Below are 141611 nucleotides of genomic sequence, written 5' to 3' on the forward strand. Positions count from 1 at the left end.
TACGACCTTGCATGTATACTCTACCGAGAGAGGGCCTGTTACCCTTCCTGAAGGGGCAAGAAGAAGAAGAGCTAAGAATCCCAGGTTGGGGACCACTTAGTTGACGTTGCACGAGTGATCAAATCCTTGGAAAATTAACTTTTTATTAAATTGGAACGTCTGGGTAAGTTTGAAAGAAACATGCAATATTTATCATGAAAGCATATGAAATGGGAAAAATCATAATTGGCCATTTAAGTTGACCAGTATGTATATCTTTTGGTTCTCTAATTAGTTACGTTGAAACTGGTATATATCAATGTAATAAATGATTTATCCTTATATTTAATTCAATTTTTCACCAAAGTGATAACATGACATGACCATCGTTGTTGCTGATATGGTATCGAATATTGCTAACATAAATCGAGGACTCGAGAGTGAAGTTTGTAATTGTTCACAAACATTCTTTCTGTACCTAAATTATTCTATTTTATAGTGTCGTTGACTACGAGTTTCAAAGGCAAGTGAAAGCCCGGTAGAAGTGGGGTTTTTGAAAATAATTATACTCACCAATTCACATTAAACTTGATTTATTATAAATTTATTATAATTTTCATACAAAAAAAATATTTACAAGTTACATGCGTTGGATTATATATATATATATATATATATATATATATATATATATATATATATATTGAGTTGTGTGTGTTAATGAGCTTTTTTTTATATGTGAATGAAAATTAAGGAATGGTAAGTTTGTCACACATAGGAAAAATAAAGTGATATAGATGGGCTTATATTGTGTTCCGAATCATGAGCCCGATTTGTGAACTACTACAAAAGACTTGACTTATATGCAAGTGTGCTACCGTGCATGGCCCCCTCCCCCTCCAAATCATGAGCTTGATTTGAGTTGAAAAGGCTTGACTTGTATGTGTGGTACTGGTATGTCCAGATCGATCAAAGCAAAAATCAATTTGGTTTAAAAAAACTGTACTCGCTACATTAATCTTCAGTTTGGTTTGGTTTCACATATACAATACTTATATTATAAAGGTTTGTTTTTACGAACTTGCTTCAATCATTATGTTATTTGTATATTTCACTTACAACATGCACATATAACTTGTGCAAACATGCTAATTTAATAATAGAGCTTCAGTCACCAATACTATCGATTTGTTCTCGACAAAGTCAAATATTTAATCCTGAAAACGCAATATCACTTGGTAAAATTAAAAACCAAATTTTCGTTTCTCCACATTCAAATCGAAACGAAGAACTAGTGGAAAGTAGAAAATGACATGAATAAAATATATCCGTTGGTGTTTCTGCACCCCACCATCCATTTGAAACGGCTCTGGTTAAAAGGGAAAAGTGATCAGGTACTTTTATCATCAATCAGACACAGGGCCACGAAAATGACTTGTAGTAAAAGCAATCGAGTCAAGTCGGCAAGCATGCATATGATCGGTTAGAGTTTGACTCGAGCTCCAATTTCATCAAACTTAATTTTGAGTTCGAGTAGCTCGACTATCATGAATCTGATACTGTTATATACTGAAAGTTCTGTTTCCACAGTGTATGTGTGAGTTGAGGGTGAGTGTTGTGTGTTACAGAATATAGGTGTTGTGCGTAGGTGTTGCAACACTCACGACAACATGCAGCGGAAGTTTCAGTTTAAGAAGTTAACACACAACTTGAATTCTAATAAAAATAAGAGAGACGAGATATGAATTATGCACAAGTATAAAATACTTGTGCGGTGCCTCAGGGCAAAATAATTCACTAGAAAACTTGTAAGTTTACAAAAACCAATACTAGTGAAAGAATAAAACTCCCTTATTAAGGCGAGTAACAAATTGCATCCTAAACCTCTAACAAACCGTATAACCAATATACAAGGGATGCATCAACCGAGAAGTAAAAAGTCTTCAAAAATTCAACACACTAATCAACACAATGATTAGGTGTTGTCGTCATCGGATGTAAACACTTCTCGGCAACACTTAAACAATAGTACGAGATAGCTTCGATCTCCAAACTCCTCGAACTCCTTCGTCTCTCTACTCGTCGTCGCCTCGTTTTTCTTCTTGTAGTCCTATTTAACCTAGACAAAAAAGCAATTTCATTAGCAAACAAACTCTTTAAACATAAGGATAATATCTTAAAGATATTGTGATATCATATCATAAAAATATTATAATATCATATCAAATATTCAATATTATTCACATGTCTAGAAAGGCAAAATATTAAAGATAAACATGGAAAGAATATCAAGGAATAAAATTCCTTTCATATACTATTAGGAAAAATAAATTTTTTGGTCCACAACTTATCTGATTTTGAGTTTTAGTTCATTAAGTTTTCAAAGTTTGTTTTGATACACCGACTTTTAATTTTTGGCTATTTTTTCTAATTTTTTTACATGACATCGCAAAAGTTATCAATTTGTGATAATATAATGTCATTATTTTTTTATATTATGTCAACATTTTTCAGTGTCACGTCAGCATTTCGGCTAAATAGGACCGAAAGAAAAAAAATCAAAATTGGTGCACCAAAACAAAACTTTTAAAAATCAGTTGATTAAACCAATAAGGAAAAGTTAATGGATTTAAAAGTTATTTTCACAGTATAGTAGATATTTTGTGAGACGATTTCACGAATCTTTATTTATGAGACATGTTAACAATGCTCATATTTACAATCATAAGCAACACTTTTGGAGTAAAAAGTAATAATTTTTCATGGGTGACCCAAATAAAAAATATGTACTCTCGCGAAATTGACTTGTGAGACCGTCTCACAAAAGTTTTTGTGTTTCCTATATTATTATATAAGTTCAAAACCACTCGTGTCAAATTCGAACTCGGAAATGAGCATTTGAGAGAGTTTTATTTTGATAAACCAATATTTGTGTTTGAGTTTTGACTACCCATGTGCATTGGTACCACAATTTGATAATGGAGAAAGTGCTAAATTTTGATGATAGAAAAGTTCTCAAAATATTCTTGCACTTCCTCAAGATAAGGATGTAGATTTAGCGTGCATGTCTAGCACAATTGGCAATAATGTTCCTTTTTCATTATTTTTTCTTTGCATAGAACCTCGATTTCCCTAGAAATATTCCAATGGAAATGATAACAGACGGCCATATTCACTCAATATATATATTCTTATATTATCATATTTTTAGAGTTGTGTAACTTTTTTAAATTCTTATTAAATTTTAGAACTTTTACCCTTGATTTTTGAATTAATAGTAATTTAATATATGATAAGTTAGCGTATCCAAATATAAACAAATAGAATATGAAAATGGATAATCAACACAAATGTTCTTATGCATCAATAATTAAATCTCAAACTATTTCATCTGACTAGATTTATATGAGAATGATGTTTGAATTTTATGTCAAAATATCAAATCTTACTTGGAATGAGTACTCATTTCTATTTGGATAATTATTATTTTTTTAAAAATAATGAGTAGTTACTTTAAAATTGTATTCAATTAGTGTTTAAATCAATAGCCAAAGTACGCCACTTGATTTGAGAGTACTAACATGTGTGCGATAATGTGTAACTGGTGATAAATATTTGACAAATATTTTAAAACTATATTCAAATGATGTTTAAATTTAGTAGTCAAACTATCCCACTTACTTGGTTTGGGAGTACCCAATTGTTGTCCAATGTCCATCAAGTTTTCAATGTTTGCTTTTGATGTAAAGATTTTTAATTTTTGGTTATTTTATCCAAATTGTTAACATGACCTCTGATAAGTTAGCAGTTTTTTATGTCATTTTAATATTTTTCATTGCCATATCAACATTTTTCGGTGTTACATTAGTATTTCTCAGTGTTACGTCAGCAATTAGACTAAAATAGACGAAAATTAAAAATTAGTGTATCAAATCAAACATTGAGAACTCAATGACCAAAATCTAAAATTGAATAAGTTAGTAGACTCAAAAAGCTATTTACCCTAAAATATTTCTTTATTTTATCTTTATTTTGTATTTTCAAATGATAATATATATATCACACATAACATAAATAATTAGAGTAAAAAAGTTGTTTTTAAAGTTAATTTTATGTAATATCTATATTTTAACACAATAACTATTTAATACCAAATTTTTTTAATATATATGCACTAGTGCTTTCTGGGCTAATCCTGCTACAATGAGTGTATAACTTCTAGTGTGTTTATATAAGATGATCGATCGACCATCTCACAGTAAAATAAAATAATATTGATGGACTCTACATTTTTTGTTTCCAAGTGAGATGATCGGCCGATCGTCAAATACAAAACAAAAACCGAGAGATCTACTTCCAATGTAGTATAGAATTGCTCGTGTTTTAGGTAGTAACCACGAAATTTGCTGGAACTAACCACGAAAAATTCCATTACACCGAGTCAAAGGCCTTTTGGAGATCAGCTTTCATGTTATTGTTTCATTTATTGCAAGCTTGTGAATGTGGAAGTAAGAAGTCAGATTCTTATATTTATAACACGAAAGTGGAACACAAATTTCGTGGTTGCTACCAGAAACAAGAAGTTGTTACAATCCTCAGAGTCCCGGCTATCTTTCTATAAAAGGAAAACAAAAACTCTTATTAGATCGTCTTACGAGTCAATTTTGTGAGACAAATAAATTTCTTACACGACTCGACCTATGAAAATGTATTACTTTTTATTTTTTTAAAAAAACTCGTTTACTTGAATCGCAGAATTATTCTTCCCATCAATTGAACGTTCCATGGTAAGAAATCCTAAAAAATCATGTTAACACAAAAACAAACCTTTCTGGGAGTAGGAAGATCGAATTCCATGAACACCAAACAGCGCGCAATCAAACCAGGTTTCCTGTCAACCTCCGTGGCAGAAATGAACCCCTTCTTAAACTTCTTTGTTCTACAATCCCAAGTTTAGTAAGTCTTTTATCTCTTCAAATTCAAAACATTAACAAATAAGCTTGATTCAGTTTCTAATATCTATCGTCACCTTGCCTGTATTCATTTAAAATGTAAAATTTATCGGATTCGGAATAAATCCTCTGCTTCTATGCTATATTTCCTGCTGCATAAATATATACGGTATAATAATTTCAATGATGTAACAATTTACTTGCCAACTAATAAAAATTAAGGGCTAATTTCAGCATATATATAATAGCAAAATCATGAAATTGACCCATTCTCCCTTATATATATATACCTCCTTTGAACATGATAATTTTCTTATAATTAGGGAAGTGGGTGATCCGGATTTCCCAGATTAATAATTAGTTATTGTTGGAGCTAGTTCAAATATAGTCGCAAATTGTCACTTGCTAACAATCAATATTATTACAAGCAATTCTTGATACGATGTGTGCACCAGATTGAATTTTGTGTGTGTGTGTGTGTGTGTGTTTGTATATATACACACTTAGAAGTTTGACCGATGAAAACTTTGAGAATTCAGTTGAATAGGGGGAATGTGGAGAGACCTACTACAAGAAGAGTCGAGTGCCTTAGAGGCAGAGCCATCGGGCAATGGGAGCAGGAGAAATATGTAATGCTGTCGTACCGTATTATCGAAAAATTAATGACATAACGAGATCCTGGTGAATTGTTAAGTCCTCATTATAATTAGAACCTTCCAAATATCACTTGCCCATAAAAAAAGATAACAACAGCAATACCTGGACGAGTCGTTCCTCTCTATTGCAATCTTCCCTTTCCTGCTAGCCTTATTCTTTGCTCTCTGATCAAATTACTTTTCTCATTCGTCGGAGTTGGATTTCTTTGATTTTCTTGATTCAATGGCCAAGTGAACGAGTGAGTTAATCGGCCCTGTTTCTACCATAATAGATGCTTATTTGGGTAAAATGCTCATATTAATTAATCTTACAAATTTATAGAACCTACAGAAATATTGAAATTTATTTTAAAATAAATCGATTAATTCAGTTAACCAATTTTTTTATAACAATAATTACAATCCAACTCAATCAACTTTTTAGTTGATCATATTAATCGAGTAAAAGTCATACCGAGTTTTGCAAAAAAATAAATGAATAATATTCTCTAGTGTACCCCATTAATAAGCCCAATTCTTGACAAGGGTCGGTTAAATGGGTCAACAATCGAAGGTGTGTTCAGCATACGCCAGCCGAACATAATATGTTCTTCACTTTCCATTTCTTCAATTGATTGATACGTACGTAGGTAGTTTAATCGGAGGAAGATAGAGCTATGGCAACCACGCCGCGTTCGCTGATTTCTCGGCTCTCACCCTACTTCTCGGCTCGGCTTCGTCGGAATTATCGGCTTCTTAGCTCATCCACCGCCCTCCGAGAATCTCGGACTTTGTCTCCAGAATCTCCTTCGGAATCTCCTGATGACCTTCATTTGACAGACAGCTGCGTTCGGGTACTCTTCCGTTACCCTTTTGTTTTTACGGGACGGATGAATTTTGGTCATTGTTTGAATTTTCTTATGCGTCTGGGTTTGACGGGTATATCATTATTTGATTTGCATTCTCGCTGCGGATTGAATTGATTGAGGTGTGGAAATTTAAGATATTGGTTTGTCATGAGCTTTGGGATTGATTAGAGAGATTGATTCGATTGAGAGATTGATGCTTTAAGACTCTTATTTTCAGGTTAAGGTGATGCCGTGATGGAGTAATATACGAATGTTTTTTTCATTTTCATCATGCTTTTATTGTACTTTTATGCATAGATTTGTCAGGACATGCTTTTGTTTGTATAATTCACGTTCTTGAGCAAGTTTTGGACAATCTTTGTGTTGGATGAAAGCCCAACTCATGTGCTAATGTTGTGTAGAGAATGAAAGAGTTGCAAGCTGATGAAGGCCATGAGAAGTTGTTGCGCTTGAGCATAGAAGCTGGAGGTTGCTCTGGTTTCCAGTATAAATTTTCACTGGACGACACAATCAGTGGTGATGACAGGTGCAATTTGCTCTCCAGGATCATGTGATGGGTAGTATTATTGTCGTTCTACATCAAATATGTTCGAGTAAATTAGATATTCTGATAATATTTGGTGTAGTTCCTCTAAGAAAATATGTCTTTAAATTCTGAATTTTTGCAGGGTTTTTGAGCAGGATGGAGTTAAAGTGGTTATTGACAAGATTTCCCACGGATTTGTTAAGGGTGCAACTGTTGATTTTGCAGAAGAGCTGATCCGTTCTGCTTTTCAGGTCCGTTCAATATGACTGGGGCCTTAACTTTATTTAATTATAGCTCCATCAGCTGTATCTGTTCATCCATCGTTATCCTGCAAAAAAATATCAGTTTTTTTGCTGTTACATGTCCAAGCGGTTAAATATACCCATTCCTTTGGATAACAGAAAAAATAACATTCAATGGCCATGAAGATTGTCCATAGTCATCTTACATCAGCATGATTGACATTCTTTTTTCCTTTTTTTAAGGATTATCAGGATTAACATTCTTGGTTGTGCCTTTTTGTGGAGCCTGTTTCCTTTCAGTATGTTAGATGTTAAGTTCTGAATTTCTGACTTGCTTGTACTGCCACTTCTTTTATGACCTCAAACTTACTTATAGATGTCAAATAAAATGGGCCAAAAATTTAGTGCTTATGGGTCCTGGATTCTAACTCATTCACAAGATGAACAAAAAGTCACCGATAGTAGTGTAAGAAGTCTCCTATTCAGACTGTATTGCTGAAAGAAAATCTCTGAAATATTGATGATTGCTGTCTCCTTGAGTCTACATCTTGGTTTATCTTCGTGCTATGGGTAAACCAAATAGGTTCCGATATCACTAGTATCATGGCAACCTATGTTGTTAGAAGTGTATTAGTGGTAAAATTTACGTTGGAATGGTTATGTAAGCATGAGACTATTAATTAGTATAAATCTGAGGTCTCATTCCTTTTAGTGTTCATGTTGGAATAAGTCACACTTCCGTTTCTTTTACCGTGACAGAAACTTGAAGAAATTTGCAATCAATTTTAACTTGGTTGTCTTTACAGCTTTACCTATGATGTACTAAGTCGCCTATGTGGGCTTTGACCCGATCACATGACAAGATAAGATATTCATTAATTTGAATGAATTTTTTTCTGTAGGGATTGATATTTATTAGGTATTCGACTCGAAATGGTTTGGTCTCTACATTCACAAAAAGGGTTATTGTATTGTGGAACCGTTGTGGGTGTTTTCGTAATACTCATGTAACCGTGATGTATTTGGTTCGTGATCGAGATATTATAAGAGTACCAATCAAAGGTCCTGGATTAATGAGGATTTACATCATATGCTTCCGTCAACCTATAACTTCTTGCAGTCCTCTTGAAACTTCGAGTTTTACTGCATCTTTGAAACTTTGTCTGTTTTCCTCGTGAATAATTCATTTATTAAATATTGAAATGGAAGTTGAATGCATTGAAAGTTTTTGTTTGTTGCTACGAGTAGCCATATTTAGCCAACCCCATGATGAATTTCTTTATATTCAGGTGTCAAAAAATCCAAGCGCAGTGGGCGGCTGCAGCTGTAAAAGTTCATTCATGACAAAGTAGTAGTTTTCCCATTTCCATGATCCCGATAGATGCAGGAGATCTACCATAAAGCTTCAATGGCTAATCTACTTGGATGCTTCGCATACCTATAAAGCAATTCATTTATATGCTGATTTTTTTGTTGTATACACAGCAAGAACTGGCGCGGGTATTCTTTTAATGAGTTATTTCGCATGTGATGAAATAGATCTGCCTCAACACATTGAAGCATTTGTACGAACAACTTCCTTTGTGCAAAAAAGAAAGGAGCTTAGGTTATGTGCAGTGCTAAGGTTCTATAGAATATGGCAAGCTCAAGCCTTTCTTTGCTCATGGTGTAGTTAAATTTTCCTTACATACAATTATATACTTGTGAAAAGTGTTTTCCTTTTCATATATCTGCGGCCTAGTATATGCTAAAAATTGTTTTGGCCGAAATGAATTAACAAATAACTTCGCATTACGGTAAAGGGAGGCCTCACAATGAGAAATAGAATAGATAAGAAGACTAGTTTAGCACTTGATGATTTCAACCAATAAGTTACTAGGAATAAGAAGTTTTTGGACAGTTCAATTCAGCATAGGTATTAGGTGTCATTGGCTTATGATATGATTTACCCATATATTCCATGTAAGTAATGATTTCAATTTGTTTGACCATCCAATTTTTATTAATACATGATGTTTATTTCACTATGTGTAGTATATTTAGAAAATTGTATGCTGAATCAATCATAAGCTTCGTTTCACCACAACTGACCCTACAGGCTTAGCCTTTTTGAGTGGTATTTTGGAAGAGCCACGAGAGTCCCGAGGAAATTAATTGGCAGGGATGAGATTAGACATGATAGGTGAATATTATAGTTGGTGAGAAGATTATTTTTTATTTTTAAAAATTTACGAGAAAATTTTAAAAATATTTTTGGATTTGATCGAATCGATGGATATGATTTGGATGGAGTGATTTGAAACTATTTGTTATGCGATTCTTATAATAATGGAATTGTTTTCCAAAATAAACTTAGATGTTTTTAATCAACCTTAGTTGAATACTAAGGATTGATCGCTTTGTGCTGCCAAATAATAGCTAGGAAAAAAACCATATGAAATCAAAAATTAGTGACACTTGCTATATAATTAAGAATTTAAAAATTAGTCTCATTTTTTAGTTGGATACTAATATCCCTCTTTTTAATATTAAAATCAAACGCTATAATGTTAAATTCATTAATATAAAAAATTATAGGAAAAGTATACTTTTAATATCATATTTTTATATCAAAACACTTTTGGTCTCTAAGCATTTCAACTCAACACTTTTAATCATATGATATTAACTACAATGAGTTATAATGAACTCTTATAAGAATTTGAGTTATCATTTTTGTAAAGTAGAGACAATACGAATTGATATTACAAAGACAAAAACTTATATGAGACGGTCTCACGTGTCGTATTTGTGAGAGAGATCTATTATTTAGGTCATCCATGAAAAAGTATTACTTTTTATGCTAGGAGTATTACTTTTTATTGTGAATATCGGTAGGGTTGATCCGTCTCACAGATTAAGATCCGTGAGACGGTCTCACATAAGACCCACTCTATTACAAAAGTTCGTTATACAGTCGTGCTTATTTTTCTGTTCGAGAAATGATACTATATATTTTTTATTTTAATTTAAAATAATAATATATTTTAATACTTTGTAATCCTTATTTTTTAAAGGTAATATTTTCTTTTCAATTTAGTTGAAATCTAAAACAATATAATGTTCAAATACAAATCTATACTAACATTATTATTATTATTTTTTAGTTGAAAGGCTAATAATAATATCTTTATGTATTTTTTTGAAAAAATAAAATAAAAATATTCATCTCGAATTACAAAAATTGCATTTTGTTTAATTAAAAAATCATAGAAATTATATTAATAATTGTGTATTCTATATCTAATATACTTAAAAAATATTTTTTTTATCTTGTCTATATTTTAAATAATCATATCATAATAACATAAAAATTTATTATGCAAAACTATATTTATAATTTTAATATTAATATAATATCTAAAATTTTCACACAAAATTACAAAATTTTAATATGGCACAAGTTTATAACATGATTAATACCAAGACATCACTGATTGAAGAGTAAAGATCGTACCTTTGCCGGCTGCTAGTGCTGCCGGCTCGAGTCCACCGCACTGATCTCTACTATAATTTGCATGATGATGAATTTCAGTGACGAGAATTTCGAGCTGAAAGAAATTCAGAAACTCGAAGACCACAGCGATAGGGTTTGGAGCCTTGCCTGGAAACCGGCCACCGGAATGGACGGTGTCACCGCAGGTCTTACTTTATCTTTCCGAATTTATTTCAATTCTGGATATTTATAACCCCCTGTGTGTAAGAGAAAATGAATTCCCCCCTGTGTGGAAGAGAAAATGAATTCAATGATACTTCGTCTCTTCCTTATCGTGAATTTCGCACATCACAAGTGCAAAATTTTATTACGCTGCTTAATAACATGGACAAAAATGTGAAAGAAACTTTATTGGATTTTGTTTTATTTTGGCGTTAATACTGATCTGTTGCAGGCAGTGTTGGAGGAGACGCACACCAGGACTGTTAGATCATGTGCGTGGTCACCATTTGGTAAATTTATTGGCTATGGCTAGCTTTGATGCCACCACAGCCATATGGGAAGATGTTGGAGGTGATTTCGAATGTGTGTCCACTTTAGAGGTATTTGTATATTATGTGATCAAGTAAGAATCATTTTGGTGGTGGAGTTTTGTTGTGTGATTCGATTGAGTGACAATTATAATATTTGGTTTTTAATATGTTCGCTTTTTCTGAAATTGATGTATAAAAATGGTAAATTGATGTCCATGGTCATTAAAACGAAGTTAAAAATGTCTCTTGGAATGCATGTGGCTCATTGTTCATGACTTGTGGGCGAGACAAATCGGTTTGGATATGAGAAGTATTACCACATAATGAGTTTGAATGTGCTTCTGTGCTGCAAAGACATACACAGGAGGTTAAAATGGTCCAATGGCATCCGGCAATGGATATTCTGTTTTCATGTAGCTATGACAATAGGATTAGGTACTGTGGATGTAAAATAAGAAAGCTGGCAATGTTTAGGATATTCTAGCATCTGTTAATCCTTGTAAAACTGTCTGCTAGTTTATGGCATTCTTTCTGTTTAAATTTAATCTAAAAAATGTATCAGACTCGTTAAACTGTTGTAGATTTGGGCAGAGGATGGGGACAGTGATGATTGGTGCACTGTGTTCAAACTTTAGGAGAATTAAACGGGTAGTTTTTGACTGAACGTGTTTGTTGTATACATCAGTGGCCTTAAAACAATGGCAATCTGTGGTCCATTATTATTATTATTGGATATTTTGCAATAATTTCATTATGCTATATCACCGAACCTATTGTACGTGGTATAAATAATTCCTAGTTTTAAATGCTGTTGATTTGTGTGATAATGAATCATCATTTCTAAATGGGCGAGTCATGCTCCTAAGACTCAACAATTGAAGCAAGTAAAAGTTTCGGTAAAGATTTCAGGTGTTAGTTTGTTCACTGATCATTCTACGAAACTTACCACAGATCGAACTGTTATACCAAGTTTTTTTTATTATCACTGACCTGAATTCAAGTAGCACAATTGTCACTCTGTCAAAGTAAGGAGTTTAAATCTGCTTTGTTTCACTTTCCTTTATAGTTGTCTTATGATTACGTGCTTTGTTCTGTGCTGTAAGCTTTTCTTCATTTAATGAGTAAGCTTTACTTTTGATATTGGATCTATAAATTGAGATTCTTTAAGATTCTCGTAAAATGTAACACCTTTGTTTTTTGTCCTTTTAGTTGCCACATCTACAGTCTGGGCATTATCTTTTCATTCTCTGCTTGGATATTTAATGACCGTAACATTCAATTAACCACATATAAGTCGAGTCTTATAAGTAGTGTAATCACGAAATATGTTCAATGACAGTAAAATAGAATAATTGTGAGGCTAGGTATAATGCAGTAAATTTTTTCTTTTGCAGTGATGATCTAACTGCTAAAATATGGGGCACTGACATCATACAACTGCAGTCCGGCAATGGAAATGCCCATTGGTGAGCAATGCATTAACATTTGTGCTTGATCCTTCTTTTTTGATAGATTTTCTTATAGTTTATTTCGGGTTTGTTCTTTTTGTTTCTTGATTTGGATGACAGAGAAGGTTTGAATCAAGTAGTCTCATGTTTCATTTAATTTACTCCTGCCCATAAATTCCCAATCAAGAAAATGAAGTAACAAACTTGAAAGAAGATGAGTCTAAACTTATAAAGATTGGAATAAAAAATTTAAATTGACTTTTTCATGGAAAAATGTAACCACTTATTTTTTTTATAAGATTTTATTATAAGAATACAACATTATTTAATAATAAAAGGTTCAAAGATTTTGACAAATTCTATAAATTATATATGTTTAATCAGGTTGTTCGAATTTAAATCATAATATGAAGTTGAATTAACATTTATTATGGTTTTTTTTTTTTTGCCAGGACGCATATTTCTACTCTCTCAGGTTATCATGACCTAACAATTTTTCTGTCCATTGGTCGAGGTAGCAAATTCTTCTCTATTTTTACTCCCATTGCCTTGTTTTAAAAAGAATGGGTAATGTTTTCGTTCTATATTGTCATATCTTTTATCTCCTTTTGCATTCACAATTTGAGCTGGAATATGAGAGGGGAGGGAATATTTGCACTGGATCTGCTGATGATGCTATCCCGTTTATTTGTTGGGAGTGAAGATGACATGGTATTAACAAAAAGTCGTACTTTTTCACTGGATGGGTTCTCTATTGTATTCATTTTTTGGCACTCTCATTTTCATGATGAGATTGCATAATACCTTTCGTTATCTTCTGCTCACATTTATAGCAATTTTGTCATCTGCATTCCGATACATCACCTAGGTGTAAATTTCATTTTTTTTCTATGCCTCGAGTCCTTCTAAGACCTGTGTTAGCGGTCTCCACCTTTGTCATCGTAATGGTCCTTCCAAGATGTACATAAATCGTGGTCTTTTTTTTCAAGCTGTCCTCGCCTTTGTTGTTATGTTTGTTGAGAAGATTTAAGTTTTTGGTTGGAGATGTTGCCTGTTATTCGCCAACCTAAGTTCCTTGCCAAATCTTTCCACTGATTTCAGCCCCTGTTGCGGTCACAGGTTACATTGTCGCAAGGAAATTTCTCATAGTTCTACTACTTTATGGCATTACCCTTTCATCTCACACCTTTAGAATGGAGTAGATGACTAGTTTTTTAGTTTATTAAAGAAAAACTGAATCAGATTGAGTGCTAATTGAATAGTTAAGGCTAGATGATATCACTAGTTGCATGTGTGCCTTTTCAAATATACAGCAAAACCAGTATTGTTGAAGATTAACTCAAGGAAAAGTTGGACTGCCTTGAAAGGCATTGACATGATTGTCTGTCTGTTAAGCCCGTATGTCTAATCATGTGAGCTTTGACTTGTTACTTTACCATGCTTTCTTGTCATACCAGAATGGCACTGACATTGAATATATTCTTATGAAATATACCTGAAGGGTGTGCTAATAAAATAACTTACGTAACATGTCTAACTCTTATGATTTCAGTGAGCAACTGCTTGAGACTCTGGTCTATGCACTACGCTTCTTAACATTATTTGTTCAAGTTCATCTTGACGTTGTATGGGTGTTACTTTCATGCATCCATTTTGTTTTTGTGTGGTACTACAGGTTGGTGGACCTACTACAAACTGCTACTAATGAACGAGAAAGTTCATGACATGGATGTGAATGCTGTGCAGTGGAGTTCCAAGGTAATTTTGAAAGTGGAATGGGGATTTGTCTATACATGAGTATCCAATCACTCACTCTTATAGAGGCATTAGTGCCATAAAATATTGTTTTCCCCTCTATGGTTGGTGTTTGCTTACTCCGGTCATTTTTCATGTAGACAGTTCACTCCAACAATATATTTCCTTCATCACAACGAAATAGGAAAACAAGTGTCTTGCCTCTGCAAGTGATGATGGCACTGTCAAGATATGGGACTTAACAACCGCTTCACCTGATCAGAAAAAATTGCTTCCATCGTTCTATGCACGTTTCAATTAGCAAATACATTTGCTAATTATATTGTCATGTTGTGGAAGTATCACCATTTGCATAATAAGAACAGCAAAATCGATGTAAATTTTTATCAATAAGAAATTTCAGAATCATATGAAGTCACCCGACCTAATTGTCTTTCCTGCGCGATGCTAGTGTCCTTAACTAAAGGATACCAAATCCCACTCTGTATCAGGGATTGAATAGTTAATTTCCTAGACTTGATCTTCTTAGATTTCCCCTTTAGAGCTCTCCCAAGGTTGGTTTTTTAGAACAAAAATTGAATGATGTCACTTATCAAGACCAAAGAAATGTACATTTATAAGAATTGTCCGAAAAATACAGATACTAGTACTACAGTAAAGTGCATATATGTTTACAGCAGGAGATACAATCCTAGAAGAAACACAAAACCTTTAGCCTATCATCATCAACCGTTCTTCACTGCATTTGAATTGACTCCTCCTCTTCTTCCCACAAAGGCCGCTCTTGCGGAAACAACAGCTTTGTCTCCCGGCATGGAGTCGAATGCCTTGCTATCAATCCAATCTTTGAGCAAATCCTCCTGTCCCCATATCTCCGGTACCTGAACCCGACCCACCACCTCCACCCCGTTTCTCTTCAATCTCTCCCATGCTGATCCCTCTTCTAGCTTCCTCTCCTTTGGTTCCGTCTTTGGATTCCGCGGAAGCATGGTAGAGAATATGAAGTGATAATTGAAGTAAGCAGATTTATTCTCACGCCAATTGTTTCTATCTACTCCATTTCCGGAATACTTCTCTGCTCCTATTTATAGTGTAGGAAATGAGAATGGAAGGAAAAGGAGACGAAAGATGGGGAAAGCGTTGTTTTATCGGAAAGTGATTTGGCTTACAAGGTAAGTGACAACCCGGACTGTATTTTGTTGAGATTCAGATTCTTGTTCCTGAGTTTTCGTTGTCACGTGTATCAGTAGATCCATATCAAGTGGTTTAGATTAAATCGTACTGGGGTAAAGATACATATTTGGTTTAATGCATCCAACGATATTTGGTGCAATGTCTCGAGAAAGCAACTGAATCAATGGAAGCATTTATTTTTTGGGAAAGGGATTGTGATTTTTGGTGGATGTATTGTGAGGTCGATATTGGTGTGGGGAACTTTGGGTCGATAGGAGTGAATTGAGTCGTTCTCTCGAGATGCCTGACTTTGTTGAAATTGGATGCTGAGCCGGGAGAACATATTTTGTCCAACATCGGTGTCTCCTCGGAAAATCGCTATCCTGATATTCTTCCAACATACCCCATCCGTTCCAAAGATCTTCACTAGACATGCCCCGGGTCGGTTAACCGTTGACACGGTTCCGCTAAAATATTTATTTTTTATAATAAAGTTTTTTTCATACATAACAACTACTATATTTACATTTTTCTATAAATAATTATTTAATGTATCATTTCGCCTATTTTGATATAGATAATTATTAAAACATTAATTCGGTATTTAAAAAAAAAAAGATGAGTAGCACCTGGTGGTACACATGATTTTTTTTCTTATAGCCCCAGTTCATGAGTGACGACTGAGATTCAAAACATGGATATGTTTGTAAGAAGTTTCTGAGATATCTTTATCTATGTGGGTGTACATTTAATATATATCATATTTTGTCTGATTTGTTTTAGACCCAAAAATCAATAGCTAAAACCAGTAAATGACTTGATTTAGATAATAAGCTAGTTTATTTAATTTACAAACGACTCACTTTTATTTCATACCGATATTATTATCACACAGAATCGGCACATTCTAGCTAGCACAAAATCTCTCCACCGGAAGAGCTGCAGTACTCTCCGCCTTGATTCTACACAAACACAGCGTTCAATTGGCATTGCTGAGGGCGCGTGAACTGGCACCTGCGGGGAAGTTCTCTTGCTCTCTCGTACACCTCCTGGATTTCCTCGCCTTGATAGCCGGGCCCCCCTTGCTGTTGCTCCTTCACCACCTGCCTGATGGCTTCGCAGCGGCACTCCTCGTTCACATTCCGGAGTTCATTGCAGCACTCCTTCAGGGATCCGCTCTGCTTGCCGCGGTTCAAGGCCAGGAGGAGTTCTCCATCTACGGAGTCGAATCGGCCGCCTTCCCTTCCTTGTTGGAAGTACCTTTGGCAGGAGCGGAACTGGCGGCCCTGCACCTGCTGTTGGCACTCCTGCTGCCGCCCTCGGTTGTCTTCATCATCGATGGTGGTGGTGCTGACAGTGGTGGTGTAGGTGTTGGCCGCGGCCAGGGATACCATAGCCACAAGAAGAGCTGCCGCGAGTGCAAGATTCTTCGCCATGGTTGGGATTTGATCGTGTATTTGTTCGTCGTGAAAGGGGGATTTTATAGATCGTGGTTTTCGTGGGTTTGCATGGGCTTTTTACGTGTTGCGTGATGAAAGAAAGGTGGATGGATTTCTTCAGAAAGGGTGTAGGTAGCGTTCTCGAGTTTCCACGTCCCGCTTGCATGGCCTTCACGCGTTGAAATTAGTTTTCGATCTTCCACGTCTCGCTTGCATGGCTTCACGCGTTGGAATTAAAGCACGTGGAGCGGCGTTTTCGAGCTTCCGCATCCCTATTAACAAGTACTAATACACTTGTTGGAAAATAATATATAATGCATATATCGCGTATTACTGGTTTAGCTACTTTGTATCATGATTCTCAAAACCAAAGAAATTTGGATAATTCTTTAAATATCTCCCTTTAAGTGCGTAAGCGCCAACTTAAATCTTGACATGATGAACAAAAATACCCAATTTGAGGCCCAAGCACGATTTTATGATCCAACCCAATGTCTATCTAATCCCTTAGCCCTGTATTTTTTAATTATTTATCGAGGATAAGCCCATCAGGAACTCAACCAGAAATAAAACACATTTTAAATGTCTCAAACCAATCCTGATAACATAGATTATACATGAGTACGAGTATCATGTGAGACCGTCACACGGATCATAATCTGTGAGATGTGTTAACCTTACCCATATTCACATTAAAAAGTAATACTCTTAGCATAAAAAGTAATATTTTTTCATGGGTGACCCAAATAAGAGATCCGTCTCACAATTAAGACTCGTGAGACCGTCTCACATAAATTTTTGCCATTATACATTTATATAGAAAATTCTCTAATAAAATGCTTTATCAGCATTGAATTTACTCGCTTGAAATGCAATATTAACTGAAAAGTTTTAAACTATTTAAATTTTAAAAAAATTAATAATAATAATATTAGGATCGGTTTGAGACATTTAAATGTGCTTTATAATTGGGTTAGTAACCACAAAAATTTTAGAAGTGACTTTTAATTTATAATTTGTTATAACAAAGAGTAGTTATATATAAAAAATTATACTCATGGTTTCACAAAAACTCGAGTAAATATAATATATTAGGGTCAAAATTTGGTGTTTTGAGTATTCATTTATTTTGTTTTTTTCCCCCTCATATAAAGAGGTATGCTGAAAATCGGTGTATTTTATATACATACTAATTACCAAATAGTGAAGCTGAGATGCAGGCGAATGGACTCCACCTTTCGTCGCTCCGATGCAACCTCATATGAAACTCGGCGGCTCCACTTCGATTCGGCGGCCTTTCCTGTAGCTTCATTGACGCCGGTACGCACCTTCAATTATCGCCCACTTTTACCACCTGTTATTGCTATGAGGAAAAGTTTTGCCGTCATGTAATTTGGTTACTTTTGGTAATTTAATTGCACGCTTGATTGTTGATTAAATCACCTACCTAATGCTGACCTAGAGTTTTGATTTTATTGATATACCTTAATCGAGTAGGAGTATGTAGGAATCAATCAATTTTAGTCGCATAATAAGCAAACAACAATGGACATCATTAACAGTACAAACCAAATTTTGCAGAATAGAAATTCGCAGGTCAAATGGCGAATAAGTTTACAAGCACTGAAGAAACTTAAGACTCAAGAGAACTGTTGAGTGCATGAGAGCTTATTTAATGTTACCACCTAATATCACAGGGATATCCCAATTTTTGATTTACTCGAAAATAACTCCACTCTCGAAAACTTGGCGCATCAGCTCGAAGTTTGGTTCTCCAATGTAAACACCCCGCCTGTAACGATTCTGGAAAGAAATCATAATGTATTATAGGTTAATGAGGTGTTTAAATCCATTAGCGTGTCCAGTGTACTTCAAATTAAAGAAGAAAACTAAACGAATCAAGAATTGAAGAGACTTACCTTGTACTCTTCCTTCAGCAGTGTATCATTTCCATAAACAACATTAAGCTGCATGTTCCACATAATTCCTTCTCGGTTCAAGAGTTCTGAAAACTCCTTATGTCGCTTCCTGAGGTTTTTCAATCTAGACTTTAGATAACGATCTGAAAAGATGGGGCCAAATAAAATTCGGAATTTCCTGTTCACACTCAGTTGGCTTTCTAGCCTGAATGTTGATCCTGATGTGTATTCCTTTTCGATCTCGTCTACCATCATCCTTAGAAAAAACTTTTCTGCGTCTCCTCTATCTTCACGGGGTATGTGGTCCATCTGTTATTTGTGACATATTCACATAACATACATGCTATATTAAGTAACAAGACCAAATAGTGTTATCTGATTACATCAAGTGAGTGACTTACATCAATGAAGTGATCTTAATTGCATTCTATGCCTTCATTAATTACTATTGATTGGGAAAGCTTCTTATACATAATTAAAAAATAGTGGAGAAAAAATCTAGTCATGCTAACTGCTATTTTTTCTTGCTTAGTCATGTGGACGACAATAAGATCTATTATTGTTTGTGCTTGTCTTAGAGAAGCAAATGCAATAATATAGATTGACTGCATCTCCACCTTTCATCTTTTAATCTTTCAAAGTTAACAGTAGACCCGACCATGGTTCCCAGGAACTGTGGAACCAAAATCAGAACCGACTTTCAAAAACCGGAACCCAAACAGTGAACTTACGGTTCAGTAAGGAACCGGAACCATGAGGGACATGAAGTAATAATCATGTAAAAAGTGCTGCATATGAAATTGAAGTTCCAGGACACATTTCTGCTTGTGTTTATGATGCCTTTATCTGCCTTCATAAAATTGATTGTGGAAAAGAAGCAATTTTTGCAAAAAAACAATTAGGAACTTTCTGCTTTTTTTGTGATTCAAAGTCCTTTGCATCAAAATAACATAAATGATAGTACTGTTATCTCAATTTTATTAAGGATTACATCTGTAGCAGTTCATATTATCAGGCTTATTGCCACATCTGTTTCCGGGTCTTGTGTGCTAGAGTGTTGGTAGAAAGTTTTTTCATCATATTGCCTAAAAAATCTTTGATCAAGAATTAGGACGGAGAAAATGTTAGACACTGTTCCTAAAAGTGCGAAAAACCAGCATCGAGAGGTTTGAATCAGATGCCATTCGACAATTTTTTAAGCCCTTGAGACCAGTTCCGTTTATTTGATTTCATTTTCCATCTACAATGTTCAAATCCCATCCCCCTTGCTTTCCCACTCCTCTCACCTTCATCATATTCATCCGAAATTCTAAGACAGGTTCCTAAAATTGGACTTTAAAGGTTATTGGATATTTCTTACTTAACATGATCTTGACTCAAGTGTGAAATCGAAGCAAATAAAAAAAATACAAATTCAGAAAACTTGACATCAAAACTTTGTGATTTGAAGAACAGAAATGTAGATTTATAATCTTTTTCTGTCACATGCTAATCTAGACGCTGTAGCTGCCATGCATTGCATGGCTTAGATTTTGTGCTGGGGAAGCGTAAGTTCCTCTTCCATGACAAAGTCTATGAATATATAAAGATGAAAATGCAAAATGACAATCAGATTCATGCACAGCATCTTTGGTAATAAGAGAAGGAACAAACCTGAAAACTCCCAATATGTTTGTCAATAAACACAGAACTTGTGAGTTCAAGAAGCACATGGATACAGCTGGAAAAAAAGGAGTGGTTTTGGTTTTGTGGATTATGGTGGTGCTTTTGGAGTCTGGTTTTAAGTTATGATAATGAGCGGCATCTCATGGGCTATAATTTGGTGGGAAACTGCTGCGTATGCTAGGATACTTCATGGAGAACAATTATGTTTTAAATTGATTTGGTTTTAAAATATCTCTCTTCAATTTGTAAAAGTAGATCGAACGGTGGTTTTTTTTAAATTATAAACCGTAACCGTCTCTAAAAAAATCGTGACCAAAATCGAACTGTTTCGGTTTCAAAAACCGAAACCGAGGTTTTACAGTTCGGGTTGGTTCCTAAAAATTAGAAACCGGAACTGGAACCCTGACCAGAACTGTATACTAGCATTAACTTTTAAGGTCTTGTCATATATATAGACTATATAATTTATACTACTAAACGACACAATTTATATAAATTATAATATGATCCATATATTAATTAATAATTTAGTAAAAATCACATTATTCATAATATTTTATCAAATAATTAAGTTTAATCAGTTTGATTATATCACGAATTTTATCGTTGATTTTTTGTTGACCATTAAAATTTAATTGAATAAATTTTTGTTTAAATACCGGACCTTATTGGAACCGGAACCATCAGTTTTGGAATTGGAACCAGAACCATCGGTTTTGGAACCACGGTATGAGAGATCTACTACTGAATTAGGACTTGGAGCTTTTGTGCGGTTTTAAATAATTCCTTCCATTATTGACGTTTTTTTCCACCTCGAATTTACTCCTGATATTTGTAATCTATATTTTGAACAATTTTTACAGAATGAAATCTAGATTTAGTATTAATTATCCAAATCACATATCAGTGATGCCGCTAGGATGTGAGTAGTGGCAGTAACCGGAGGCACGTTTCATCCACCTCCCATCACACCAAACACAATCCAGTCGGTAGCAAATCGGTTGGCGTTTACTTGCTCAGCAGCCTAAAATCTACACATCGCTCTAGCATGGAACACACCAACCAGATTGGCCACAGATACAATGTGGTGCGGCGTTTCTGGCCACCTGTGGTGGACCATTAAAAATCTACAAAATTCATTAGAATCATCAGATTGGAGAAAGGGATATACCTTTGATCAAAGAGTAAGGGAAGGGGTTTTTGGTTGAGCTTGAACGTCGCCTCCGGAAATTTGCCCCAGCTACCACTATTGGAGATTCTCGTGAGCTCCGCTCCTCTCTTTATGTTCTAATGCTTGTGTGTAACCTTATTTTAGCGATAGAATTGTGTGATTCTCGTAATCTGAGATGGATGGGTTTTAAATAGTTAACTTTTCGAGATTGCATTAATTAGCATAAAAAGTTTGTATGTCACGCGGTCTAACCTAGTTGTCAAAGGGTTTGACACTATGACTTGATTAAGGTGAACTCATATTAGAACAACGCTAGTTTGCAAATAGGATCAATTCATTGGAATGAAATTTGAGGTTGTCATTAGATCTATTAATAAAAATGATATGTTACCAATTTAGATATGCATTAGAAATAGAAATAGTTGTGTGAAATTTATTTATCTCTAAACAAAAATATCACAATAAAATATATTTATTATCGAGGTTTTCGGTAGATATTGACGGTATTTTGAGTGTGTTTTGATAATGAAGCTATCTAAACTAAAAGCACTTTTTATTTAAAAAATTTGGTGCTTGGTGAATAAACAGTTTTAACGAAGTACTCAAAAGCACTTCTCACGGAACCAGAAAATATGACTTGTGAGCGTTGTTTTTTTTTCACCTTAATTTTTTTTAGAAAAAGAGAACTGTATCCAAACGAAAAAATTTCTTTTGCCTTTTTTTTTTAGAAAAACTCTTTAAAAGCCTATATAAATGAAGTCCTTTTTTTTAACTTCGGCTTCTATTTCCAAACTGCCCGTTGTTCTTGGTTGGTTGCTTGGCTTGCGGACAAAATTTGAGTTCTAAACGTGAAGAATACCTGCCTCTTAAAGGATTATATTTTTTTGTTAGGTAACTTGCATGTTTTTCACTTTTAATTATGTTGTCAGTCAATTTACGTGCTTAACATAGTAATTTACACTTTTTTTTATTTTTGTTTTTTTAATCAAAGTGTTGGCGTGTTGCTGGAAATACTGATATATCACATGTCATGTCAGCACTCCGATAAAAATGACTAATTTAAAAAAAAAATTGCATGTTAGTGAAGTAAGACTGCGAATTGACCGATCTCGTGATAAAAAAAAAGAACAATGAGTAAGTTACATGACCAAAAATATAATCTCCCCTTAAAATCTGAAATTCCACTATAACTCCCAAACTTGCATTGACCTGGTGATGTAGAAATTCGTTGCTAGTAGAAGAGGTGGCAAGAGAGAAATTCTATGATTCTCTCGGGGTTTTAAATTTTTTCTTTTGGCTCTCTTGTTCAGTTTTTCTCCTAAAATAGTTTTTCCAGCATCCTGTGGGACTAAGTTTGCTAAATGCGCAGAACTGCTGGAGTAAAAAGTAATTGTGGATTATATTTGAAGATGTTAATAAGGAATCTCGTGTAATTTGGTAAGAAATATTTGGCACTGAATGAGTAGTGAGGAATTTCAAGTTTTGCTTGAACACTTGCATGTTAACAATATTATAGTAAATTATAACTCTTTATTCCTGACATTCTGTGTGCAATCAGTCATAGCTTCATTTTAATAACTTTGACAACATTGCATAGATTGAATAAATAGTATCGATTTCTTGCCGTTGTGCTTGGGATCAATAAATATAAATGTGCGGGAACAACATAGATGATGATTAAATTTTGTTAGACTAAGTTCTGTTCATCACTTATGACCCTGAAATTCATATTTACCTTTTATTTTGGTTAATCTGTATGTGGGACTTTTTGACCTCTATTGTTCGTCGACACGTTTAAGGTCTTTGATGATAGAGAGACTGAGTATTGATGCTTTAAGAAATCCTACACATTGGCTATGGTATTTTAGCTATTTCCGTATCTTGTCTTGTACCTTTATGTTGTCGAATGTGTTTTTCAAATTATCGCATCGAACTTATGTGGTTTCCATACAGGTTACATTCGAATCAGAGATCCAGAAAGGAAAATTTGACTGTTATTTAATGACGAACACATTCAGTACTGATTGACCCGATGCTGTTGTGCATGGCCGGAAGATGCATCATTTTGTTTGCTTATTTGAGGTAAGCAACACTGCTCATAACAGACATCATTGCTTCTAAAATACTTACTTCAGACTCACCCCGGAGTGCTAGTTCTGTTGTTATATAGTGTTTAATCGGAATTTAATCGGAATTATCTTTCAATCCTGTTGCTTCCAACGGAGCATCGAAATGTATCCGAAGATTTCGCGCTCTGTGAAACTTCTGAGTTTTTTTAGCTATCTTAACTTTAATGTTGAAGTACCTATGAGAGGAACCTTTCATGAGGGCGGTTAGCTGCTTCAAATTGTTCAAATGAATTTGCAAAAATATATATTTTCATTTCTATTTATTCGTTGTGTAATGCTAAGTGACATTTTACAATAATATTTGATGCTTTAATTGAGGGTCATTCCTACAATAAATATTTGATCCCTTGCTGTACGAATTTTGATATGATAATTTTTCTTATTAATGAAAACGTATGTTTGATCATTTATGAATTATTATGATCACGCTCCATCAATCGAATTATTCTGAAATCACAAGCCATTTGTTTCCAATATGTTCAACATATGGGCAAGTTTCTTTAAATTTTCCGCAAACATTTTATTTACTCCATAATAATGAAAAAACTTACATTAAGAGTAAGAATAAAGTAATCGTGAATGCTTTCTTGCTTCACACAGATAAGCTTTTTTGGTAACATTTCAAATCAAATTATCGATTATCATTATATTTTGTTCGAGATTACCCCAAATCCCAGCCCTTGTGCCTCTTGGAACTATCAAAATCGTCTTAGAAAAAACGAAAGTGAATACACTTTTGTTATGGTTACGTTAAAAAAAAAAAAAAAACTGGAATCATTAATCAAGCATAGTTTTGAGATTGTGTAGAATGTATAAATAACGTAATTTTTTATTAATTAGTATCCCTAATTGTAAACATAAATTAAAGTTTAGTATATGCATCATTTGAACTTTAAAATCAAACTTTAAATCTAAAGATAATTTCTCATTCTTTATATATGATACTTGGATAATTCCAATGTTTATAAATTTATGTTACGATCCCAACATTATTTATCGATTTTTTTATTAAAAAATAGTCAGGAGCTTAAATGGTAAAACACCAAAACCAAGGAGCTCTAACTTTAGTTTTCCTGACAAAAGAACTAAATTTTCAGTAACTTTTTTGTGATGTTCATGCAGATTTTTATTTTTATTATATAAATCAAATCGATTAATATTTAAAATTAAAAATAATATTTTTAACATAAAATATAATATTCTATATGAATCGAGTCGGTTAAAGATATGTCTCACAAAATTGACTGTTAGGGATGTATTGGTTCTAGTTTTTTTAATAAATTTTTATGGCATTTATCTAGAGATATTAAATCTAGACTTTTATATACTCTGTAAAAGTTTAATTATTTTCAATGTACACTTTGTAGAATTTTAAAAAGTCGTGTGGTATTCAAACTTGATTTTTAAAAACTGTACAAAAGTCTATAGATATTCAAAATATCAAGATTTTTTTAATGACTTCATGAAATTCTATTAAGTACAAGAAGTAAAGTCTAAAGAACAACAATAAAATGTCAAAAAATGTCTTTGATTGAACTTAAAGATTTGGATTTGCGTTTTAATTAAGAAATCTCACAAACTCACGTACTCAATACAAAAATTAAAATTTTCATTCTTTTCTCATCCATTTATTTTTCCTTTATTAGTATTTTTTAAAAACATAGTTTTTATCTTGCTGACAATAGTTTAAAAATCAAAATTATTAGCATCGTTCATTTTATTTTTTGAATTTCAGTCACAAAACCTCATGAATTTAAAATTATATTTGTAAAAAATTATGACACTAAATAATAAAAATTTTATAATATTTTATTGACCTATAAATTGAAAATAATTATTATTTTTAATAAGTAAAATTTAATTTTTTTTTATTTATACAACATTTGATGTTTACTTATTTTCTATAATTTTAGTTAATCTATCTGTTGATTTTACTTATAACTCAAATTTTTTGTATATGATATTTTTCATTAACTTGAATGTATATATATGTGTGTAATTGATACATAATTTTAGAAGTTTATCAAAATATATATATATATATATATAAATATATATATATATATATATATATATATATATATATATATATATATATATATATAAAAGAATAACTATAATAAATTAAATATATTAAAATTTTATAAGTTGTTTTAATTAAAAATATTTTAACATATTTATTATTTATTTTCAGGTAGAAATAATTTTTTTTTTTGAGATATTGTAAAAAAACAAAATTGATATATTTTTTTAATACAAAAACTGATTTAAAATGAATGAAATTATTTTAAATTTGATTATTTATTAATACTGAAAATTATTGTTATGTATTTTTTTTAAAAAATAATTATATAAATAAATATGTTGAATTGAATAATTAAAATTTAATTGCAATAAATTTATTATTGATTTATTTATTATCTTTCATAAATCAATATTTAAAAAATATTATATTGAGAAAATGAATTGTAATAAATAAAAAGTTATTCAGGTTTAATTATTAGTTCAAATATTTTTTTTTTAAAATCATAATGATAAATTACAAAATCCATATAGTTTTATAAAAAAAATTACAAATATGCAAAATAAATCTACAAAATTCGATTACTTAAAAAAAATCAATAAATCTATGAAACGAATACGTCCCCTTAAACTATTCGGATTTTTTGTGTAAGAATTTTAATTTATGTGTTTTTTCAAATACTAAAACCTAATTCGGATAAATAGACGCGAATGTTTGGCCAAAACTGTACGTACTGTGGACTATGTACGTGGGTCTCCTCCGGTATTCTGCAGGTACAATTATACACCTCTACTGTGTGTAGTTTCTCAACACGCAGACCCGCTTGACCATCCCCCACCTTTCTCTCACCTGGCAGCGAATCGGGTTCCAGGTTTCTTCCCTCTTTTCTTTCCAGCGAAAATAGCGGATGAACGAGAAAATCTCGGATGAATTAAAATTTGCGGTAATTCTTCTTTGATTTATTTTTTTTACGCGATATGATAGTTTTGAATCTGTTGATTCGTTTGATTGATGTGATTAGTGTCTGATTCCGGTGGTAATGTGGAATAAAATTGTTTTTTTGTTAGTTTCGATAAAATGAGAAATATGTTTTTTCTTATTATGGTTTCAGAGACAGAATATAATTAGGCGAGGCGAAGCGAAGCTAGGTGGAGTTGATGGGAGTGCGTTCAAGTGATTGTTGAGGTTTGATATTGTGTTGTGGTGTTGGCCACAGTTTTTACTGGAATCGGAGAACGTGATTGATTTGCTGAATATTTGGAGTTTGGATTTGCCTTTTGGGGGTTCAGTTGTTATGATTAATCGGTTGCATTGTATGAAATTCTTTTTTCCAGAGTAATAAAGAATATTCGGCCTTCGTTTTGGGTTTGATCAACTTGGAAGTTAAGGTAGATTAGTGCCGCTGCAGCCCAGAAGGAATGCTTGAAAAACATAGCGGTATCTATTATTTGGATTTTGATTATTATTACCTTTGCCACTTAAGTTCTGTGATTTGATTGAATTCGGTGGACTATAGAATATATGTTTATCCTTTCTCTCCAGTTGGTTAATTGATTTTAATGGAGTATCTTCCAGTTGAAGTTGTCGGGAACATACTATCACGGCTGGGGGCTGCTCGGGACATTGTGATTGCATCTGCGACTTGCAGAAAGTGGCAAGAGGCTTGGAGGAACCATCTCCATACTCTTACATTTAATTCTAGTGATTGGCCATTTTATCACGAGTTTTCCACTGATAGGCTTGAGATACTTATAACTCAAACAATATTTCAAACCAGGGGACTGCAGTGCCTTTCTATAATTTTGGACGATGTAGATGAATTTGCTGCTGCTCCAGTTGTTGCCTGGCTCATGTTCACTAGAGAAACATTGCGTCAGCTGCATTATAATGTGAGGACAACACCTAGCATCAACATTCTCGAAAAATGTGGTCGGCAAAAGCTTGAAGTATTGTCTTTGGCTCACAATATACTTACAGGGGTTGAACCTATTTACCAGAGATTCCCCCGCCTAAGATCCTTATCTCTGAGTTATGTCAGTATATCAGCATTGGATTTGAGTCTTTTGCTCACTGCCTGTTCCAAAATTGAGGTCTTGAACTTAATCAGTCTAGATATTATCATGTCCGATCCACAAGCTACCATGGAGTTGAGTAGTAACTCATTGAAGGATATTTACGTTGAAGCAATCAGTTTGGATAAGTTTATGCTGGAGGCTGACAGTCTAGAGAAGTTGCACTTGAAAGATTGCACACTTGAAGTGTTTGAGCTTGTTGGTAAAGGGATGCTGAGGTTACTAAAGATTGACGATGTAAGTGTCATCCATCTTGACATTGGTGAGAGTGCTGAAAATTTGGAGATTGTCGATGTGAGCAATTTTACGATCACATGGGCAAAGTTCCATAATATGATATCACGATCGTCAAGATTACGACAGCTTAGGCTTTGGGATATCCTGTTTGACGATGAGGACGAGGCTGTGGAAATAGAGACAATTTCTTCGTGCTTTCCTTCACTAAGCCATCTATCCTTGAGTTTCGATCTGAGAGAGGCAACAGTTCAGTATGGGTTACAAGGTTCTTTTGTTTTGGAGAATGTGAATGTCTTGGAACTCGGGTGGACTGTAATCAGTGACCTGTTCTCAATGTGGGTCTCAGGACTCTTGGAAAGATGCCCTCACCTCAGGAAGTTGGTTATCCATGGAGTGGTTTCAGAGACCAAAACGCATGAAGAATGCAACATGCTAGCCAACTTCACCTCATCCATTGTCAGACTCATGAGGAAGTACCTTCATGTGGAGGTTCAGTTTGAATATGAATAGATATTGACATATTGCTCTGCGTGGAGCTATTTCAATAGTGAACTGCAGAAGCAGGTTTTTGCACCTCAATGGAGATTCTTATTATACATCTCTGAGCCTCCCCAGATAATTTTTGGACTTCAAGCAATTGTGAAATCAGTGAATTTATATATATCTTCCGTTTATGCTTGCTTGGTGATTCCTTGGGGGGTAATTCTTAAGGCTGAAATTTCATTGTTTCCCATGTGGGTATAATTGTTTTCTGTCATCTTTTTGTTCTATTTTTTTGTTTCTTTGCACTCTTCCACAAATTTATTGCTTACTGTTCATTCTCTTCTTCCATTTCCTTGATTCATACAATGCAACAACTGAAATATTTTCACCCTTGTCTTCTCTAGTCCTCAAAATGCAAAGAACTAAAATAATATTCAGTGAGATCCTTGACAGGCCCTTTTCCTGGGCATAGTTGTCAAAGGAAGGCGAGAGGCGCAACCAGGCGTGGACGTTGTGCCTGGGGCGGCCCCAGGCACAACGATTCACAAACGCCTGGGCTCGCCTTGAAAGGGCTAAGACGCGCCTGAGGTTGCCGAAACCCTAGCAGCCCAAGATCACAAATTAAAAAATAGAAGGGAACGTCTAAGCGGCAGAAGCAGAAGTGTGCAGCAGCAAGCCAACAACGTGAATAAGAGAAGGGCATAGAACCATTTCTTGAAGAAGCTCAGGTTTCGGTTATGTAGAGAACCATTTTTTGTAGTATTGTTAGTGTTTCATTGCTCACCTAAGAGTGTTAATTCGGCACTATCTTACTGCCAGGGATGGTTAAATTACCACTATCTTACCGCCCTTGACAACTGTGTTCCTGGGACATTATCCGATGTTTTTGTGTGTGTTTCTAATTGTTAATGATTTCTATTATCATTTTTACAAAATAGCCCAATTTTCATATTAATCTGGCCATATGATTTTCCATTTAATATTTGGAACTGTTTCTCTTATGTGGGAGGTTTTTTTCTCAATACACCTGAAGGGTGCTCATACAGTCACTCATAACTGGTTTTCAAAGGGAACTGTGACATTCTTTTATCAGTATTAATCTGTAAATTAGATATATAAAGTAAATCTAAATTAACACCAAGTCATTGATTGAAGAAATTGAAATTAAACAGACAGTATATGAGCTGTGCAGATGTAGGAGTTATTGTAGAAGTTTGTGAGATCAATTGCTCGATAAGCTTGAATGATCTTTTTTTATGTCTGCAGCAGGGCACTTTCAGTATTTTACGGAATTGGGAAATTTGTTTTAACATGCTTCCCTGTGTTAGTAAGATGACTAGGTAAATGATCTGCTAAACAATGCAGGTGCTACATTTGGGAAACCGATGTCCATACCAAAAACATTTAATTCGCCTCTGTCCCCAAGAATGTCTAATCCCATGGAGGTCCCTGATTGGTATTGTGTGGATAAACATTTAATATGTCATCTTTATCGCAGTTTGCATGGTTGAAATTGTTGCAGGTTGACCTACAAAACCAATAATGTCTTTGGTGTGGTTAGTTAATGGTCTGTTTATCTGGTGTCAATAATGGTGGATATTAAATTTGGCTAAGGTGCTAAATAAACAATGAAATGGGGTTGCAACCCAAGGAGTGGACATTTTTGCATGCATCTGAAATTATGTTATGCATTATCAACTTTTTCTCACAAGTTCGCATCCCTCTTGCATTGATAATCAATAGTGAATAACATCGCGTGTTTCCTAGCTGAATGTGTGCTTTCCTTGGCTGATAACTTTATCTAAATTGGAAACCATCGAGCTATATACCTATATGGAGTCCATTTCCATAAAAAATAGATGTGGAAAACCTATTTTCTAAGTTGATAATAGGTTTTGAGGGAATTATTCCTATTTTTCTTAGAAATTGTAGACATTGATCCCCTTGTTAATATATTATTTTTGGCTTGTCTCTATTGCGCAAAAGGATTAACTTTGTGTTATTATTTTTGGCACTATCTTTTGAGGCAATGCATGATCTCTCTCTGTATACTGTGCTTTGGATTTTTATCTGCACATCGGGGGTTTGCCTTAAGCACAGCCACTTGAACATTTTTCTTGTTGAAAAAACCTTGATCTGCATTTTCAATTGTTTATAGTTATTTTTTTTTGTAATAACGTTGGGTTTCTTCTCTGAGAAGCTATTATATTAGTGGGCGATTGGATTTTATAACCCTACCCTTTTCTGTGAACAAATTGCATAGAGAGGTATGCTTTGAAACTGCAGTTTGTAGTTGTAATTTCCAAGCTTGAAGCGTTTTTTATGACCGATTTGATTTGAATATGCACAGGACATTTACCATACCCATGCTGCATCACTACCAACCAGGCGATTATCTAATTGTGCAGAAAAAGTTCTCCACAGGTGGAGCCTACCTTTTTTTCCCTAGTGCGTCTTCCTTCTATAGAAGAGTGCATGTAATGGGCACTAAAGCCTGAATTGGGCAAATAAGGATCCAAACCAGCAGCTCAACAAGAAGGATATTAACCAACTTCGGTCGAGGGATAACGATGGCAAAAATTAAGGATATTAGCCAGCTTAGTCGAGGAATAAAGATTTCAATCAGCTTTAATGCTATATGATTCTAGTTTCCTAGTTTACTGTGCTTGCTAATTCTTCTTGCATGATTACTAGTTGGTTTCTTATTGAATTAGTGTATTATTTGCAAATAAGAGATCAAAAAAGTGGAATAAAATATCAGAGTAGATATACCAAGTTCTTGACTCTTGAGCAAGATCTCTTGAGAAATCGAGCCTCAACTTATTTAATCCAAAATAGGTAGAAAAAGCCAAAAACAAATCAACGATCTATTGACCAACCACTCGATTGCCCAATAACTAGATCCTTTACCAAGGGCCATAACAGTACATGGATTAGTGTTCTACTAACTAGCTTCCCCCTGTTTCAACATTTTAATATATGCATCTTTAAATAAGTAAAATTGTTGGTTGATTTTCATATATCTACCTTAAGTGACTCTAGCATCGATGGTTTGCTGCCATAGTAAATCTGTATGAATTATGGAAAGGATTGACTATTGAGTGCAACAATTCAGTACTCCGCCAACAGTTTGGGGTTCGTGATCAACCCCATGATTTTGTCATGGCAAGAATACTGCTGAATATAATCGAAGATATTTATTTCTGTCTGGGGAAAGTTTAGGAAATAATTTGTGATAAAAATAGATGTCTTTCTATTGTGGTTTAATAATTGTTTCAGTGGAATAAAGCAATGTAAACTTGATTCTTGAGTTGTTGTACGATCAAAAATATTTTAGTTGTATCGTTACAACAAACTATAATTTTTGGTAAAACGAGAAATGTTGGTTGATATATTTTTTTATGTAAAATTTTTTGAGGAAGTTGAGAAGAAGGCAATGCTTTCATTAGAAGTACAGCCCAAAATTCTCATATATGTTCTTCCTTCATGACATCCAATTTTGCAAGCGATTTCTTTTCATCTAATGTTTTTCTAGTCTATTTTGTAGAGAAGAATATTATTATTATTATTTGGTTTTGTAGAAACATATACAAGTTAATACCAAATTAAGAGGAGAAAAACTATTAGTTTACTGGTATTTTTTCTTGTAGATGTTGAATAGTTGGTGTCACATAGTTTTCTCTGTTCTTTTAAGTTACCTGATGATGCAATGGCAAGTAGAAACCTTAATTTTCTTAAACTTCATTCTCTTCAAGGATGTAAGAAAGATTTTGAAGTTTTTTGTGTTTAATATAAAGATTATTGTTGAGCTTGTTGGGAAAAAGGAACTTAAAAACTACAAGCAAGCCATAAAAAGGAACTTAAAAACTACAAGTAAATATGGCTTACGAACCGAAATAGAAGCAATTAGGAATATGAAAATAACACGTTTCAGGGTATTTCTTGGGATTCACATTCAAGTAATGTTGATTAGAGTGCTCACAAGAATTGAAAACTCTCCAAGTTCGTGTAAGAGTTGATGAAGTAGATAAGCATTTGACCAATTATCAGAAGTTAGATTTTCATATCAACAATTTCTCGAGCTAGCCTATTATACGGGTTTGTTCAATGCGGTTTTCTTGACTAGAATGATTTGCAGACTATTGTGTTAGTCTGAAGTTTACCTATTGTCCACCGAAATACAACGATTGCGAGTTCTATTGTATTAAAAAAAATTAAATACTCTTGGAAAAATGTCCACCATAAGACACTTAAATTGACCAAGTCCCCCTCGATATCAAATATGATTAAAATTGGCTAGTTGCTTACCAAGGCTTATTATAATAATCCAAGAGTCGAGCAATTGCTTGCTCAAATGCTTGTATCATGTGGGATGATTTAGGCGTCTTCATATCTAGAAAGTCCACTGATATCATTCTAGCAGTTTTTTTCTCCAACATTAACTAATATATACTGATTACTGAGTTATTCTCTTGTAATCCAGAAGATATCACCAATGAATCAGGTCATCATTATTTCGGGAAAGGATCGAAAACCGGAAGAAGCAAGGAAAAATTATCATGTGATGGAATTGGCAGGGATCGGTTATCTCCCATATGATCTGATAATTGAAATACTCTCAAGACTTCCTGTCAAGGTTCTTTGCAAATTCAGGTGCGTCTCTAAATCGTGGCACGGGTTATTAACTCGTGACAAGGAATTCGCAGCTCGACATATTGAATGTTCTAAGCATATGCCTCTGTTGCTAATCAGAAGATACCTTTCCGATGCGATTGAGGAGCCTAATAATAGCAAAACCACCATTGAATTGACTTCAGTAGACATGCAAGGAGATGTAACTGATAGATTCAAGAAAGTAATAGATGGTCCCGTTCACACGTTCATTTCTTGTGGTTCTTTGAGTGTTTTGTGCTGCATGTACTCTCTTTATGTCTGCAACCCCTCCATTCGCGAAATTGTCCGTGTCCCGTATCGTTCTAACTCTCGTCTACATAACATAGGATTCGGGTACCTTCCAATCACAAATGAGTACAAGATTGTCCATTTGCACTACCATTCTTATGTTGGGAACGGGAAAATGGGGTGTGAGATTTTCTCCTTTAGAAGTGGTGAGGATGTTACTTCCGGTTCTTGGAGACAAATTGGAGATTGCCCTTCTAGCGCCTGGACCTCTGAGTACCCTGTCTGTGTTAATGGAGTTATTTACTGGTCACTTTCTTCTGGTTGGAAAGACAGATCAATTCTTTCTCTAGACCTAAAGAAAGAAGAATTCGCCAGTATTTCCTATCCCATACGTGACTCGAAAAAATACAGTTTCTTGGAGTATATCGGGCTTATGGGTGGTTTATGTGTGGTCGGGTTCTCAGAAGAAACGTCGAGAATGGATATATGGATGTTGAAAAACAGGACTAAGATTTGGGCAATGGAGTACAGCGTCAATCTCTCCCCTTTGTGTCCAAAGTTTCTGATTTCTACTGACGATAATTCTCAAGAAATATTAGTTCATATGGAGCAAAGGGATCTAATCTGTTACAGCCTAAAGAGCCAAAAATCAAGGAGAATTGGTTATCACGGAGCCATCAAGAATTACAACAAGCCGTGCCTTTACTACGGTAGCCTTATTCCACTCGGATAAATTTGGATGCATTTTTACATGTACAAAAGAGAATATGTTTTGAATACCAGTAGAGTTTCAGGCCTTTTCTGCCTCTGATCGGTGGAAACACTCTGTTTTTTTTTTTTTTTTACTGTTTTTCTTGAGCTGTAAATAAATAATTCATTGATCAAAGCAACTCGCAAATAAATTATTCTGCCTCTGATCAATGAAACTCATCTTACTTGACATGAATAATGGTTGTTTCTCAGTGGATGTAACAAGCTATTTTCTCTGTACTATTTGATCAAAGCCAAGCTGGTTTGATTCGAATTTTCGATCTATCCGTATCGTCTTAATGTTCATGTTTGCCGTTGTTGTTTGATCAAAATTAGTCAAGACCAAACGTCAAAGTGTGAGGGTAAACTTATTTCTTAGTTTTTCATTAGGTTTTGAATAAATTATTTCCATGAGCTTGCTTTCTTGATTGCTAGTTTTTCATTAGGTTTTGAATAAATTATTTCCATGAGCTTGCTTTCTTGATTGCGGAATAATAAAATATAATTTTGTTTCAAAGAATTCAATAATTTTGATTTCGTCAAGGGTACATATTGAATAAACATTAATTAATATTATTAATCTAGCCGGCCGTTGACTGTCCCATCTCTCTCGACACACGAGGCGCGTGCGCGCATAATATGTTTTTATATATGCTTTGTCTATATATATATATATATATATATATATATATATATATATATATATATATATATATATATATATATATATATTAAAAGTTCGTGTAAAACTAGCCAGAGCGGATCTAGGATTTCGACACTGGGAGGCCGCTTACAAAAGACAAACAAAAATTTAAAAGGGAAAAGACAAAAATTCTACGGGTTACATTGAACAAAACATCAACCGTACGTTTCTTAACAACGTACGGTTTTTACAATAAGCGTCGCAATATAGCGACGGTTTTGACTATATACTAAAATTTTTTTTAAAATTTTTTGGGGGGACCGTGGCCCCCGTTCGTCCTACAATAAATCCGCCCCTGAAACTAGCCATATATAAGATAATATTTTGTTATTATAATTTTTATTTTAAATGAAAGAAAATTACCACAAATAAAGAAATATCAATAAATATGTTAAGTATTAAATAATTTGTATTAAAAGAGTGAGATAAATTAGCTAGACTAGTGAATTTGCACAGGAGGGAATTATTTATATAATGTTTGGCAAAAACTTGTATGAGACGGTCTCACGAGTCATATTTGTGAGACGGGTATCTTATTTGAGTCATCCATGAAAAAGTATCACTTTTTATGTTAAGAGTATTACTTTTTATTGTGAATATCCGTAGGGTTGATCGATCTCACAGATTAAGATCCGTGAGACGATCTCACATTAAACACATCCATAATATTTTACCAACATACCAAATAATAACACATAAAAATGCGTGTGAATTAGTTAATAAAAAGAGCTTAATTTTAACAAATAATAGAGATATATAGAAAAATCCTTGCTTAGATGTTTTTTTTCCCTATTTAAATGGAATAATGTTCCGAATAATAGTATAGATATGCATATAAACATTTTTTTTTTTTGTATTTGGTATAATCGAAAAAGAATGGTCATCATACTAGCACATGCAAATGCGTGTGAATTGGGGGAGAATATATGTATTATTAGGAAGTTATTTTATTCATGAAAACATTAAACTGGAGAAAGTCAAGGGAAAAAAAACCAAATTATTTTTTATATAAAATAGTATGATTATTTTTAGAGTTGGTCTTCGTAGAAGAAAGAAAATGATAAATATATCCATAGAATATTAGCATAGTGGATGGTTTCACGCTTGTCATCCAAGACATGTGTATATTTTTTATTCGACGAATGCATGAATGATTTCACTCTATATATAATCGATTAATTTATCATTTGTCATCACACAAATAATAATAATAATAATAATAATAATAATAAAGTAGATGTTATTTCCATGTCATAATGTCACTCATATACGTCAATTCTATTGAATAACAGCTATGCTATCGGCAGCAACATTCATTGTCTATTCTTTTCCATGAGTCACAGCATAAATACACGTATAAAATACTAATTAATGAAGCATACGTGATGTGTGTGTAAAATAATTATTAGTATATATATATATATATATATATATATATATATATATATATATATATGAATCATGATTACGATTATTAATATATCGAGTTGATTCATAAAATTTTATTATAATTTTAACTATTATTAGATAAAAATAATGTAATTATATTAATATGTGATTTGTAAAGATAATATGTGAATTTTTAAATTGAAATAAATATTGTAGATATGAGTATGTTATATAAAAAAACATTATTCATATAAATGAATAGGGTATTTTTATAAAAACTAATTGATGTCATAAAATCGGATCACTAAGAACCTCAATCTTTATATATAATATAGAGATGAATTATTAACAATTTTGTCTTTGAGTTATTCTTAAAATCAGAAGAACGGAACAAAATTTTTTATTTCTTATTAAATTTAATATTATGTAGTATAGACATGAGATAGCATCAGCATATAGACATGCACTTTTCCGAAAAGATATGAGATAACATCAGCAGTAAAAAAAAATAAGATTGATCTCTAAAAGATATGAGATATCATCAACATATAGCTACATGCACTTTTACGAACTCAAATACCTAACAACCTGACACATTAGCATCCAAGTAGATATACATGCATGCTCTTATAATTTAACTGCCATTCGAATTAACCAAACAATCTCTCGAACCATGAGAAAATTGATTTGAACTGAAACACCTTTACAAAAACCTAAATGCAAGGATCGTGTCAAGGATTTTTTGGTCTAACGATAAAGTGTGGGTTTAGTTTATTTATTGGTGGTTGATATCTGTGTTATTTGATTAATTACTTGATGCCGGTATTAATAGTTTATTTGCGATGAATGTAATAGTTTGATATTTTTATAAGAGATTCTATTATTAAAAAAATTTCAAATATCCTCAAATTTATGATAAAAACTTATGTGAGACGATTTCACGAGTATTATTTGTGAGACAGATATCTTATTTGGGTCACCCATAAAAGAGTATTACTTTTTATGCTAAGAGTACTATTTTTTATCGTGAATATGGGTATTGTTGACACGTCTCACATATTATGATCCGTGAGACGGTCTCACATGAGACTCACTCCAAATTTATTATGTATATTTTGTCTTGTTTTTCACTTCTAAAATCTAATGAAAATTCAAAGAAAAATTTTTAATGCTAAAATCCATTAAGAAAATATTTAAAATATCGAACGCTTAAATTTAATTTCCTCAAAAATCAAATTCTAAAACTATTCCTTAAATCCAAGACATCCTATTAAGCTAATAAAGTTTTGGTTCAAAAAATTCATGAAAACTAGATCAATAAAATTTATACTTGGTTTTCCATATAGTTCATTCACAACTAAAATTTCCAGCAACAATTTTAAAACTTTATTTAAAACATGTAATGATCAACCAATCTACGAGGGATCTTTCCTTGTACCTAAAAGTGTTTGCATGATTGAGTCTGCCATTCCATCTGCATATGGAAACATATGACCAGCACCAGATAACTCGTGGTACTGTAACCACGGCAGCTGACTGGAAATGTAACGCTGCAGTTCAACGGGGACAAGTTTATCATCATCCCCCTGCCACAAGTGAACAGAACCTTCACTTTCGGAGAATGGATTCTTCAAATCTGTGGGATCGAATTCCCAATTCCCAAAGCCAACGATCATATCACGAAGAGCAGACTCGAAATCTCCTTGTTGTCTTGGCAGCGCCTGATCTTGCCAAAAAAGCCAAATTCACAGACACTATTTCATGAGAAACGGATTGTAATATGATAAAACCCAATTATCTTAAACAGTACAAGACTACAATCCATTACATTTCAATCATGTGCAGCACATTGTTGCCAACCAACAGCATTGAATGGAAACAGTCACCATTCAACGGCTGTGGCACTAATAGTTTTTACATTCTAGCTCCCTCAACTGGTCATGGAAGATGGATGATAAAAAAAAAGAGATAATCGAGAACATTAAAAATCTCAGTTGGGAATTTTAGGTTGCGCTTAGATTGATGGATTTCAAATTCTTTTGACTTAGTTTAGATAATCAAAATTCAAGAAATTTTCAAATCCACTATTATATCAAGTTAAGTTTTTTCAATACTAATTATTGTTGATTTCAAATACAGCCAAGATGACCATTCATCAATCCAAGCCCAACCTAGTTATTTATCAAAGCGTATAGTATCGAATGTGTGTGTAGGTTTTAAATAGTAAACGACACATTACCTCAAACTCCTTTCTTATAGAATGAATTTTAGGCGCTAGTTCTTTGTCTTTGTTAGAATAAACACTTGTACTGTAAGCGATAACACTCGAAAAAGGAAACAATTTTTGGGTATTCCACCAGTAGTGAAGCCATGGTATATAGTGAGCAACACGAAGGGCCCTTTGATCCTGTGGAAGCTGGTGATAATAAGCTTCCTTTGATATGTTTGAAGGAATACCAGGCCACCAATAATTCACCACTGGTGCTAAAAGGACAGCTCCAGCCAACCTGTTTGGCATTACAGACAACTTGTTTATTTCTATTGGTTCAGAAAATAGCATAATTACAACAAATTATAGTAATTAGATAACCGGATAAAAAATAATGCTTAATTCACTGGTGAAGAGCTAAATCCAACATCCTTCTAACTAAACTCACGAAAAAACAAATTTGAAACCCAATTTGGGCTCCTAGTTTTGACGTGAAGTTCATAATCATTGATTGACTTCAAAATCCTATACAAGGACAGAGTGTATTTTCTTGAAATGAACTATGGCGACCAAGATGAAATATACCTGCGAGGGATATACTTGAGGCATGTCCACACAATCTGGCCACCCATTGAAAACCCGATAACATAAAATTTGGAACCCAATCCTAACTGGTCAGCAAGTTCCTCGATGTCAAATGCTAAGCTCTTCACTGTTTGAGACGGGTGAGGATCACTTTCTCCATAACCAGGTCTATCAAATGAAACTATGTAGATTCCTTGATTTTCAACAATATCCTAAGAATGAGGCCAAAAAACAAGTCAGCCCAGATAATCTATTACCGTGCCTAATACAGTTGATGCATAAAGGAAAAGTCATTACTGGGGACAGGGATGCAGTTATAGCTGCAACATCATGTCTACAACTATTAATCCCGTGGATAAACACTATCTTATGCTTTGCTTTCTCCTTTGGGACACCATATTCTTTGTAAGCCAAGTATCTCCCGTCATTAAGTTTAATTCTTGATGCTGTAACTGGAGGCCCATCTGCGGACCCACATATCCTCGGTGGAGGAGGTCGTGTGGCTTGATATGCCCATGCAAGAATCCCCATAAAGAAAACCAAAAAGATTTCCTTGAACATCCCTGAAAAGTTCCAGTTTTGAATCTACACAATCAGCGCTACTAAGTTCAGATTTAGAGGGGAAGCAGCGTAAATTTGCAATAGTCACGAACCCAAAATTTGTATAAATGCTTCCTAATGCAAAATTCAAAATTCCAACTTTTACTTGACAAACAACAAATTAAACACCAAGAACCATAGTTAATAAATTGAACTGCTCAAGAGGCAGTATAGTTCTCTTATCAATGAGTTAAAGAAGAAAAAATAAATAAAACTCCATTATTTGCATTACAATCAGATTACAACAAGTTCCAAGGCCTCGAATGCTAAAGTATATCATACCATGCAAGATGGCTCGAATTTCATACACATCCCATGCCAAAACAGAGAAATTCAATCAAGTAATATTACAATATTTATTCACACTTTATATATAAATACAACAATCTCAAATTTTCGATTTTCAAAATCAAGATCAGAACTTTCAACCATTATCTACTACCTGAAGCTCAAATATGCTCAACCCGCACAACAATTCATATAAAACTGGAGAGCAACGAAAGCAGCGAAACCCAAGCGGACAAAAGAAAAATAATGAAAATCTGACCTGAAAAAATAGAAGAACAACTCGTTTTCGGCTTCGGCTTCGGCTTCGGCTTCCGGGTGTGCGCCCTTGCAGAGGCCGCAGATATCTTCTTGGTTGTCCCAGCCGCCATTGTTTTTTAGCTTTTCTTTATCTATTTGTGCACTTCCAGCAGCCAATTCCTCTCGTGCCGATGAAACACACCAAACAGTTCACTTGGAACCAAAATTTTACCGATTCACACGCACTGATAGTGCATTTGAGAGATCTGGACGCATAAATCAGGCAACAAGAAAGCCTTGGTCAATATTTTAAGCGTGGAAAAACACCATTAAATATAATTAAATATGATTGTATGAACGTTAGATAAAAATTTAAATTAACTTTTATTTTTAAAATTTTAAGTTAAATTATATTTTTTTAATAAACATTAAAGTCTAAATTTTATAAAAACACTAAATATTTGATAATATCTAATGTTTAAACAAAAAAATTAAACACACTGAATATTTATTGCTCTTGATAGTGAGAAAAATTATAAGATTTATACATTCATAATTAAATTTGTATGTAATGTTTTATTTAATCTATTGATTGCCTTAATTTAATTATAATTATAAAAAAAACGTTTTATAGGTTGCTTAAACAAATTTGGTACAAGAACGCTTGATAAATAGATAAATTAGTACACGGATTATTGTAAATTATTTAATTGATACATAATTTGAATAAAAGTCGATTCTATAATTAAACTAAATTGTTTTTAATCCAATTCTTACTAAATTCAATTAGGTACATATTTTAATTTTTATTTTTTACAAATATTATATTTATGATTGATACCCCAGGGATAAACCCATCAAGATCTGGCCCAAACTCCCGGCCCATCTCTAAGGCCCACAGGTGACTGGCCCATAACAAGCCCAGGTATTCTCCTATAAATACCAGGTTTGAGCGTATGATTAAGATTTGAATATTGTTTTCAGCAGCATCCTTAGCTGCTCCCCCCATATATCCTCGGTCACTGACTTGAGCGTCGGAGGGGCTATGCCAGGACACCCTCCTGGCCCCCTCTTAACGGTCTTTTTCTTGATTTCAGGCTCAGGGTCATCTTAAAGCCCACGTCTGAACTAGTGACGCTCGTTGGGATCGGACCCTAGATTTCCCGTGAGTATCACTTGGCGCCGTCTGTGGGAACTTTGAGTTGAGACGTAGAGATGTTAGGCAGGAGAGAAAGCAGAAGAGTTAACTCAGCGTCATCGCGTCCTCAGAGGGGACCCGAACCGTCTCATGTTGAAGCGAGGCAAGAACAACCCCATCAGGAGGCGAGAACAGAACAGCCTCGTCAAGAGAACAGGGTCGAGCAACCTCGTCCTAATGAAAATGTGAGGAACTTGACCCTAGAACAGTTGGGTCAATTTATCACCCGGATAGTGGATGAGGCCATGAAGAGGAATCAAGAGTCTATGTTTGCAGAAGATCAGACCGCTCGCCAGGAGCGAGAGGAGAATGTGGAGGGAAGTCAGAGTAGGGTGGAGGAGACGCGACCCCGCCCAAGTGAGGAGAATCCGGAGATGGAAGAGATGTGGAGGGAAATACGGACGCTGAGGCAGCAATTGGGAAACAGAGATGCAGCCCCCAAGAAAGGAAGTCCTTTTTCCCTCGCCATTTTGGAAGAGGGGCTTCCTCCAAATTTCCGACAGTCAAACGTTGGAGAATATGATGGACATACGGACCCCGAAGAACACTTGGGGAGGTTTGAGAACATAGCTCTGTTGCATCAGTATTCAGATGGAGTCAAGTGCAGAGTGTTTCTGGGCACTTTGGTGAGGTCAGCCCAGCAATGGTTTAATTCCTTGCCGCCCAACTCCATATGCTCTTTTGAGGATTTCTCAGCTGCTTTCTTGCACCGGTTCGCTAGTAGCAAAAGGCACCAAAAAAACTACTTGAGTTTGTTTGTAATGAAACAGCAAGAGGGTGAAACTTTACGGGAGTTTGTCCAGCGCTTCAACAACGTAGCATTGGAAATACCAGCGGTCACTCCTGACATCATGATAAGTGCCTTTACCCAGGGACTTAGAGGAGGGGAGTTTTTCAAGTCGCTGGTCAAGAAGCCTCCGTCGAGCTATGATGATCTGTTGGCTCGAGCTGAGAAATATATAAATCTTGAAGATGCCCAGCGGCATAAGAGAATGGAGCAGCGACCTGGGAGGAGTGGAGTTGAGGGAGCGGAAAGAGGAAGTAGGAAGAGACGCGCGGGCGAGAAAGAGGATGATAAGATTAGGGACAAAAGACAATTCTCATCACATGTTCCTCTGAATAGGAGTCGTGACGAGGTGATGGAGGTGAGGGAGCCCGGGGAAAGGTGGGAGAAGTCGCGAAGGGCTAAGAGCAGTGCTAGGTTGCCTTCGCGGGACAGACGAGAAAGATCTGCATCTGGGAGTCGACCGAGGTCTCGCCCGTCCCCTAGGCGTGGTCAAGGCCCTCCATGGATAGATCAGAGGGTCGGGGAGCAGAGAGATGAAGGTCGAGGTCAAGGTGTTCCTCAGGAACTCGTCGAACCGAGTAGAGGAATGAATGAGGATAACCACCCTACGAGAGGAATGATTCATATGATCTCGGGGGGTGCTACTGATGGAGACTCTGGGTAACGCTCTAAAGAGGGATGGGAACGCTTACCACCTTAGAGAATATCTTTACTTCATTTTTGATGTATTTCGTTCCTGAATTTGTCTTACGTTATCAGTTGATATTTAATAAAGCCAAGTTCTTATATTAAATCTGTGGATGCTGTTGTATTGTGATGATGAAAAGAATTAAATTTTCCTGCTAAGGCATCGCCTAGCAGAGGAGCAGAGTTGAGGAGGAGAATTTCTATTTTCCTGCTGAGGCCCGGCTCAGCAGAGGAGTTAGAGGGTGGAGGTGTTGAATCTTTATTTTCCTGCTGAGGCCCGGCTCAGCAGAGGAGTTAGAGGGTGGAGGTGTTGAATCTTTATTTTCCTGCTAAGGCCCGGCTTAGCAGATGAGTTAGAGGGTGGAGGTGTTGAATCTTTATTTTCCTGCTAAGGTATCACCTAGCAGAGGAGTCAGAGGGTGGAGACGTTGAATCTTTATTTTCCTGCTAGGGCCCGGCTTAGCAGAGGAGTTAGATGGTGAGGAGGTTGAATTTCTATTTTCCTGCTAAGGCATCACCTAGCAGAGGAGTTAGAGGATGGGGGTGTTGAGTTTCTATTTTCCTGCTAAGGTGTCGCCTAGCAGAGGAGTTAGAGGGTGGAGATGGTGAATTTCTATTTTCCTGCTAAGGTATGACCTAGCAGAGGAGTTAGAGGGTGATGGTGTTGATTTCTATTTTCCTGCTAAGATGTCGCCTAGCAGAGGAGTTAGAGGGTGAAGGTGTTGATTTTTATTTTCCTGCTAGGGTGTCGCCTAGCAGAGGAGTTAGAGGGTGAAGGTGTTGATTTTTATTTTCCTGCTACGGTGTCGCCTAGCAGAGGAGTTAGAGGGTGAAGGTGTTGATTTTTATTTTCCTGCTAAGGTGTCGCCTAGCAGAGGAGTTAGAGGGTGATGGTGTTGATTTCTATTTTCCTGCTAAGGTGTCCCCTAGCAGAGGAGTTAGAGGGTGGAGATGGTGAATTTCTATTTTCCTGCTAAGGTCTGACCTAGCAGAGGAGTTAGAGGGTGATGGTGTTGATTTCTATTTTCCTGCTAAGGTGTCGCCTAGCAGAGGAGTTAGAGGGTGGAGATGGTGAATTTCTATTTTACTGCTAAGGTATGACCTAGCAGAGGAGTTAGAGGGTGATGGTGTTGATTTCTATTTTCCTGCTAAGGTGTCACCTAGCAGAGGAGTTAGAGGGTGGAGATGGTGAATTTCTATTTTACTGCTAAGGTGTCACCTAGCAGAGGAGTTAGAGTGTGGTGACGTTAAAATTTTATTTTCCTGCTCAGATGTCACCTAGCAGAGGAGTTAGAGTGTGGTGACGTTAAAATTTTATTTTCCTGCTAAGACCCGGCTTAGCAGAGGAGTTAGAGGGTGGAGGTAGTGAATTAAATTTTCCTGCTACGGCATCGCCTAGCAGAGGAGCAGAGTTTTGGAGAAAAAAAAAATTTTTTTATTTGGTTAGTCGATGACGAAAGATGTTGGGGGAGCAGAGTTTTCAGAAATCACACAACCCTTCGCAAGGGAATATATCAAAATTCTCATCACTGGGCGAGCGTGGCACGGGGCTGGGCGAGCGTGCCGAGGTGTTGGGCGAGGTGCTGGGGCGAGGGCGAGGTGAGTGATGGCATAAGGCGAGGCGAGAAGGGGCTACGGGCGAGAACGATGTGGGGCGAGCGTGGCACGGGGCTGGGCGAGCGTGCCGAGGTATTGGGGGGAGGGCGAGGGCGAGGTGAGTGATGGCGTAAGGCGAGGCGAGAAGGGGCTACGGGCGAGAACGATGTGGGGCGAGCGTGGCACGGGGCTGGGCGAGCGTGCCGAGGTGTTGGGCGAGACGCTGGGCATGGCTTGGGCGAGCTAGTGGCTTGGGCGAGACGCTGGGCATGGCTTGGGCGAGCTGGTGGCTTGGGCGAGGTGCTGGACGAGGACGGGCGAGCTAGTGGCTTGGGCGAGACGCTGGTGGCTTGGGCGAGGTGCTGGACGAGGACGGGCGAGCTAGTGGCTTGGGCGAGACGCTGGGCATGGCTTGGGCGAGCTGGTGGCTTGGGCGAGGTGCTGGACGAGGACGGGCGAGCTGGTGGCTTGGACGAGACGCTGGGCAGGGGGGCGGCGAGGCAGGGGCGAGCGTGGCGAGGGGATGGCGAGGAGGCAGGGGCGAGCGCGAGGCAGGCGGCGAGCGTGATGGCGTCGGGGCGAGCTCGGCAGGTGGATGTGTAGGGCGCTCGGCATGGGCGAGCGTGCAGCGTGGCAAGCAGCGAGCGGGAAGGCGTCTGGGCGTGCGCGGCATTGCGACTCGACGAGGGGCGAGCGTGCGGCAGTGACGAATGACTGGAAGAAAATGCACAACTCGCACCCGGTAGACCTAGAACAATGCAATTAATCGAACTTTGAACCTACGATTCAGTTCGACTCGGGAGGGGGAGACTGGTGATGTGGGGACCCGGGCTCTAAATCTTTTTCTTGGGATTAAATGGATTGTTATTAAAAACGTGGGTCAAATTTTTGCTTTTTACATTAAATCAAATGTAACTAAACAACATAATTCTTAGCTTAACATACAATATAAACATGAAGTACAAGTCTTGTTCTTACAACTAGTGTTCAATACCATCTATAAACAAACGGTAGTACAAGTCTAACAAAAGAACCACTAGTCCTCTGCTCCGCCCGAGATCACCACGCTATCCCGATCATCTCTGTCTTGACCCAAATCCTGCCCCACCTGTTGTTATGCACACATACAGACATAACAACAGCCGGAAAACCGGTGAGAACAAATCCCAGTATAAACATGTGAACATGCATATAAATACTATAAAACATGAAACATGCTGATATGAATGTCATTCATATAAAATCATGAAATGCGAGCCTAATCATGTCTAGATGCGACTCGACTAAAACTCTAGGGATCCCGGTGTGAATAAGACGATCTATCACCTACCCTCCCAATCGGGGTGACGGTACGTCTTATTCCTAGACTTCGGCCTGATCTGTATCCACGTCTACAATAGGGGGGTGATCTTCCCCTAAGCTGGGATACAACCGAACGTCTAGAAGTCTGACTGATCTCCAGACTGTCCTATCTTAATGCATGAATACAAAATCTGTAAACAAGCATAATCATCTAATGCAATGTAACATGATCTGTAAACAAAGCATAATAGGAATTGAATACAAGTTCTAATAAACATCTAATGCAATGTAACATGATCTGTAAACAAAGCATAACGAGATTTGCATATAAACAAATCTATCATAATACCTATATCAAGATATAAACAATAAAACTCGTATGTGATTTTAGTTGGGAAACTCAAATGTGATCTTATTTGAGTCGTGATTCCCCAAAACAAAGCATGTAGTATACCTTCCGTCGTAGAATTGCTGTCACAGTCGTGAAGATGAATCTGCAATAGAAATGATTCTTAACACTTCTTAAGAAATGTTTCTAATGTTTTCAAATCTGACGAAACTTCGCCTCTATTTATAGGCAATGATCGGAAGATCCGATCTACTTCGGACGCTCCGATCTGACACCCTTCGGACGCTCCGAACGTACTTCGGACGTTCCGAATCCTGCATGTCTTCCACGTCTCTAGCCAACTGTCTCGGATGATCCGAACTATGATCGGTCGATCCGAACTCTGCATGCCATCCATGTGTCCAGCCACCTGGCTCGGACGCTCCGAACTCCGAACGGACGATCCGAACGCATCGGACGATCCGATCCTGGTTCGGTCCTTCCGGTCTTACCGAAATATAAATACTCCAATATTCTCGATGCCGGTCAATCTAATTCTCAATAGATATCAACACTATCATATTCTCAATCATAATCCAATACAGTACTTCTGTCCTAACAAGTCATAATCATACTGAAAATCATATATGATATCATTTCTTATTTCTTATGGTTATGTACAATCTTCACAACATATCTATGAATTCGTACATGTCAATCATTGCTCTGGGCATTACATTTCTCCCCCTCTAAGACAGAAGTTCGTCCTCGAACTGAAGTAACAATACAAAGTATCTAAAACAGTTTGATAATCTAAAACTGAATACATACTCATATCATATAAATAACTCGGGGTGTTTCTGCCTCATGTTTTCTTCCGTTTCCCACGTCGCTTCCTCAATGCCATGTCGACTCCACTGAACTTTCACAAGTGGAATGGTCTTCGTTCTGAGCTGTTTGTCCTTTCGATCAAGAATCTGTATCGGTCGTTCTATATAGCTCAAGGTGTGATCAAGTTCAGCTTCGTTCGGTTGAATAACATGAGAAACATCTGGCATATATCTGCGTAACATTGATACATGAAATACGTCATGTATTCCGGATAAGGAAGGAGGAAGAGCAAGTCGATAAGCTCGATCGCCAATCTTTTCAAGAATCTCGTAAGGACCAATGTATCGAGGAGAGAGTTTTCCGCGTTTGCCAAATCGAACAACGCCTCTAAATGGAGAAATCTTTAAAAACACTCTATCTCCCGCCTCAAATACTAACGGTCTACGTCTGATATTGGCGTACTTTGCTTGTCGATCTTGTGCTGTCTTCATTCGTTTCTGAATGATCTTTACCTTCTCAGTCATGTCACGAATCATATCTGGTCCAAGTTCTGGTACTTCTGAAACGTCGTCCCAATATAGTGGAGATCTGCACTTCTTGCCATACATAGCTTCAAACGGTGCCATCTCAATGCTCGTCTGATAGCTATTATTGTACGAGAATTCGCAAAGAGGTAGGGAATCTTGCCAACTAATGCCAAAATCTAGTACGACGGCTCTCAACATATCCTCTAATGTCTGGATAGTCCGTTCTGACTGTCCGTCTGTCTGAGGATGGTAAGCAGTGCTAAGGTGTAAGGTCGTACCTAACGCCTGCTGTAAACTGTGCCAGAAGTGTGAAGTGAATCGTGGATCACGATCTGATACGATAGACTTCGGCACTCCATGCAGTCTGACTACTTCACGAATATAAATCTCCGCCATCTGATCCTGTCTATACGTCATTCTATAAGGGATGAAACAAGCAGATTTGGTCAATCTGTCAATAATGACCCAAATCGCATCGCAACCTCTGGATGATCGAGGTAACTTCGTCACGAAATCCATGGAAATGTGGTCCCATTTCCATTCTGGAATGGATAAACTCTGAAGTAAACCCCCCGGCTTCTTCCTCTCGGCCTTCACCTGTTGGCAGTTCAAGCATTTAGACACAAATTCGGCAATGTCTGACTTCATTTGTTTCCACCAGAATTGGGTCTTCAAGTCATTGTACATCTTCCTGCCACCAGGATGAATGCTGAACCGACTACAATGTGCCTCTGTCAGAATCTGCTGCCTCAAATCTGCAACATCTGGCACAACTAGACGGTTATTCACGTACAACACATGATCTCGTACCTGATATTCTGATACATGCCCTGATCTGACCATTTGGATTGATTTCTGCACATTCTGATCGGTTCTTTGTGCTTCCTTAATCCTCATAATCAAATTGGGCTCAACTTGGATCGTAAAAAGTCGTAGTGGCTTACTATCTGTATCAAATTCTAATCCAGACATACAGCAATTTTCAACTAACTTGTTAACACCTATCGTCGATAAGGACAATGAACATACCTTACGACTCAAGGCATCTGCTGCTGCATTTGACTTACCTGGATAATATTTGATTTCACAGTCAAAGTCTTTCAGAAGATCTAGCCATCTACGTTGCCTCATATTCAATTCTGATTGAGAAAATAGGTACTTTAAGCTTTTGTGATCGGAAAAGATCTCAAATTTCTCGCCATAGAGATAATGACGCCAAATCTTTAATGCAAACACGATAGCCGCCAATTCAAGATCATGAATGGGGTATCGAACTTCATGTGGCTTCAATTGTCTCGAGGCGTATGCGATCACATGACCTCGCTGCATAAGAACACATCCCAAACCTCTATGAGAAGCATCACAATATACAACAAAATCACCTGTACCTGAAGGTATCGTCAATATTGGAGCACTGGTCAGCCTTTTCTTCAATTCAACAAAGCTAGACTCACACTCCTCTGACCAAACAAATGGTGCATTCTTTTGTGTTAATTGAGTTATTGGTTTTGCAATACTGGAGAAATCTCTGATAAATCTTCTGTAATATCCGGCTAAGCCCATGAAACTGCGTATTTCTGGTACAGAAGTCGGTCTCGACCAACTAATCACAGCTTCCACTTTACTCGGATCAACAGAGATACCATCTCCCGAAATGATATGTCCTAAGAAGACAACTTTATTCAACCAAAACTCACACTTTGACAATTTAGCATACAGTCGCTCATTTCTCAACGTCTGCAACACAATTCTGAGATGCTCTGCATGCTCATTTCTGTTCTTCGAATACACCAAAATGTCATCAATGAAGACAATCACAAATTCATCTAGATATCTCTGAAACACTTGGTTCATCAAGCCCATAAATACCGCAGGAGCATTTGTTAAACCAAAAGGCATGACAATAAATTCGTAATGTCCATACCTGGTTCGAAACGCTGTCTTTGGTATGTCTATATCTCGAACTCTGAGCTGATGATAACCAGAACGTAAATCAATCTTAGAATAGACCGAGGATCCCTGCAACTGATCAAATAGGTCATCGATCCTAGGCAAAGGATATTTATTCTTGATCGTTGCCTTGTTCAACTGCCGGTAATCGATACACAACCGCATCGACCCATCTTTCTTTCGCACGAACAGCACCGGAGCGCCCCAAGGAGATACACTAGGTCTGATATATCCCTTGGCTAGAAGATCTTCTAATTGTGCTTTCAATTCTTTGAGTTCGATGGGTGCCATCCTATATGGAGCTCTCGAAATAGGTACGGTACCTGGCGCAAGTTCAATGCTGAAATCTATCTCACGAACCGGAGGTAATCCTGGGATCTCATCTGGAAAAATATCTGGAAATTCCCGTACTACTGGTATATCTGTCAACGCCGGGCTCGACTTCTGCATATCTACAGCATAAATAAAGAAACCATCCGCTCCTTTCTGTAACAATCTGTTCATAGTAAGAGCCGAAATCAAGGGAATCCGAGATCTGGAACCCTTCCCGTAGAATTTCCACTCGTCTGTCATCTCGGGTCTGAATCTGACAATCTTGTGGAAACAATCCACGGTGGCTCTGTACTTCGTTAGCATGTCAATACCGACTATACAATCAAAATCAGCTAGACCCAACACTATACAATCTAGGTCAATCTCATGCCCCTCAAACTGTAGAATGCAATGTCTAACCGTAGTTACAGATATTAATCCACTTCCCAACGGAGAATTAATAGACACAACGTCTAACAAAGACTCAACAGGCAATGAATGCAACAATGCAAATCGTTCTGAGATGAATGTATGCGATGCACCTGTATCTATCAAGATATAAGCAGGATAACCATAAAGGAGACAGTTACCTGCTATAACATCATCTGGTGCATCTTGTGCTTGCTCCTCTGTCAACGCAAACACTTGGGCCTGTTGCCTCGGAGGTTGAGTCACAGTCTGACTACCTCGGCCTCTGGGTTGAGTCGGTGCCGGTGGAGGCTGGAAAGAGTGAACCGACGATGCCTGCCGCTCAAACTGAGGTACTGAACCGGATGCTCTTCCACTCTGGCCTTGCTGTACACCTCTCTGTGGACAGACTTTGGCAAAATGCCCTGGTTGCCTGCAATAGTTGCATCTCCCTGTCACCCCTTGACACTGTTCAGTCGCATGCTTTCCTCCACAGGAACTGCAATAACCACCGATAAACCTTGAACTTTGATCAAAACCACTCTGTTTTGATCCGCTGGAGCTCGACGAACTGCTCCCTGGTCTTTTAAACTGTTTCCCCTTCGCCTTCAGCTGTTCTTTGCGTCCACTACCACTACCACCACTTTCGAATCGAGGAGGAGGAACTTGGGATGGAGGTAGTGGCGATCTTGGACTTGGTGCAACATACGAAGCACTCCGTTGTCTAAGCAATCCTGCTTCAGCTCCTTTGGCACGATTCAATGCATCCGAGAAGTTATCGGGTCTCCCAGTATTGACTAACGTAAAGATATCTGGATTCAGGCCATTTATAAACTGATCCGCCATGGCCTCGTCATTTCCTGAAACATGGGGTGCAAAACGAAGCAAAGAAGAGAATTTAGCAACGTACTCCTCAATGTTCAATGGTCCTTGCCTCAGGTTTGCGAATTCAGCGCCTTTATCTTTACGGTAGGATACAGGGAAGAATCGCTGATAAAACTCGGTCTTGAATATCTTCCAAGAAATTTCGGTACCCCGCTGCTCTAAAGCTCTCCTAATGTTCAACCACCAATTCTTTGCTATATCTTGCAATTGATGGCCAATTAGCTTGATCCTCTTCTCATCACTGTACTCCAACGAGTCGAATAACATCTCAATATCTTCAAGCCAACTTTCGCACTCGATGGCATTCTCGGTACCTTTTAAAGTGGGAGGTCGAAAGGATTGGAATCGCTTCAGCAACGTCTCCATAGGGGTCGCCGTAACATCCATAGAATCTCCGGATGTACTCCCCTGTTCTGGCGCTGCTGGTCGTAGAGGAACTGCTGCTCTTCTAGGAGGCATATCTAATAAACCAACGGATTAGTATACAAAATATACAACTGTCTCAGCCCTCCTCTGGTCATTTACCTCTGATCCAGAATCAGTTCTGATTCAGTCAATCACATGCTGAAATTAATCAAATACCAAACAACATGTAATAAGAAAGCAATAATCATGCTAGCACATCATCAAGCAAGGAAGAAGACTCGATCTACCCCGCTCATTCTATCCTATCTTTAGTCTAAAGGAACTACAAGCTCTGATACCACCTGTTGTGGGGACCCGGGCTCTAAATCTTTTTCTTGGGATTAAATGGATTGTTATTAAAAACGTGGGTCAAATTTTTGCTTTTTACATTAAATCAAATGTAACTAAACAACATAATTCTTAGCTTAACATACAATATAAACATGAAGTACAAGTCTTGTTCTTACAACTAGTGTTCAATACCATCTATAAACAAACGGTAGTACAAGTCTAACAAAAGAACCACTAGTCCTCTGCTCCGCCCGAGATCACCACGCTATCCCGATCATCTCTGTCTTGACCCAAATCCTGCCCCACCTGTTGTTATGCACACATACAGACATAACAACAGCCGGAAAACCGGTGAGAACAAATCCCAGTATAAACATGTGAACATGCATATAAATACTATAAAACATGAAACATGCTGATATGAATGTCATTCATATAAAATCATGAAATGCGAGCCTAATCATGTCTAGATGCGACTCGACTAAAACTCTAGGGATCCCGGTGTGAATAAGACGATCTATCACCTACCCTCCCAATCGGGGTGACGGTACGTCTTATTCCTAGACTTCGGCCTGATCTGTATCCACGTCTACAATAGGGGGGTGATCTTCCCCTAAGCTGGGATACAACCGAACGTCTAGAAGTCTGACTGATCTCCAGACTGTCCTATCTTAATGCATGAATACAAAATCTGTAAACAAGCATAATCATCTAATGCAATGTAACATGATCTGTAAACAAAGCATAATAGGAATTGAATACAAGTTCTAATAAACATCTAATGCAATGTAACATGATCTGTAAACAAAGCATAACGAGATTTGCATATAAACAAATCTATCATAATACCTATATCAAGATATAAACAATAAAACTCGTATGTGATTTTAGTTGGGAAACTCAAATGTGATCTTATTTGAGTCGTGATTCCCCAAAACAAAGCATGTAGTATACCTTCCGTCGTAGAATTGCTGTCACAGTCGTGAAGATGAATCTGCAATAGAAATGATTCTTAACACTTCTTAAGAAATGTTTCTAATGTTTTCAAATCTGACGAAACTTCGCCTCTATTTATAGGCAATGATCGGAAGATCCGATCTACTTCGGACGCTCCGATCTGACACCCTTCGGACGCTCCGAACGTACTTCGGACGTTCCGAATCCTGCATGTCTTCCACGTCTCTAGCCAACTGTCTCGGATGATCCGAACTATGATCGGTCGATCCGAACTCTGCATGCCATCCATGTGTCCAGCCACCTGGCTCGGACGCTCCGAACTCCGAACGGACGATCCGAACGCATCGGACGATCCGATCCTGGTTCGGTCCTTCCGGTCTTACCGAAATATAAATACTCCAATATTCTCGATGCCGGTCAATCTAATTCTCAATAGATATCAACACTATCATATTCTCAATCATAATCCAATACAGTACTTCTGTCCTAACAAGTCATAATCATACTGAAAATCATATATGATATCATTTCTTATTTCTTATGGTTATGTACAATCTTCACAACATATCTATGAATTCGTACATGTCAATCATTGCTCTGGGCATTACAGGTGATACCCCAGGGATAAACCCATCAAGATCTGGCCCAAACTCCCGGCCCATCTCTAAGGCCCACAGGTGACTGGCCCATAACAAGCCCAGGTATTCTCCTATAAATACCAGGTTTGAGCGTATGATTAAGATTTGAATATTGTTTTCAGCAGCATCCTTAGCTGCTCCCCCCATATATCCTCGGTCACTGACTTGAGCGTCGGAGGGGCTACGCCAGGACACCCTCCTGGCCCCCTCTTAACGGTCTTTTTCTTGATTTCAGGCTCAGGGTCATCTTAAAGCCCACGTCTGAACTAGTGACGCTCGTTGGGATCGGACCCTAGATTTCCCGTGAGTATCAATGATAAATGAGTATCATTTTTTATATTAAACTCAAACTATTAATTAAAGCAAATATTAGGATCAAACGATTATTATTATGTCTAAAATTATAATCAAGACGTAACTTTATTTCTTTATGGTTGTGGCAACGTAGACTTCACATACTTGGATGATGAAGGGTCAGGGTTGTTAAGCCATGCGTGAAGAGATGTGTGTGTCTATTGATTGTGTTGTCTCGTATCCTTATAGATCAATTTCACTATTTTCCTACCGTTGTTCATGCCTCCACCAAAGACAATACTAAGTCCTAAGATTGTAAAACTAAAGTTTTCTAGTGGAATATCATCCTACATTTGCAAGAAATGAACTCATGGATAGATTAATAAATGTTTGAACTTCCATGCACAAATTTGTGTATATTTATTTTATCACATTTATTTATTTTACTGCTTCGACTTTTATAGTTAAGCCATATTATGTTTTGGAAAAATACATTTATTTTGTATACCAAATATTTGGTAAAATATTTTAATCAAACTATTTTTCAAGTGATTTACAAAATATTAAATCGGTTTTAGAAGAATTATTTTGAGGGTTTTTAGTTTTCTGCTCGGTTTAAAAATCAAACTCAATATATCTCGGTGGTGTGTTAATGAATAATATTTCAAAAACAAAAGTATTTCAACTCTATTTATTTTTCAACCCCCCAAGCAACGTACCGTCATATATAACATAGAAACTTAAAATTATAAATTTAAATATCATAAAATTTTGAATTGCCGTTATAATTACATTGCCACTCAAGGCCCAAAACTGCAATGTATTATATGACAGCTTATGGGCCTACATTATGATAGGCCCAATATCTGTACGGCCCTAATAAAAACCCAATAAATCTTCGTTCCCACCATCCTTCCGCCATTAACACCCAAGCTCCACACGCTACGCACATCATGGGTTCCAACAGCAAAGTTCTTATGGAGTTAGAGGCTAATGCCAGAAGTTCATCGGATTCCTATTTAGGTTGATTTGTTCATCATCCGTCTATGTTTCTCAGTTTTTTTTCTGAGTTCGGTTTGACGATTTAATGATTTTTCTTTGTAGGGACGAAGCTTTTCTTTACTGGAAAAGCGTCTGATAATGTAAATTCTGATTCACTCGGTGCAAAGCCCTCTATTTTTCCTGTTCCTAATAGCCAAGGTAGTAGTAATCTTGTTTTTAGATTTTCATTGTTTCTCTTTATGAAGTGGAAGCTTAAAGTTGAGATTTTCGGAGTTATAAGCATGGAGTAGCTTCTGGGTTTGTGTATATAGTCCAAAAGAATCAATATCTGAAGTATATTTAGTTATTCGTGGATTTAGTGCCGAGAATTGTGGTTTTTATTTGGAGATATACCGAGTGATTGGTGTATTTTAGCTGTGGAATTGGTGCGTTGGGATTTTGATGTGTTCTCATGGCAGCAAATTAATTTGAATGCCGACGAATGCTTAAGTACTAATAATCTGGCTTTCATTGTTTCAACTAATTCAGTGGACCGAGATTTAAAGAATGGATTTTGGGTTGTTTTGTTTAGAATTGTACTGGGGTGGATGATTATTTCAGTTACGAAAACATTAGAATTTTGCATTGAAATTTGATTTGATGTATGTATTTATGCTAAATTTCTTATTATACATTACAAGTCTGACTAATGTTGACCCATTTAGTTGATTGGATATACTTGTTAGCGTCGATATGCTAATGGGTCACTATCCCGAATTTTGAGAGTTCATTAGTTGGTCTAGATGATTATTTGTATTTTTATGCTGTTTAAGATGTAATCATGTCACTTTAAGGTTTTTAGTAGTTGTGTTTGTTGCTTATAGCTAAAACTTTATGACTAGGAAATCTGGTAGTCTGAACTCTGAACTGCTTTCTTGTACTGAATATTATTGAAAATTTAATTTTATTAATGTCTAGATTGGATGAGTAGATGTAAATTTCCTGTTTAAATGGGAATTTTCTTAATATTGAGTGTAGGAGGTGTTTGTACACATGTAGTGGTTGATAGAATAGATATCATATGTCAACAAGGCATAGAGGCTCAACCACACCAAAGTGCAAGCCAAGACTCAATCTGTTGGTGAGATGTGCACCTTGTTCGGCTAGCACGAGCATTGTTGCGCTTTAAAAGTTCAGGACAACCTTTAAGTGTGCCTTAAATTTATCAACGGAAAAACAATTGGCACGGGTTCTCTTAATGTGATATGTGAATTAAAAATCAATTATTTTTGCTTAAACATTCACAAGATTTTGTTGGGTTTAATAGCTCGTATGGTATATATTGGACAATATATTATTTATTTCTAAAAAAAATTACTTAAATTGCAGTACGTCATCTCTTAGTGCGCCTCCCTTAAATAATGTGTGCCTTGCCTTGTGCCTCGTGACCTGCGCTTAGATTCATGTGTTTTAGTTCTTATTGCTTCTATATTATCAATTTAACAATGGATAGAACTAACCCATTTTTCCAATAGTCAGGAATAAGGCTTCCAGTCCAAAGACAAGATCTTGAGAAGCCGAAAATTTTTAGGTTCCTAGGAAGAGATTTTGGAGGTTTATTCTTTCAATGAAATAGCATCTCTGCTTGATTATGAAGCTGCCCCATTACTTCCAGTAGTAATTAGAATATTGTAATTCCATATTTCATACTCAAGAAGAAGAACAAAATTGTGTGGTTTCTTGAATTTACTTGAGCTATCTGGCAATCTCTTCTTCTTGCTTTCTCTGCTGTTTTGACATTTAAAATACTCAATTTCAGTGCATATAAGCAACAATAAACTTTAATGTTTAGCAGCAGCCTTTAGTTAAAACGTTCAACAGGATCATGTCACAACATATCTCTTTGTTGGCAGTTCTTGGCAAAGTGAAGGACTTCCTAGGCGCGATATCCGAGTCAAACAAAACCCTGTTGCAAGATGCAAAGGTATGAACGAAAGTGTACTCTACCCAAGCATTCATTTTTTGTTTTAATACCACTGTGATCGAATATTAGTATCTTGTTATGCAGGGAAATCCTGAGAACTATGATATGGAAGTACTCAACGGCAAAGAGTCGCACATCATTGAAATGGTAAACTCTGCCTTATTCACAGTTTTCCATTTCCTCAGCCTTAGTCGATAATGCCTGTAACTGATTCTCATATGCACGTTTTTAAGGATTTAATGCTGGGCATTGCTGATCTTCACACCCCGGAGGCTGTTGCTGCAGCAGAAGCTGCCATGGCTGGTTATCAACCAGTAATTTCTGTGGACGAGAGTAGCAGTTCAGAATCTGAAGAAGAAGAAGATGATGGGAATGATGAGGGTACTGATGAAAATGGTAATAGTTCCTCAAGATCCAATGGGAAACATTTTTCGGGAAAGTCATCAAAAATCCGGCGATTAAGAAAACGAACCAAGATTGTGGAACTGTGTTAAGATTGCTGGTGGGTGGTTTAATCCACATGAGCATATATTTATATGATTTGGATTCGAATTCGACTATATACTATGGTACCGTATTGCTAATGGTTAAGATCCGGGGTCTGATGAGCAAGATTCTTTATTTTCTCGGTCAAGTTGCCTACCCCATATTATCAAATGTACTACTTAGAGTAATTTTTGCAGTCGCCCATTGAAAATAATTGAACAAGAGGGTTATTTTTCTGATGGAATATTGATTTTGATATGATCATTGAGTACCTGTACCTCCAACCGTTCGGCTCACACACTTTCTATGCTCTCCCACTAACATCCAGTAGGGTACATTTGTGAAATAAGTTTGGTACTACTCACTTAACCGAATGCATATTGATACCGTAGGAGTACATAGAGATCAAATTTCTAGATGGACACAGGTCCGACGATATGTTTCGGTCACAAATATCACGTCGTCTCGTTATCGTTCTCATAATAAATTTTGAATGGAACCGAAGTCATAATAATCATTTGAACAGGTTAAGAAGGATGCAAGAGGTGATGAACTTCCATATTGTTATTTTTTTTGTGATACGTGCTATTATATTTTTTTTATGCGCAGAGTCATCTTCTTTCGTTTCTGCTTTTAGTATTAAACAAAAATAGCCATATTTCATTGTTTTTTTGGTTTCAAAACAGCAAATATTTTTTTATGTCAATGATTGTTTCTTGAATCTCATAACAAATCTCCCCCAATTTACACAATTACTCCTGGAATTCGTTACCATTTCTGTTCTGATTCATATAATACTGTCGACAATAGATGTTGGGAATTTATCTCAGCATATTTGGTAGACCTGGCGACAGCTTTGTTACTACAATTGCATGTCCCTGTTTTTAACAGCTCAGCATATAAAAATATAGGTACTGTAAATTTCATCCATTACTTAAATTGAAGCTATTTCTCAGTTTGTATGGATAATTCTGCGACAGGATGCTATGTTATTATATACAGACTGAATTAAAATTCTATGTTAATCATTGATTCATCTATGAGTTTACCCGCAATTTTTATGATGTTATAGGCCTAGATTCTATCGAGCGAAATACATATGAAACAGTCACGATTCTTGCGCGATATTACGATGGAATCGAATATATAATACTGTTTATGTCCCTGATAATGAACACAAAGTAAAAAAAGAGAGTGAAGGGTAATTCTAAAAATTAGAGACCAAAATTAGGTATTAGTTCAATAAATTGAGTTTTCCCATAGTGTGTTTTTAGAGTTCATATTCCTTTGTCATGTTAATAATATGTTAAATCATGTCGCTTTCTTATAAAAAGTGTACTAAATATTTCACCACAAAAATGTATTAGAGGAAAATTTTGACGACCTCATATATCTGACATTAAGTTCTAGAAACCTTAAAAGATTCGAAAATAAATCTCATCCAATGTAGCAGAAACAACAAATGAAACCACCAATGTTACCGACTACTAATAAATGATCACAACTTAAGAGTCTCATTAATGGTGGTGGTGTGAGGCCTAAGACATGGATTTGCAGTCTTATTTCTTGGATTTCTTGCGGGACTTGGATGCCTTGGTGGACATGGAGGTGGAAGCTGCCGAGGCTGAGGCGGTGGACGACTGGTCGGCCTCGCGACTGTAATTTTCGGAAGTGTCGGAAGCTATGGACGCGGAGGAGGTGCCAGTTAGCCTCTGCTTGAGCTCGTTGAGCAGAACTTGATTCTCTTTCTCCAGAAGCTCCACTGTTTCCCGCAGCTTCTCGTTCAGCTCCATGATGTAGCAGTTCTCCAAGTACAGCTTGGAATTCGCATTTTTCATTGCTGTCAACACATTCGAGAAAATGGATATACGTCAGAAATCCCATCTTCAAAGAAAAATGAATCGAAAGTTGGATCGAAGGATCTTAGATTTGAAGAAACAATTTGAAAGCATGTTTCAAATGGCAGCTTAATTAGTACAAGATGAAATTAAAATCCATCTGAAGTACTCAAAAAATGTATCCTATATAACTTGTGAATTCATCCAAACAAACTAAATGAATTTTATCGAAAAAAATTAAATGAATCACAACCTAAAGATAGTTGTTCTCAACAAAATAAAAGAATTATGATCTTTATATTGTTGAATTTTTCTTGTAATGGGAGTGAGAGATAAAGCTCTTGTATTTATAGGGTGGAGGGATGAAAATCTTGGCATGCAGGTTGTTGGGGCTTTTGGTCAGTTTCACCCTCTCCCACAATAGTCATGCATGTGTGAGCATGGAATGGAGCCTCAATTAGCAAGGGTTTTAATATTTCCCGTGATCATAAGCAACACGTGTGAGCGTTATCTGAGTGTCATTTATCAGCGATTTATATTCGTGGTGGTTATATTTGATTTTAGTATCGATTATGCGCACGCATCATATTCATCTATAACTAAAAAAGTGGTTGATGTATTCCTCCGGGGAAGTTGGTGAAAAATCCACAATCAAAAACATTTCTTTAGGTTCACTCCCTACCCACAAAATTGTGGTACTATGTCATACAAAATGTAGTACACTTCATGTGGAAATGTGGTATTAAAAAAGTACCCAGGGACTGAACACAAAAAAAATCGACGGCTGAAGACTGAAGACCAATTTCCGGTATTCCTTATGGTCGGGATGGGTATTTTGGTCATTTCATACTCCTACCCCCAGTTACCAGAATCTGCGGACATTTACTAGAAAATCCACTCCATGGATTGAAATATTAGTGAATTTTGCCACGAACCAGCTCACTAAGCGTCACTATTTGGTAAGACAATCCATTTACTTTTTTTTTTTTTTTTAGATTTTGGATATTAATATTGGATGGATGCTATTTGGTCTATCCATATTAGTGCTCTTCCGAGTCTTTTCCTACCAAATAAATGGAAAATGAAGACTAGGTAATTTACATATTAGTCCACATCTGTATATTATATGATTTTTTTTTTAAATCGACTTTCAAGTTAGCCTAGATAGAATTTTGATAATCTGATTTGCGGAAAATTGGTTTTAGTAAATTAATTATTTTTAAACTTTTAATTTGATATGTCTTGACGTCGTCGGAAGTTGCTGATATTCTGAGTCTATGTCAACACTCCGTATAAAAATGAATTAAATTTACAAAAGAAAATAATTTTATTGCACTAAAACCAAATTCAGACAAATTAGAGAACCAAAAATCTAGTAAAATTAGAAAATATATTTGTTTAATACTTTGGTATTATGTGAGATATTGTTTTCCAATTTTTAATTGGAGCAATGCTGATGTCATGGGCTCTAATTTTTTGAGGTGTGACAGAAATGATATGTACTCTTAATATACTGATGTTCATATTTCTTTAGGTTTATATTAAGTTGCATGTTGTGTGGCCAACATCAGTAAAGTCTTGCTTTAAAGCTGCAATGCTACGTTTCGTACTTTAATTTTTTGGGGAAAAAAAAGTACAAAATATATCTTTTAATTCAAGTGGTTCCAAGAAAACTATTATTTAGTTACTCGTGTGTGTATATTTCTGTGTGTGTGCGCGGGCGCACGGACAATTATAACCATAATTCGACCCAATGATGGAAAATACATGAAACACGACAATAATGTGAATTCGACCATTTAATGTATGAGAAAAACTTAAACATTTATCTTTAAAGTTGATTCACATAAAGTTCTGATCCTCGTGGTGCAATAAAATTTGTTTTTTGTACATATTTATTTCGATTTTTCAAGAGTTATCGATTTAAACAATATCTGACGTCATGTCAAATGTCCACCTAATTTTAGCTTTTGCAATTTACATTTATAATATATTGAACAATCTGCTCATCCATGCATATACACACATCAATCTCACCTGTTTAATTTTGATCGTACTATTGTATATTAAGATTCTTTTTTCATAGAAAAAATTATATTTGATCTAGTACCGTGACTTGATAGATGTTTTATTTTTATAATAATTGTCCGAAACCATTCAAAACGGTAAATCTAACTGTAATTGAAAAGCAGCAATATTAAAAAATCTTTATGACCAGAGCTTTGATGGGAAAACATTCGACTCGAAACCCCGCAAAAAATTGAGGCCATTGCCAACGTAAAAAATAGCCTGTGAAACATTTGAGCCATGACTGGGTGAAGGATCTACAAGGTACCGGAAAGCAGCAAGAAATGTTGATTTCTTTTTAAGGAAAATTGTAACGGTCATGAGTCATGGCATAGCATGGGACCTGAAGCTCATACCCATGCATGCACTATTACGCATAGGACTTATCCAGCCCGATCACTGGAGTTTTTACATTCCTAAGATTAGAACTCAAGACCTCATGGACTTATATAGATCTTGACAGCAATCCTGGTATCAGTTGAGCTAGACTTTTATAGATCCTGGGCTGGATAAGTCATGTGTGTAATGGTGCGTGGATATGGGCCGAAACTCATACTATGCCATGGTCCATGACCGTTACAAAAATTTCCTTCAGTTATGATATTTCTTGGCATAAAGCACCAAGGTTTTATTATTTGTCACAAAGCCATTAATGTATGCTTATCCGCCTTTTAAACTTTTATTATTTTACTCTTTGCCTGTTTCGGATTTGGAATGGAAATTTTAAAGCATGCGCCTAGAAATTGGACTTGGGATATTAATTTGCATAAAAATTAATGTGAGATGGTTTTATAGATCAATTTTGTGATACATATATTTTATTTATGTCTTCCATGAAAAATATAATATTTTATATCAAAAACGTTAATTTTATTGTAGAAATGTGTAAGATTGACACGTCTCACGAATAAAAATCATGACCCGATAAGTAAACTTTCGAATGTAGGCAAACAAATCTAATATCAAAAGTAGGCAGGCTTCGGTAGCTTCGTGGCATAAGCAAGATTGGAAGAGGTCTGTTTAAAACCTAAACCATTTCCCCATGTCAAAAAAAATAGTTGGCATCGCAATCGATCAGGTCTAGTCGGACCAAGATATGACCTATTGAGATTATGAATTATTCATACACGGCTAGATACATTTAAAATTTAACACAGAATGAACCATCTTGTCACATGCTCATGTCCGAAAATCCGAACCAGCAATTGACTCGCCCAAACATACTGAATGGGTATTGGGATATGTCTCGTGTCTTATTTTTCAGACCCATATATATATATATATATATATATATATATATATATATATATATATATGGGATTCACATTCTTCGAGAGCCCAGCCCATTTCCCATTTTTTATCGCCAAGCCCAAACCAATTTCATTTGATAATATGCAGAACAGAACAAACACATACTTAATCCGGATAATAACTTTTCTCTCTCCTTTCTTCATTTTTCTGTCTTCTCGGCCAAGTGCTTCATTTTGGTACTTATGATTGAATATGTAGTTTATAAATTATTACAATTTTAGACCAAATATTATAACGAGCGGTTTAAGCATTGCAGTTCTTGATAAAAAAAATAAACGAACCGTGTATGCGGTGTGATTTATGATTACTATTTTTAATCGTGATTTTTATAAAATATTAAGAAAAACAGTGTGGTGCAATTCGGTTCGAGTGGTTAATAAAAAAATGTGGTCACCTCTACATGTGGGTTGTTTTCCGGAGTTTATTGCATTTAGAATCTTGTATTTGGTTTCAAATGGGATCCATCACAAGTCTTATTAACCTTTTTCTTGAGATATGCGTGCAGGTCTGGTGGATATGACTGGTCCAGCCCGCCCCATTTCGGGTTCGGGGTAGGGCGTGTCTAAAGCATATTTAAACGATGTGGGGTAGGTAATAATAGGCCTACCTTTTTTTTTATGAAACGGGGTGTTTGAAAAGTAGAATATTTTTAAGGCAAAAACTGCGTTATTGTCTACGTAACTGAGTTATCTTAAGTGGGACGTACTCCTATACGGTTTATTTCACCCTACCTTGTGAGGCACTGCTCTCATGAGGTGATCAAAGGTCCAGATTTAAACACATATACACCCATGAAGTGATCAAAGGCCCAGATTTAATCACCATGTAAAATCAATGGTTGAGATCCCGTGAGGGCACTACCCCCACAGGTAGCATCTACTCTACCCTCCTATACCGTGGATTGGTTTTCTTAAGAGGGAAAGAAAATTTAAAAACTGATTTCTCGAATTAAATTAAAATTATTTATAAGGCGACCAAGGGGGGAAGGACATTTAGGCTAAATAACAGATGTTGAAAGGGTCGTTGATGTCATAGTTTAATTATAATAGTATATCACTTTATGCACCAACCATACTATATAAAAATAATATTTAGGTGATTCATAATAACAACAATAATAATATTATCAATAGTTGTGTACAATATTTTCTGTTTCATTTTATGTTTTTTGTAATCAAAAGATATAGTAAGGGTGAAATTTATATAAGTATTTTTGTTTGTTTGTTTTTTTTTTTTGTATACTAATTTTTATACTTTTTCTATGTTGCACCATCATAACGCAGGAATGGCTCTACATGTGCAGCGACGTATAAGCACTAGAGAAGTTACAAGTTACAACTATTGTTTATCTTAAAAAGTTATTTAATAAAATAAAACTTTTAATTGACCAATGTTTTTTATTTATTTATATAATCCCATTAACGCGGTAATGTTTTAAAAATCTTTGAAAGAAAGGTATTTCAGCAAAATTAATTTAATTAAACAAAAGCATTAAATCGAATTATATATCAAACCATTCCGATCGAGAGTCAAGACAATGAAATCATCAAATGGGATATATTTTAATATATATATATAAAACTTAAATTCTATTTTACAGACTAAGAAGATAAATTACTAAATTAAACGTTAAATAAAATGATTATATTAAAAACCATACAAATTTACAAGATCCGGACAAACCCAACTTCCGTAGCAATTTCAGTTTCGTGGAAATATCCTCACCGCCCAATCTTCATCATCAAGAGAACCAATTGTACGGCTGCGATTACATCTTCACCAGCTTCTCTGCTCTGATCAACGGATTAGCCTTGGCTATGGCTTCCCGGCCTACAGCCTTGAAATCGAAGCTGCAGCCATGTTTCTCGGGGTACCTGTGAGTCCCACAGAAGGTGACCCCACACCTACACCTGAAACCCGTCAACCCCACCTTCTTCCTGCAAGAAAAACATCTGTTCGTCGGCGGCTGAGACGGCGGACCCGCCGTTGTAACCTCTGTGATTACCTCCGCCGCCGACGCGGAAGGACTCGTCTGAAACACAGCAACAGACGGCGAAGGCGTAGAAGGTAAATGGGTCGAGAATATCGGAGAAGAATCCCCCGATTTATCGAGACATAGGTCGCCGTAACATTTGGAGCACATATTCTTCGTGGCGGGGCTTCCCAAGAACCCGCAATTATTGACGCACAGCCTGTGGCCTTCCGACGCCTGGAATCCGTGCTCTTCCGCCATGATTATCTCCTGATTATTTTTTCAATAAACCCTTTAAGATTTTCAAAAAAGGAATCGCGTAGATGGAGAGGATGGATCCGTAAGCTATATAGGAGGAGATGGGTCGGTCGGGGGAGAGGAAAAAGGAGCGGCGGAAGGATCAAAGAAGTGAGAAGAAAGATCCAATATGGTGAATAGAAATGATGAGAGAGGAGATGAATCCGTGATAATAAATGAGAGAGCGTGGGGCGGAGGGCACAGCCTGGATTACCATTATTTTATTTTATACTTTGCACCTAACCAACTACTGCAAGTATTTCTTTGCTAACTCCATAAATTATTTGTGTCCAAATCAGAATTTTTATTATTCTTTTATTTGGTATTTAATAACAAGTTTTTCTCAACCAATTTCCCCTAAATTGTAATTATTATTAGTTAACTCATTCTATGCTACATTTGAGATGGTTGATTTAGTCCAGTAAATAGTCAATTTTAGTTTCAAAGTATTAAATTTTAATTTTCCATTATTTTAATCAAATTGTCAACATTGTGTCAAATAAATCGATATTTTGCGGTGTCACGACATCATTTTCCAGTACAACATTATAATTTCATAATATCAAGTAAGTACTATAAGGAAATAAGACTAAGCGCAAAGCACCGAGGCCAAATATTAAACTTTACAAGTTTAAGTGTCTTTAACAAAATTTAAGTATAAAAATTATGTTTAAACTGTATAAACACGCGTGCAAATATTATTTTAAATGTATAAAAACTCTTGCAAAGAGTCATTAATTAAGTTATAATTATATCATCATATAAATTTATTGGCTTGAATTAATTTGGTGAAATTCTATTTAAAGAGTAGGTCTCATGTGAGATCGTCTCACGGATCACAATCTGTGAGACGGGTCAACTCTACCCATATTCACAATAAAAAGTAATAATCTTAACATAAAAAGTAATACTTTTTCACGGATTATCCAAATAAAGATCCGTCTCACATAATATGACATGTGAGACCGTCTCACACAAGTTTTTACCATATTTAAATTATAATTATATCTTCATCTTATATTGGTAAAATATTTTTGATGTTCCTAGAATATCGCTGTTAAAAAAAATCTTTGATTCCTGTTTTTAAGCAGAAAAAATAAATTATTTACGAAAGTATATTCAAATAAATCATCATATTATATATAATTATATTACAATAAAATATTTATTTAACTTTATTTAAAGATTTATATTTTTATTTGATTATATCATTCATAACATAAAAATTATTATTAAATATCTATAAATTTAAAGTTTAAAAGTAATCTCCATATTTTCGTACAAATATTATTTTATTTTTAATCATATGTATATGCACTTGTATATAATATTAAAATTAAGAATTGATTATTTGTTAGACGATTTCACGTGTCTATATTTCTAAGATGAATCAACTCAATTTATATTTAACATAAAAAAAATATTTTTTAATGAATTGAACTGAGTTAAATATCATCTTCAAATATTATCCTTTTGCGTAAAATTAAAATTGGTTAATCTGAGATTAGTGCAGACGAGGAGACGCGTGGAAATAGGAACAAAATTATTGTGCGTGTTTGCTTTGCTTGCTTTGATTCTTTCCTTTTCTCTTTTCGCGTCGATTTTGGGAATCGATGATTAAGTCAATGGCTGAATGATAACTCATGCTACGTGGAATTGTTATTTTAATTTTAAATGTTAGCAATTAATTGATTTTTTTCTCAAACAATTCCAATGCCAAAAAACTACTCGACAAATAGTCGAGCTTGTCGTATAAGCTTTTCTATTTTGATTTTTTCTCCTTCACGAAAATTACGTGAGAATGTATCATAAATCAATTTTATGATATCGATATTTTATTTGTATCACTTATGAAAAATATTATTTTTATGTCAAAATAATATTTTTTTTATTATAACTATGAACAAGATTAACACGTTTCGTAAATAAAGATTCGTGAGACTAAAATGCAGAATAACTTTTTACTTATATAAAATACATAGTACTTTTTTTCATATTTATAATATATAGTTTTCTCATACACCTCCCAACTTGTAATTAGGGAATTCTCCAGTAAATGATCTGATATATCTGATAAAAAGTTATTTATGTCTATAAAATATTAATATTTTATTCAATATTATTTTATTTTAAAATGCAGAACACAATTTAGTAGTATCCGTTTTGGTGAATCAAAATGAAACTTGAGGGGTCGGATTTCGTGGGGGCTGTCGGTCAAAGCGTATTTACTATTCAATCTGAGAAAAAAGACTTCGTAGGCCATTTGGATAGTGGTAATGAATCTTTCTTGTTTACAATCTATCTATATATGTATATTTTTTAGAAAAAAATTAAATCCGTAAAAATTTATTACTATCGTAACGAGACCCTTAATGATATCATATCATATTATTAGGCCAATTATACTTCATGAAAATATTCATATCAAATAGAAAACTACTTTTTTTCTTCATTTTAGTAAATTTATAACCGTCATATCATGATTATCATATATCACATCTAGTGCCGGAAATAGCAAAGATCAGGATACTGTCCACGATGATGCGCCTTGGCTGCTGACGGTTCCAACTAATTCTACCGATAGGGAGATCATTGCCGTCGTCGAGTTGGGAAACTCGGCGACCTTGAGAGTATGACCTTCACATTTTTCATTTATTGACGTAAAAATTATTTGTCGTTACAAGCATAATAAACATGCACCATTATACTTATGAGGAGACGAGTGAGATAAATCGATAACTTCAATATTTAATTAAAATAAAATAGTGGAGTGATCTTACAAGTTTAATAGCAATTAATGACATTTGGGAAAATGCTAATTCAATCATGCAGGTGGTGAAAATTTCTAAAATTGGCTTTCAATAAATTATATTTTTTGCACATTTAGTCTGGTTTTTGCTAGGACTCTTAATTTTCATAAGATATATATCGGTGATATTTTCCATCATATCAGCAATCTTCAGCGGTCTATCGGCACTTTGATGAAAATTTAATTAAAGGTGCAAAAATAATCCGTGTATTTCACTAAAATCATATAATATTTGACTAATTAGAGTAACAAATTCTTATACTATTTTGTAAGGCTCGATTCTTTAAAAGGATTTATGATTTTAAGTACAACTTGAATTTCTTGTTATTGAAGGGGCACGGTTTCAACAACTACGATATGAACGGATATATAAAGAACTAATTTATGAAAGAAATGCAGTAAACTATTGGAGATGGATTCAGCTACTCTTTTGCTTATTTTTGACCCCACAAGGCTCGGATCAACCAACAATCTGCTTCGAAGATGACCCTGTTTTCTTTTTGATTACCTAGATCTGCCCTAGATATCATCAATGTATGTCTGTTTTTATCTTCAATTTCCTATAATCCAGACTATGCATGTATCAAAAGATATATTAAGTAACGATAATTGCCCATATGGAATCACAAAGATCCGAGTTGTCCATGGTTCGAGCTCGATAGCGGAACTTTCATAGCTGCCCCTCATGTTGCCGTCATAGCTGCAACCTTGAAAGGAACTCATCCCAACTTCAGTCCAAGCTGCTATAAAATCAGCCGTCATGAAGACATTTTCCGTTTCAATATCACATTTGTGCACTAGCGTAATTAAATGTTCTTATTTTGTTACTAGCATAATCTATTGCTTATCCGATATTCAAATTGAAGGAGAAATAGATATGTACTCTAGTTTGATACATGGTAGCTGGGGTATGATAAAATTATTTCAGTGTTCGCGCGTAGCATAAATTGAAAACTTCAATTCGAGCAAAAACAAGAAAATTGGCCAACCATAGGTTACATGTATTAAGTAGAGGTGGGCACATGTCGGGTTGTTCGCAATGAGTACCCGAATTGTCAAGCACCTTTTTGCCAACCCAAATCCGACTAATCGGATAGTCGATTGAGGATCGATTGTTGGGTACCTCCAAATCTCTTATATATGCAGGAACGTGTAGCGAAAATTTAAAAGTTTTCAATTTATAAAATCTGGAGATGATTGATTGCATTTGATTCACATGCATGCAGATAATTAAAATTAAATATGCGAATAGAGATTATCGTATTACCTTCAGTTGTGGAGGATACACTGATCTAAATTATAGACTTCGTCACTCCGACGATATGCCAAAATCAAGTCCAACAACCGAACGGATCTACTACCTGATAGTTAGGCATTAGGCAACTATCATTTTTATACAAAAAATAATTTATTTTATGCAGGGCACAAAAATCGAGAAATCTCTATGAATTTATCTCTCCCAAAAAAATCAAAGATCTCGAATTTTGCTATCAAAATTTTGAAGGTTTCGAAATATTGCTCTGCTAGTTTGAGAGAGAATTTAGCCCATTTTCTTATTTTTTTCATATGAGCTAAATTGTATCTATATACATAAAATACGATTAATTATATAACCATCATTTTAAAATCTCGAGACCGATAAAAAATATTTAATATAAAAAAGTGATATATTAAGTGTCAATGTTTCCAAATTTTAAGCACACACAAATTTTCAAGAGTAAACGTGTTTATTATTTGAAAACAAGGAGAGTAAATATATGAGTGAGTCTCATGTGAGACCGTCTCACGGATCATAATCTGTGAGACGGGTCAACCACACTCATATTCATAATAAAAAGTAATACTCTTAGAATAAAAAGTAATATTTTTTCATGGGTAATCCAAATAAGAGATCCGTCTCACAAATACAACTCGTGAGACCGTCTCACACAAATTTTTGTCTAAATATATTATTTTAATAAAAAATTAGCAACGATCTCGATATTTTACAGAAATAATTTTTATAATATTTTTTCACAAAATATTAATCAGATATTCAACATGTCACTTAAAAAATCATACATTATAAATACAAACACAAATTTTTTTGTGAGATGGTTTTACGAGTTAATTTTGTGACACATATCTCTTATTTGAATAATTTATAAAAAAATATTATTTATTATTATAAATATGAAAAAAATTTCATTCGTTAAACCATACAATAAGATACTAAAATAAAAATTATATATCTGAAATGCGCTGCTTGCGTCCAGATTCCACCTTCCTTGTTTCTGCTAGCAGTTCCCCAATTAAAAACTTTATCTTAATTATTTTAATTTAAACTGGATGATATGCTTATAAATTACAGCTATATATATGTGTGTATATATATGTAGGTGTATCAAGGAATGGGAAAATCGTACACTCAAAGGCATTATTCACATGTTTCCGTGTATTCCTAGAAGAAAATTAGATCACGGCGGAGATTCCCACTATAAACAAGGGTGTCGATAAAATCATTAGGGTTTAGAATTATGGAATCCTTCGTCCTATACTTGGTAAATTTATTATTTACTTCTTTTCCCATTATTTATACTTTTGTCTGTATTGGATAGCTATCGATTTATTTGATTTCAGTTTCTGGGACCCTTTACAGGTTTGATCTTTTGAAGGAATATTTGAAGGTAAAAAAGTGGTGATGTCGGTTCTTCAGAGTAATGGAATCGATGGACTGGTGGCTTCTAAGGATTCTTTTGTTAAAATTCGTGAAAAAATAATCATCGATACAGATCCCGGGATTGGTAAGAATATGCATGCTTTTTGTACTGGTGGGCTCATTTGTTTACTGGGTAAATTTGCTTTACTTGAGGTTAATTGGACTGTTTTTGACTTTTTTATTTGGATAATGTTGTGGGATTTTAAGATTGAGTCTTTTGATATGAGATCTTGATTTATTTAAACCAATGTAATTGGTAAAAGTAATGTTTAAGCGAAAGGGTTACTAAGAGAAGGAAGATTATTTGGTTATATTGTGCATCAAATCTGCCACTTTTTCTAAACTTCCTTTCTATTTTCTTTACTGGTTTCAGCTTTTTTGGGTTTTCTTTTTGAGACTTTGGATGAAATTAGTACAAAGTTTGATATTTTAAATGTTATCGATCAGATTAATTGTGTGCGGTGGGGAAGGAACATTGTTCCTTTTTTTTTTGTTGTTGATGCTCTTGTGTCTTTGTTGTGTTTCAGAGATATGTAAGAAAGCTGGGACTAGAAATATGTTAGAAAACTAAAAAGAATTCAAAATGTTTTGCAGTGGTATTAGTGCCAAAATTTATGAAGCCGGCAACGAATGTATGTTGATCGAAGTGAGAGGCGTTACCTTTTATTTGTCTATGCGGTTTGTTTAAAAGTGAATCATATGGATTGATGGATGCCAATTTCTTGCTTAATCATATAATCTTTCAGATTTATTTATGACTCCATGTTATTTCTAGAAATATTTCTTGCATATAATAGCTGCCAGGGGTGTCAATCTGAAAATGTTTAAAAAGATTGTTTATTTTGTAATTCTTCGATGCTGTAACCCAGCACTACAAGATAAACCAGGAGAACTTGAATTTAATACTAATTCCTAAAAATTTGGACTTCTGAATGATTGTATGGCATTCTGCACCTCCCTTGCTGAAAAGACTCGTCGCTGTTGATGTTTGTTGAAAATATTATCACAACGTAGCATCTCTGGCTATGATATTATTCACGCCCATGATAATGTTCATACCTTAAAATGTTGAAATATGAGATAAGAAAGTGGAAATGAGATTATTCACGCCCATGATAATGTTCATACTGGGATGCTTTTGCTTTTATTCAGACGATAGCATGGCAATATTGATGGCATTCCAGACACCTGACTTAGAGATATTAGGATTAACAACAATATTCGGCAATGTTAGTACAGCCGACGCTACACGCAATGCCTTGCTTCTGGTATGTGTTCCTCTTTAGTTTATTCGATTGCCTTTCTTTTCAAATACCCGTCCCACGTTCTTGTTTTTAAGACATATTCATGATCAATACCATGTTGATATGTAAAAGGATAGTGCGAGATTGCTGGCAGTCCTGATGTTCTGGTAGCAGAGGGTAATCCCGAACCATTGAAGGTAAAAACAGTTTGTTTCCATGGGTAACCATCACTGTATTGCAATAATCGAGTTATAAACTATTCAGTAGATTCTTTTTGTGTATGCATGTGTTTTGGAAATCCTGCCATTTTCGGAGTACTTGAGTATGCGTTCTACATTTGAGCGGTGTTAAACTTTGGCAAAATGTACTGGTTAATGTGAAGATAACTATATGTACATACTTCATAGTATTGTGATGGCTTGCCTCGGTATTTGTTGTTACATGATTTTAGTTTTATTCTCATTATCTTGTACTGTCGGTATCCTGACTATAATGTATACTTACATAGAGAGGAAAACCGCGTATTGCCGACTTTGTTCATGGTTCAGATGGATTAGGGAACATCTCTATTCCTCTTCCTAAGTCCCAGAAATCTGAGAAATCAGCATCCGAATTTTTGGTCGAAGAAGTTTCCAAATATCCGGGTGAAGTTTCTGTACTCGCATTGGGACCTCTGACAAATCTTGCTCTAGTAAGTCATTGGTTTGTTGTTAAATTTTGTTCTCGCTGTTCTCTTAAATATTTTGATTTTTCTATGTTCCTTGATTTAGGCCGTAAAGAGAGACTCGACATTTGCAAGCAAGGTGAAGAGAGTGGTGATACTTGGTGGAGCTTTCTTTGCATTGGGAAATGTCAATCCTGCCGCTGAAGCAAATGTACGAAATATATAGCTCTACATTTTTTCTTCGTCCCTATGACTCTTCGTCTGTTGGTTGTGATTTAATCGATAAAAGATTCACGATTTTCTGTAGTTGACGACTTGAGGTAGAATTTGTGTTTATACTAGGCCACTTACATTGAATTTGTTCGAGTTGCAGATATATGGGGACCCAGAAGCAGCAGATATCGTGTTCACTTCTGGTGCAAATATTGATGTGGTTGGCATCAATATAACGACCCAAGTAAAATTGACAGGTCCAAACCAATATAAGTTCTAGTTTCCATCGTTCAGGTAGTTTCATTTCATAACATTTTTTCAATTCAACAATTCATCTTTTCCAGACGTGGACCTTGATGAACTAAGGCAGTCAAAAGGCAGACATGCACAGTTGATCTGTGATATGTGCAAATTTTATCGAGACTGGCATGTCAAATCTGATGGTTTCTATGGTAATATTCTCTCTTACACGAATCATTCAGATAAATCACGACTGTCATCTTAGATGATATTGGTGCAGCGACAAGTGCTCAAATGCATTTTCTTGTTCGGTGTTTTAGCATGTATAACCAGATCGTTCTTGCATTCTACTTAATCCAGGAATCTTCCTACACGATCCTGTGAGTTTCGTGGCATTAGTGAGGCCTGATCTTTTCACCTTCAAGAAGGGAGTCGTGCGGGTTGAAACTCAAGGCCTTTGCGTGGGGCACACACTCATGGACCAAGGATTAAAAAAGTACGTTTTCAACATTTTTCGAAGCAAATGCTGGTAAAATTTTACACTCTTGTCACTTCAATGATCTGTGTTCAAACGATATGATATAGATGGAATTCGAGCAACCCTTGGTCAGAACTCTCCCCAGTTTCAGTAGCATGGGAAGTTCAAGTGGACAAAGTGATTGATTATATCTTCGAAACGTTAACGAAGCCATGATTTCGCCTTTCTTGCCGTATGTTCTACTGATTTACTGTCTCAAAACTATGCTTGTTGAGGGAATCACATCCTCTATTATTCTTTCTGGATTTATCACTTGATATCCGATGGTGAATATGATGTTTCAGTCATAATTTGTATAAAATTGAGTTTCGCCGAAAATCTGTTGCTATACCATTTGATTGAGTGGTATGATTATCATGTTGTCTGCTTAGATTCCAAATCACGAATTTCATTTAATTTATGTAAATAAATATTATATATATGTTGTATTAATTCACCTAATCATATTTAAAAAAAACAATCATGCTATTCCTTGTATTTCATCCTTTCTTGTGTTTTGTTTCATGTGAAAATGTTTTGGTCTATGCCCAAGTCCGGCTATGTAATTAATCTTGTTCGTATCATCAATCATGCAGAACCAACGAGTAGATTTACCATTAAGTTTGGATTGGTTTCCAACAGAACAAAATCAAACCAACATGGTTTGGATTAATTTCAAAATCAACCAAAGCGAACTAAATTTGTTTAGTTTAAATTTTATATAAAAAAAATTCAAACCAAACTGTATTTTGTAAAAGTTCAAATTATTTAACATACTTTGTTTAATAGAAACTTAATTTGTTGCAGTTTATTTTTAATATATTTTTATCTCTTTTACTCTTTCAAAAGATAATATTTATTAATATAGGAGCAGACGATGGTGGAGTCTCTTTTGACGTTAAAGTAATTTATTTCGAAGATTTTTATATATTATGTTAAATTCGTGATGTCACTGTCATTACATCGTTAATTGCTTTAGTAAAATCGGAGTGACAAAAAATCGAACCAATCCACAAATGCTCACCCCGCCCAGACTGCTAGATTGCACTGAACTGTGAAATATAACTGCATATTCAAACTAAAACTATGTTGGAAAAAATATTTAATAAAGTAATTTTATATAGTTATGCTATGAAAGTTATTTATAGTCGAATATGTTTTAGGAAAGGTAAAATACCTCAAAATGGTTATTTAAATTTAGTTATTTAATTAATTAAAATTAGGTCTTGGTGGTTTTTTAGCCCATTTTTTACTATATTGATTATATGACATAAACTATTGCTTATACAACATTGAGATAACGTTGGATATTATTGCATATCTTGCATTATTTTAGCGTGTCGTCCAAAAAAAAGACTAAAAGTACCAAAAACCAAGTTGAACTCAAATGTGGTGTTAATAATTGAGGATTGAAAGTGGCACGTACAGCTCCATCAATTTCCCATCTCTTTTCTATTTATTTTTTCTTATGAACTTGCATCTTTCAGAGAGTGAAGTTCACTAAATCTTCTAGTTGCAAAAAAACTCCCAATTCAGGATTCATGTTGATGCCCAAGGAAAAAGAATAAAAAATAAGTGTTTTTTTTTACTTTTTCTTTTGGTGTTTGGTTTCCCTTTGGAGTCTTTGCAAAATTGCCTTGAAAATTAATGTTAACTATCTACCAATTTTTTCTTAATTATCGAGATTTCTTGCAGTGTCCGTTCCTCTCGCATTTTCATGGTCTTTCCTAGGTGACATTTAATTGTTTAACCTCAGATTTAGAAACAACATATATAAAATTAATGAAATAAGCGTATAATGCGAAATAAAAGTTCAGATAAACACAAATATGACAATAAATCTCTAGCTTTTCTATAGGATTCATGCTTATTGGAAGTCATGTTGGTTTGGAGGGATCTTTAGTTGTAAAAATCTGGTCACAACAATAGCGAAAAATGATATTGAGATTGGCAATGGTTTTATGGCAAAACCGAAATGAAAGCGGTGTTAAATGCAAATAGTAGACCAGCAATGGAGCTCCGATCACAGTGGAAAGAATCTCATCACGCGTCTTTGAACCATCATTCTACACACAAGCAACAACACCCAACTCGCTGGAGTAATCTTCTGGAAGATTTTTCTGAAATAAATGCAATTTTGATGCAGCAATTTTCACCAACCCTTGTAAATCGGCTATTGATTCATAATCAGAAATGATGGTGGAGCAGTTGTAGCAGCAATTCAGGGCAGCCTACATCGATAGCCGGAACATTAATAAAGATTAGAGAATCTCTCAGCTGGATAAAAGAATTACTACTCTCAAACATCATCATTGAGTTTGATTCACTTTTGATAATTGAAGCTATAAATTCTTCAACACCAAAATCATCTATTGTGGGATTAATCATTGAAGATGGCAAGATTGATCTTGCTTTGAAAATCCAATATTCCTCTTTTGTTTTTGTCAAAATGTCAGTGAATCAGCCATCCCCTTCGTCCTCTTTAATTTTTGATACCGACTTAGCATAATATATTTTCTTATGTTTTACTAAAAAATACAAAAGGAACCATTGCTAAAATTTATTCAAAAATATAAAAAAAATATATTTTTTTCATAAAAAAAATTTTAATTTACTTTTCCTTTGTTCACAGGCATGGACCAAACTAAACTTCATTCAAAGATGTCATTTTCCCACACTATGCTTTAAAAAAGAAGAATCTTTCAACTCTCCACCTTCCACTTCACTTCTTCTCCTCGAACACTAGTTTAATGGCGCCATACAATCTCTTACTAATCTCCTTCTGTTGCTGCTGCTTTCTTCTCATTTCGGTTGCCCAATGTTCACCTCACCACCACCGCCTCCGCCGCCATGTGGAGGATCAGAGTCATGATCACGCCTTTGAACCCACAAAATTCTTTGTGTTTGGTGACTCGTACGCTGACACGGGTAACGTCAGAAAAACTCAGGCGAACTCGTGGAAGAACCCCTACGGCTCTACTTTCCCGGGAAAGCCCGCTGGCCGATTCTCCGACGGCCGCGTTCTCACAGATTACTTTGGTAATTAGTTGTTTAGTTCATTTATTTTAATATGAAACTTATTTTTGGGCACTTTCCACTTGTCATCAACGTACGTAGGAGACATTTATCTTTTTTTTTTTTGCTGCTTTATCTTTTCTTGGTGTTTGCTTTTTTTTAATAAAGCGTTGCTATGTCTTTCAAAAAGAAAAAGTTGTTACAAAATCAAGCTACTGGATATTAGCTGTATGTCCGACATGATATCAGCATTTTGATCAAAATCAGACCAATTATAAAATCCAAAGTCTTTCTGATTTAAAATGTTTCTTCAGGAAAAAAAAGTTCGAAAAAACACTTTATATATATATATACACACACATATATACCCACACGAATTTTTTAATAATTGTTTAAGTGCAATAATTATCTTTATTGTATGAAAAGATTAAATTATAGATATCCAGTTTAAAATATTTGAGTTGTATCATTATTATCAGCAATAGTTTTTGGTAAAGTGACATGCATTCGGTCTTGTAATAATCAAATAAAATATTTTTTAAATAAATGTAAAATGCATATATATTATATCGGCAAAAACTTGTGTGTGACGGTCTCACGTGTCGTATTTGTGAGACGGATATCTTATTTGGGTCATCCATGAAAAATTATTGTTTTTTATTCTGGCAAAAACTTGTTTGAGACGTCTCACAGGTCGTAATTGTGAGACGGATCTCTCATTTGAGTTATCCATGAAAAAATATTACTTTTTATGCTAAGAGTATTACTTTTTATTGTGAATATGGATAGGATTGACCCGTCTCACAGATTAAGATCCGTGAGACGGTCTCACATGAGACCCACTCTTATTTTATATTTATTTCTTTATCATTTCTGAAAATAATTTTATTAACTTCTAGTTATGCTAGAATAAACATATATTTTATCACTGTTTTTTGTTTTTATTTAATCTCTTTGTATATTATTGTGTTTTTAATTTTTATTACTTAATTTATTATACTTCTGTTTTGTGTTTTAAATAGTTGATTTTTTTTTTTCAAACAGAGATATACTTTCGTAAATTGACGAAGATAATTTTCAGTGTGTTGCTCATCCGTATTTTTATTACAAGATTAGGAAAAAAATATTATTAATTTATACAATTTAGTGTGCTCGTCCACAAACTCGTCAAATTTTGGTCTCCATACAATAACTTATAATTTTCAACTACTTTGAACTAAACTTTTTACCATCAACAATTAATCATATAGTATCGATTTAAAAAAATTAAAAAATTTATTGAAAAAAAAATATATATTTTCTGTCCCACAAAACAACGTTAGTCCTTGAGTTTGTATTCGTGAAGTAGTGAATTCATAATTTGGTGGAAATAAATGTTGGAAACTAATAAATTAATAATTCGATGACAGCCAAGTTCTTGGGACTGAAAACTCCAGTGGCCTACAGATGGATGAAGTTTGTAGGAAAAAACAAGTTGAGAAATGGGATGAACTTTGCGTACGGAGGAAGTGGAGTGTTCAATACTTACGGCGATGCTCTACCAAACATGACCACTCAGATCGACTTTCTGGACGAACTCATCAATGCCTCAGTTTACACCAACTGGGATTTGAACTACTCTTCAGTTGCTCTCATCTCTCTTGCTGGAAACGATTATGCGGCTTATTTAGCTAAAGGTGGCTCAATTCAGGTAACACTTTTTAGGTTTTAATCAATATCTGGGAGTCAGAGAGACGGAGCCAGATATTTTCTTAATCTTTTTTTTAAGTTTTAATCAGTTATTGAAAACTAAAAAATAATATAAAATGTAAATAGGGTGGTTGATATTTAGTCACAAATTTATAGAGTAATAATAATGCATTATAAAATTTTGATTCTGAAAGGTAATCTTATTTTTATTTTAAATTCTAAAGACTTTGAATCTAGACTTTTATATGTTATAATTTCAGCCTGAGTTCTTCCTATTCCAAGAAATTGACACATAAATATTAGAAAGACTTAAAATATATTTATTTAAGATAAATCATATTGAATAAATACATTATTATAGTGCAAACAAAATAATTTGATCTTGAATTCAACTTTAAAATAGTTAGAACATGTTTGAATTTGACTCGAATTCGATAATTTTAAATGGGCTCGATTAATTTGTACTCGTGGTTTAAACCCTAATATCTCCCACAATGAAAAGAGAATTATGTCATTCCAACCACGAGGGTGGTGACATAATAGACTCTTTTCAAATCACACTCAAAGAATCAGGTTACACCATATGCTTTCCTTTCGGTTGTTCGGCTCAAAGAATTCTTAGAATTTGTTAGCTCGTGGGCTATTGAGTACCAAAATTATCCCGTCTAATTAGGAGTATAAACAAACTGAACTAGTTCACGAGCTTTTCGAAACTCCAAAAATAATCGATCTCATGTATTCGAGTCGAACTCGAATATGTTCAGACTTTTTTCGAGCTGAAAGTTAATGGACCAAAAGTTATTTTCCCAAATATTTAACTCAATAAAATTTAAATTAAGATAATATCATAAAAGGAAAAAATGATTGCTCGAGCTCAAATAATACTTGAACTCTACACAAATGCAAGTTGACCATGGAACTCGACTCGGGTTCGATTTCTTCTGAATTGCTTCGGTCAGTACCTAAACTAATTTCCCTGGAAACTGCACTGCATTTTTTTTCTTAGCCATTACATGCAAAAATGTTTGATCACTGAAGCTCTTACATAACTCATAGGACTTGCCCACGTTCATATCTCTGGTGATCGATCAACTAATGGTAAACATTAAACGAATTCGGGGACTCGGGGTGTCTAAAATCGCAGTCACATCTTTGGAGCCATTGGGGTGCCTTCCTCGGATCACTCGAGTGTCCTCATACCAACAATGTAATATGTCTCAAAATTTGGCTGTGAGTTATCACAACCTGTTGCTGCAACAAGCCGTGACAAAATTGAACAACAAAACTGAAGAATCCCCGGTTTTTGTAGTCGATCTCTATAGCTCTTTCACAAGTGTTCTTGAGCAGAAAGGAGATGTTCAGGGTATGTTGTTTCTGACCAGCAGTTCATTTTCATTCCTCATTTCTATGTTAAAATAATAAAGAAAATACATATTTCGAGCCTCAACCCTCCCTTGTTACCTATATCGAGAAATTCACATTTTCATCGTTAAGTTGCATGTTTGATAAATATCAGAAAATGATTTTTGGTCTTCATAATTAACCACTTCAGTTCCTATTTTTTCGGGGAAAAAATGGTTTTGTTATGTTGATTTGTTCACGATATGTCAACAAGTCTATTGTTTTTTGAATCTCGTAAGCTTTGGTACCATTGAAACTAACGAAAAAAGGGCATGCACGACGATGTTCTTTCCTGATTATTCTATGTTACATTTTTTCTCCTATGATGTGGTCAAATATTAACCATTAGATAATCGATATATATGTTAACTGTCATAAAAATATGAGAAACTCACGTATTTCCAATGATATTGGAATTATGGGGAGAAACAATCCGAGTGTAGCATAGACTAATCCGTTTTTTCCAAACTTGGGATTTTATATATTCGCGTCTCGGACGAAGGATGTTCAACACTCATTAAGTCAATAAATTTTTTTGGCATAATACACGCAAAATGTCAAATTGTTATGCCCAAAATGTACTGGTCATCCCAAATATATGGTCAACTTGGTGTGCGAGTTTTTCTTTTGCCTTTTAATTTTTTTGACATAGCACGACATGTCGGACGATATTTCCTGATGATCTTCGGAGTAGACATAATTTGTTTGTTGATTGAGTTTAATTTTTTCACAGGGAATTTGAAATTTGAGATGCCATTGAAGCCCTGTTGCATAGGCATAAGCAATGGTCATTCTTGCGGTAATGTGGACAAGAAAGGCGTGAAAATGTATACAGTTTGCAGTGATCCAAACTCTGCATTCTTTTGGGATTCATCGCATCCAACACAGGCCGGATGGCTAGCAGTGTACAATGCTTTGAAGCCCAGTCTTGAAGAATTTTTAAAACACTCCTAATGTATTTCATCTTGCTTGTTTTTGGTATTATTATTGGGTACTCTTTTTACTTTATTTTAGTGTTTCTTGTTGAGTTCAAAATTGTTTTTTTTTGTACGATCCCAATAAGTTGTAACTTTTTAAAAAAGAAAAAAGTGTTGTGCTTTTGTGGATGGTAGCTTGACATTCTAAAGGATATTTCAAGTTCGTTTGTTTAAAGTTATCTAATATTTTTTAAAAAAATTATGCAATAACATGATATCTTGCCAAAAAAATAGTAAGCTATGAAAATATTTGGAGGAAAAAAAATCCAAGGAGAAGATAAACAAATCAATCAAGTAGAAAAAGGGAGAAAAAATCTCAAGGGAGGAGTGATTCAATGATAATATGGGATGTTAAATAATACACTAAAAAGATGAAAACTCTTGAGCACATACGAGTCAGAGGCTAGGTGTTAAAATTTTATTTTTTCCTGCTAATGCAAGGCCTAACAGAGGAGATAACGATGCACTGAAATTTTCATTTTTTTCCTGCTAAGAAAATACCTAGCAGACGAGGTGGAGAGGCAAGACAGTAAGGGAGTTTTCATTTGTCTTTTTTCTTTATTTAATGGAAGTCGGTACGGTACAGTTACAAATATACCAGTTGGAAATTTAAGCTAACACTGATAGAGAACTACGTCGATCCATGGTTAATGTCAATAGAGTTCGGGAAGCATCTAAATATGAGAAGTGGTTTTGAAAATATGAAAAGGACCAATTCTAAAAATTAACCATCTTGTCTTAATAAAAATAAATAAATTTGGTGGAAAAATGTATATTTCCCCTATAATTTATTTCCTTAAATCCAAGTAGCAGCTAATAAAAAAAGAATTCGAATTTTGAACATCCAGCTCAGCTCCATAAATACCAGCGCATGAATTTTTAGAGGTTTTTGTGAAATGATCTCATGGATATATTTCTGTAAGACGGGTCTCCCGATCCATTTTAAAATGAAAAATAATATTTTCAACAAAAAAATAATATTTTTTATGAATCGGATCGGATCGAAATTCGTCTCACAAATTGATTTATGAGATGGTCATATAAGAATTTTGTGTACTTTATAATTCAAAATATTGTTTTTGAACAAACTATATTTTTTAGTTATGTTATAAAAAATATTGTGTAATATGTAATGATTTAGTTTGGTTCTATTCCAAAATTTCATTGAACCGAAACCATCTATGTGATATCTTTGTCTCACATCTTAAAAATTAAAGATTTAAAATGAGTTTATAATTGCTTACAATAGACTTCTATAACAACTTGAGTTAATCATTTTCATAAAGCGAGGACGAATGCGAAGTAGTTGCTATAGGGGCTCATTGAGCAGTTGCGCAGGCGCGGGTTCGGGCTCGGGGCGTGACAGAATGGTATCAGATCCGATCACCAGCAATGAACACCAGAAAATAAGTGATATGCAGGGCAAAGTACTACGTGCATGAGAGCCACCTCTTGAACCTGCGGGCAAAGTGCTACATGCCGGGAGCCACATCTTGAACCTGTAGGAGCCATCTCTAGATTCTCGACGCTGGTGGATCGAGTGGTCAGGCCGCGACGAGGACGTCGCGTTCTGAACGAGGGGTGATTGTGATACTCTTGTTCCACATCTTAAAAATTAAACATTTAAAATGAGTTTATAATAGCTTACAATGGACTTCTATAGCAACTTCGGTTAATCATTGACGAATAGAAAGTAGTTGCTATATGGGCTCATTTAGCAGTCGCGCAGGCGCGGATCCGGACTCGGGACGTGACAATCTATTCTAAATCAAACTCGTCAGTTTGGACGTGATCAAACATGCCATTTTAAATTGTGTGCGATAGTTATAAAAAATTATAAGTAGATCATAGCATGGCATGCCTAATATAAAGTTTTGAAGGATAGAATTAATGTGAAAGCGACCTAAACCATCTTAAATTTGTATGCGTAATTCGAAAAGGCTGATTAATCAAATCTAACCATTTTCACTATTATATTTCTCTATCTATCAATTAGTCAACCAAAAAAAAACACCAAACTACATCTCAATCCCAAAGTGACACGATTAGATTACCCTGGATAGCTTTAAAAATTTAAAATAAAAAGAAAGCAAAACGTGGTAAAAAAAATATTTATTTAAATTAATAATCAATCAATTTATATTCTAATAAGATGCTGATATATTTAAATATTGTTGTCATATTCGATTAAATGCTTGTAATTATCCTCGTGGAATAGCCTGAAAATAAATACGAAACAATCCAATTTTTATCTTCTATATTAATTTATCTATTTTAGCTTTTAATTATCTACCTCGTGATATGATATTTTTTTTAACATAATTTTGGTCTTTTTTAAAATGTTATGGTGTCTTGACAACAATGACGTGACGTTTTTGTGTAGAGTGTCATGTCAACATTGTCATGATTAAAACTATACAAAAACATAATGGACAAAAAATTATAATTTTCTCAAATAAACATCATTACAGTTTTTTTAAAATAAATATGATTCACTTTTTTTATATCTTCTTCTAGCAAATAGAGTATTCACTAGAATGCATAATTTATTAGTGAATTCCCGACAATCTTTATCGTCAACTCTGCTAGTTTTATTTATAAATCGGCGTGGCTGGACACGTACGAGTTAGATTTTTAATATAAGATTTCATCATCAATGACAAAGATATGCATTAAAATTAAACGTGCCTTTAAAATTATGCATCATATATTTAAATACATGATCATGCTATTATCATCCATACTTTATTATAACTAGTATTCTTGGCACTCAATGTTTATATATATAATAAAATTTATTGTTCTAAGTAATTTTAATATAAAAAATTAGAGTTCAAAAAAATAGAGAATATCTATTACTATCTTGTGTTGTATAAAGATTCAGGGAGCTAACCGATTTGTTTTGTATAAAGTTATAATTATATTTTAAGTAAACCAAAAATTTAATTGTTTAACCTTTTCCACAAAAAAAAAAAAAAAACTACTTCGAAAATTAGCCACAAACTCCTTTATCTAATTAACTGGACAAAAATCATTATATGATTAAACTATAATAAGATGGTTAATCCATAATTCTCATATGTTATAATATACGTATGGACGTGTGTTTAGATATATGATCCATATTTTTAAAATAAAGATTAAATATTAATAGTTATCTTTGTCTTTGATGATGAAATATTATTAATCCATAATTTTAAAATAAAGATTAAATATTAATAGTTATCTTTGTTTTGGTCGATGAAATCTTAGACTTTTTTTAATAGTTATCCGTGTCTTTCATGATGAAATATATGTTAATTTATAAACTGTAATTATCCACGATGACAAGAAGATAGAGTAGATATCCAAGACGGAACTAGGAAATGGGAGTAAGTGGAGTAGAGGTGGCTTACTCTCTAGTCTCTAGAGCACTAGCTCTCGATAGACAAATACTGGAGTGCCTACGACTAATGGACGAGTGTGCTAGCTAAATTTAGGAACCTGTTGAGTGCCTGATGAGATTTTTTTTTTTTTTTTTTGGCACCAGCTTATGATTTAAACGAGTTGCACATTATTTTTGTTGGTTCATCGATGATGACATAGATGATGTACATCACATGTCATCATTTTGTTCTACTAGATGTGCTTTGAAATTTCCAATCACCAAAATCATTTTAGAGAATATTACGATCTTGTTCGAAGAGGTTCATTCCATCAGACCAGATATTCTATTGATCAAGAATACTCTATTTGATACCAAACTTATGATCAAACGTTTGTTATTGGATGAAAAACTATAATTATTAGCAGAAACATAACTTTATTTTTATATATTTTTGCAATGCAGAAAACATCTAAGGCTACGGGGTGGATGAGGGTCTAAACCTACTTGGGTTCTTTAGGCTCATGAATTCAAAAATAGTGTGCTTACTAATGGTGTTATCTCATATCATTTTACAGAGATCAATCTTATTCTTTTTTGCTGTTGACGTTGTTTCTACCATGAATCATTTTTACATATTAAAATATGACGTCCCATTTTTTACGCTCACATGGTCAAGGGGTCTCTCATCCCCGTACTCTAACCCAAAAGTCTTGTCATCCAAAATGTATAGAAATATAATTCTTGGTAGACTCGAACACGTGACATTGATTTTAATATCAATTGTAGGATCAAATGCTTATCTCTTTTACTAAAATTTGATCATACAGTTGGTATCAGAGTCAAAGTTACATGCTCGAATCTCATGGATTTTAAGAAATGTGATTGTTGGAAGAAAGTTGTTGGGGTTCAATAGTTATTCATGCTAGAAGAACAGTTAATATGTGACACTTATATTTTTGTAGAATTTAAAATGTTTTTGGTAAAAGGCAGGTGCTCAATCCTTCATACATCTAAGAGACAATTATAAGGACTCAACCATGGAAACCCCTAAATTACAGGGGGGAAATGAAGAAAAGCCAAATATGTGATTGTAACTCATAATTTTTCATCAAGTAGCATACGGTTAATAAATTGTTAAAGAAGAAATTAACAATATATATTGGATATTGAAACTAAGATCCTAGGGTTAGAGGGTGCAATTACGATATGTACTGAATAATTGTACGTTAGAGGGAAATTGGTGATTAATGAAACAATAAGTATTAATTAAATCTACACGTACAGAACCAGCATAAGAATGCTTGAAATAGCTTTTAAAGTTGAAAATCTAATGCTTAAAATATAATAGAAATAATAATTTATCACAAATAGGTTACCCAAAACACTAGAAACGAGAGTTGGCCAAACATTAGCCATAAATGTTCAATAAATAATACCAGCACATATTTTCCCTTATGAAAAGTGTGAGCCTAACTACCTAGGCATCGAGTCTAATAATTCATGAGTTTTGGCAAGTATTTTCAAGCAGTTTTCGGATATAAGATCAGTACAGAGAGTTAGCAAAAGGTTATGTTTTTAGAAGGGTGAATAAATTAGACCTGGGGTGGACGTGAACATAATTTGATAAATTATATGTTATACAAGATAATTTTGGATTAAACAAAATATCGGTCGGTGTAAGAGTGTCTAGAAAAATTTATATTTATTTACAAAAGTACTAGAATAGCTTTTGAAGAATCAGAATTCTCATGACATCTTAATTTGAATTAAATTGATCAGAAAAAACAAAAGAAAAATTTGGAGTTAAGAAGGCAAAAAGCATTTTTTTTAATGAAAAGTGAAGAATCGATTTTTAAATTTTATAAAATCACATGCATATATGCATATTATAAAAAATTGAAGAACCTGAAATGAAATTTTGACCTAGTGACATCTGCATCCCAATCCTTCACAAAATATTTTAAAAAATGAAAAATAAAATCGTTCTCAAGTTTCACATCTACAAATTCACTGTCGTACCTGATAATTCTATTTATTCTATATATGAGAATATTTATATCACTCATTGCATAATTAAATATTTTTTTCTAAAAATTGTTGTAATTATAAATATTTTATAAATACAATAGCAAAAGAGTGAAACGGAAGAATGAAGAAATGGAACACTTAGGGCTTTCCACTTTCTGGTACAATCATGTAGTGGAGAAAAATGGACCACAAATAAAGTACATTGAGCAAGATAAGACTTTTCATTCAGATAATTTTTTTTAAAAAAAAAATTTGAACTTTTCATGTAAACTATCGATTTAAAAATTTTATTTCATGTTTATCGGACTTGGTCTGAGTTTTTCGGAAAGTTTGATATCGTCTTCAGTTTTCCTGACAAGTGGAATGGTAACATCTATGTTTGAGGTTTCAGCCACTCATTTACCAAATTTCAAATATATTTTAAAGTCATTACCTTTTTTTAAAAAAAATAAATATAAAAATTCATTTTTTTTTCTATTTAAATGTAAATAATTTTATGCTAAGTGCACCACGAGTTCAATATGCTGCAACTTTTCCCAAACTTTTTTGTGCTGGCAGAAACATTAATTATTTGCCAATACAAGTTTTTTTTCCATTCACCAACATTCGCATGTTTTGCCGAACAAGAAAGCATCCAACCTTTTTTTGTTACGTTTTCGAAAATGTGCCAAACTCGAAAAATACAAAAGAAATGTGCTTCAATCTGTCATATGATATGATGGATGGCAGAGATCTCAGAGGTTGGATAAGACAACTGTATTATTCTTCAATTTGAGAAGGCAGTTCAGGTGTTTTTTCGAGTATCCTTGAGGAAGTCGGGGATAAAGTTTTCTCAAGGAAATTACGCTCGAAACAAAATTGCAATTAACATCCTTGTGCCGTATGAGTTGCAAGAATGAATTAATTTTGGGGCCAAATACATTTAAAACTCATAAGTAAAAAAATTATATATTCTCGTGCAGTGAGAAAAAAATACCAAATCAATTGAAAAACCTATAAATTTCAGGGTATTTCGTGTTATAGAAAGCACCAATAAGCAAATATTCACACTATAAAAAACACAGATTAGGCTTAAAGTATTTTCTATCCCGGGAAAAAGAAGTCAATCAAACGTTGACACACTAAACGCGAAAAAAATATTAATAAAAATGAGCTTTTTAGATAAAGTTTTGAGTTAAATTATATTTTTTTAAAAGTACATTTTAAAATTTTGAATATTAAATATTTGATAATGATAGTAAACAAATTTCTAAGATTTATACATTTATTTTTAAATTTTGTATGTATATATATATATATATGTTCTTTGATCAACTGATTGACTTGATATAAATAAAATTATGATAAAAACTAAAAAAAAATTCGAATTTAATTTCATACTAAAGTTACTTAAATTTATAAAACTTGAAACTTAATTTTCACGATCATCACGCGAATAAGATAAATTATGTTCTGTTAAAAGTTTTTTGAACCAACGATGTGATAGATGTATTGTTTTTGCTTCAGTGAAGAGACTGTGTCGAAGCTGAGTAGCTTTTCTTTTCCGGCTCGCAGTGATTATCATGAAACGCAGTTTCTACCTCTGCTACTATTTTTATGTTGTATTTCTTATTCCAATTGAGATGGGTTTTTATATATCATTGTTGCTTTACTTTTTTGGATTTATGGAATAAAGACCGATGGTATTTTCAAAATCGAGAAAATGATTTTTTGTTCTACTAACTAAAAATAAGATAGGTGGTAAATATATTTTAGTTGAAAGATATATTTTAAAATTTTCAACATCCTACTAATATCGACCTTTTCTATGCTATAAATGAAAAATATATAGGATTAATATTGGATCTCAATATATATAATATGAAAATTCACATTCCAGTCGTAGGACATGATGTAAAAAAAAAATATTATACAATTATGTAAAAAAATTCATCGTTCACATTATTTTGATATAAAGTATCCAGATATATTTTAACAATGATCTAAAGTATCCCATTAAAGTTGAATAAGCTGAATTATCCAGATTGGACTAAAATAAAATAAAAAACGTGTACCCCATGCCCTGAACGACACCACTGAAAGGACTAAAATTCATACAGGAAACACATGCATTATTATAATAATGATGATTAAACTCGGACTGATATGTGTGATGTGTCTCACCCATATCCACATACATATAAGTTATTTTAACACGTTTTAAATTAATAGTTGGTACATATATTCCAATGAAAAGATATTCTAACACGTGGAATTCAATAAAAATTATTGGATTAGGCGGAGAACATGGGCTCAGTTTGCCCATAAATAAATATTTTCGGATTTGATTTTATCTTTATTTTAAAATAAGTTCTATTTTAAAATAACTTCTATACCTAATTCTTTTATAAATACTAGAACATATAGTTTATCCTTTCAAAAAAAAAAATTTGGTTAAAATGTTTGAATTAAGTCTTGGGAAATATATATTTTTTGGTCCACTACTTTGTCAATTTTGGGTTTTGGTTAATTAAGTTTTTAAATTTTGTTTTGATATACTAACTATTAATTTCTGTATGTTTTGGTCAAATTGTCGACATGACATCAGACAAATCAGCAAATTTTGAATCTGCGTCGGTATTTTTCGATGTCACGTCAGTATTTTTTTTTTAACTTTAGCGGACCGAAATGCCTATTATGTTACTTTAGTTGGTTTATATTCAAACGTGATTTAAAAATAATCTTTACGAGACAAAATATGACATGATATACATAGCGAAAAATGCCTCTGTCGCAATACAACAAAAAATTTACCTTTAGGTCAGTCGAAATGATTTTCAAAATAATTTTCCAAAACTAAAACCAATATTGGCCATGTGTTGTTATACTTTTCTAGATCCAGCCAAGCCTTAATTATTCGTGCTTAATGTTATTAATTTCTTCGACTATCACTCTCTTTTCACCACTAGTTTAAATTTTATGTTCAAAATGATATTCAATAAATAACGCTTTCATATATAGCTAAATTGCATGTATTGTTAAAACATAGACTATTTATTATTACAGTCCAGTAATGTTTCTCACATCCCATTTAAGGGAACATAAATAATATGGTTCTCTAAATTGGTCTAATTTGGTTTTGGTCTTCCAAGTAATCGAAATTAAGTTTGCTCCTATGTTTTAAGCTTTTGTAATATTACGTTGGATTGATATCTTAACAATATCTAATGTTATATCAGCAATATCTGATGTTACGTTAAAAGTGTCAGACCACCTGATCAGCACTCCCACAAATTTGGATGTGAAGCCAAAGAACCAACTTGCAAGATAAAAGGCCAACTTTGGACTATTTACAATACCAAATCCTAAAACAGTATAACTTAGATGGTGAATTAGGTTGTTTTTCCCTCTACTTAATAAAAATTTATTCTGTAAGTGTAATTTACGAAATCTAAAATGGAATGCAACTAAAATCACTTAAAAAAAATATTTAATTTATTTTGATAATGTGCATTTAATCAAAGCTATATTTAGTTTTTTTTTTTACGCTCACTTCGGTTAGCAACCATACGCAGCAGAAGATAAAAAAACATTAAGGTAAATGTGCAGTAATAATTGACTTAAATTTCTTCCATCAAATTTTCTATAAATACTTTGTAGACATAATCTCCTCTCTCATTCTTCCATGGACTCCATGTTTTCTTGGGCTCAGTCTTTTCATGGCTCCATGTTGTCCATCTTTTTCTTACCTCTGCTCATCATTACAATGTCTATAACCTTTTTTGCCATCATGAAAATCAGGGTTTCGTGCAGTTGTGAGATCTGTAAAGCATATATTGAATCCACCTGGAAAACACAGTTTCCGAATCTTTGCGATTGGTACACTCATTTGCTGAAAAATTCTCCATCTCGAACGATACATATCCATATTCTGAACAATACAGTCACTGCAAATCCAGAGAACGTTGAATATATGCTAAAAACTAGATTTAATAATTTCCCGAAAGGGAAGCCTTTTTCTGCAATCTTGGGTGATTTCCTGGGACGAGGGATATTCAACGTGGATGGAGATTTATGGAGATTTCAGAGGAAAATGGCGATTTTTGAACTGGGTCGGGTCTCCATTAGGAGCTACGCATTCGAAGTTGCTCGACAAGAAATTGATACCTGTTTGATACCCCTTTTGGAATCAGTTTGTTTCAGAAATGAAACACTGGATTTACAAGATGTTTTTGGAATATTTTCATTTGATTTCATCTTTAAGTTTTCATTCGGATTAGACCCCAAGTGTTTGGAACTGTCGCTTCCGTTATCAAAGTTCGCCATCGCCTTCGATTTAGCGTCCAAACTTTCAGCAGAGAGAGCCATGAATGCTTCCCCACTCGTTTGGAAGATCAAAAGAGTTTTCAACCTTGGAAATGAGAAAAAACTCCGGGAATCAATTAAGATTCTCGATATTTTAGCTCAAGAAGTCATCGAGCAAAGGCGAAGTTTTGATTTTTCTCAAAAAAATGATCTTTTATCAAGATTCATGAGTAATATCAACGATGACACTTATCTTCGGGATATAGTCATAAGCTTCGTTTTAGCAGGCCGCGACACAGTGGCTTCTGCCCTAACAAGTTTCTTCTGGCTAGTCGCCAATCACCCGGACGTCGAGGCTGGTATCCTGACCGAGTTGGATAGTGTTCTTGGTCCCAAACAAGGGCTCACCAGCTACGAACAGATTCGAAAGCTCCACTATTTGCATGCATCTATTTATGAAAGCATGAGACTATATCCACCAGTTCAATTCGACTCAAAATTTTGTTTGCAGGACGATATTTTTCCGGATGGGAGTTTTTTGAGAAAGGGAACTAGGGTTACTTACCATCCATATGCAATGGGGAGAATCGAAGAGATTTGGGGTGAGAAGTGCTTGGAATTTAAGCCAGAAAGATGGCTTAAAGATGGGGTTTTCTTCCACGAAAACCCTTTCAAGTATCCTGTTTTTCAGGCTGGTGTTAGGATTTGCTTAGGTAAAGAAATGGCAATTGTGGAGATAAAAAGTGTTGCCGTCTCTTTGTTGCGACGATTTCGACTCGAAGTGGTACAGCCAAAGGAAAGCCCCAGGTTCTCACCTGGGCTTACTGCTACTTTTCGCGGCGGTTTACGGGTTTTTGTTCGAGATCGAAGCACCTCATCTTAGCTTAATTACCTACATAAGCATATAGTCTATTCATATTATGCCAAACTACCTGAAGTGATCCAAAATTATGTGTGGTGACTTTGTCATATGTTATTCTTTTGACTAGCTCTATAAAGTCGTAATCATTTAGATGTGTGTGTGTGTGTGTGTTCAAATATAAAAGATATATAGTTTTGAGTTTCAAATATTTTGTTTAGCTCATTTAAAATGATCAACTAATTAAAGTATCGGGCTTTTGTGATCACCTCAATTGGTATGGATTCTCTACTGTGCAGAAATTCATCACTTATTTTATTTTTAAGATGGCGTGCCTAAATAAAATATGCTGTTAATAGGATATGATCCACGTTGTAAACCAGTAGATGTGATACATTTTTAATTCTCAAATCACATTATTGAGTGACTGTGTTTTTCTCGAAAGCAAAAGTTCATGATTTCTAAATTTTCTACTTGAAATGTCTTCTTGCTACAGGAAAAATGAGAGATGTAGAAGAGTTTTTTTCAAAATCTTATTACACTGTACGTTATTTATTTATTTTATTGCTTGTGCCAACAGCCTACTGACTCACTAGGTCCAACAGACTATATCTGCACTTTATTAAACCTTTTTTAAGTTTTCTTCAAAACTTAGCTGATTTAGATAGGATTTTGGTTGCTAACCTTGACGAAATCTTACTATTTTAAAAATATTAAAATTTTATAAGGTGTTTATTCAACTCATCTAGAAACCATATATATATATATATATATATATATATATATATATATATATATATATATATATATATATATATCTTAATATTCTAGTTATCATCATATATGAGTTCGAGATGAAGATGTTAGAATATTTTTTGTGCAAGCCAATTGTAAGATGGAGTTTTTATTGGTTTTTTTGTAAAAAATTATTCATATAATTTACATTCTTTTGGCAAAAATCTTTATTTGTTCACATATGCATGATGCATAAATAAGACCTTGAACATGCTATAGTACATGAAAGATGAGGTCGTACATATGATGACTATCATGAAACACATTGTTTAATTAGTTTATATTCTAAACATGGAAATCAAGCGGACCGTTTAAAAGAAAGATAAAGGCCGTTTGAACTTGAGACTGACATCTGTGATATTCTGTACCATATTTTATTGGTAAGAACTTAGAGATGTTCGAACATGCAGACGAGTGCTCATATCATGAGCTGATCAAACTACCTTCGCTCGGACTTTTAAATGGTTACCATTTATCGGGTGGATAAGTAATTTGTTATGATTATACATCATTAATAATTTGGACAACACTGAGGTTACACATGTTAGTGATATACTTTGACTCGTTTATTGACTTCATGGGGGTTATCAATTAACTTACGAAATTGAGTGTAGTTACAACATATATAAGGGGTTAGTGCATAGTCAGGATTCACAACTTATTAGGATGAGCTCTCATAAGGACAAACATGGTCCTGGATCGAAAAGAATTGTGAACTTATGGATAACTACATCACTCAACCATTGATGGTCAAACAAATCTTGATTTCACTTTTCCATTTGAAAATGTTAAATTTAAAAGTTGAATTTGATTATAAAATTTTGATATGGTCAAAATATTAAGCTTGTAAGTGAGCATATCCATATTTGAAAACTAAAAGAGTAAGATAGCTAAAAACAGTGGATAAAATTACTTTTTTGGTCTTGTATGTACTTTTCCACTTTCGGTTTTGTTAACAATGAATTGGTATTTTTATTCATACAACTTTCGTGTTTTTTTCATTTTTTTATTGTTGACGATAAATTTGTATTTTTAATTATATAATTTGCATTTTTTTCATTTTTGTTATTTTTTTATCGGAGTGTGTTGTGATTTTTGTTATTTTTTTATCGGAGTGTGTTGTGTATCATTCAAAATAATATTCTCAAAAAATCACAAACATATGCAAGATTTTTCTTCCAAAAATTCATGTCAACATCCATGTCTACCACATAAACAATTTCCAGCAGACGCAAAAGTTTTTGGTAGAATAAATTTAAAAAAAAAAACATGCGAGCCATATCATTGATAATGCAAATTTGCCTTTGGAAAAAATATAATTTTATATTGTCGTACTGGAGTTCTAATAAATTTAAAAACGAAAGTACATAGAGAGAACTAATTTGAAAATTCTAAACGATAAGCTATATCTCACATCATAAAAAAATTACTGTGAAAGAATGAAAATTTATTCATAAATGATATAAAATCATACCAAAGAAAATAAAATAGTAAACAAAAACCGAACAAAAATAACATAGTAGGAAACATTTAATTTTTTTTATGTATAAATGAATAAAATAATGATCCACCCATCAATAGTACACGACATGAATAAAGTGAAGATCACGCATCGTAAAGATATATAATAATTATTAAAATGTATTAAAAAAAATTACACATAGAAAATTTTAAATTATTATAATATAAAGAGATTGGCTTTATCTTTTATTAGCGGATCTGCTCTTTTGAACTCACATTCTCGCATTATTCATTGTCAAACTTCATCTACTTCTAGGCTGACTAAGTACAAAATAAAGTTTTTTTCTAAAAAATATTCCATCTTACTTAATGGCTAATTTATCAGAAATTAATGAAAAAAATTCACGATCCATAACATAAAGCAAGTATATTACATTGGATAGTCTAGAAATTAATCAAGCCATGCATGTTAATTTGTCACCACGGGTATACTTTTTTTAGATGAGTGGGTCTCTTTTGAGACGGTCTCACGTCTTTATCTGTGAGAAGGGTCAATCCTATCGAAATTCACAATAAAAAATAATACTGTTAGTATAAAAAATAATATTTTTTCATGGATAACCCAAATAAAATATATGTCTCACAAAATACGATCAATGGACCGTCTCACACAAGTTTTTGTTTTTTTTAGATTCGATGGAGGATTCACATTCGAGGAATAAATAGCATCTTCCTTTACTAACCAATAACATTGATGAGTTTTCAAGCATGCTAAGTACTTCCAGTTTGAATTAAAGACGTTGAAAGCTTTGTCCTTCCTTTCCCACCATAGATGACAGGTGAACAAACTTTCCCATATGCTTTCACAGAAACCGAAGTTGAAATTTCAACCCGGAGAAAGTGTATGATTTCCGAGATCGTCGTTTTTAGACCAGCAATGCATGGATAACGGCGACGAATTGGGAGGGAGACTATCGATGACATAAACATCGTAGCTGGCCGTAAAAGTACATCTGCGCTTGTTCTCAACGGATAATACGGGATGAAGAAAAATTATTGAGAGGATAAATATCGGAAAGATGAATCTCATCTTTGGAGAATATGCAGATGGATTAGTAATTAATTCTTCAGTTATAGAGTGGATTAATACCATATTTTTTCAGTTAATTTTTATCGGAGATAATGATGGTTTGGCTCAAGATTTGAATAATTCGTTAATTTTTTATGGAAAGTTATACTGCAGTAAATAGAAAATTAATTTGAAATTTAATTATATTATATTTTGTTTGGTGATTTTATTTTATATTTTTTTTTTGGAAGAGATTTTGTGATTAGATGCGTTAGTAATGCTAAACAATCGTGGAATCTTTTCTATGATAATGGCCCAAATCAAAATTTATTCGCAGCTTTTTTTCTTTCGTGAAAATGTATTTGTCCACATTAACATTTTGAAAATATATCCGAAGTTATTGTCTGGCGATAAAGATATATATTTTTAAGTTCTTGGAAATATAAAATTAAATTTATAAAAATTGAAGTTATCGGAAACATAAAAGTCGCTAAATTTAGTTATTAACTTTTTTTTTCCCAAATATATTCACATATAAAAAAGGTTGATGTGCAATATTTTGCATACATACTACAGTGACGGATATCAGATATGTGAGGCGGTGACTCGGTAAAGGTTGGAAAATAATTTTATTATATATTTTTTGAAAGTGTATATACTTTTCGGAAGGTTTTTAAAATTGTTTAGAATTCAGGAAAAAACTTGTGTGAGACAGTCTCATGGGTCGTATTTTGTGAGACAAATCTTTTATTTGGATCATCCACGAAAAATATTTTTTTTTATGCTAAAAGTATTATTTTTTATTATGAATATCGGTAGAGTTAGACCCGTCTCACAGATAAAGATTCGTGAGACCGTCTCATAAGATACCTACCACAATCCAACTATTTAATCCGATTGGATTCAATTCTAATATATTGGTTGTGGGATTCAATGGTTAGAAAATTCCTTTGAAGTTTCATAAGTTAGAAGTTATAAAAAAAATTAAACTCTATTCACTCTCATTTACCACATAAAAGCATTCAATGGCTTATGGTTTGACAATATGAGTATATTTTGTATGAGACGGTTTCACAGATCTTTGTTTGTAAGACGAGTCAATTTTGCTTATATTTACAATAAAAAATAATATTTTTCATAGATAACCCAAATAAAATATCAGTATCACAAAATTAAATTGTGAAACCCTCTCACGAGAGTTTTGTGTTTCTAATAATTCGATGTTTACAATAATCCCCCTTTTGATTTTTTAGAAAAACATTTTCATGGAATTCTATCTCTAACAATATCCCCCTACAATCTTTCCACAGTGAAGTTCGAAGCCGGTGCATTACGACTGCTAGCAATGCAGTATGCCTATCTACTGTATCTAAACTCAGTCGAAAAATTCTTACATTGAAACATTTGGTCATTTTGTATGTTTAGTACAAATAAAAAATTTATCAGACAAATTGAAAGGATCCAATGAAATAGGGAGTCGATAATATATTTTATATTCTATTGTTTTAGTTTTATCCATTATCAATTTTCGATAATAATATTGACAAATGACAATAGTGGAACCAATAACTTTAGTAAAAAAATATATTATATAGTTTAGAAACTTTACTTTTAAAAAAAATACAACTTAAAAGTTCAATTTTTTAATTAACAAAAACACCATCACTAATCATCAATTATTCAGTGGCGCCTGTTGTAAAATATGTTTCATGAAGTGAAATTGATGAGTAGTTTTGTTGTGTATCGGTCTCACGGGTTTATATCGTAAGACGAGTCGATCAGGTTCATATCTATGATAAAAAATAATATTTTTCAGTCAAATCAACAAATAATACATAATAATTTTTATAATATAATTAACAAAAAATATTACTATTTTACAATAAAAAATAATACTTTAGACATAAAGAAAATATTATTTTTCATGAATCGGCTCGAATCAGATATTCATTTAATAGATTTGACTCTTGAAACGATTTTATATAAGTTTTTGGTGTTGATCCAATTCTCAAGACGTGTAGTACCATCCCATTTAAGGGTGAGATTACACTAGGAGAATCTGGTGGAAGCTCAAATACAATAATTGATTTGAAAGGCAGAAATTGTATGGTTCTACAATAATGTTATGTTTCGAACTTTTAATTTTACTCTTGGTTGAGGGGACCTGATCTTATTTAAATGTTAGAAGCATACAAATGATTAATCTTTTTTAAAAGATAAAATCTCAAGATTACGAAATTGGATTTATTTAGATCTAAAATATTAAAAATTGATTAGCTCTACTATTTGATGGACCACAAAAATTAATCAAGTGATCAAAGCCACTTTGGTGATGTAATCACCCAAACCACTTCAACAATTCCGACTTCATCAATGGGTCCAAGTACATAAACTTAGCATTTATTTATTACTTCCATATGTTTCTTCCTCAAGTGAAAATCGTCACGTATTTTTTGACGATGAAACTCGTAGCTGATAATACATGTATCTATTTCTTGTTTCTATAATAGTTGGCTTTGTTGAGAAAACAGTTTTAATTTCTATTTTTTAGGGAGAGTAATCAGTTTTCTACACTCAACAAGCGATAAAAGTTTGAAAATATTGCAGCAAATTTGAATTCAAAGAGATTCTAAAAGTGGGTCGATTATATTTTTGTGGACCACCAGCACAATTTCTTTTCTCTTATACATGTAAGAATGAGAGAATAAATATTTCAAAAGAAGAGAGTGAATTTGATATGAGAGAGACAGTAGAGCTTTGTCCTATTGTTGAATAACCCTCCCAAGAATTTTCTGCAGGTTTTTTATTTATTAGATCGCTCAAAAAATTAAAATAAAAGAAAGGAAAAACCCGAATACTATTTATTCCGCGACGCAGCGAGTGAAATTTCTTAGAGAAAATGTGTTGTTAAATCCGAAGTAGATCTCTGGAAGTTTCAGGGGCTGTGATTTTAGCTAAGTTCTTTGTGTAGCTGTCAAGGTTTGATCTTTTGTGTTGTGATGCTTCATTTCTTGAGATAATGTGCTGTTTTGAGATTCCGATGTATGTTTTTTTTTTCCCAGTTTAACTAATGTTTGATTATTGAAACCATGTTTAAACTTGAATAATCTTGTGGGATTTATCAAGAAAAGTATTCGGCATTCTACCAATAATCAAAGGATGAGTAGAAGCGACGCGTGTAGAATTGGGATAGCTAGTACCAATTAGTTACTTTTAGCTCGCTGTAATTTGCCTCGTTTGTATGTGCTGATGCCTTTTGCAGTTCGAAAAATGCTGATTTGTTATGAGTACATTTTTTTCATAGATTTACTGGATTCTTGACTATTGATCTCTCTCGTTAGTTGTTACTAGGTGCACAATCTGCTCCTGCGCAAAGTTTTTGAATGTTTTAATTCTTTTCTGTAAACATGATTGGAGTCTGGAGATGATTTGTTGGAAATTCGAATAAAACATTGGATTCTGAAATGACTCATGACATTACACGGATCGACAAATTGTGGCCTCGGGGCTCACTCATAAGTGAGAGGGTGGAATCAAGAAAATAATAATTTGGAACCAAATGTTTTTTTTGCATATCATGTGTATTCTTTCTGAGTTCTTTTATTCGCGTTATAAGGAAATAAAATGTATTTCATCTGTGATGCATTATTCTGATTATCACCAAAATGCTACTTGTTAACTGTGTTATTCCTCTTTGTCTATGCAGATAAATATGATGAAGCATTAGTCAACTGGAAATAAACTAGTTCTATTATCCATTTTATTTATTCATGTTGTTGTGGTGCTGAATTCAAGTAAAATAAATTATTTCTAGCAGCTAGAATGGATTCTTTTCGCGGAAATTGTGAGATAGTAAAGGCGAAGGATGAGCCGAGTACTACTCTCCAACCTCGAACATTTCATCATGTAAGTAGAACATGGGACAGAGAGCAGAAGCCTCCACTCATGAAAAAACGATATAAAAAATCTTTGGAAGATGACATTGAAAAGCTTTTTGAAGCAGTCAATATCAGGGCATCCAAGAGTTTGGATCTCTCTGGCATTCAAATAAATTCTTCAAAGATGCCAATGAGGTTTTCTAGTTCTCATTCTCCGGGATTTGGATTCTCCGAGCCCATCACTCTGAAACAGGCGTTGAGGGGATTCTGTATTTCTCAGGCAGCAGAGATGGCCACCATGAAACGGCTGATGCTGCCGGCTGCATCTCCTAGGATCTCAGAAGTCAAGAGAATCAATAATCTGTACCAGTCTGTTGTAGTTGAAGCGGTGGGTGAATTATCCGGAACAAAGCTTGAAGATGACATGCCAAATTCTTCAAACGTGGGAGCTCGAGTTCTTCAGGATTCAGTGGTGACATTACAATCCGAAAGTTCCTCTCCTCCTAGTTTTGGTGTTGGACCAACAATAAAAGATATGGAGTGTATACCAAGTGATTCTGGTCAATTAATGGCTGAATTTAGTGGAAAATGTACTGGATTATCTCTAGCAGGAGAAACTCCAATCTCTTCTTCCAATCAGGCAAAATTACTGGATCAGGCTGAGGGTGCTGATTACTCTCTTGGTCAAGGAAATATAGCACCTGCATCAAAAGCTGATGTACAGTTGATAGAAACTGTATCCTTGGCAGACGAACTACACAGTTCTGTTTCTGTTTCTGTTTTACATCATCAAAAGGCATGTGTTAATTTGTTGAAAGTGGAGAAGAAAATTTATAGCTCAAACAATGTAGCAAGTGACCCATTCATGAATTCTGCCACTTTATTGAGAGGAGCAAACAAAACAGCGTCTAAGTTGAAGCTGAAATCCAAATTACAGGCTGTACCTTTAACTGGTGCAGTAAAAAACAGTAGAAGACTGAAATCCAAAAGGGACACCTCCCGTATAGTCAAACCCATCACCAGAAACAAGAATTTTGTCATAGAGAAACCAAAGACGGTGGCGATATCAACTTATGAAGTAAATAGTAGTCTTAACCGTGATTCAGGGCAATTGATCTGCCAGAAATGCCTGTGTTTCTTGAGAGATCCAAGTGAGAATCCTTCCGAGATTAGAGGTAATCCTATTGTTGAAACTAAGATTATCTCCAATCTCAACGAGAAAAGGGATATCTCTCAAAGCTCAAAGAGCAGCATATGCGATCTTAGTAGTAGCTCCACTAGCCTCAGTGAAGAGAGTAATCTAAGTGGACCAACTTGCAGAAATAGACCACATATGTCAAAGGACATGAAATGGGAAGCAATAAATGACTTAAGAAAACACTGTCTCCTAGAATTGAGTCGCTTTAATCTATTGAAAAAACTTGGTTCTGGGGACATTGGTACAGTTTATCTTGCAGAGTTGATAGGTACAGGTTGTTTTTTTGCGATTAAAGTAATGGATAATGAGTTCTTGGCAAGGAGAAAGAAGCTCTCTCGGTCCCATACAGAAATAGAGATTCTAAGAATGCTGGACCATCCGTTTCTCCCAACGCTCTATGCCCAGTTTACATCTGACAATTTATCTTGTTTAGTTATGGAATTTTGTCCTGGTGGAGACTTACATGTCTTGCGGCAGCAGCAGCCAGGTCGATGTTTTCCTGAACCAGCTGCAAGGTATCATTTTTCAAATTCATTACTATTTGTATGCAAATATCACTTACAAAATGCAAATTATGAATATACAAAAGATTGCTGCTTGAAGAAAAAATGTGTAATGCACGTAGTCCAACCTTCAGGCACTTGAACATAAATAAGTGGAATTCTTGAATTTCGATAATCTTTGATTGAACTAGCTTTTGTTGTGGCTGAAAGAACCTAAGAATAGGACTTTGGTACACAAATGAACTATGATAATATTTGTGATTTAGATACCTCAGACTGGAATAGATCCGGAATCCGTGAAGAATAAAGGATCTGTGTAATGTATAAGTTGCTGAGTAGTCATTGTAAAACTCACAAATTTCAAACTCGATGTATATTTTTGTACTCAGAAATTTGTACTTAGTTATCAAAGATTTTTTTAAAGATTGTCAAGATTATCTGAAGTGTTAAGTGATAATTAAATATTTGTGTAAAAACTATCCAAGGAATTCAAATTTCAAGTGATAAATATACAATTTTCGATTTTGGTTTATAGATATACATAGGTTAAGATTATGAACGATTCAAGAATTAAGATATAAATATTGGATATACACAAACATGTATATGTGTATTTCAAAATTTATTTGTATAATTTCGAAACTAGTAAATTATAAAACAAGATAAATACGTATGAATAGTTATTTTGTTTTGATTAAGGGTGCGCTAGTAAACTTTAGAAATTCTCCAACCAACAGATTGGTTTACACTTTTCCCCAATATATTTGACATCAAATTTTTTTTTTTTGGGAAAGAATCATAAAAGATTTCAGGTGTCCCAATTTCCTTAGGTAGCTACTTAATTTGCGACCGAAAAACGGGAGTTTTGACGGTTTTGCTACGGGAAGGAACTGGTTTAATAAAAAGGTCGAGAACTACATAGATCTGACAACCAAAATGAAATATTATTTAATCGTGGAAAGTTTTATCGTTGTTCGTGGAGAGTCCCGGAAGAATTGAATTGGTGAGATTAGATAAGTTGATGGTATGATCTCATATTTTCGAAATTATCACATATATAAGGGATGAATAAAAGTCTATATGATAAAGAAGATTTATGCATGGAAATTTCGAAAATTGTCCTCCAACTGGATGAATAAAGAGATTATGATCTATCCAAAACTCAAATATTTACGATCTATCCTAAATTTAAAGTTGAATTCAAAGTTTAAAAGTAAGGATAACACACGATCTGGATAACATATATACTCCTATAAATAGCGCAACACCACATTCGAAAATCTCACACATCTCAAGCTCTCAAATTTCTCGAGTTTTTCTCTCCAATATTTTCGAAAATCCTCTCCTAAGTGCTGGTGCAGTCATCGAAGTGTTGTCTAAGTTCAGAAAATTATGTCATCTTTCCATTGCAAGGAACCCAATCTTCCTCGTTCACAATATGCTATCATATGTTTAGAATAACATATCTAAAATTTAGCTAAATCCAACGGTTAGTTTTTCGTATACAGCCTCCGCAAAAAAACTACTCAAATTCTAAGCGAGGATAATATACCTACTGTTTTTCATCCATAAACAGGTCAATGCGACTTCCAAACCCAATCTCCGCCGCCACAATTTATTTGACTTATGGATATATTGTGCAAGTTTAAGCCCGATCAAACGGTTCAATAAATCACAAAGTATTCTGCAAGACGACCAGCCGAGGTTCTGCTGCGTTCTCGAAATGCCGTTTGCGTGATTCTTCTGTAGTTTCCGAATTTGTCAAGCAATAATAAGGTAATTGAACTTTTGTATATAATTTGGCACACTTGTTCTTTTAAGTGGACTTTGTTCACTACGGATCTTGGGCAAATGCTAGGCAAAAGAGGAAATTTTTTTTGGAAAGTCTTGATTCATGGAATTAGCTGGGCAGTTTGGTTAGTAGAGAAATCGAAGAATTTTTGAAGAATTGGATGAAACCGCGGAAGAATTTTGGAGAAAAACCAAGCTCACAATAGCGAACTGGATTGGAGCGGATAAACACTTTCAGGGATTGTCTGCGTTAGATATTCTAAGAGATTTGTCGTATGTGTATTGTTAAGAATTTATGAGCTACATTTTCGTAGGAGTGGACCACTGGTCCACTGCTTGTATTGTAAACTTTATTAGTAATAATATTCTTATGTTTCCTATAAAAAAAATGTTTTAAAATAATTTGTATATGAATTGTTTCAGTTTTCAAAAGTTTCGTTTGAGCATGAGTTATATTCATTTCGTGTTGTGTTGAAAGTAACATTTGTTTTGGCACTTTGAGGATTCAACTAGATATGAGTGGAATCCCAACATAAGAAAAGTTTATGGCCCTTACACGGTGAGATTGTAACTGTTATATGGTCTCGCATCTATAAAGGTGTAAAAATTAGGAACTGATGTTAGTAAACCATAAAAGATAAAGAAATCTATGTGTCTAGTTCAAGCTTTGCTTACGTTTATGCTTATGATATATGTTATACAAATTATGATGTGCATGATTTGTTATTTCGAAGATAATGTGTATTTGGTATGTATGTGCTCGAACAGTCTCCACTTGTTGAGTGACGATCATATCACTCACACCTCACTCTACACTCCCTAGATAAGTCACAGAGAAATTGAGGAATAGGAAGAAGACCATTTTTGGGGATGGTAACAATATGAATCAAAAAGTTTATTTTAGTTTTCGTTTATTTAATTTTTTAATTCAAGTTGTAAATGCTTCCGCAAATTTTTATCGTTTTCAGATTTTATTTCATAAAGACGATTCTGTATTATGATATTTACGAAATAAACTGGTTTTGATTTATAATGTAACTTGATTTTTGGTGATTATGTGATTGTTGAACAACATCAGTGTCGACTAACTCCTGTCACAAGACATGACAGTCGGGGATAAATTGGTATTGGCCACAAAATATGTTAATGTTTGATGAAGTTTTGAGTGGCTGGTCTTCATTAGCAATAGTACCGATGGTTTTTTATATGTTTTTAGTATTTGGTTCTTGCAGATTCTACGTCGCTGAGGTCCTTCTGGCTCTTGAATATTTGCACATGCTAGGCATCGTGTACCGAGACCTTAAACCTGAGAACATCCTTGTCCGTAAAGATGGTCACATTATGCTAACAGACTTTGATCTATCACTCAGATGTTCTGTTAGCCCAACTCTCATTAAATTGGTAGGAATGAAGGAGCCACGTAGGGTCTCTGGTCCATGTGCTGGATCTAGCTGCATCGACCCTTTCTGTGGTGGACCGTATTGCAGGATGTCTTGCTTTAGCCCCCGGATTATGTCTTCAGCTGCAAGATCAAGAAAGCTAAAAACTGATGCATCCGAGGCTAGATCATCTCCTCAGCTTGTGGTGGAGCCTACAGAGGCACGGTCCAACTCTTTTGTTGGTACACACGAGTACTTAGCTCCAGAAATCATCAAAGGAGAAGGTCATGGAAGCGCCGTTGATTGGTGGATGTTTGGCATTTTTCTTTACGAGCTACTTTACGGGATGACTCCGTTCAGAGGTACTGGAAACGATGAAACATTGGCCAATGTCATCTTGCAGAAACTCGAGTTCCCCAACACTCCAATTGTTAGTTTTCAGGCCAGGGATCTCATGAGAATCCTGCTGGTGAAGGAACCTGAGTATCGCCTGGGTACAGAAACAGGCGCTGCTGAGATCAAACGACACCCATTCTTCGACGGACTGAACTGGGCACTGATACGCTGTGCCATTCCACCTAACATACCCGAGGTTTACGACATTGAATATTTGAAAACGTCATCAATGGGTTCTGGCGAAAACATTTAGAATGTGAGCAGTTCTACCGGAAAAACATTTGTTGAGGAAAACCTATGGCAGGTTATATGTTATCATGAATTCATGATTTTAATCTATTGAGTCGCTCCTCACCCTGATCTTCTGTCCCCTCTTCCGAATTCCGTTGGTCCTTCAATGTCTCTTGTACCTTGTATCCAGCAAATTTGTATAACATCAGCACCATAGCAATGTCTTCTCACTCCTCACGTTCCGTGTATTTCTCGTGATCACGACGGTTTAATACAAAGCCAAATGCTTCTCTTTGACTTTGTCAGTCTCCAGGTTTTGTTTCCTGTACACCATAATGTGGGTATCATGTTTGCCAGCTTCAAGAATCTAGGCGTAAAGCAGCATTCCAGTTCGAATGGCAAGAACAGCACCAAGACGAGGCAAACTTGAGTAATTTAATTGGTTCATCTGTATTACATAATCAAAGTTAAAATCATTTATAATTGCATAAAAGTTAGTCCTACGAGAATGTATATTGTTGTAGTGCCAGAACGACCTTTGGGTCACTGGACCTTTGCACATTTTTTTTTGTTGTTTATAATATTGAACTGTCGATTCCGAAAAGAAAAAAATTATTACAAACTGTAGTGTGGAGTGACGGATATCATAACCGAGTGATATTTTATCATACAGTTGTTTAAATAAAAATTATTACAAACTGTTTTTCCCAAAAACTCGAGCCCGTTGAAATGTACAGAAGTAGCTACGCTTGAGTGGAGTATATCAAGAACGAAGATTTCCATATCTATGACAACTGAAGCCATGCGTTAAACATCCAACGGTTTGGTTTAACGATGAGAAAATCAATATCCCGTTATCATCATGTACACTGTATTTGGATGCTTTCACTAGATCGTATCCGCTTGGCACTTGTATAACTGCACATTACAGCTACATGATCGATCCTAAACGAGCATATCTGTATATGCTGCTAGTCCATGGCTGTCAAGACACTGTTTCAGTTTGTACAGTGCTCGACACTCCAGTTGTCTAACTCGTTCCTTTGTTAGCCCAACACCAGAACCAATTTCCGACAGGGATCTCTGTGTGCCATCTTCAATGCCGAATCTCATCTTGATTATTTTCCTCTCCCTCGGATTGAGAATGGCCAAGAGATTTCGAACGTGTTGTCTCATTAGTTGTTTCTCTGCACTCAATTCTGGGGCCTCGATACTCGGATCTGCAGTGATTTCCTGTGATATTTGAAGTACACATCCATTTGTTATATCAGAAAATCCCATTCGTATTGACATGTAAGCTCACTTGTAACATTGAAAATTCGCAATGTTTCTGCAGGACGGAATCAAGATTATTTGTCTCTCAATCATGAATCTGCACGATAAATTAATCTCAAAGAGTACATATGAACACCTAAGGACCGGTGTGATGCTTCAGACACAACAGCCATCCAAATGATATATGAAGGTACCAAGAAGTTTGACCAGGAATGATACCAGAAACCAATTATTAAAATACACCAAGTTTCTAGCTTCAAAAAAAATAAAACGTACACCATATTTCTGTTATCTGCTGTTGTTGATAAATTAATCAGTGCCACTAAATCTAATCAATCAAACATCGGAGAAAAATCACAGAATATTTTCTTTGATGCAATATCTACGTTGCTCAAATTCCAAAACCTGTGCTTGAGAAATGGCAGCAAGAGTACCTGAAATGTCGTATCTTGGTCCATCCATATGGCCTGCTGCATTGAGACAGGCATTCGAGCTGTATAAAGCAAGCTCTCCAGTCTCTCAACTGTAATGCCAGCACATGCTGCTATGTCCTCTTTCTTTGGGTTATGATTGCCTCGCTGAACGCATACTTTCTTAGCTTCGAAGACCTTCGACAGGAGGCCATAGACATTTTCCTGAAACACCAAATTCATTATTAAACAACGATTCACAAAAACATTGGTAATAAGGAAGAAAACTTACGATGAGCTGGAGTTTCTTTACTTGATCATAAAATTAAGTTTGAAGAAAGAAAATAACTTAAAATAAAATTGGAAACTTGCAATACTGTAATAGTGCATTACCGGCAAGCGGATTGTCCTAGAGTGCTGAAACAGGGTTTTCCTTATTGCTTGCCGAATCCACCAATAGGCATAAGTCGCAAACCTGCAACCTACTTTGGGCTTGAATTTTTCGACACTCCTCATAAGACCAATGCTTCCTCCCTGCAAGAGAATAATATCTCTGTGCTTCGTAAGAATGTTTCTGATAACCTAACACTGAAGTTCTTCATAATCATCTCAAGAGGAAGTATGCAATCATATTCAAGAATCTAACACTAACACAACCCCAAGAAGCATAAAGTATGCAAGCTTTCATTCACCTGTAAAAGATCTGCGAAGTTTAACCCACGCCCTTGGTACTGCTTGGCAATGTGAACCACCAAGCGAAAATTGGCGTAAATTAACTTCTCCCGGCTACTGTTACCACAGTGAAGCTCTGACCGCAAGGCTTGGCAGCTAATACCAATGGCTGCAGCCCACTCAACTAGTGTCGGTTCCCGGGAAAACTGAGTCCGAAGCCTACTTTTCACTTCTTGTAGTTTCATTAACTCCTGGTAAAATAAAAATTGCCAAAGACTCAAATCAAAGTGTGCAAAATAAAGGTCACTGCAGATCAAAGTGAATTAGGACTTGAACAAACCTGTATCTTCGATATCAATTCTGACTCTTCTTTGGCAGTCAATAGCTGCCTTGTTTCTGGTCCTCCTAAGAACATTTGAAGGGTATCATTAGAATCAAATACTCCATTTTTTCCACTTGATTCCGGCTTCCTATGACGCTTAATCTCCTGAATCTCAATATTTAGCTCTGGCGACCTCCTCTGCTTCGTTCGCCTCTCCAGGAGACGTGTTGACCTCACCATTCTCTTATGCCGCAGAGAAGTGTTGGCTAGACCTCTGGCAGCCAACAGTAAGAAAATACGTCATCCAGTATTTGCAAAAGATATTAAAAAGAAGATAAAATGCAAAAATTTGAAGAATGAATGACACATACGTTAGATCAGACGGGCAGTAAAGATGAGACTCGAAAAGATTGGTATCTTTTACAATTGATGCTGCCTCCTTGCATGCAGATAAAGCTTCTCTTGCAAGTGCAACAACACGGTCTGCTTCTACACCTATTAATGTCTCTCCTTTACTTGAAACGGATGCCATTGCCCTTTGTGAGGGTAGTTCTTTTCTGTTTAACAATGGCCATCTGTAGTAAGATATCAAAATTATGGCAGAGTTTCAAAGAAAAGAACAAAGTCCGATAGACTGCCCTTACAGATACGATAATGATGGCCAGTGCTGCAATTGAAGGCCCAAATCTTTCACGTATCGACCAGTAGCAAGATAGTTGTTATCTTCATTAGATGGGAATGCAGGTGCCATTACCACCAGTCTTCTATCCGATGTTTCCTTCAAGAAGATAACAAAATGTATTGATAAAAAGCACTTGTATTCACCAGCACTTAAATGCAAGGTAAAGTCTTATGGGTGACAGAAGATGAGATAACAAATCATCAGCCATCAGGTGCCATTACAACCAGTCTTCTATCCAATGTTTCCTTCAAGAAGTTAACAAAATGTATGATAAAAAGCACTTGTATTCATCAGCACTTAAATGCAAGGTAAAGTCTTATGGGGAGAATAAATCATCTAAGGGCTGTTCCAAAACTTTCTTATAAATACATGAATGGTTTGAAATATTAACAGACTGCTGTTACACTAACATTTCTCATCACAATAAGTCTCACCTGGACTGTATTTTCTTCTTTTGACCACAATAACGTCCTTGTTTCACCACGTTGGTCCTGAATGAGTACTGAAGACGGAGAATATCGAGCAATAGTAGATGGAGGGGAAAGAGTCGGAGTTGCTTGATCAGGAAGCAGAGAAACTGCAGAAATCATCAGGTAAACTAACATCAATTCCTCAAAAAATTGGATTGGATACTTGTCGGCGCATTCAATAATGCATCGTCAAGAGACATATCTTAAAGGGTAGTAGATCCAAATCAGATTTAGATGCAATAATTTGATTCAACAATAAAATTTACGAAGCCATTTACCGTCGATTGTTAATAGGATGGTAAGCAACATATCTTTAACATGCTGAAAAAACTTTATGAAAAAGTTAGATCAGTGATATCTTCAAGAACAAGTGCGCGTTGACATGAGCCACCTTATTCTAAGAATTCATACAGCTTCCCTTATGAATCCTCCCTCAGCATACAATTTATATCTTGAAATTATCTAAAAAATTATATGAAACTTTCAAGAGGAATTTTCATTCACTGGAAATGCAGTAACGAAATGTCAAACATTTAACTGTGATGTAAAAGTTTATATAAATAAGACTGGGAGCTAAACGACAACTCTTCCATTGCATCAACTGGGTAGAATTAATAACTAGAAAGCTTAGAGAATCGAAATGCCCTCAAATAATCCTGTAGCGAACAGCATTTCATCTCACTTTGTTTCAGCTAGCACTCAACATTTCAACACGAAATGACAGCATATCACAAAATTAACCTCATTCTTTTGCTTTCTTTCTTTCTTTCTCTGTTTTTATTTTCCCCTAGATCACTTGTCCCTATCTATTAATAAATAATCGAGTTTGGTCAGATCTATGGTGGAAACTCTCCCAGCAATTATCTATTCATATAGAGAACTTTGAAAAGACACCTTGTCTACGGGCTTATTTCCACTCGACCAACGGGTCAACCTCATTCCTTAATCTAGTAGTGTATGCACGATCATCCATGTATCCAACAGCTTTCACCTTCTCATAGTTGACACAATATCTTATATTCCAACACAGTACAACTCAATTCGAATCTATCTCCAGCAAGCCCCCAAAAGAAGTAGAATTTTATACTTAACTAAACAATATCATTCACCAAACATACAAATGACCATAAAAGGATGACAGCTGTAGTAATGAGAACTCAAGAACATGACTCCGAGCAAAACCACAATTTCCAACTCGCTTTCTTCGCTTCAATATCTCTTAACAGAACAAAAACAAGCCAAGAAAAGGGTATACGCAGTTAAAGTACCAGAGGAAGACGAGGCAGAGCAATTTCTGACATGGGTTCTGGAGAAGAATTGTGGGGGCGAAGAAATCAAGCTGCTCACTGCCTCCATAACACTATTTTGCAAGATTTCAGGCTTGAGAACCGAAATGGCAGCTTATTATTATCTACTTCTCTTCTGAAAACATCAAAACAATGAAAGGCCCTACGCTATTTGCAGTTGTGTTCGACAGATGAAGCTCGTCAAAACGGATGAGATTTTTGAAGGAAATCTAGACATTTAGCTTTTTAATTATTTTTTATTTGCTCAAATAAAACTTCATATTTTGATATATAATATAATATCTTAAATTTTTTATTTATCTTATATATTCTCTTTTACTTCTATACGTATATTATGAAGTATCAACACTTTAAGGCTGTGTTTGGTTCATGAGATTAGGTAGGTTTATGATTATTAAATCCACCTAATAAAGCGTTTGGTACGATTTTTATTTAATCAACTCAATCTCTCTTATAAATGATTAGGTTACATTAAGTAGTAGGATTATTTATCTAACTCTTAATACATCCTATTATTCTAATTTTACCTTTCTCTTAAATCCAAACTCACCATCACTTCCTTCCATCGACCGCCCACCACCAACCCTTGCCGTCGACCGACCGCCCACAGCCGTCGGCCGGCCGCCAGCGCCTCCAATCGACCGCCGGCTCCACTTTCGGCCGACCGCCACCACCTCCGGCCGACCACCCCCGCCGCTTCCGGCCGACCGCCGCCACCGCTTCCGGGCTACCACCCCCGCCCCCTCCGCCGACGCACAAATGGAAGGACAATTTTGTCAATTCATCAAAAAATTAATAATTATCACATTCTTATCCATCATACCAAACATAATATTATTTTATCATTAAATATTATATTTCTATTTCAATCATTCCTCTTATCATTTTCTTCTTAATTATTTCATTATCATATCCTCCGAAACTAAACGTAGTCTAAAATAACTAATTTAATCATTTTAATAAATAGATGAAATTATGTCTTATTCCATTTTAATATATGAAAAAAAATCACATGTATTTCATATTTCAATAATTTTTTTATTTACCACTTATAACTAGCATCTTTCATATCTATTTTTCAATTTAAAAATGATTAAAATATTAAATTATTTATGCACACGAAATTGGCATAGTTGATCATTAAGTTTAGAATGACGTTTATATAACTTATTTAGCATAAAATCATTGTCATTTTGCATCTATACTTATTAAATTATTAAAGTCAAGGGATTACAATAATTAATATTGGTTTCATGGTATTTTTTTAAATATAAAATAAGTAGGCATCCCGAACTTCTCAAATTACCAAAATATTCATTTTTATTTAATAAAATCATAGTGAATTGTATACAGAGTATGACTAACCTATAATAATAAAAAAATATTTTGTACTAATTTTAAATTATACAAATGTATCAGCTCTATTGTGAGATGATCTCACGAAACTTTATTCGTGAAACGAGTCAACAATTCTCATATTTATAATAAAAGTAATATTTTTTCATAATAACTCAAATATAATATTTGTCTCACAAAATTAACTCGTGAAACCGTCTCAAAAGTGTTTTGTAATGGTGAAAATGTTTCAGACTATCGAGTCTTGCGGTATGAATCTGTCCTTCGATACTTTTAGGCCTGCCTTGCCCGCAACCCAATGTGTCCAACTCCGGTTGTACTCACTAAAAATTATATAATTTTAATTTTTTAAATTATAATTTTCCTAATTTAAGTCATTATACAATAAAAAAATATTTAAGAATTAATAAATCATCAAATTTACTTTCCAAATTTATATTAATAATATTTAAGAACAAAAAAAAATTATCACATGTTAAAATCTATTAATTTATATTTAACTCATAACAAAATAAAATTTATAATTATATATTTTCATATCAAACATTCAATATGATAAAAAAAAATGTATAAATAGATTATTAAGAATATATATATACCATCAGGTTGAACGGGTTCATTAAATACCAAAACCTGCTTCATTATGTCTAACCTGCACCAAATAGAGTGGGTTTAATACCGAGCCGGATTTAAACATGACATGTTTCCATTTCTAATTGAGACACCTTCGACCTACCATCGGAAAGAATCACTTTTGCTAGTGGTGACCGACATGAAAGTGTAGTTATCTGCCTCATAAGTTCCTCTGAAATCATCCTAGTAGAAGAAGGAGCTCAATGTGGGATTCGTCTGTTGGCTGAAATTGTATCCAAACCACTGCTAAGTATTTTTTACGTGGATAAGTTTTACGCGAAGAATGTGAGAAGTTTTTTAATAACATTATACTTTTTTCACACGTTATATAATAAAGATTCCGAGTCTCATCACACGTTTGCTAATTTATTACAAAAAGACATTTTGGAAAATATTATAAACAAAATCGAGTTATCAAACGTGCTTAAAGCCTACAAAAAATTCGATTCACATCCATCAACTTCCAATAAAACAAAGAATTAGTATTATTTAAGAAATCACTAACTTCTTGATTTATTTCTTAAAAAAATTATGGACGTGGGAGTGTATATATAGGTATATACTTTGGGTTTTGCAATTGAATATAGACATAGTTTGGAAGAATGATGGAGTTTAATTTTTGCTTGATTAAACTTTGAAGAGGAACGTGTTATTTTCGATATCGATTACAAACACAATGAGGGTGATTTTTCAAGTAATATTTAAATATTGGTATTCAGTGTGTGGTGTAAACGAAGCAAATAAACCGAAAATGAAAAAAAAAAAATTAAGACTCGAACTCAGTTCAAGTTAGATATACTTGAGCTCGAGTTTGATTCGAATATCAAATATTTTAATAAAATTTGACTAGAATTCGATAATTTCGAATACATTGATTTTTTCAAATCGAAAACTTGCAAATCGACTCAATTCATTGGAATCCCTAATTCAGAGAGGTGAGATATGTCCAATTGTGTAAAATTGTCATGTCTTATTAAAAGAGTGAGTCTCATGTGAAACTGGTCAACCCTATCCATATTCACAATAAAAAGTAATACTTTTAGCATAAAAAGTAATATTTTTTCATGGGTAACCCAAATAAGAGATCCGTCTCACAAATACGACTCGTGAGACCGTCTCACACAAATTTTTACCTTATTAAAATTATGTTTTCATCAGTTTCAGAATGATTTAATATATTTAAAAGCCATGTTTTGATGAATTGCTTATTTGCAAGGAAGATTTTGACTTATTGACATAATTATATCAATTAAATTAAAGGCTAACTCAAGCTATAACGTAAAAAATAACTATACAATCGATATTTTTATTGTCAAAGTTAAGAAACTGTATATTTTTAGTAAATCGATCCTCGGATTTTGAAACAAAATTGAAAAGGCAAAAACTTGTGTGAGACGGTCTCACGGGTCGTATTTGTGAGACGGATCTTGTGACACCCTAAAAACAAAGGTGCATAAATTAAAGTTTATTAGTATAAATTTATTAATTTCATTATTTTTTCGGTACAAATTTTATTTGTCCAAAGTATCTAGAAATACATTAAAATACATCACAATACACTTAAAAATTCATCAAGCACTATGAGGTGCTTTTTCCAAAATCAAATACCCAAAATATAATAAAATATAATAAAATATTATAATTAAACTCAACATATATGTTAAGTAATTAATTACACTAATTATTGAGTTCAATATAAGATAATTAGGTTCAATAATTGGATACACGAATAAAATAATATTAAGTTTGGATAAACATGAGATTTTTTCTATTTAATAAATAAATAAATAAATAAAAAATAATAAAAGGATAAACATGGGATTCTCGGCTATAAATAACCGAGCACTTTCCATTCCAGAGACCAAGCCGAGAAAAGGGAAAAAAAAGGGGAAGAAGGAGAGAAAGGGAAAGGGAAGAAGAAAAAGAGGGAGAAAAAGAAGAAAAAATAGAAGGAAAAGCTATATCCTTTCCGAAAAATCCCAATAAATCACTAACTATTCACCTCATATCATAAAACAATATAGCGCTGGAGGTGAGGCAAGAAGATCGACCAAAGACAAGAAAATCAAATAAAGATATTCCGTGAAACGGCGTCGGTATACCGTTTTCAAGCTAGGTACTTTTCGCTTATTTTTCTTATAGTTACACACCAAACTAGAGGTCGACTTTAATAACAAAGTTGTACCTCTTGTTGCATAGATGAGGTACATACCGCCCGTCATCCCAAAATATTGCCGGAACTAACATTTCCGGAATGCCGGAGTACCTCAGTTAGCCATACGACGATATTTAATTCTGGTATTGATCGGCTAGGAATTTGACAAAACTTTCAACGGAAGAATTAAAGATCGTAAAAAGTTACACATGCTGGAAAAAAACGGGCCGCGCGTGGCCGCCGGACGGCCAGCCACGCGCCGGCACCGTCGGCGCGTGTACTACACGCGCCGCCGGAACGGCGAGTTTCCGGTGGCCGATCATTGCTGATGATATTTCCGACTTTTTGGCCAACTTTCGTAATATTTGGATATACCTTCTAATTAATATGAATTTTTGAAACTTAATTAAAATCCACCGGATTAAATTTTGAACAAAAAAATAATCTGAAAATGATCAAATAGTTACTTAAAAACTCTAACATATAAATATCATTCATAATATATTTTTAGGACTTGCTCCAGGAACTCGGAGTATTAATCAAGCCTAAATTGTAAGTTATCAGGTGAGGAAATTACTATTCATTCTTCTATTAAAGCCCTTGGCATTTGGCCTGGAAATTTCAATAGCATTTATTTAATGTTCAAATATCATCCACTGTTCATTTCTATTAATGATATATTTTCTTGCATATTTATGAATGGATTGATATATCATGAATGAATGAATGAATGAATGAATGGAGTCATGGACAACGGATTTCGGTCCGGAAATTGAGTCCACTGGACAACGTGGCTTCGGCCCGGAAAATGAGTCCAATGAACAACGGGTCAAAATTCCCGGGTATATGGTTCATCTGAACAACGCGCACCGAATATTTCGGTCCGGAGAATGGTTCACCCGGCTCGCAAAAAGTGCTCAATTAGAGCAACCAATGTTATTTTATGGAATTTTCATTTATTGATTATTTCATTACATCTCATTCATAATATCTAAATTTTTATTCCTATTATTTCATGTATAATTATGGTGAAGTGTTTTTTTAAAAGCCATATATTGATTTAAACTCACTAAGTCCTTAAAGACTTAACCCTCTGTTTCTTTTCGTCTATTATAATTTCCAGACACAGGAACTCCCGAATTGGAACAAGAGGAAAATAACTGAAGCTGAAATAAGAGCATTTGAAAGTTGAGATGATCTGTTTATAAATGAATGTTAAACTTCCGCTGTAACATAATTGTACATATGAATGTTAGACTTCCGCTGTAAAATAATTGTACATATTTGAAATAAGAATGTAAATATTTGTAGATAATCCTTAAAATATTGTAGAAAATATTCAAAATTTTATCTACAATATCTTTCTAATAATAATAATGCTAAAAATAAAAATAGAAATTCAATAAAGAAAGATTGAAAGTAAATGTGGCATCTAGTAAGGGAATAATTATGAATTCCTAAACCGGGCGCCACAGAGGTGGTATCAGAGCCCAGGTTTCTTAGAGCCTAGGTTTCTTAGAGCCTAGAGTCTAGAGACAGGAGCCTAAGGTTTATTATAATTTCATACATTAATTTTTATGTTTTCATCATAAATTAAATGTCTCTTTTCAGGATGACTCAGTTTGCTTGTTCTGCTTGGTTTTGAAACATGTCTTGTTTAAAAATAAAACCGACTGTTTACCCTCTAACATAACTATGTACATTCATTACAAGATATGTTCATATTTTATATTTATGTGTTTAGAATGACGTCTTCACAAAATAGTACTCAAGCCAGAATCAGACAAGACATCCCTCATCAAGATGACCACAACTCGGCAACGGGTGGAAATTCCAGAAACGCTCAACACGATCACCCCCAAGAACAAAACATACAAAATATGTTTGAAATAATGCATCAATTTGTGCAGTTTTGTCAGCAAAATCAACAACGACCTCATGATCAAGCTCAAGAACATCACCTTGAGGCGAATGATAGAGATCTTGAGAGATTTTTGAGATTCAAACCGCCAAAGTTTGAAGGAAAATCAGATGCTTGTCAAGCAGAATCTTGGCTAAGCAAAATCAACAAAATATTCTCTATTCTCAAATATCCTGAAGAACAAAAGGTGAATTTTTCCACTTATTTATTTGAAGAAGCAGCTCATAACTGGTGGCGTACAGTGGAACATAGGTGGACAAAGAATCACACCCCAAAAACGTGGGAAAATTTTCTGCAAGAGTTCGAAGGTAAATATATAACTCAAGTTATATTAAATACCCGAGAACGTGAATTTATGGATTTAGTCCAAGGTGACATGACCGTAGCTCAATATGAGGCAGAATTCCACCGTCTTATACATTATGCACCACATTACATGGAAGATGAGGTAAGAAAAAGGAAAAAATTTGTCCAAGGATTAAAGCTCGATATCCGTTGGGCAACGCTGTCCACAGAAGTTACCAGTTATGTTTCTGCTGTTAATCAAGCCCTACGAGTGGAAGAAGACATAAAGACACTTCTTAAAAAAGAAGAAGAAGAAAAGAAAATCAGAAAGCCCAACTTTTTTGAGGATAACCGGAAAAGAAAATTTGAAAAGAAAACACAACAAGTCGGGCAAGGAGAAGCTGTCAAAGGAAAAGTTCCAAGAAACAACAATAAAAAGTGTGGATATTGTGGATTACCAAATCATGAAGAAGAAAAGTGTTGGAGAAAAAGTGGGAAATGTCTTATTTGCGGAAGTGAGCAACACCGTATTCAAGATTGTCCAAAAAGAACGCAAAAGACTCAACCCACAACAAAGTCAAAGATACCTGCTCGAGCCTATGCCCTCTTAGGAAACCAAGAGGAGGAAGTTGACCCCACTGCAGTCGTAGAAGGTACTGTTACCATATTATCCAGTTCTGCAAAAACTTTATTTGATCCAGGAGCTACTCATTCTTTTATCTCAAAAGTTTTTGCACATAAATTACCACTATTATTTGAACAGCTACCATATAGCTTCGAAATTAGCTCACCTTTAGGGACAACGATGATTACTGACATCGTTTACAGAAACTGTCCCTTAAACTTCCAAGAACAAGAATATCTAGCAGATTTGATTGAATTGCCTATCAAGAGCTATGATATTATTCTTGGAATGGATTGGTTATTTAGACACCAAGCCCAACTCAATTGCTACACAAAAGAAGTTTATCTTCAAACTTCTCATCCAATCATTTCCAAAGCTAACCATACTATGGGAATAGTATCAACAACAGAAGCTAGGGCTATATTAAAAGACAACGGACAAGGATTTCTAGCTTATTTGATAAATAAGCCAAAAGATCAACTCAAAATCTCAGAAATCTCAGTTGTACAAGAATTCCCAGAGGTTTTTCCTGAAGAGATCAATACTTTACCTCCTCAAAGAGACGTAGAGTTTTCCATTGATCTAATACCTGGAGCACAACCCAGATCAAAAACTCCATATCGAATGGCACCTTCAGAGTTAAAAGAATTAAAACTTCAATTACAAGAGCTCATGGACAAGAAGTACGTCCGGCCTAGTACATCTCCATGGGGTGCTCCTATATTATTTGTCAAAAAGAAAGATGGAACTCTAAGGATGTGCATTGATTATCGAGAACTTAACAATGTTACCATCAAAAACAAATATCCTCTGCCACATATCGAAGAATTGTTTGATGTTTTACAAGGATCTCAAGTATATTCAAAACTTGATTTACGGCAAGGATATTACCAATTGAGGATTAAGGAGGATGACATCTCCAAAACGGCTTTTAATACTCGTTATGGACACTACGAGTTTGTGGTAATGCCATTCGGATTAACCAACGCCCCTGCAGCTTTCATGGACATGATGCATCGAATATTTCAACCATTCTTGGACAAATTCGTTGTCATATTCATAGATGACATTTTGATATTTTCAAGAAGTCATGAGGAACATGCTCAACATCTACGATTGATTCTCAAAACTTTGAAAGAGCATCAATTGTATGCCAAATTCAGTAAGTGTGAATTTTGGCTAGAAAAAGTGTCATTTCTTGGCCACTTTATTTCTAAGAAAGGACTGGAAGTAGATCCTGCAAAAATAGAAGCCATATCTCGTTGGAAACAACCAATCAACATCACAGAAATCAGAAGTTTTCTCGGCTTAGCAGGATACTACCGAAGATTCATTAAAGATTTTGCGAAAATTGCTGTTCCCCTGACACAACTAACTCGCAAAGACAACCCTTTCTTGTGGAATGATGAGTGTGAGAAAAGTTTTTGCAAATTAAAAGAAATGCTTACCAGTGCACCTGTATTAGCTTTACCAGAAGGAACAGAAGGATTTGTGGTTTACACAGATGCCTCAAAAGAAGGCTTTGGATGTGTACTGATGCAAAACGATAAAGTTATTGCATATGCATCTAGAAAATTAAAGAATCACGAGTTAAATTATCCCACTCATGATCTGGAATTAGGAGCAATAGTGTTTGCATTAGCAAAATGGAGACACTATTTGTACGGTTCCAAATTTGATATTTATACAGACTACAAAAGCCTGAAGTATTTATTTACTCAAAAAGAGTTGAACATGAGGCAAAGAAGATGGATTGAATTTTTGGAAGATTACGATTGTTCCATTCTTTATCAATCAGGTAAAGCTAATGTAGTGGCTGATGCTTTAAGTAGAAAGATTAGCATGGCTTGTTTGGGAATGAAAGAAGAAAGAGAATGGGTACATATCCATTCTCGTGGGCACTTGGCGGGATTGAGAATCGAACCTGAATTTCATACCAGAATTAAGCAAAATCAAGAATCAGACCAAGAAGTTTCAAAACTCCGTACTGATACCAATTTCGTCACCAATTCACAAGGAATACTATGCTATCATGATCGTATTTGTGTGCCTAGCTCAATGAAAAAGGAAATAATGGAAAAATCACATCAGTCTCGGATCAGCATTCATCCAGGAGGATCTAAGATGTACCAAGAGATTAAAAAATACTTTTGGTGGAAAGGAATGAAACGAGATATCGCAGATTTCATTTCACAATGCCTATCTTGTCAAATGATAAAGGCTGAACATCAAAGACCAGCAGGTCTTTTGCAACCACTTCCTATACCAGAATGGAAATGGGATCAAATAACTATGGACTTTGTGACCGGATTACCCCAGCTTCCAGGAGGTTTTAATAGCATATGGGTAATCGTTGATCGCTTGACCAAGTCAGCACATTTCATACCCATAAGTCACAAATATGGGGTGGAAAAACTGGCTGAACTCTATCAGAAGGAAATCATACGGTTACATGGTATCCCCACTACCATAGTATCTGATAGAGATCCGAAGTTTACATCAAGATTATGGAAAAAACTTCAGGAATGCCTTGGTACCAAATTAAATTTTAGTACAGCAGCACATCCGCAAACCGATGGTCAGTCTGAACGAACCATTCAAATATTGGAAGACATGCTTCGCGCCTGTACGCTGGATTTTGGGGCAAACTGGGGAAAACATTTGCCTCTAGTTGAATTTTCATACAACAATAGTTATCAATCCTCAATAAAAATGGCGCCATATGAAGCATTATATGGAAGAAAATGTCGATCTCCTCTTAACTGGGATATGGATGAATGGAGAGGCACAAAGAATGGACAAGAACGAGCAATCAGGCCTGACATTATACAAGAAGCTATCGACAAAATACAACTTATCAGGCAACGAATACAAACAGCTCAAAGTCGACAGAAGAGTTATGCAGATAAGAGGCGGAAAGATTTGAAATTTGAAGTCGGAGATTTCGTATTACTAAAAGTATCACCAAGAAAAGGAATCAGGCGTACTGGAAAGAAGGGAAAGTTACATCCTCGATTTGTTGGACCCTTTGAAGTGATAGAACGAATAGGCACTGTGGCTTATCGTCTATCTCTACCCGAAAATATCTCTGGTATACATAACGTATTCCACGTATCACAATTAAGGAAATGCAAAGTAGACTCAGCCCAATTGATTGACCACCAACAGATAGATCTGGAAGACAATCTAACATATGAAGAAAAACCTGTGAAGATTTTGGACCAAAGAATAAAGGAACTTCGTGGTCGACCAATTCAGTTGGTAAAAGTCTTATGGAAAAACCACAACATTGAAGAAGCAACGTGGGAAACAGAGAAAGATATGAGATATCAATATCCTCATTTATTCCAATAACTCCTAAATCTGGGGACCAGATTTTTAAAAGGAGGGGATATTGTGACACCCTAAAAACAAAGGTGCATAAATTAAAGTTTATTAGTATAAATTTATTAATTTCATTATTTTTTCGGTACAAATTTTATTTGTCCAAAGTATCTAGAAATACATTAAAATACATCACAATACACTTAAAAATTCATCAAGCACTATGAGGTGCTTTTTCCAAAATCAAATACCCAAAATATAATAAAATATAATAAAATATTATAATTAAACTCAACATATATGTTAAGTAATTAATTACACTAATTATTGAGTTCAATATAAGATAATTAGGTTCAATAATTGGATACACGAATAAAATAATATTAAGTTTGGATAAACATGAGATTTTTTCTATTTAATAAATAAATAAATAAATAAAAAATAATAAAAGGATAAACATGGGATTCTCGGCTATAAATAACCGAGCACTTTCCATTCCAGAGACCAAGCCGAGAAAAGGGAAAAAAAAGGGGAAGAAGGAGAGAAAGGGAAAGGGAAGAAGAAAAAGAGGGAGAAAAAGAAGAAAAAATAGAAGGAAAAGCTATATCCTTTCCGAAAAATCCCAATAAATCACTAACTATTCACCTCATATCATAAAACAATATAGCGCTGGAGGTGAGGCAAGAAGATCGACCAAAGACAAGAAAATCAAATAAAGATATTCCGTGAAACGGCGTCGGTATACCGTTTTCAAGCTAGGTACTTTTCGCTTATTTTTCTTATAGTTACACACCAAACTAGAGGTCGACTTTAATAACAAAGTTGTACCTCTTGTTGCATAGATGAGGTACATACCGCCCGTCATCCCAAAATATTGCCGGAACTAACATTTCCGGAATGCCGGAGTACCTCAGTTAGCCATACGACGATATTTAATTCTGGTATTGATCGGCTAGGAATTTGACAAAACTTTCAACGGAAGAATTAAAGATCGTAAAAAGTTACACATGCTGGAAAAAAACGGGCCGCGCGTGGCCGCCGGACGGCCAGCCACGCGCCGGCACCGTCGGCGCGTGTACTACACGCGCCGCCGGAACGGCGAGTTTCCGGTGGCCGATCATTGCTGATGATATTTCCGACTTTTTGGCCAACTTTCGTAATATTTGGATATACCTTCTAATTAATATGAATTTTTGAAACTTAATTAAAATCCACCGGATTAAATTTTGAACAAAAAAATAATCTGAAAATGATCAAATAGTTACTTAAAAACTCTAACATATAAATATCATTCATAATATATTTTTAGGACTTGCTCCAGGAACTCGGAGTATTAATCAAGCCTAAATTGTAAGTTATCAGGTGAGGAAATTACTATTCATTCTTCTATTAAAGCCCTTGGCATTTGGCCTGGAAATTTCAATAGCATTTATTTAATGTTCAAATATCATCCACTGTTCATTTCTATTAATGATATATTTTCTTGCATATTTATGAATGGATTGATATATCATGAATGAATGAATGAATGAATGAATGGAGTCATGGACAACGGATTTCGGTCCGGAAATTGAGTCCACTGGACAACGTGGCTTCGGCCCGGAAAATGAGTCCAATGAACAACGGGTCAAAATTCCCGGGTATATGGTTCATCTGAACAACGCGCACCGAATATTTCGGTCCGGAGAATGGTTCACCCGGCTCGCAAAAAGTGCTCAATTAGAGCAACCAATGTTATTTTATGGAATTTTCATTTATTGATTATTTCATTACATCTCATTCATAATATCTAAATTTTTATTCCTATTATTTCATGTATAATTATGGTGAAGTGTTTTTTTAAAAGCCATATATTGATTTAAACTCACTAAGTCCTTAAAGACTTAACCCTCTGTTTCTTTTCGTCTATTATAATTTCCAGACACAGGAACCCCCGAATTGGAACAAGAGGAAAATAACTGAAGCTGAAATAAGAGCATTTGAAAGTTGAGATGATCTGTTTATAAATGAATGTTAAACTTCCGCTGTAACATAATTGTACATATGAATGTTAGACTTCCGCTGTAAAATAATTGTACATATTTGAAATAAGAATGTAAATATTTGTAGATAATCCTTAAAATATTGTAGAAAATATTCAAAATTTTATCTACAATATCTTTCTAATAATAATAATGCTAAAAATAAAAATAGAAATTCAATAAAGAAAGATTGAAAGTAAATGTGGCATCTAGTAAGGGAATAATTATGAATTCCTAAACCGGGCGCCACAGATCTCTTATTTGGGTCACCCATGAAAAAATATTACTTTTTATGCTAAGAGTATTACTTTTTATTGTGAACATGGATATGATTGACCCGTCTCACAGATTATGATCCGTGAGACGGTCTCATATGAGACTCACTAAATTGAAAAGTCCCCACGAATCGGAAAAACTTGAAATTCAATTAGATCCAAAATCAAAGCCACAACTTTATGCTGCAGTAAAATATATATCTCATAATAAAATAGAGTCGAGGCTCAAAAGTCCGATCCACGTAAAAACCAAAAATCCCACCCATTTTAATTTTCGAAAAAATAAAAAATCAAAAATCAAAACAAACACCTCCTTTGATAATTCAAAATTTATAAATTGAAAAAAAATTGTAGCATGGGAATTACTTATTTTGTACGCTGGGAAGGGGAGATGTCAATTCAATTATGAAAATGTACCAAAATTGTTGTATTTAAACCTATTATTACATTTAATCTAAAATGAAAGGGACTTCTTATATAATGATGGGTTTGATTTATTTATTGATTTGAAAATGACCTTTAAAATACGTGACATCATATCAAGAAAATGGATCTCTAAAGTTTTGAATCGATTTACTTTTTAATTATACGAATAAAATTCGATATTATAAAAATATATGCGGCCTTTCTCGGGACATTAATTAATAATAAAATATTAGAAATCACTAATTAATTACTGACACATCTCTGAAAATCTTATTTAAAATATTCTACGATACGTGAATAGGTTTGGGCATAAAACACGTCTTTAAATAGTAATTTATCCCCTTAAAAAAATGTAATTTATGACTTTATGTTTTTTAGAGTATTTTGAACAAAAAAACAAAAACTATTTTATACCTAAATGTAAATATTGAAAAATTATTTTAATGAAGGGTGAAAATTCAAACACACATTTGCCAAAGATGTCTAAAGAGGCAGTTTCATGTATTGATGATATTTCCAAATTGGGACAAAATGACACTCTCTGTATAATAAGTAGGTCACATGTGATATAAATAGCTTTGGTTTGATTTATGTTTGAAATGAAGAATAATATTTTTATCATAAAAAATAATATTTTACGAGTCAGATATAGCCAAAGATTCATATCATAAAATTGACCAACAAGACGATGTCATATGATTTTTTGTACTGTATAATTTTGAATAAGATATTTGAATTTTAGTGCTAAAAAAATACTAATTTCGAGGTAAGTTACCAAGACAAATCCAACGTTTAAATTTTAGATATATTGTTTTTTGGCATTGGTAAAATAATGAATTTTTTTTAGAGAAAATATATAAATTTGAGTACTCGTGAAAATGTTTTTTTTTTTTTTTTTTGCACCAAACTCATGTAAAACATAAAAAATAACATTACTCTCTTGTATAATTAAATATGCATATTAGACCTTACATTTTCTAAAAATTGAACAAACACCTCATGCGCTAGTAGGAAACCTGATGAACTAAAATATTTTGAAGATATCTTAAGACCAATAACCAAAATGATCAACTGACATTAAAAAAAAAACCTTAATTTGCTACATATATTTAGCAAAAAAAAAAAAAAAACCTTAAATTGCTGGATGTTGTATATGTATCATCCAACTCGATCTTGCAACATAATTTAACATAGATAACATACGTACTAATCTAATAGTCCTGAAAGATGACTTGAAATAAAATGAGTTTTCTTTCTAATCGTTTTGCTTGTTGGTCATTGTGATAATTTGTTTATGAGATATCATCAAACTTCAACTCGTCAGATTTCTAGCTGATGCAAGGGTATACGTACAACTTGTATAAAATATTAACGTCTAAGATATACATTTAATTTTCACATTAGAGAAGTATGAATTATTGTTATTTCACGAAGATTTGGCGAAAAAACTCTCATGAAAAATGAACAATTGTATATATATTGTGGAAATACTCATGGATTAGTGTTGTCCAGCGGTTTTGATTTGTTGTATTTGAAAACTCGATTTTGTTGTTGTTGTTGTTGTAATATTTAAACACAACCAGAAGTTTAAAAGATAAATCCAAACGCAATAAATTTTAGATACGTATGCTTTACTTCAAATCGAAAGCAATAATTATTTATTCTGTCGAAATATAAATTCAAAAAATGACAATACTTGTAGTATGCCATCTATAATAGATTATATAAATGGGTTATTTGGTCAGACTAGTTTTCATTAAATTTATATTCTATAATGCTATTTTTTAATTAAAAAAGGGATTTAATTTGAAAATATATCTTTGAATTATTTTGTATTAATTAATTAATTAATTAATTAACAATTGGTCTAGCTTATCTTGATGTAATTACCACTGCAAACTCCAGAGTGCAGACAAAAGGCATATATTATTTTATTTTTACTCTTCCTTTGGGTCCTTTCCTCTTTCCAAAATCCATTAATGGAGGGAACTCAACTTTACAAACGTTCACCAAACTCAAGGTACAGCTCAAAATATTGAAGCCAACAAGTAATAGATCTTGAAAATTCTGGCGCGAGTTCACTCGAAAATCTGTGAAAAGTTTTTGTTTTTGTTTTCTTGGTTACAAGAGTCTCTTTGAGTCACTAAATCTGTAGCTGTTAGCAATAAACAAACATGGAAATGGAAGACAAAGAGAGCACAGAGTCTGGTTCTCCGGGTCGTAACTCGGATTCAGAGTCACCACTTTCCAGTGGTGGTGCTTTTGTTGGCCATGGAGGCGGCGCTGGTGGAGGGGGGATTCCGGGAGTGATGAGCATGGCAGTGGACATGGGCGTGGCGAAAACTGAAGGGGTGATGAATACATCTGCGGTAGCAGTTGGTGCTGGGGCCACAGGAGGCGGCGGAGTGACGGGTGGTGGTGTTGTCGGCGGCGGTGTTGCGGGTGGTGGTGGTGGGAATGGTGAACTAACGATGAGTGGGAAGAAGAAGAGAGGCAGGCCAAGAAAGTATGACGAAAATGGTAACTTGCGGCCGTCGTACATGAAATCCCAGCCGGTTCCGGCGTTGCAGCCGGGATTCACTCTATCAACACCGCCGTCTTATGAGTACTCTTCTGGCTCGAAAAGGGGCCGGGGTAAAGCTCTGGGTTCTGGGAAATGGCAAATTCTTGCTTCACTTGGTGAGCTTTTTTCTTTTTGTTTTTAGGGATTACACAACAAGATTCAATCTTTTTGCCTTAATTAAGTTTAACCCACCTCTATAATCTCATAAAAATAGGTTTTTTTTTTAATCTTTTCCTTTTTGTTTCTTTTTTCGGGGATGTTTTGGGGAAGGGGACGAGGGATTTTGACCACGTAAACCTTTTAAGTTGTAGGAGGTGTTGCTTTCTTATGTCTGGAATTTCGTTAAATTTCAAGATTGTCTTTAAACTTGTGCTGCCATTGTGCAGGTGAGTTGTTCGCTAATACGGCAGGAGGGGATTTTACACCGCACGTTGTCACTGTGTATACAGGAGAGGTAATGCCAATTTTTGTCTTCTCTTGCATAGGATCTCTCCGACATGTTTTCCCCACCAATTAATTGAATTGTAGTTCTTTTCGGCTTTTCCCAACTAACAAAACCCACCAAGGCAGCTTTGTCATATGACTCATATCTGCGTGGGATCCTATCCCTGATGGCTGATATGTTTGTGTGAGTTCCATGGTTTTTGTCGGAATGATTAATATGTTTAAAGTGGCTCTCACTCCTAACGACGGAGTCTTTCGAGCTCCTCTCTTTGACTAATGGCTAACATCGGTGTCCTGGTTGAGAAGCCAGTCATTGGCACGAGAAAGGTTTATGCTTTGATCAATGTTGGTATTCTGATATGTTTGTTCATGTTGTCTGATGGATGAGTTGTATGCCAAATATTCAAAGGTGTGTGAAAGCTATACCGACTTGGGCCATCTAGGACGTATCTTTAGCTTCTGATGTTATGGTCCCATGTCAGTCTTTAGCTTCTAATGTTATGGTCCCATGCCAGTTTGCAAACAACCGTGGAATTGTTATCAAGTTTGAGAGACTATTTAACAAAATAAGATGACCTGCTAGATTTGGATTCTTACCTTGAATTTATGGTCTTAACTGTTTCCTCACTAGCAATCTAGTTCCGGTCTAACACTATTTACAGTGCTCAAATGTCAAATGCATATTGGATATTGTACTTGAGTTGCAGTTATTTTGCAGGATGTTGCAGGGAAGATCTTAACTTTTGCTCAAATGTCAAATGCATATTGGATATTGTACTTGAGTTGCAGTTATTTTGCAGGATGTTGCAGGGAAGATCTTAACTTTTGCTCAGAGGGGTCCAGGAGGGATTTGTGTTCTTTCTGCCAATGGATCTGTTTCTAATGTTACAATACGCCAGCCTGGTTCTTCTGGTGGTCTATTGACATACGAGGCATGATCTCTAGGCCTTGGATACTTCACTTGGTGTACAAAGAGTGTTTACATATTATCCATAATTTCGACTTTGATCATTCCTTTATAAATTAAATTCCGTGCTATTTTGGAATAACGCTTCGGTCACTTTTGCATAAAATATTGGTCTGTGGCACTTGTTCCTTGTCACTTGTTTCCCTAAACCTTTTTCTCAAACATTTTTGTCTTTTCTTCTGTGTATAATTTACTTTCGGTCGGATGGTTTTTTCTTTTGTCTTTTCTTCGGTGTATAATTTGCGTTCGGTCGGATGGTTTTTATAAATCTTGGTTTTGCTTGCCGTAGTTGCAAGATTTGTTTGTCTTGACCATAACCTGTGATTTTCTTGTCATTATGCTTACAAGTCAACAGTAAATTTCTCTTCGGTTTATGTTTCTATTTAGAAAGCATCGCAGAGGTTCTAAAGCTGTTCGATTTTTTTCTGTTTTTAACATTTCAATCCACACAGGGTCGTTTCGAAATCTTGACTCTAACAGGTTCATACACCATCTCCGAAAATGGTAAGATGAAAAGTCAGACCGGTGGATTAAGTGTTTCACTGGCTAGCCCCGATGGCCGTGTTATAGGTGGCGGTGTAGCTGGATCACTTATGGCAGCTAATCCAATCCAGGTACGGGTTAACAAATACAAAATATTATTAGTTTACCGCTCATGGATTCAAATTTTCGAAATAATCGCAACCAAAGTAGACCAGGAGATTACTAATTCAGTATCTGCAGATGTACTCCCTTCATATTTTGATTAAGTTGGTCTGATGTACTCCCTTCATATTTTGCTTAAGTTGGTCTTGATTGCCTTTTACTCCTCCTTGTTAAGTTTTTTATTTTACACATGTTTTCTGTTATTCGATTTGCTTGTGAGGGACTTGGTTGAAGTGTAAAATATCGCCATGCTATCTTTTAAGAGATGTCGAGCTTTCGAAACAAGTCATTTCGACCATTATCTCATTAATTTATTACCTTCTGTTTATTCGTTACACAATCATGTAATATTCATATTTTACACGTTTATTGCTTCAATTCATCAGGTTGTGGTTGGAAGCTTTGTGCCAAATATTATGAAAATGCGTAAAACAAAGCATAACAGTGAGCCCCGAGCCGCCCCTCCAGTCCAGGTCACTCCGCCTACCGTTACAGCAGCTATACCTATATCACAAGCAGCACCAGAGAACGACACTTACCCGATGCCAGCAACACAACTGCCAATGCAAATTCAGGGAATAGCAGATAACCCAAATTCTTCATCGGCTGATACCCCTGATTGGAACGGTTCTGGGCCGAGTTTTGATCACCAGAAACTGTATCCCGACATTAATATCTCTGTACCTTTTGATGAGCATTAAAAGTAGATGAAACCCTATTAACTTTTGGCCTTTGTGAGGGACTTGAAAGAAAAGCTTATATTGTTAGTCATAACTGATGAGATTCTAATTTGTTTATGTTTTTACTATGTTGTGAACATCTTAGATATTTATTTCAGAAAGTTGTGTCGGACGGTTTCACATATTTATATGTAAGGAGATAGGTTGATCTGTTTTATATTTCACAAAATTGACACATGAGATGTCACGCCTCGGGCTTGTTTTTGCTGTTAACACTTGGTCTTCACCGTTGGATAATCTTTCATCAAGGGTTGATAATGCATTTGATCGTTTCGATTGAATGATCCAAAGAAGAATGAAGTACTTTTTTCTTTATCAATAGATTTAAATTACATCATGCTCCAAGCATACACGGGTTGGTCAATGTATACAAATAGATAAAATATGCAAACTACACAAAACACGGGGCATACCCGCAATATAAGAAATATGCAAGGCAACACTAACGAGCTTAATAAAGTAAGCTGAGTAACTGAGAAAAACAAGTATAGGCAAGTAATTTTGATCATGAAGAAAATCTCATCCACTTTCGGTTTAGTTCCTTCGAAAATCTTAGTATTATGTGTTTTCCAGACAGTACTTGAGATAGCAAGAAGCCGTGCTTTGTTAATGGTTGCGGGCCTACGGAAAGCACGTTTTAGATGTCTTTGTTTCCCTTGGTTTATATTCTCTCAATTCCATCAATATATACATGCTATATTTCCATTTTTATGTGTCTATAATCAAATGTCTATATGGAAAAACACACACATGTTACATGCACACGTACATATATCTTATACAAAATATTAAGGTTGAGCCTAACAGTGAAATTATATGTATACAAGTGTCCTTCGATAGTTTGGATTCAAAATTCAAAATTTTACAGTTATGTGGATTAATTTATATATTAATTTATTAATCTTTACTCTATTCAAAGTTAAGTGAGGACCACTGATTGCATTGTATGATTTTTTTTAAAGAAACTATATAATAATACAAAAAAATTTAACCTTAATTAGCAAATAAACTAGGACAAATTAAAGCTGCGGCGTGATAATTAAAGCGCAATAATTCAGAAAGATATCATCCCATGTGATTTGATTCTTTTAACTCTCACGCGCAACATTTAAATATTTTTTGGTATATAAATAAAGTATTAGCATAATTAGTTTGGACAATTTGTTATTTAGGTAAATGGATCAATCATTTAATCTTTTCCATATGTATCACTCAATTGTATTGAACATTTGGTTGAGAACTGATACAATACATCAATATTATGTAAATATTGATACCCCATGGACGAGCTCATCCAAATCGAGCCCACACTGAATCATAGACCCCGGCTCATCCCTAGCCAAGGTAGAAGGTCTATGATAAGACCATGTATTCTCTTATGAATATCAGGTTTGAGTTCCAACTCATTAATATTTACTATATTATTTTTCAGCCACTTATATCTTCAGTCACTGACTTGAACGTCGGGACACCCTCCTGGTCCCCATCTAACGATCTTCTTCGTTATTTCAGGCTCAGGACAAATTCGAAATCTACATCTAGACTAGTATCACTGCTGGAATCAGACTCTAAATTTTAAGTGAGTATCAAATATATTTTCAGTTTTAAAATATTTTAACATAAATTATTTATATATACTTTTGTGTTTTGCAGATATTTTGGGTGAGTTTTATGTTTCAAAAAGAATGAAGAAAGACATGGATGGTGGTTAAATTGGGAAGAATTCTTTTTTGAGAGAAAATAGTATTTTAAATAAGTCCAAAATTATACCATGACCCCAAAACGTTATTTTAGAGTGCTCACTTATTATATATAGAGTAATAGATGATACAAACAAACCCGGTCCTCATAAAATCAAAATTACTTACCTCGGCCAAAACGTACGAAATAAAAATTTGAACTATATCTGGATATTTTCTAAACTATGCATCTGCAGTAACACAGGAGTTTAACATTTTTAAGAAATAAGAATGAAAGTAATCTGATTTAAAAGTTCATAAATTTATTCCAATAATTATAAGAGAATCTATGGTGATCCGAGTTCTGTCGACTTATCTACTCTCAATCCAAACACCTCCGCTCCTCGACATATCCGGTCGGCTCCACCTAGAGTACTATGCCAACTCGCAAAACATAAATAGCCTCGAAGGGTAAGTGCAAGCCGAATATGGAAGGACCAAAATTAAAAAAGATTAATGTATAGAATGAGATTATCACATGCAAATGCATCTGCATGCATGATACCAATAACAAGTACTGATAATCAAAGGAGCGGGAATCTCAAATCTCATCTCACGTATGGATATTAGTCCTAGCATGCGATCTATAACCGAGGATACAAAGATTCTCCCTTCAAGAGAATATGAACTACTATGTACGTTAATTCTCAAGTTGCTACGTTCTTGTTATGCATCTCTCGAGTGAAAAATAATATCAAAGCTAAAAGAAAAAAACATAAACGACGTTCACCGAATTTCTGAACGATATTATTCCCAAGGTGATTTTCGCTTTGCCTCGGATTTAACATGAGTCATGGCTACTTTTGACTGATCAGATATAATTAAGTCCTTTTTCTGATGCAAGATGCTTGTTTCCTTCTTGTTCTGGTTATTTGTGTGCAGAGGGTTGAGAAGGTATTTAAGGAAAATATTTGCAATTTAGTGATTGTAATGTTATATTAAGAATTATTCGTAGGAATATCTTGTTCTTGCTTTTTTTTACTCATTTATGTTGTATTTTAAAACAATTTCATAATATATATATATATATTTTAAAAAAATAAACCAAAAAAAAAATCAAAATGATTTTTGTGAATTTCAGATAATATATTTATATCTTTATTATTATTTAAAAAAATACTATTAAAAACTTGAGATTTTATCAATAAACTCTTCAATTTCTTTTTAGTTTTTATACATTTATGTCATTTTAAAAATTATTATTATTTACATTTATATTTATATTATAAATAAAGTCGAAAACTTGTTTTAAATTTTTTCTAAAATGGAAAAAAATCAGAAATTAAAGTTATTTATTAATTATTAAATTACTTAATTATCATTGTTCATTATTTATCAACATATTTGACATGTTCAATAATTGAAAAACCTTAATTTTATTTAATGATACAATGATCTGTCCCTGTCATGAAAATATTTTTACAAAAATATCAATGTAACGTTAACATTTTATACAAATTCTTCAATTTCTTTATAGTTTATATACTTTTATATCATTTTACTAATAATAATTATTTACATTTATATTATATGTAAAGTTGAAAACTTTTTTTCTTGTGGCTAAAACGAAAAAAAATGAGAAATTAAAGTTACACATTAACTATTAAATTTCTTAGCCATTATTGCTCATTATGTATCAACCGATTTGACGTAGTCAACAATTGAAAAACTATAATTTCAAATGACAATTGAAAAACTATAATTTCATTGCAATGATATTTTACCATATGTGTCTCTAACACAAAAATATATTTTAAAAAATTATAAATATAATATCTAATATTTTACACATATGGATGATTAGTTTAACAAATTTACAATCGAAAAACATCTCTCTATCCTCACTATTATATGTTTGACATGATCAACAAATGAAAACCAATAGTTTCTAAATTTTTACACATATAAAGAGAGCCGTAACGATGGAAGGGAACGAACACCCAATAGCTTAGCTCCAAAGTGGATACCTTTATACATTGACATACAATCCAATCAACAAAATAGTTATTCTGTAATGGTGACAAACACAACCAAATGAATATTGACTACATATGATGAACGCTGACTAAATGTGACATATTGGGCAAATCATTGGTCTAAAGCAAGCAACAAACTGTGAAATCGGTGTAAACAGCAGAAGTTGATAGATTCAAATCTCACCATTTTGTGCCTTTATGCGGAGGCGGGAGGAGTTGAAGCAGTTGTAGAGGTTGTGGATGCTGGGACTGATAATCGTTGAATTTGATTAGGCTGCTAATTTGGTGCAAGTTGTTGGAGTTCCACATTTGGTGCTTTACATGTCTGCTGCAAAATGCCATCAGATGTTCTTCCATCTTTGCAAGTTTTAGGCATTGAACTTCGGCAGTCAATCCTTAATGTAAAGCTGCCACATCAAGGGCTAGGAAGATTATTCTTCTATTTGGCTCACAACCGAAAACTGAATGTCATTGAAAAAAAAAATCATATTTTATCTAGAAAATTATTCTGAACAAGAAATCCTACTCTGCCGCAGTAGATAAATACACAAAAGCAGCAAGCGTAGTGGTTCGGATTTCTTTAAAGATTTTGTTCAATCTACCCTTTGCTGGTTGTAAGTCTGGACATGACCCGCCATGCCAAATAATTACAAGGGGCATATTACTTACACTGAAATAATATCCATACAATGCACCAGCACCTCCCTTTAGCACCGTAGTTGTTTCATGTTTCTAATGCTGTTCATGACAGTATGTCACCATAGTAAACTTGAAAACAGAAGTGAATGCTGGATAAAATTCAAGTTGGCAATATCAAATTTCAACATCCACAAACATAGCAGATGAATGATAAAGCGTGTTGGATTCTGAAGGTTCGCCTATAAATCATTGGAAATTACAGAAGCGGTAACATGACTGAATTGTGATCAGTGTGTATAACTAGAAGAAATATGCGAGAAGAAACAAATCAGTCACCTGTCAAAAAACTTTAGATAGGGACTGCTGTTATTGTCAAAATATCACAATTCAAGTCATACTACTCAAGTCAAAAAACTTTATATATAAATATATTACGTGAAGACTCTGCTGACAAATACCACGCTTAAGGTTGTGAAAACAGAATACAAAGAAATGCTAAGCAAGAGAAAAAATAAAATGTAACTACAAATTATAATAGACAATATAAAGCAGTCTAAAAATTATACAGGGATATGCTTCTCTTCATCTCTATATGGTACAAGTGCATACTATCTGGGTGAGAATCAGTGCATTACCAAATGAGAGCAACAATTGAAATACAAATTTATAGTAATGGATGAAATCTGAATACCATCTCTAAGTTGTGCCTGTTGCTCCATAGCTTTAAGACGAAATTTCAATTCATTGTTCTGATTTGTTAGTTCGCTATAGTCTTTATGCAGATGAATCATGACTTGTATTACCACGTTATTTGTATTCCTTGCAAAAACCGCAGGATAACTTGTCAGTCCTTGACTACGCACCTGTAGAATAGTAAATTGAGCTGGTGGTGACTTCTGTTTGCAGAGTCTGCACCTTGTATTCCAATTCAGATGTATATCACAGCTTCAGCTACTTGGAACAAGCAGCGGACTGCCGATTAGCCAATATCTTGAAAAAAAAATATGTAAAAAATCTTGACATCAGAAGCTTCTTCAGTAAAATCGTTTAAAACATACCTCTTTAGGATCTCATATTGCAATTTCTGCATGCCTCGCAGTCCAGCACAATCTTTTTCAGCTCGACTTTATTAAATTCACCATGTCCAAACTCAATGTTGAGCTTAAGTGAGTCGTCACTCACCGAATTGTTTGGTGAGAGTTGATCCACCCGATTGAACAAGGAAGCACCAAATTGAAAATTTCCTATGGCACTATCCATTGAAAGACTTCTGTAGTGATGAGCTGGTGGTGCAATATCTCCAGCAGCACTCCATTTGATCACCTCCCTCAAATTTGTTCCATGCTTCGGTACAAACTCGGTATTTGCTGTTGTTACCTCTGTTTATCTTTGTTCCACTTACAATGCGGTCCTTATTTTTATGCTCGACACCAGAGCCATTCATAGAATTCACTTGATCTTAGTCAGAGAATCAAACAAATTATCCACAACCTCTCCCTTTGATTTTTTGTCACCTATTCCATAAGAGGAACTGATCTTTCCATGACTTCAAGATATCCGTCTCTCATTTCTTCAGATGCTTTGGCATATGAATTCAACAACTAGCCCTGCTGACAGGCAGACAATCTCTTGTTTGACTTTTTATCTTAAGATAGTATGAATGTAATGGAATTTTCAATGCCAGACTTCATACTAACCGAGATTGGTTTACAATCTTACAACTCGTTTAAACAAGTTGGAAACTAGAATGTGCCAAGTAACATTGCCAGGATTCAATCCACTAGCCACTCCTTTATTTAGAAGCGAACAGGCTTCTTCAAACATACCTGCTTTACAGAAAGACCCAATCAAGATGTTATACGTGATTGAGTCTGGACAGACACCATCAAGTTTCAATTTTTCAAAAATATTGTAAGCATCCTGGATCCGCTGCATCTTGCATAAACCACTAATAACACTGTTATATGTGACTATATCAGGTTTCAGTCCGCGGAAAATCATCTCCCTTAAGAACTCAAGAGCATTTTGCACTTTTCCAGTTCTACATAAACCAGTGATCAACATATTGCAAGATAAGTTATTAGGACGTAGTCCCTTCCTCACCATTTCTTCGAAAAGGCCCAAAGCCTTTTCAACAGACCCATCTTCACAAAGTGCTCTTATAAGGCCTGTGTAAGTGAAATTGTCAAGGGGGCAACCTCTGAATAACATATCATTTACAAGCTTAAATGCTTCTTGCATTGCGTTTTTCTTGAGAAAAGCTTGAATCAAGGTGTTGTAGGTCACACTGTTAGCAATGACTCCTTCCATGAACATATCTCGATACATGCTGAGAGCCTCATCCATCATATCAACTTTGCAGAGCCCATAAATCAAGGAATTGTAGGTAAAAATATCCGCTTTACATCCTTTGCTCAGCATGTCTCTAAACAGTTTTAATGCCTCCTGGACTTGCCCAGCCTTGCATAAAGCAGATATTAGACAATTATAACCTACTGTATTTAGGCAAAGACCTCTATATGACATCTCATTTACGATGCCATCTGCTTCCTTCAGACGGCCTTGCTTACAGAACCCATCAATCAAAATGGTGTAGGTTATCTCATTTGGCTTAACACCTTTACGTGGCATATCCTCCAAAAGTTCACGAGCAGAGTAAAACATACCCTTCTCACAAAGTCCACGAATAAGAATGTTAAAAGTATAAATATCTGGCTGACAACCAGCACTCAACATGCTATCCTTTAAAATAGCTTCGGCTTCTTCAAATCGTCCATGTTTCACATACCCATTAATTAGAGTATTAAACTGGACAATGTTTGGATTGGGCACTTTCTTCAGTAATATTCTTGCTTCGTCTACTTGACCTTTCTTGCATAATCCTTGCATCAAAACCCCATAAGTTACAGCATCAGGTGCAATACCTCGAACAAGCATCCTATCTACCATTTTTGCAGCTTCATAAATGCGATCACCGTGGCAAAGGCCAATTATAACATCATTAAACGTGTTGACATCTGGTGTACAAGCCATAAGAAACATCTCCTCCAACAATGTCAAAGCTTCATTCACTCGGTTAGCTTTAGATAGTGCATGTATAAGTGTCATATAAACTACTGAATTCGGCACACACCCGTGTTTAGTCATGTCTCTGAGGAGGGAGCATGCAGAATCAACCTCATTCACCACGCAAAGTGCTTTCATTACTCTAGCGAAGGTGAAGACGGTAGGAGAGATGCCCTTATTCAACATCTCATAAATAACATTTGGCGCAACTTTAGGACAATTTCCAGCCAACAGAACATCCAGCACAACATTATAAGATATAAAAGTTGGATCACATGAAAAGGTACTCCGCATATCCAAAAGCAGCCTAGTCGCTTGACCAGGCTTGCCAGCTTTTCCAAAATGCCGCATGATCATAATAAAAATCGATTCCTTGAAAACTATTCCTTCTTCCTTCATCTGCAACAATAACTTATCAATAATCTTAAACTGTTCCATGGCCCCAACCTTATCAATCAGAGTATAATACACATCAAATGTGTGTCGATATCCCTTTTGACCACCAGCCCACTGGAAAAGCTCTATCGATGTGGGCAGATCCAGTGGGAGCCCCAGTAATTTGTTGAGCTGAAAAGGAGTGATTTTATTGAGTGATTTCCGGAGCTCTTCAAGGTCAAAAGGTTTAAGCAAACTTTCCCATTCAGTTTCAGACTGTGACCCATTATTAATATCATGATCGTAAATCACACTTCCATTCATCCCCAATGTAGAATATGGAACTGTAAGGATCTTGGCAAAATATTGCAGCTTTTCTGCAAATATAAGTACCCTGAGATATGATCTTTTAAGCATAATTCTAAACAAGTAGCGGAAAGATTCAAGACCGAAACCATGTCACCAAAAATTCAAGTGTCAGGTCCATACCCCCTACAACAAGCAAGCAATTGTCAGTATCGTACATTGATACCTATATATATATATACAGATTACAACCAATCAATAGCCAGACTTACAAAGGTTCAAATTTAAAGTAAACAATGGAAAATTTAGTAAAACATTATAAAATGCTTAAAATAACCAAATGCGATTAGATGAACAGGGAAGCATGACAACTTCGCAATTAATCTAATACAGAGGTACTAATTAAAGAAACCAGAAATTGAAAACTAACCTCAATTGAATCAATGCGTCATCCCCACGCCGCTTGAAGGTGTTTCTCCCCGAAATTTATTTTGCCACTCATTTAAGTAAATAATATTAAATTGAAGCAAAATAAGGTAAATCGTGTGAAAAAAAATATTATATAATTGGAAGAAAAAATAAAGAGATCGCTCTCTGCTTGCTGGCTATGGGGTTCGAACCCATGCGCACTTATGTGCAGAAGATCTTAAGTCTTCCCCCTTAACCACTCGGGCAAACCAGCAGGTCTATAGTAGATTGGTCAAATTAATATAATATACTTTGTTTATAATTTTCAAAAACTTTTTAATCGACCGATTAACAATAATTATAATAATATCTTATTATTTATTAAGTTTGGCCGTAGCCAAGATACTTAATATCATAGTCTATTTTTTTTTTAAAAAAATATTATTATTTCGAAAATTACATTTTAATCTTTCACTAATTTTCGCAATTATAATATGATTCTCATTGAAATATAATCAAATCAAAATGCTATATGTTTTCATTTCAAAATGCAGTATGACACGTAATTAATTGTAAATGATATTACCCCGTATTTGAAATATAAATCAACTTTAACTATAAAAAAAATATACAAACTCACAACTCTTCCAAAAATCAATGGTTATTATAAAGTATGCAGTATAGTACCTATTTTTGTCCATATTGATTAGGTTTTTTCGTGGTTCAGTCTCCATTCTTTCTTGTGCTAAAATTGTCCCTAATATTAACAAATTGACGTGATGTTTCCTGTTATTAGGTTAGATATGTATTTGGGTCAATTGAATCAAATTTAGTGACGATTTGGTACACAAATGGAGGATGGATTGAACCGAAAAAAAATTAAACAGTTTGGATGAAAATGAGTATTTTCCCTAAAATACGATGTAAAAACACAATGCTTGCAAATAATACAACGCAATCCATCATTTATATCCGGGAAGAAAAAATTATATAAATATTTTAGTTCCTCCTCTTTTTTTTTTTTCCCCTCAATGCATTTTTACATCATCATGACCAAATACGTGTTATTTCAAATCCATAAATTTCAAATCTTATTAATCCAAAGTCAACCTAAGACAATCCAAATGAACTCTTGGATCTTTCTATGTCTTCTATTTCTTCATAATAGAAAGAATTCAAGATTCGGTTTAAAACGATATAATATAGATATCAGATGTTTAAAAAATACACACACACTGAAAGATAGAAGAGTCTCTCTTGACAATCGACTAGAAACATAGCTTAAGATCAATCGAATATAATAGCTCCATAATCGGATTTTTCATAAAATTAAAATTGAGCTCCCAATTAACAAACCAAAATCTCGAATTACAAAAGCATTATCTCCTAATAGCCTTGAGATGTTCTATCTCTCCATTATATATTTTTTTAAAAAAAACCTGATTTCAAAAAGCTCCATTTTCCGAGCAACAAATATTCAAATCAAAATTTACTCCAATCTAGGATAAGGTGGAGACGGTAGAGAAATCTTGTGCAATTAATTAACCCGATTACATAGAGAATTCTTTCAAACTTTTACGACTCGGACTTGTGTTTCTTTTGAGGGTCGCTGCCCTCGTTCTTCGTTTTCGCTTCACGTCGCTCTCTCTTCACCCCCTTCGCTTTGTTTACGAAGGGAACACTCCCAACCTACATTGACCAGAGTTTAAAAGAGAGTCAATGTTTGCGAAGTACATTGAAATTTGAATCACATAGCACGGTTAGGATCTAATGTTCATAAAATTTACATGTTTACCGTAGTAAAACGTAATGATAAATTTGGATCATTCTACTCATACCTTCTGATCCGGGATATAAATCTTTCCAATCTTCCCTTTAATGGCATCCTTGCTAACATTTTTCTCCTGAATCCCATGAGCAAAAGATTTGAATGATCATTCCATAATACATAAGAGAGAGAAGGATTACAATCTAAAACTTAGCCTTTGAACAAACCTTTTTCTTTTTCAATACAGGTGCTGTTTTCATCGCTTCTTTTCTAAGGCCATCAGCAGGAAGGCGATGCCTCCGAACAACCATGTCCATAGATGGACCAACTTCAACCAGCTCAATCTTAGGTACTATAGTTCCTGACTTTTTAAGCCGCAGAGCACAGTGAGAGAATAATACTCTATTTGAAGACAGGGCTGTGCATACATATACGCGATCTAGTCCAGCCAAATTCAAGTTTTTGACGACCTATAAATAATGTTTGCACGCTATATTCAAGTAACAGAAGGAAAAAGAAGAGAAGTAAAGTTAAAAGAGCAGGAAATATAATTCATTATTAACCTCCCCATGAAAAAGATCAAGTAAAACTTCTTTTAAATGTTTCAGCTCATCCACACTCTCAAAGCCTTCTCCAATGAAAGCAAAAAAGGGCTTTGACCCGATTTGAGGTGCCAACTTCTTGTCATATGAAAATGATGCCATGCTTTTGAAATTTTCAACCCCAATCTCGACAAGATCATAAATGTGGTGATCATAGGTTCGTCCAATGACAAGATTGTCCGGCCGCTTCTTCGAGTGTGAGCCAAACTGCACAAGAACATGGGCCGGAAACAATGATACTGGCATTGAAAAGAAAAGAAATGCGAATTCTTGACATTAAACTCATGCTATGGCCAGTAACAAGGGAGTTTCAGAAGAAATTTTTTTCTAATAAGCAACAAAAAAAATTAGCGCACTTCCCAAACTGGAAGGTCAAACTATCTATCACCACAAATAAAATGTTGATAGGCTTCAATATTTCAGAACTTTACAAACTGCCTCTAAAATCTAAATAGCAGTCGGCCAAATAAAAAATATGCTTGCACCAACAAACTTTTCTTCGTGGAGAACAGAGTCATCCTCGTCCAAACAACGGGCAAGGCCAAGTAAACTTTCCAACAAATGCCAGAACTCCAGATTTTAAATCCATGACACACAGGAAGCATACGGTTCGAATAATCGTTTTATACCTTGCACTTGGTTTTGGAACAGTAATCTTACAGAGCTCTAAAAACATCAAGAAAAGCTACAAGTCATCACTCATCGATCATTTATCATTGAATCAACCGAAAAATTCTCAAAAGTAAGATTGCAAACTTACCACAAACAAGCTGCAATCTGTTTTGTGAGAGAAAAACTCTAGAGAAGCTTCACCGCCGATCTCAAACGGTCTGATATTCTCATTCTTCCTCGAGTACTTCAGTGCTTCACCCTTCTTCAAGTGATAAATTTCAGTCATCGCTGAATTCAACACACTACTTGTTTTAGTCCCGTGAAGTATTAGCGCCTTCTTCCCTGTTTCCACCTGAAATAGCGAAATAGAAACTTTTACAGAAGACCCACAAATTAAACCAAGAAATTTCCATAAAATCGAAAAGCTCACCAGTTTAGGAGCACGTTTGTGCAGCTCCCGCCTGATTCTGCCACTTTTAGGAGTCTTGATTCTCATCATCTTTAACTGATGACGGAATAAATAAATTAAATTGATAATCTGAAATGGTTCTCTCCAGATTTGAAATAGGTATCGAATTCCAATTTTAATCTCGAGAGCGGTAAGACAGCCGGTCACAGGGATGCTGAAGAAGATGTTAGGGTTGAGAGAATTTGTATATATACCAATTTGCCATCATATTTGAAAATTGCAGTTTAATCCCTTAATTTTGAAAAATCTCAATTACATCTTTACGAAACATATTTTCTTTTTTAAAGCATGCACAAACTTCAAATATAAGAGATGTTTTTGTTAAATCGGCAAATATGAGTGAAGATCCTAAAATCAAAAATCAAGGCAAGTCCTTAGCAACATATAAACTAGATTTTTGATTTTTCGTTGGCATGATAATTTGGAATATGTTATTACATGCAATAAACATTGTAAGTAAATTTCTTCAAGATGAAGATTTAACCTTGCGATAAAAATAAACGAATAACAAAATTAAATTTATGGTCATAAATTAATAATTGAAGATAAAAAATTTACCTTGAAAGAAAAATGGACAGCAGATGCGAAGTGGAGCGCGGAGGGGAATGGAGATAGTTTTATAGGCAAATTTGCGATCTCTAGCGACGGTTTCTTTATACCGTCGCTAGTAGCGACAATTTCAAAGCGATCCTGTCGCCGATTGATTAATAAACCGTCGCTACTCAGTATAATCCGTCGCTAATTTATATTTACACTGTCGCTAAAATTGAAACCGTCGCTAAACTTTAGTCGCTAAAATTGAAACCGTCGCAAATACTTAACATCTAAAGAAGAAGTAAATTTAAATGACATTATTTTTTTGTATTGTAGTCAAGTAATTAACAGATAACAATTTTGAAATAAATTTTTATTTAACTTTCGACACAATTTTAATATGACGAATTATTTTGTATTTTATTACTTCATCATTTAATTTATCGTTGAAATAAATAATCATATTTTATTACAACACAAGTTTAATTTAACGAAATAATTTTTGATCACTGTAACCATACTAATTTAATAAAATAGTGAAGTAAATTTCTTACTTTTATTTTATGAAAATAATATAATTAATATACTACAATAATACCACTCTATACACATATATCCGCAAATCGATTTCTTTTCAATGAGTATCTCGATGGATTAAGAGCAAATTTAAGGGAAATTAATTAATATTATGGTTCATTTTTTTACTTCACAAATTATAAATTTCAATTTTTTTAAACTTTTTACTTCATCAAAACTACTCTGTTGAATAAAATGTTACAGATAATTAGAAATGAAGCCCGTGTTTTTTAAATTGTGAATTAAAAAATAATATTTTACTTTACCGACGTTATTACCGATTTTGATATATACTATTTCATAATTAATAATGGCCGAAGAAATTTGGCGAAGTAAAAACAAAAAGTCTATTAGTGTTTCTTTGCATATTTTATGCGTTACGTGTGAGAGTTCAGATCTGGATGTTTTATAAGTTGTAATCTTCGCGACCCATATGTTTTCTGGTTTGTCGGAACTGTGTCTGGTCGAGGATTCGATGTTTTCGGATCTCCTTTGTGCTTAATTGTTAGCTTAATTAGTTTCATAGCATTTCTGGGCATCCCTCAAGTTCTTTGTTTTTGGCCGATTAGTAAATATTATTAATGATTTTTTTCTGTTTTATAATCCTTTTATTGAATTTTGTGACTGTAGAGACCTGTGTGAACGTGTCGTTCGTTACACCCGTTTTATTGCTTGATTTCTCATGAAATATTTTTTAAAACATATTTCATTCTTGACGTGGGAATTTTCGGTTATGGAACTTCAGATTTACATGAACTTTCTCTCTGTGTTTTGATGCAATATTCAGTTTGCTGTCAAATTTGTTTTCTTTGATAACTGGCCTCATTAAAATCCTCAAGGTTTACATATTGAAGTTGTGGACTGAGAATGTGTGGCTATATGTTTCTAACTGTATCGGGTTCGAACGCCATTTGCTTTTCGAAGCTGTGTAATTTGAAAGGTGTTCATGAACTTATTGGTTACCTATATATAAACTTCTCTAGAATATCTAAAAAGCTTCTATAATTTTGTAGACGAGCTTAATGCCAATGCTGCGCATATATTGGTACTCCTGGAAAGGGTATTCTCGCTGCCGCCGATGAGTCTACTGGCACAATTGGTAATCGTCTACCAGCATTAACGTTGAGAATCTTCAGGAAAACAGGAGGACTGTCCACGAGCTTCTTTCCACCTCTCCGGTTGCCGTGCAGTGTCTCAGTGGAGTTATTCTCTTTGAGGAAACTCTATATCAGAAAACAGCTGCCGGTATCTATTATAGTCGCTACCTCTTTTTTTGGTTTGTTGGATTTCCTTTTTTATTACCATTTACGATCGAAAACATATTAAATAAATTGGCGTTATCGTAAAACTTGCATGCAAACCATTGTTGATGTCTTGAAAGGTGTTCTTCTAACCGGTATCAAGTTTGACGAGGGTGCCATTAAGCAATGGCACCTTGCTCAATGGTGAGACCACAGCTCAAGGTCTTGATGGCCTTGCCCAACGCTGCCAACAATTATATACTGCTGGTGCTCGGTTTGCTAAATTTGCCAACAATTATATACTGCTGGTGCTCGGTTTGCTAAATTGTGGGCTGTGCTTAAGATTGGACCCAATG

General features: G+C 34.6%; 17 protein-coding genes, 4 long non-coding RNA genes and 1 other non-coding gene across 45 annotated transcripts; 15 read left to right on the forward strand and 7 right to left on the reverse strand.

Moving 5' to 3' along the window:
* Positions 1-6096: 6096 nt before the first annotated feature.
* Positions 6097-8862, forward strand: LOC140826072 (iron-sulfur assembly protein IscA-like 2, mitochondrial). The gene is made up of 4 exons (XM_073188183.1): positions 6097-6420; positions 6837-6961; positions 7104-7212; positions 8493-8862. The coding sequence occupies exons 1-4, from the start codon at positions 6244-6246 to the stop codon at positions 8553-8555; spliced, it is 474 nt and encodes a 157-aa protein (XP_073044284.1). The 5' UTR covers positions 6097-6243; the 3' UTR covers positions 8556-8862.
* Positions 8863-10642: 1780 nt separating this feature from the next.
* LOC140826074 (uncharacterized) lies at positions 10643-15100 on the forward strand. Of its 3 annotated transcripts, none has more exons than XR_012116778.1 (6): positions 10643-10884; positions 11133-11280; positions 11793-11859; positions 12606-12677; positions 13112-14417; positions 14555-15100. It is a non-coding gene; the product is annotated as an uncharacterized lncRNA (long non-coding RNA). The 3 variants fall into 3 exon arrangements; XR_012116777.1 differs by lacking the exon at positions 11793-11859 and having other exon boundaries at positions 13112-13370; positions 14335-14417; positions 14555-15097; XR_012116776.1 differs by lacking the exon at positions 11793-11859 and having other exon boundaries at positions 14555-15095.
* Positions 15101-16379: 1279 nt separating this feature from the next.
* LOC140828173 (2S seed storage albumin protein-like) lies at positions 16380-17047 on the reverse strand. The gene has a single exon (XM_073191159.1). The coding sequence runs from the start codon at positions 17021-17023 to the stop codon at positions 16550-16552; it is 474 nt and encodes a 157-aa protein (XP_073047260.1). The 5' UTR covers positions 17024-17047; the 3' UTR covers positions 16380-16549.
* A 1075-nt stretch (positions 17048-18122) lies between these two features.
* Positions 18123-24231, forward strand: LOC140826075 (uncharacterized). Of its 2 annotated transcripts, XR_012116780.1 has the most exons (3): positions 18168-18346; positions 21518-21871; positions 23735-24231. It is a non-coding gene; the product is annotated as an uncharacterized lncRNA (long non-coding RNA). The 2 variants fall into 2 exon arrangements; XR_012116779.1 differs by lacking the exon at positions 21518-21871 and having other exon boundaries at positions 18123-18346.
* A 2426-nt stretch (positions 24232-26657) lies between these two features.
* On the forward strand, positions 26658-31431 carry LOC140826076 (F-box/LRR-repeat protein At1g67190-like). 2 transcript variants are annotated; one of them, XM_073188184.1, is made up of 5 exons: positions 26664-26876; positions 27045-27118; positions 27268-27370; positions 27476-30992; positions 31076-31431. In XM_073188184.1, the coding sequence occupies exon 4, from the start codon at positions 27493-27495 to the stop codon at positions 28750-28752; it is 1260 nt and encodes a 419-aa protein (XP_073044285.1). In that variant the 5' UTR covers positions 26664-26876; positions 27045-27118; positions 27268-27370; positions 27476-27492; the 3' UTR covers positions 28753-30992; positions 31076-31431. The 2 variants fall into 2 exon arrangements, 1 of the variants encoding a protein (XP_073044285.1); XR_012116781.1 differs by having other exon boundaries at positions 26658-26876; positions 27045-27370; positions 30926-30992.
* A 1526-nt stretch (positions 31432-32957) lies between these two features.
* LOC140826078 (F-box protein At3g07870-like) lies at positions 32958-34651 on the forward strand. The gene has a single exon (XM_073188185.1). It carries the CDS (start codon positions 33221-33223, stop codon positions 34358-34360), a length of 1140 nt encoding a protein of 379 aa, XP_073044286.1. The 5' UTR covers positions 32958-33220; the 3' UTR covers positions 34361-34651.
* A 3141-nt stretch (positions 34652-37792) lies between these two features.
* On the reverse strand, positions 37793-40684 carry LOC140826079 (uncharacterized). 2 transcript variants are annotated; one of them, XM_073188186.1, is made up of 5 exons: positions 40411-40684; positions 39561-39826; positions 39264-39475; positions 38709-38976; positions 37793-38190 (listed from the first exon to the last, which is right to left on the reverse strand). In XM_073188186.1, exons 1-5 carry the CDS (start codon positions 40517-40519, stop codon positions 37885-37887), a joined length of 1161 nt encoding a protein of 386 aa, XP_073044287.1. In that variant the 5' UTR covers positions 40520-40684; the 3' UTR covers positions 37793-37884. The 2 variants fall into 2 exon arrangements, with proteins under 2 accessions (XP_073044287.1, XP_073044288.1); XM_073188187.1 differs by having other exon boundaries at positions 39561-39848.
* Positions 40685-41445: 761 nt separating this feature from the next.
* LOC140826080 (uncharacterized) lies at positions 41446-44170 on the forward strand. 2 transcript variants are annotated; one of them, XM_073188188.1, is made up of 2 exons: positions 41446-43308; positions 43780-44170. In XM_073188188.1, exon 1 carries the CDS (start codon positions 41604-41606, stop codon positions 43035-43037), a length of 1434 nt encoding a protein of 477 aa, XP_073044289.1. In that variant the 5' UTR covers positions 41446-41603; the 3' UTR covers positions 43038-43308; positions 43780-44170. The 2 variants fall into 2 exon arrangements, with proteins under 2 accessions (XP_073044289.1, XP_073044290.1); XM_073188189.1 differs by having other exon boundaries at positions 43896-43931.
* Positions 44171-54682: 10512 nt separating this feature from the next.
* LOC140826081 (uncharacterized) lies at positions 54683-57361 on the forward strand. Its single transcript, XM_073188190.1, has 5 exons — positions 54683-54807; positions 54889-54984; positions 56679-56749; positions 56834-56896; positions 56983-57361. The coding sequence occupies exons 1-5, from the start codon at positions 54738-54740 to the stop codon at positions 57241-57243; spliced, it is 561 nt and encodes a 186-aa protein (XP_073044291.1). The 5' UTR covers positions 54683-54737; the 3' UTR covers positions 57244-57361.
* Positions 57362-63989: 6628 nt separating this feature from the next.
* Positions 63990-64923, reverse strand: LOC140826082 (zinc finger A20 and AN1 domain-containing stress-associated protein 4-like). Its single transcript, XM_073188191.1, has one exon. It carries the CDS (start codon positions 64682-64684, stop codon positions 64220-64222), a length of 465 nt encoding a protein of 154 aa, XP_073044292.1. The 5' UTR covers positions 64685-64923; the 3' UTR covers positions 63990-64219.
* Positions 64924-69780: 4857 nt separating this feature from the next.
* Positions 69781-73480, forward strand: LOC140826084 (uridine nucleosidase 1). 2 transcript variants are annotated; one of them, XM_073188193.1, is made up of 10 exons: positions 69781-70069; positions 70149-70312; positions 71380-71495; positions 71609-71668; positions 71980-72162; positions 72242-72346; positions 72509-72605; positions 72693-72800; positions 72949-73084; positions 73174-73480. In XM_073188193.1, the coding sequence occupies exons 2-10, from the start codon at positions 70210-70212 to the stop codon at positions 73280-73282; spliced, it is 1017 nt and encodes a 338-aa protein (XP_073044294.1). In that variant the 5' UTR covers positions 69781-70069; positions 70149-70209; the 3' UTR covers positions 73283-73480. The 2 variants fall into 2 exon arrangements, with proteins under 2 accessions (XP_073044294.1, XP_073044293.1); XM_073188192.1 differs by having other exon boundaries at positions 69782-70069; positions 70168-70312.
* A 2250-nt stretch (positions 73481-75730) lies between these two features.
* On the forward strand, positions 75731-80316 carry LOC140826085 (GDSL esterase/lipase At5g03610-like). Its single transcript, XM_073188194.1, has 4 exons — positions 75731-76144; positions 77530-77810; positions 78866-79172; positions 79944-80316. The coding sequence occupies exons 1-4, from the start codon at positions 75856-75858 to the stop codon at positions 80162-80164; spliced, it is 1098 nt and encodes a 365-aa protein (XP_073044295.1). The 5' UTR covers positions 75731-75855; the 3' UTR covers positions 80165-80316.
* An 8927-nt stretch (positions 80317-89243) lies between these two features.
* On the forward strand, positions 89244-90934 carry LOC140828174 (cytochrome P450 94C1-like). The gene has a single exon (XM_073191160.1). It carries the CDS (start codon positions 89247-89249, stop codon positions 90747-90749), a length of 1503 nt encoding a protein of 500 aa, XP_073047261.1. The 5' UTR covers positions 89244-89246; the 3' UTR covers positions 90750-90934.
* A 5625-nt stretch (positions 90935-96559) lies between these two features.
* On the forward strand, positions 96560-103970 carry LOC140826086 (serine/threonine-protein kinase KIPK2-like). 2 transcript variants are annotated; one of them, XM_073188197.1, is made up of 3 exons: positions 96560-97029; positions 97868-99641; positions 102653-103970. In XM_073188197.1, the coding sequence occupies exons 2-3, from the start codon at positions 97873-97875 to the stop codon at positions 103446-103448; spliced, it is 2565 nt and encodes an 854-aa protein (XP_073044298.1). In that variant the 5' UTR covers positions 96560-97029; positions 97868-97872; the 3' UTR covers positions 103449-103970. The 2 variants fall into 2 exon arrangements, with proteins under 2 accessions (XP_073044298.1, XP_073044297.1); XM_073188196.1 differs by having other exon boundaries at positions 96561-97029; positions 97757-99641; positions 102653-103966.
* A 132-nt stretch (positions 103971-104102) lies between these two features.
* LOC140826087 (RNA polymerase sigma factor sigF, chloroplastic) lies at positions 104103-108777 on the reverse strand. 2 transcript variants are annotated; one of them, XM_073188199.1, is made up of 9 exons: positions 108526-108777; positions 107222-107364; positions 106750-106883; positions 106477-106662; positions 106124-106379; positions 105804-106034; positions 105505-105645; positions 105136-105336; positions 104103-104659 (listed from the first exon to the last, which is right to left on the reverse strand). In XM_073188199.1, the coding sequence occupies exons 1-9, from the start codon at positions 108611-108613 to the stop codon at positions 104372-104374; spliced, it is 1668 nt and encodes a 555-aa protein (XP_073044300.1). In that variant the 5' UTR covers positions 108614-108777; the 3' UTR covers positions 104103-104371. The 2 variants fall into 2 exon arrangements, with proteins under 2 accessions (XP_073044300.1, XP_073044299.1); XM_073188198.1 differs by having other exon boundaries at positions 106477-106680.
* On the forward strand, positions 106845-107313 carry LOC140826088 (uncharacterized). The gene is made up of 2 exons (XR_012116782.1): positions 106845-106947; positions 107096-107313. It is a non-coding gene; the product is annotated as an uncharacterized lncRNA (long non-coding RNA).
* Positions 108778-114453: 5676 nt separating the features above from the next.
* On the forward strand, positions 114454-118893 carry LOC140826716 (uncharacterized). Its single transcript, XM_073189218.1, has 4 exons — positions 114454-116251; positions 116723-117205; positions 117338-118400; positions 118521-118893. Exons 1-4 carry the CDS (start codon positions 114454-114456, stop codon positions 118891-118893), a joined length of 3717 nt encoding a protein of 1238 aa, XP_073045319.1.
* Positions 118894-119510: 617 nt separating this feature from the next.
* On the forward strand, positions 119511-120985 carry LOC140828175 (uncharacterized). The gene is made up of 3 exons (XR_012117139.1): positions 119511-119622; positions 120173-120225; positions 120785-120985. It is a non-coding gene; the product is annotated as an uncharacterized lncRNA (long non-coding RNA).
* A 2502-nt stretch (positions 120986-123487) lies between these two features.
* On the forward strand, positions 123488-127062 carry LOC140826089 (AT-hook motif nuclear-localized protein 1-like). The gene is made up of 5 exons (XM_073188200.1): positions 123488-124264; positions 124535-124602; positions 125393-125524; positions 126012-126173; positions 126591-127062. The coding sequence occupies exons 1-5, from the start codon at positions 123760-123762 to the stop codon at positions 126903-126905; spliced, it is 1182 nt and encodes a 393-aa protein (XP_073044301.1). The 5' UTR covers positions 123488-123759; the 3' UTR covers positions 126906-127062.
* A 3569-nt stretch (positions 127063-130631) lies between these two features.
* On the reverse strand, positions 130632-135672 carry LOC140826090 (uncharacterized). Of its 15 annotated transcripts, none has more exons than XM_073188213.1 (5): positions 135476-135672; positions 132357-135231; positions 132162-132288; positions 131329-131397; positions 130632-131066 (listed from the first exon to the last, which is right to left on the reverse strand). In XM_073188213.1, exon 2 carries the CDS (start codon positions 135154-135156, stop codon positions 133006-133008), a length of 2151 nt encoding a protein of 716 aa, XP_073044314.1. In that variant the 5' UTR covers positions 135157-135231; positions 135476-135672; the 3' UTR covers positions 130632-131066; positions 131329-131397; positions 132162-132288; positions 132357-133005. The 15 variants fall into 15 exon arrangements, with proteins under 15 accessions (XP_073044314.1, XP_073044307.1, XP_073044308.1 ...); XM_073188206.1 differs by having other exon boundaries at positions 130632-131120; positions 131990-132288; XM_073188207.1 differs by having other exon boundaries at positions 130632-132288; positions 132357-132905; positions 132996-135231.
* On the reverse strand, positions 135645-135727 carry TRNAL-UAA (transfer RNA leucine (anticodon UAA)). The gene has a single exon. It is a non-coding gene; the product is annotated as a tRNA-Leu (tRNA).
* Positions 135728-136751: 1024 nt separating this feature from the next.
* LOC140826092 (ribosome production factor 2 homolog) lies at positions 136752-139070 on the reverse strand. Its single transcript, XM_073188217.1, has 6 exons — positions 138866-139070; positions 138584-138787; positions 137785-138030; positions 137449-137691; positions 137292-137357; positions 136752-137142 (listed from the first exon to the last, which is right to left on the reverse strand). Exons 1-6 carry the CDS (start codon positions 138932-138934, stop codon positions 137029-137031), a joined length of 942 nt encoding a protein of 313 aa, XP_073044318.1. The 5' UTR covers positions 138935-139070; the 3' UTR covers positions 136752-137028.
* Between the last annotated feature and the right edge of the window lie 2541 nt (positions 139071-141611).

Source organism: Primulina eburnea, chromosome 3 (assembly GCF_022965805.1).
Source record: "Primulina eburnea isolate SZY01 chromosome 3, ASM2296580v1, whole genome shotgun sequence".
In the NCBI taxonomy this organism is placed as follows: Eukaryota; Viridiplantae; Streptophyta; class Magnoliopsida; order Lamiales; family Gesneriaceae; genus Primulina; species Primulina eburnea.

Bases quoted from the DNA above. Each gene is read 5' to 3' on its own strand.
- LOC140826072 (XM_073188183.1), top strand. From the start codon at position 6,244: ATGGCAACCACGCCGCGTTCGCTGATTTCTCGGCTCTCACCCTACTTC. The intron at 6,962-7,103 runs GTGCAATTTGCT...GAATTTTTGCAG, and splicing joins ACAATCAGTGGTGATGACAG to GGTTTTTGAGCAGGATGGAG. The intron at 7,213-8,492 runs GTCCGTTCAATA...CTTTATATTCAG, and splicing joins TGATCCGTTCTGCTTTTCAG to GTGTCAAAAAATCCAAGCGC.
- LOC140828173 (XM_073191159.1), bottom strand. From the start codon at position 17,023: ATGGCGAAGAATCTTGCACTCGCGGCAGCTCTTCTTGTGGCTATGGTA.
- LOC140826076 (XM_073188184.1), top strand. From the start codon at position 27,493: ATGGAGTATCTTCCAGTTGAAGTTGTCGGGAACATACTATCACGGCTG.
- LOC140826078 (XM_073188185.1), top strand. From the start codon at position 33,221: ATGAATCAGGTCATCATTATTTCGGGAAAGGATCGAAAACCGGAAGAA.
- LOC140826079 (XM_073188186.1), bottom strand. From the start codon at position 40,519: ATGGCGGCTGGGACAACCAAGAAGATATCTGCGGCCTCTGCAAGGGCG. The intron at 39,476-39,560 runs GTAATGACTTTT...CCTCATTCTTAG, and splicing joins TAACTGCATCCCTGTCCCCA to GATATTGTTGAAAATCAAGG. The intron at 38,977-39,263 runs GTATATTTCATC...AATGCCAAACAG, and splicing joins CTCAAGTATATCCCTCGCAG to GTTGGCTGGAGCTGTCCTTT.
- LOC140826080 (XM_073188188.1), top strand. From the start codon at position 41,604: ATGTTAGGCAGGAGAGAAAGCAGAAGAGTTAACTCAGCGTCATCGCGT.
- LOC140826081 (XM_073188190.1), top strand. From the start codon at position 54,738: ATGGGTTCCAACAGCAAAGTTCTTATGGAGTTAGAGGCTAATGCCAGA. The intron at 54,808-54,888 runs GTTGATTTGTTC...TTTTCTTTGTAG, and splicing joins TTCATCGGATTCCTATTTAG to GGACGAAGCTTTTCTTTACT. The intron at 56,897-56,982 runs GTAAACTCTGCC...CACGTTTTTAAG, and splicing joins AGTCGCACATCATTGAAATG to GATTTAATGCTGGGCATTGC.
- LOC140826082 (XM_073188191.1), bottom strand. From the start codon at position 64,684: ATGGCGGAAGAGCACGGATTCCAGGCGTCGGAAGGCCACAGGCTGTGC.
- LOC140826084 (XM_073188193.1), top strand. From the start codon at position 70,210: ATGTCGGTTCTTCAGAGTAATGGAATCGATGGACTGGTGGCTTCTAAG. The intron at 70,313-71,379 runs GTAAGAATATGC...GCTTTTATTCAG, and splicing joins CGATACAGATCCCGGGATTG to ACGATAGCATGGCAATATTG. The intron at 72,347-72,508 runs GTACGAAATATA...TTCGAGTTGCAG, and splicing joins ATCCTGCCGCTGAAGCAAAT to ATATATGGGGACCCAGAAGC.
- LOC140826085 (XM_073188194.1), top strand. From the start codon at position 75,856: ATGGCGCCATACAATCTCTTACTAATCTCCTTCTGTTGCTGCTGCTTT. The intron at 77,811-78,865 runs GTAACACTTTTT...CATAACTCATAG, and splicing joins CTAAAGGTGGCTCAATTCAG to GACTTGCCCACGTTCATATC. The intron at 79,173-79,943 runs GTATGTTGTTTC...ATTTTTTCACAG, and splicing joins GCAGAAAGGAGATGTTCAGG to GGAATTTGAAATTTGAGATG.
- LOC140828174 (XM_073191160.1), top strand. From the start codon at position 89,247: ATGGACTCCATGTTTTCTTGGGCTCAGTCTTTTCATGGCTCCATGTTG.
- LOC140826086 (XM_073188197.1), top strand. From the start codon at position 97,873: ATGGATTCTTTTCGCGGAAATTGTGAGATAGTAAAGGCGAAGGATGAG. The intron at 99,642-102,652 runs GTATCATTTTTC...TGGTTCTTGCAG, and splicing joins TTTCCTGAACCAGCTGCAAG to ATTCTACGTCGCTGAGGTCC.
- LOC140826087 (XM_073188198.1), bottom strand. From the start codon at position 108,613: ATGGAGGCAGTGAGCAGCTTGATTTCTTCGCCCCCACAATTCTTCTCC. The intron at 105,646-105,803 runs GTGAATGAAAGC...ATTCTCTTGCAG, and splicing joins ACTTCGCAGATCTTTTACAG to GGAGGAAGCATTGGTCTTAT. The intron at 105,337-105,504 runs GTAATGCACTAT...TTGGTGTTTCAG, and splicing joins CTAGGACAATCCGCTTGCCG to GAAAATGTCTATGGCCTCCT.
- LOC140826716 (XM_073189218.1), top strand. From the start codon at position 114,454: ATGACGTCTTCACAAAATAGTACTCAAGCCAGAATCAGACAAGACATC. The intron at 117,206-117,337 runs GTTCCAAATTTG...TTTATCAATCAG, and splicing joins ATGGAGACACTATTTGTACG to GTAAAGCTAATGTAGTGGCT. The intron at 118,401-118,520 runs GCAACGAATACA...AAAAGGAATCAG, and splicing joins GACAAAATACAACTTATCAG to GCGTACTGGAAAGAAGGGAA.
- LOC140826089 (XM_073188200.1), top strand. From the start codon at position 123,760: ATGGAAATGGAAGACAAAGAGAGCACAGAGTCTGGTTCTCCGGGTCGT. The intron at 124,265-124,534 runs GTGAGCTTTTTT...GCCATTGTGCAG, and splicing joins GCAAATTCTTGCTTCACTTG to GTGAGTTGTTCGCTAATACG. The intron at 125,525-126,011 runs GCATGATCTCTA...CAATCCACACAG, and splicing joins GTGGTCTATTGACATACGAG to GGTCGTTTCGAAATCTTGAC.
- LOC140826090 (XM_073188207.1), bottom strand. From the start codon at position 135,156: ATGCTTAAAAGATCATATCTCAGGGTACTTATATTTGCAGAAAAGCTG.
- LOC140826092 (XM_073188217.1), bottom strand. From the start codon at position 138,934: ATGATGAGAATCAAGACTCCTAAAAGTGGCAGAATCAGGCGGGAGCTG. The intron at 138,788-138,865 runs GTGAGCTTTTCG...TCGCTATTTCAG, and splicing joins ACAAACGTGCTCCTAAACTG to GTGGAAACAGGGAAGAAGGC. The intron at 137,143-137,291 runs GTATGAGTAGAA...TGGTCAATGTAG, and splicing joins TTTATATCCCGGATCAGAAG to GTTGGGAGTGTTCCCTTCGT.